This window comes from Quercus robur, chromosome 5 (genome assembly GCF_932294415.1).
Source record: "Quercus robur chromosome 5, dhQueRobu3.1, whole genome shotgun sequence".
In the NCBI taxonomy this organism is placed as follows: Eukaryota; Viridiplantae; Streptophyta; class Magnoliopsida; order Fagales; family Fagaceae; genus Quercus; species Quercus robur.
Window position 1 is genome coordinate 87,816,721 of NC_065538.1, and position 120,442 is coordinate 87,937,162.

Genomic DNA, 120,442 nt, shown 5'->3' on the forward strand with positions numbered 1-120,442 from the left:
TTTAAGTTGCCTACATGTGATTTGAAATTTGATACTTTACCCACCTTAGGGAAATTAAAGTTACTTACCTGTAGTTTGAAATCCTATGATGCAAGTGTTCCGCTGAATTCTTTTTTATCTTATTTGATCGTATATTTTTATGTTTTTTTGTGTTTTAGAAGTAAGACACATCAAAGTAAAGCAAAATTACATAATTAGCTATGTTTTTAACAAAGGTGGGCTACGGAACTCTAATTGAGTTAACCTCAGGTGAGTAAAGTGTCAAATTTCAAACTACAGGTAGGCAACTTAAATTTTGACCAAACCATAGGTGGATTAGTCATAATTTGCCTTTATTTTTATGAAATGAGGTAAAATACTAGGATGTACAAGTTTAATCGATACTGCAAGATCTTCTTAATAGAAATAGACTAGTGCAAAGGATACAAACTTAAAAGGAAAGCATGTCATTGTTTTAGCTGTCTCTTTTTTCTTTTTTCAATAATTTTGAGCTATTCCTTCTACAACATTTCTTTAGAGGTGGAGCTTCACAAAGATTTGGATTCCCCTTATCTGCGAACTCAACTGTTGTAAAAGAAATTATAAAATATTTTATTATATAGGCATTGCTCATACAGCCCTAAAAGAGAGTAAATGTGAAATTCAAGCAATGGCTCATTATAATTTCATTTTTGGACACAAAAGAAGAGGAATATGCCCTTGCCAACTTAATTGTGTTGCGTCCCAAGGTTTTGGACATAAATGCTGATTGTACGTGGCCGTTAAAAGATTGTTGCCATGTGGGTCTTGGTGATCCATTACTCAATGATCCATCTATCTGAAATAACAGGTATGGAGCCCATTTCATCATTTATTTCAAATTTTGCCCCTTAAAGCCCAAGCCCTATTTATCCTGTATTTTCTGTGGGCTTTTGAAAGATAAATAGCTGCCGCAGAGTGCTTAATCACAGACATTACAACCCACCTGATTCTAATTTGATTCGAATTTTGAAGGGAGGAAAGTTAAGCGTGGTGACATGATATAGTTATACCAATCATAATATTCGTTATGTTTAAGCCTGGCTATCCGAGCTTTTGAGATTATATGTATAACATGGTCTTCACCTTTCTGTCTTACATTGTGAAGGAAAAAGAAATTAACAGTGCAAATAGCACATGCTGAGCACATGTATGGGTTGCCCTAAGACAACAATTTTGAATGACAAACAAGAATTACCTAACTTCCTCCATGACTATGGATAATTGCTCCACCATACTATGGGACAAATATAGTTTACCATGTTTATCGCCTCACCCTTCTTAAACAAGTTTTTGTTTCAAACACATTAGTTTGTTCTTTTTAATAAGTTTCTTTTTATTCATATTGAATATAAATAATTTTTTTTAATACAAATTGAATACAAATCCTTTGTCCTATTTTGAGTATTCTACTTTATATTTTACCAATTGCAGTCTGTCACACATGCCTTTTTTATTTCTTAATAAAAAAAATCAAAATTAACAAACAATTGATAGAACATACATAAAGTAAATATCTCAGAGTGGGGCGTAGAAGTTCTTTTCCTTAATATTTACATCAAATACATAAATTGCCTTTTGGTATTACAAAGTGTGTACTCATATTTACCATTGAAAAAGAGAACTGTATGTCCAACTGTTAGATATACACATGTGACATATGAGTGAAGTTTCAGAGTGACTATTACTCCATGAAAGCAAATCAAGAAAGTAGAGTTGTACTTTTTCATAGTAAACCTACTAAAATATGGCAATGGCAACTTAGATACAATTTTTCAAATGTTATATTTTAAGTTCTCTATTTAAATTTCATCATATGACCGATTGCATTGACTAATAAATGATATGGTTTATTTATTTATTTTTTTTTCAAAAAGATGTGCTACATTGACTTATATAAACACATCTTTAAACTTAATTGAAAAATGTAAAAAATAGTATTTAAGAAATTGTACCTAAGTTTTACCTTTATGATAAGTCAATGAATTCAAACAAATCTTTTTGAGAAAATGCTCTCAATGAATTCAAACAAATCTTAGATTAAGTACTTTTTCATTTTGAGAAGAGATTAAGTACTCAGTTTGTAGTTGCACTAATAAGTAATAACTATAAGTTATTATATTAATGATAACCATGATTTTCGGATAAATAACAATCTTTAGACATCATTTGAGTCTGGTCAAATGAGGTGAAGAAAAAAGACAGAATCTTTTCATTTGAGTTGCCAAAAACTAAAATTTCATTAATAATAACTTGCACAAAAGAGAAATACCTTACAACATTAAGAAACCAAGTTATTTGAATTGCGGCACATTTATTTAACATGTAAATTTACTTGAACAAGATCTCCACCTTTGTACCTACATGGTAACGGAGAAGTAGTACACAAAACAATGCCAACAGCACTCATATTGCTTATGCTAGAATGAAAATCCTGTCTCAATCTTAATATTCTACTTTATACTCCATTAATTGTAGTATGCAAAACTTTAGTTATTTTTTTAAAAAAAGAAAAAGAAAAATGTGTAGCAAACTATAATCAGTGGAGCATATATATGAAGTAGAACACTAATAATGGAACAGAGGACTTTATTCTATATCCTAAGTGAACACTTTAAATGACAAACCAGAACCACCTAACTTTTCCTCCACAACCTTGGTCAATTGCTCCACCATTCTTGGTGTCAGATAGTTAACCCAGTCACCAACCACACCCTTCCTAAACAAGGTTTTGTTTTCAAAGTACTTAATAGACTTGCCAGCCTTGTTTACCTCCAACTCCTTCATATTCTCAAAACTACAAAGTTTGGCTATCTTTTCAACATCACCAGCTCTCTCCTCCTCCAAAGAAAATGGGAACCCCAGAAACTCTGCTAGCTTTTTCAAGTGAAAAGTGACATCTTCTTTGAGGTCCTCATACTTCAAGAACAATACCTTGTGAGGTCTCTCTATGCTCTCCTTCCAGTACCCCAACATATGGTCCCAAAAGGGACCAAATCCAATTACGCCCTTACAATACATTTCAAAGGCTTCATCTAGTGACATTGGAGCTTTAGATCCAGGATCAACTTTGTTAAGAAAATGCCATGAGGAGATGAAAGTGTCAAAAGGGTTTCGACAAATATAAACAACCTGGCAACCAGACTTCTTGATTGAAGTAGGCAAGGAAGGAAATGGAAGATGGGTGCCAAAAAGTCTAGGGTGTGGAAGGTTGGAGAGATCAGGAAGTTGGCGGTTGGCATAGAGCTTGTACTCAAAGAAAGGTACAAGATCATGAGGGTTTGAAGTAAGCAAAGGATGATTATTTTCCAAAGCAAAACGCTTACGATTCACAATAGCAAAAGCCAAAGCTTTTAACCATGTGGTGCCTGATTTAGGAATGGTGGCTAATACAACATCGTTGTCACTTGCTTGGAAGTGCCTTTGGAATGAGACTATGGATTGGATTTCAATTGCTTGGCACCAAAACTCTTGGTACTTGTAGAGATGAGGGGTTCTCCACCCTTTTTCTTTGGGAAGAGAAAGAAGAAGTTCATTGCATTCATGGCTTAATTCTTCTTCTCCTCCATTACTTGATTGGTTTTTTGGGTAATGAGTGATAGTCATTGAAGTAGTAGTATTGATAGAACTTGGCATGAAAATTGGGTCACAAATGACCACTTATTTATAGTTGAACTTGTTCATCTTTGGGTACTTGAAGGGTTTGGATATTTTGTACACGTCGAACATGCATCACAAACACCATATTGTGGGCTTACAACTAGTTATGCTTCTCGTACCATTTTTGGCATGTTTTGGTTACCTTATTAAGTTTTCTACTTCTTTAAGTCTGCCTAGCTAAGTTGGGCGTTGCTTTTCTGATAGTGACTGAATTGAAATCCTTTGCCCCCACAGCTGGTACTATTATATATTTTCCACGAGGAAAATGTCTTTGTTATTCTAAAAAATATTTTGCACATTTTAAAATCCATGCACCCAACAAGTATCTCTACATTAAGAAAAAATATAAATTTTTTTGCTCCCGCATGGATCTTTGCCTGCTTATCAATCACCTCTTCTAAACTTTAAAAAAACTGGAGTTTTGTGCAATAGATTCAACATACTTTTGTATCGTTGAGATAGATAAGAATTTAACAGCAAATTAGCAATGAATTAATACTTGCAAGTTTATAATTTTGATAATTATAATGTTTCATCTTCTTCTTTTTTCACGTAGTTTGACTGTGGCTGCAATTTGGCTTCCAAAAATTTTTCTTCACTCAAGGGAAAAAAAAAAAAAGTTTACGACAAATTTTAGATATTTCACAAATTTGATTTTATAAAAATTAATCCGAATTAGCAGTTTAAACCCCAATTTCTTATAGGTATTATTGATTTGTATTCTTCATATGAGCAATGCCTCAATCAATGAAGAAAGGGGAAAAAGTGAGTGAAATAAGAGCAAGTGGAATATTTAGAATTAGAAAGGATATTTTATCAAATTATTTATGGACTAAACTAATAAGAAATATAGATATATATATATATATATAAAATAAAAAATAAAAAATAAAACACAAAGAAATATCATATACAACCATCAAGCAGTCCCATTAGAATCAAAATGTTGGGGGGGGGGGGGGGGGGGGGGGGGGGGGGGGAGGCATTAGTTGATTTATGTGGTGTGAGACAATTGGGTTACCTGTTCCTACCCAAATGGTTTAAACACTTCAAATTGTTGAGCCATTGAATCTTATGAATGATGGTGGTAATGTCAATGTAATAGAAGACTCCACTTTGTAGCCATGAGAAATTTGATGCTCTCTAGTCCACTCAATCCGTTTCATTTTGGAGTACCGTATATACCACCTGATTCATGTGCACTGGAATCAGTCATAAAATTGATAATGAAGTTTGTAAGAATAATGTTAGAAGCTTTGAAACATATCCACATCAAGGTCAGCATTATATACATACATGTGAGTGTAATATATAATATATCATTTTAGAGTTGTTGAGGGAAATTTTTTTTTCCTTAACCCCATAAATCCCACATAATATTTCATGTCTTGAAATCTTAGTTAAAAATAAAACTTATAAGTTATTATTACGTTATAAGATCATTGATGTTTGCCTAACATCTAGTTAGGTAACTTATATTCATCGATATTTAATGAGTTATCTTCTAGCTTAAGTAGTGTTTTTATTGGAGAAAACTATAGTGACAATGGAAAGTAGTGAAAGGATTAGCTAATATATACATACTTGTGCTTGTAATATATAATATATAATATATAATATATCATTTTTTATCTTAAATTTAGTGTTTATATGGGAAAAGCTAAATAGCTTTTAGCTTTTTATTTTTGTCTCACGTTTCTTTCTCTTTTTTCTTTTTTAAATTAAACAAAACTAGTTTTTTTTTTTTTTTTAAATTAGCTTTTTCTTGCACATTTAGTATAAAAATTACCAAAAACTATATATTTTTATAAATACTATACAAATAAACTATTAGAAACTACCAGATACCTTACCGACACTTAAAATACTCAAATTATAATATAATTAAATTTATAATGGTAAATTTTTATTTCAATAGTCAATTGATTTTTGTTTCCTAGTAGCTTAAAAATAAAATAATTTTAAAAAATTTGAAATCTTAGTCTTACAACAAAAATCCTGGAAAATATGAGAAAAATATCCTGAAAATAAAAAAATTTATAATATATGTTACAATAAAAAAAAAAAATCGATCAGGATCTTAAATCTGGATGACATTTTGATCTCACTCGTCTATTTTTTCAATAAATAAAACTTTGTAATCCTTCTGATTTTTGGAATAAAATTATCCTTTAGAGTCTAAACTCTCTTATACGAGGGAGAATATGTTTTTTCAAAAATAAAATTGAAAAAGAGAAGCATAAAAAAAGCAAGAATAATAAAGACTAGTACTTGATGTAAGAAATAAGAAAAAAGTGAGGCACAAAATGGGTGAGAAGTGAGAACTAAAAAAAAAAAAAAAAAACACTAGGAAAACATGTGAATGAACATCAATGTGTTTGGTACTCAAATTATGTGGTGTCAATTACATGGTTTGGTAGTTGGCATTAGATATATTTAGTATTGAAAAAAAAAAAATACCAAAACCTTGCAATTTCAACTCTTCTTCACAATTCCTTTAGATTTTCACACTCATCAAATCTCGTAAAATTATAACAAAAAAGTGAGGCACAAAATGGGTGAGAAGTGAGAACTAAAAGAAAACACTAGGAAAACATCTGAACGAACATAAATGTGTTTGGTACTCAAATTATGTGGCGTCAATTACATGGTTTGGCAGTTGGCATTAGATATATTTAGTATTGGCAAAAAAAAAAAAAAAAAAAAAAAAAAAATTGCAATTTCAACTCTTCTTCATAATTCTTTGAGATTTTCATACCCGTCAAATCTCGTAAAATAATAAGGAAGAACTGAAATACTAAAAAGTATTTTTGTCCCAAATTACATTTGGCATCATTTCCCAAGTGAATTATACCAAAAGACAAATCTTCTGCACGCCTAGAAAACATAAGGGCAACCGACATGGTTTCACTGTCAAGATTGTGGACAGACAAAGAACACAACCACAATTACACAACACATTACACATACACAAAAAAAAGAATGTACTTTTCTCAAAACTGCCGATGTATTTAGGTTTGTGTCTTTAAAAATAAGGTACATTAATTTGTGTGGGACCTTGCACACATGGTTTCCCACGTGGGACTATGGTTTTATCTCCTTTGCGCCATTTAAAGTCCATATGTAGTTGTCTAGATTTGTAGGCATGAGTTGTCGACTTGTCGGTCTTTATTGTTGTGACTTTTGAGATTTAATTTTAAGTTCATTTTAATAAAATAAATAAATCTGATTCTCAAAGGTAGTGTCAAAATCACTCACTTTTTATTGATGAGGCAAAAGTTTAGGTTTTTCTTTTTTTTCTTTTTTTTTTTTAATTTTTTAATTTCTAAGCTATCAAAAATTATGAAATGTCAAACTCAAGTGTAACATTGTATTTTATTTCAATAAAGGTTGGCTCCTTATTTTAGTGCTGCATTTTGTGACATCTTGACTATGAAACTTTATTTTCTTATAAAAGTGGTAAAGCGATCAAGAATTATTTAAAATGAATTTAAAAGAATATTGTGGTTAATTAACTCTGATACTTTTCTTGAACACAGTTTACTCTAATTCAAATGATAACTCCTATTTACAATAAAATAGATTTAAGGTGAAGCTAGCATTGGGTTAAATAAAACTTCTGGTAGTACATTTTGCTTAAAATGCATACCTACATGCATAAACACTTCTGTGTATATTGTCACACATATTAATTTTTTCCATTTCTAGTATTTGATAATTGAGCAAAATATAAATAAGAAGCGTCCGCAAGAAATGTACTCAGAAAATAGTATTCAAATAAAATTTTTATAATATCATACAAATATGAAATGTGTACAAAAGACATACTTAGAAAGATTGTAACTATTTTTTTTTTTTAATTTTGTAATTAATAACTCTGAGACTCTCTCAATAATATTTTTAATAAAAATTAATATTGACAGACTTGTAACATTTTTGTGTACATGGCATGCCCCATATCTTCCACTTTTCAATTATTATATTGATTTTTCTTTTAATTTGATCCCTAATAAAAAAAAATAACCTAAGAAAAGAAGGGTAAATTTTGCTTCTTCCTTCCTTAACCTCCCCAACTCTCTAACTTCAAGTTGACAATAAAAGAGAATGAAAAAGAAAAGCATTACAATATCAAAAATTATTTAACCTCTTTAGCTTAATATATTCAATAGAATAATTATAAACATAAATTATAATAAGGTGTTATCTTATCAAAATTCACAAGGCCTCAACCATTTTTACATATTTATCATATTACTTAACCGATACAAAACGGTTAAATTAAACTTTTTCGTATGCATTTGTGTTATAACTGCTCTATCCCCTCTCCTTTGTGTGTGCATCTTTTCTTTTCTTTTCTTTTTTCTATTATTATTATTATTATTATTATTATTATATATAAAAAACTTACATATTTAGTCGTACTTAGAAAGTGAATGAATAGCATCACATGCGTACGTAGGTGGAAAACTATATGTATTTTACATAATTTCCTTGTACAAGAACCCTTAATAAATCTAAGAAATGTTTTAAACAAAAATTAGTGAGGGCCTATCGATATTGATGGGATAGAGCTCAACTACAGTTTATCTGAAATAGAATACTAACCAAAGAATATCACAAATTCATCAGGAAAAAAAAAAATATATATATATATATATATATACATATATATATAGTGGTTCTTTTGCAAATTCAAAGCGCAATTATCATTGAATTTTTCATATATATTGAATAATTTGAATTTACAATACTTGATGTCAGAGTAAATTACTCTAGGTTTACGTATTTCTTTTTAAATTGGTAATGAGTCTATTTCAAATTTTTTTTTTTTCCTAATGAATCAATCCTTTTATTTTTCCTTCGTATGAATCACATTTGTTGAAATCTTTAGTTTTAGTCATACAGCTGAATTATATGTTTCGCCATTTTTGTGGAACTTATCTATAATTGATAATTGATATTGATAATGATAATGACCCTTAACCTAGTTTTTAAGTCAATAATTCCAAAAATTCCGAGTTGGCTTAAAATGTATGATCCACAATATGTTTACCAAAAAATCAAGACTATGAATTGGCAAGTCTGTCACTGGTCCATAGTCTTCCTTGGGGGACTTCTAATGCTATTTTAACTTTATGAAAAGTTGTGAAAATGGAAAGTGGAAAACGTTCTTTTGCATTGATTTACCTGGTAAATAAATGCCTACAAAACAAATTAGGTAGATACAAAGACATAAATGGTAAATAAATACCTACAAAACATTTAGGTCGATACAAAGACATAACTGGTAAATAAATACCTACAAAACAAATAAAGTCGCCACCTTTGCCTCAATTTACCTTTCTTTTGTTGATTTTTTCAATAAAGTAAATAAAAAATATATATAATTAAAAAAAACACACACACACAAAAGATGGATCAATAGAAACAAATCAAACGTTGTAGTCTCATCCATGAAAAAGTCCATCCATTCCTACAATTTTCCCCACAGAAAGAAGAAAAGTTAAAAATGTTAATGGAAAAAAAATATATATTACATTTACTAATAAGAGTGAACCCATTCTACGTTATAAAATTCTATTTGTCATAGATAGATGGCACGATGGTTGGCTTAGATGAGTGAAAAGTGTGCTCAACGGCTGTGCATCCCTCTAACAAGACTTCCATGTAGCTCGTATTTACGTTCCTGATCGAACTTTGCAATGAAAACTTAGCTGGATAGCAGTAGCCTCCAGAAGGATATGTGCAGCATACAAAACCCATTACCAAATCCTTCTCTCCTTTTATGATCTTTAGGAACTAAAGAGAATCTCTTTCAACTCATGCCTCGGCTAGCTTTAAGCGGGGAACAATATTCATCGATTGGAGTTCCTGAAAGTATGCCATTGAGTGGTGAGAATTTAAACAAAAAACATCTGTCAACGACTGACAGGAGTAAACATATTCATCCAAGAGTGATCAGTGGAAATGCAAACATTTTTTGCCTTTTTTTTTTTTGTAACTGTCTTCTTTCAATTTGTTGTTTTCGATTTTATACATTTTTTTTTTACAAGAATATAGCACCACATTTAAATGTTTTCAAAACACCACGTGCAAATCTTGATGCTAAAAATACACCATGCCATAGATCCAAATTTAATCTAGTGAAATCAGACAAACTGTATACAAGTTACAAAAAATGCATTGGTCATTATACAGCTCTTAATGCATGTCAAAAGGAAGATAAAGTCTCTAAAGAAAAAATATTCTTCTTTGTCAGAGAAAATAATACACAGACAACAAGTACCAACACCAAGTTTATGTAGTGAAACCAGGAAAAAAGATATAAAAGAATAACTTGTGTATAGAGACCTCCAACAAATCGAACAAGAAAGATGAGATCTCAACCAAGTTATATAACTTAATGAAAGAAAATATCAACAGAATAAAATGAGAGCTCTGCTATGGATAAACCAATCAATACAATGTCAATTCATACCTGGATTAAGAGCTTGCATGCATACGGAAGCTTCATAGTAGACATACCGTCCCTTTTTTTACAAGATGAACAGATTCCAGTTTTCAGATGATGGTTGTAATATCCTAACAAACCACATATTCTGCAGACCTGCACCAAAAAGCAGATGTTGCCACATACTTAAAGAGCTAAATAAACAAATCAATTCCAAAAAAGAAATTTTTGGTATGAGACAAATTCTTAATTACATGTAGTTCTAGGTTTAGCATAACAAGAATGATGTTGAAGCTTGAAGGACCACAACAATCTTAAGAAAAAAAAAAAACCAATAAACATTTTGCTTACACACAACAGTGTTGCTAAAGGAAATTACTGTAAGTTATAATTAAAAATCTCTCCAAAGATATCCACAACAATCACAAAAAGCCTTTTCGTTGGTTAGTATCCCTTGTACTGACAGTTTTTGGAACAGCAATAGTGAAGTCCTAAAAAGGTCCAAATAAGCCTTTAGAAGTTAGATAATGGCTTTGACAAACAGCATTGCACTATTAGAGGAGGAGCCTTGAAAGTCTCAAAGACATGCCCAAGTTACAGTAAAAATGGGTTTCGTTCCAAGTGCATAGCTGGATATTTTCCAGCAAGCAAACTTAGCTGGTGTTCCAGATCTGTTCTGGAAGCGGATCTCTATCAACAGTCATGTGTTCTTGCAGTTCCAGGAGGCATCCTTAAGAAGGAAGCTTTATATAGCTATTACAATAGAAAAGAAAGAATAAGAGGGATAGACAACCAGATGCTAATACAGAATCTTATGGGCTGGTGAAGAGCTGATTTCTGATCAACTTCCACCCTATACACAAGGGCTGCAACTCCAGAAAATCAAGAAAATTTCGGGAGAAAGAGCTGAAACTCTGCTGGAATTTTGTCAGACAGCAGTCTTGTACGGGAGAGCTTTGAGGAAAACAGTGCTTAGAAATCATATTTTAATTCTTCTGGCTGAACACAATATGTTAGACGAAATGATGCTAATATACTAGTCTTCCTGTTAAATGACTTACAAGCAAGCATTGTAATACATACTCAGCAAACAATTATCAAGGAGTGGCATAGGCATGAGCTGATACCTGAACCTCAAAAGGATCGCTAGAGATCATTAGGCGCTCAAAGATTAACATACTAGCACCATAAGCTATCAAACAATCACGTTCCATTTCTCCTACACGAAGTCCTGGGAAATGAAAGGTTAGCAGAAATTAGAACTATGCAAGGTAAATTTGCATCTGATAAAACATCTAAGAACCAGAAATTAAGAACCTCCATTGCGAGCTCTCCCCTCTGTAGGCTGTCTTGTTAGCAGAACACGGGGTCCATCAGCTCGAGCATGCATTTTATCTAGGACCTACTTGTCATGAAATAATGGATATCAAAAAAATCAATATCAAAAATAAATATTTTCAAGCTAATGTTCTAAACCAATATGACATGCTTTATGTAACAGGGAAGAAAAGGTGTGATACATCAAAGAAAAATTACTAGGATTATTTAAAACTACAACTAATAAAGGCATTTCTGTCACAGAAATTCTAGATGCTATGAGTAAAAGAATATCAACTAATCCAAATCATAGAAACAATGCTGACCAGAATCACCAGACATAAAAAAATAGACATGCCATGCACCAAAAGATCTCTCTCAATTTATTCAGGTTGGAACGTCAAGGGAATGTCAAAACAAGAGCCTCAAAAGGTTAAAAGAATCACTGATGAGGCAAGGAGGGAAGAGCAAGATAGGAAACTGTAGGTTTTACATACACTGATTTAGACTCAGCTATACCAGTGTAAATGGTGTGAGGTATCTGCTTCATGATCAAGTGAGAATCACACTTGTGTTCAAACAGAAAGCTTTAGCCTGAAGGCAATTCCCCTTTACCCTCAGTGAGGGGTTATACGCATGCCTTCTAATTTCATCCACCAGTCAAATTTAAGAGCACATATGGTCAAATTTAGCCGCTTATCAGCCTCCTGTAGTGACTAAACAGTTCATCAAGCAACTTAAGGATGTTTCAATGCATGTTAATAACCCCAACAACCCCACAAGAAACCAAATAATGGTAACAACATAAAATTTCGAACCTAGGATTCATATGCATGATTGGACTCTGGAACATAATAAAGGAGGCTTCGAATCTTACCATATGTTTTAACTTTTGATAGTAAATAGGACCCATGAAAATATATGCTTGCAGTGGGCAACCTGTGATACCTGGAGAAGACAAAAGGTATTAGGAAGTTTCCTTTCACATGCAAGCAAGGTCTAGCTCACAAACATAAGTACACAAAATAGTTATTCCATTCCAAGGTCATATTCCATGCACCAAACTTGCGACACTAATGATAAAAAGGAAATGACACAATTTAATTATTTTTGTTATGAGAACATCCAACCTATATTAATGATAGTAACTTCCAGAAACATGCTAGAAATCCATTGTCTAATTTAAATTGAAAATAAGTTTCCTTTCACCCCTAGGGTTTCAAAAAATTGAACACAATACATAACAAAGCTCCCAAAGAAGAATTAAAATGAATGGTTGCAATAGAATTCCCATATGTACATATTTCAGATGTAAAAATTTAAACCTGAATAGAGAAAGTCTTTGCCGTTGTAGCTAAAGCCTTTGTTCACAAGAATTTCACTGTCACAGAGCAAGGAAGCACGGTAAAAAAAATGAAATATGGAAAAATGCATAATAATCAGATGTCATAGTAAAGATGCAGAAAGCACCTCATAGCTTCAACTGTGTCTGCATGACCGCTTGGTTCCCCAAAGGCACTGCCATAATGAAACCTACCACATGAAACTCCAGCTTTACCCCCAAGAAGCTCTATCATCTTCCCCACTGTCATTCGACTGATGGTAACAGAATATCAAAACATTAAGTTACATCTTGGGTGCTTGCACTGCTAGCAACTATAGATTATAACACAAAACATGGATGATTATGACATGGCACGAGGCCAGTCAAGCATAAGGGCTGAATTTCACGTTCCATATGATTATTGCAGTTGAGTCCACATGTGCCAAGTTTGTAGAAAATTGGAGGGAAAATTAATTAGTGGCACATGCACATGTTAGATTTTAGAAAGTTTTTAGAAGCAAAAGCCATGTGCTTTATTAAATCTAGCTTGTAATTAGTATGTTACAATTGTACTCAAGCATGTGATAAATGTGAATTAGTTATGGACAATGTCATCAACAATAACCAACTCCCAAGCTATAAATATCCATGTACATGCATGGTAAAGATAGATAGATTGATAGTGAATTTTAGAATCTCATATTTGAGTTTAGATTGAGGTCTGAGTTCCTTCTCTTTCTTTACTTCCTCTCTCTCTCTCTAGAATCTTTCTGTACTGAAAATTCAGTATTAATCTTCTTGCGTCACTTGCTTGTTAAGTTTTCCACTATTCCAAACTTTTAACTTATTTACCTAGGAAACCCATGAGGATTCATAATCAAATCAGGGCAAATGCCACGTTCAGAAAATGGGAAGTCTTCCTGCTGGATAATGGTGCCACAAACTCCTTTCTGCCCATGTCTGCTACTAAATTTGTCACCGACCTGAGGGGGCAAGAAATACAAGAAAGAAAGTCAACCTAAAATATAAGATTTGTATAGCATATAAACTGAGGCCAGATTAGAAATTCTTTACCTCTGGCCTACGAGTATGGCGAATTAAGAATTTGATAGATAAATTATTATGCCTATCATTATAAAGAGCCACTCGATCCACTACACAAGACTCCCCTTCGGGACCCTTAAATGTTTGTTTACTGCTCTTATATCCTCTGCATTTAAAAACAAGCATAAGCAATCTTGTTGTTAAAGGAATCTATCAAGAATTTTCACCAGAAAGTGAAACTAACATATTTGGTAATTCTGATGGTGGTACTCTCGTCCCCCTTGTAACAGCAGGGGACTGTTTATTTATATAGATATCTTGTGGGCTAATAATTTCCCCTGGTGAAGCAATCCCATCATCATCCAGTATCTACACATGTTAGAACATATTAGAATTAAAGAATATACAGGAAACATTTGCAATTCAAAGAAACAAATAACTAGAGAACAAAAGGAAAATGATGAAGAATGGGATCCTTGGGATTCGCAGAGTCAATCTGGCTTCCATAAAAAATAAAACCTCATAATAATTTCCAAATGTACTTTCAGCATTCTCAGAGTATGGGAAAAAAATTAACAGGGATATTTTGGTTAACTTTCAATTGGGTAGTTTGCTTTCATTTTTTTTTTTTTTTAATAGGTAATAAAAGCTTTATCGAAAAAAGTACATCGTGTTCACGATAGTGAACAAAATATACTTGAAATAGTTACAAACAAATCAAGAAGAGGAAATTACAGATTGTAGGAAATCAAATATGGAAAAACATTGTGTAAAGCCCCAAATCCTAGACCACTCAAACAAAGTCCTTATTAGCAAAGATTTCAAAAGATCAACATTGGGTAGTTTGCTTTCATATTTGAACTTTTTTTGGTTATGCTTCTAGCTTTAGTTTGTTCTTGTATATGTATAGTTTGAGTCTCTCTTTGTTATTAGAATCGTTTCCTTTTCAAATAAAGTTTGTGTTTGGTTGAAGCAATTGATATTTGCAAACAAAATTTCAATTAAAATCCGAACAAATGTTAATTTACTTTTTGAATATTATGTCCACAAACCAGGAAATCCCATTCATCAAAACCCATAAAAATATACATAACCATGGCAATTATAACCATTCAAATCACATATGTCCATAACAATGCAATCCACACTTGCCCAATATTATTAATTTATAATTATTAGTATTTTTGATAAGCAAGTTTTGGCCCCAAGTGGGGAAGGGGAATCAATAATAATAATAATAATAATAGTAATGCTCATCAGTCTTCACGGCATACAGGCTTCATGGTCAACATGTCAATTGTGTTTGCTCATCACTAGCATCCGTTTCCACATCACGTTGACCGATGGATTGTGACCTCATGAAGCTCCCAGTGGAGACACCTTTGTTGATGTTTGAGCAAGGCCAATTGCTGATGGAAGTTTGGCAGCAGTACTGATTTAAGGATCAATTACTGGAGGATTTAGGTTCCAGATGTGCTGGCAACCTCAAGATTGTGATGCACAGCATGTTCTTGTCATTCCCACACGTACATCTTGCTGCTGCCACCTGAAATCAGATCCTCTATTCAAGGAGGATCAAGCCGAATGGATCTTGTGGTTGCAGAACAGACGGCTAATGGAGTTTGTGATGCTTTGGATTGGAATGGGAGTTGAGGTAAAAATTGGTGAAAAGGAGAGCTGTTTTGGAAGGCTAAGTTGCTTAAAGAAAAGAAAGAATAAACTAGCTCTTCAGGACCCCACTCTTGGAATACTACCTCATAGGTAAGGGGATTTTTGGATTCAATTCCAACTGCTGCATGTCAGGAATTTTGGACTTGAATGCTAATATGAGAACAACTAAATTATCGAAATCTTTAGTGCTTTTGTTTTATATTTAATGATGAGACTCCATTAAAATTCTTCTAGGTGAGAATCCTTGAGGCACTTGGTGAGAGTTGTATTTTTCCTGGACACTATGCTCTGATACCAATTATAGCCATTGCAAGGCTCGCAAAAAGGTATTAGTAAGAACAAGTAATCAAAACATCCAAACAAAAAGAAAGGTTCAGCATTCTTCAACCAACTCCTTGCCTACATCTATAGAAAACATCAATTTAAATCCATTATGAATGATATGGATTATATAACTGCACTCAATGAAAACCTCACAAACAACACTTGTTGTCTCTCACAAACAAAACTGATAACCTTCCCAAACACACACACAAACACACACTTAAATCCACTCACAAACACAAATTATACCAAATCCCATTACAACCAAAATAAACATTCAACACTTACTCACAAATTTACAGCCCAAAACCTTAAAACAACCAATTGTGCTCTCCCACTTAAACAAGAGACAAATTATCATCTCAAAAGTATATTTCAACCCCAAAAGAACTGCCAAACTACTCTTCAAAGAAACCCACTCGTGTTATTTTAAGGCTCCAGCTACTATTTCTTGGTGAACAAGAAATATAAAACAACTTCTTTGAAATGGAATAAACTTTCCTTTCACATCAGGAAAACAAAAATAGGTAAATTAGTTTTTGATAAGTATAAGAATAATATAAAAAATAGGTAAATTAGTCAAAATAGGAATTTTAGACAATTCCAACAGATCTCCACCTTTTCTTTTTTTTTTGATAAGTAGATCTCCACCTTAACTCAAGCAAGTTTTCCTTGAACATATAGACATAGTGTCCATAGCTGAAGCCCCAAACTCGCACATGCCTAAATCAAACCAATTGTAAAACAATTGTAAGCTTGTAGAATCTTCTCCCCAACTAATTTGCTTTAATTGACACTAGATAATATGCTCCGATACCAGTTTGTTGTGATAGCAATGCTAATAGAAAGACGTTGATACAAACAAGAAAGAAGTTAACATGGTTTAGCCAATTCCACGTTACATCCACTGGCAATGCCAATCAAAATCTAGTATCAACAATATATATTACAACTATACTCAATTAATTCCTCACAAGTCATGCTTGAATCTCACAAACTCTCGAAACCTCCCACAAAAACAAACCAACTCAATCCCATTAAACCCAAAACAAACTGTCAATACTCACAAACATACAATCTAAAGCCCAAAACCACAACAGACTAATGTCTCTTACCCAAAAAAGTAGACAAATCATCAACTCACAACAAAGGTATCCTTCAACCTCAAAAGAACTACCAAACTATTCTCCTAGAAAACCCTCTTATATTCTTCTAAGATTCTTCTCCTTTCCCGCACATGGGAGGACTATTTGACCCAAAGCCATCAAACCATTTACATTGTTGGCTATATATAAGGCTCCAACTCTTAAACCAAATTTAGCTTCTTCAAAAAGTGATATCACAATATTTCTTCAACAATGAATAAACTTTCCTTCCACACTACAAGAACCAAAATAGTTAACTGAGTCAAAATAGGAATTTGAGGTAATTCCCAAAAGAAAATCTCTAAAAGATCATTTTTTTAATAGGTAATAAAATTTTATTGATACGAAAAATACAATGGGTTTACAATAGTAAGCCCGCTGCACTTGAAACGAATACAAACAAATCAAGGGAAAAGCTAACAAAAATAAGGAAATTAGACATGGAAATACAACGTGTAAAACCCCAAATACGAGACCACTCAAACAAAGTCGCAGCTAGCAAAGACTTCAATAGATCTACAGGTCTCTCAATGCTTCAAACGTTCAGGAATTACGTTCCTTCCAAATTAACCACATAAGACAAGCCAGCTCCATATTCCAAACATTTGAAGAAAATTTCCCCAACCAATTCCTCCATGCAAAAAGGAGAGAGAAAATTGTATTCAGCATCACCCACTACCATACATAAGACTTCACTCCACAGATCATGAGAAAACTTACAATGGAGCAATTTTACCATTTCTAATTCTGTTAGTAGCTACTGTTGACAGCTCCTGAACAGCAAATTTATTTATTTATTTATTTATTTTTCGTTTTTTAATTATTATTACTTGTGCAATTCAAACTTGAAACCCTCCATAATCTTTAAACTAGGCTTCTTAACCATAAAATGTCTTGAGCTTTTACCCCATCTAATTGATCATTGAAAACCTAATCCTCAAATTGGAAGGCTGTCCCAAGTAAAGTTCTGAATCACATTCCAAATTTAAATGACAGCCAGAGAAAAACAAAATTACTAAGTCTATACTATGAGATGCTTCACATAACAGTTTAAAGAGTGACTTAGCTGGACATTGCTAAGAATGATTAGAGTGCATATCTGATACATAATTCACTTCTTATGGCCAGACATTTGAAGACACTGAACGATCTATTCTGTCAGTGAAGCTGGTTTTTTTTTTTTTTTTTTTGCGCACTTTATATGAGTGGTCATTCCTTCTCTAGTTTGCTATAATTTTTGGATTCACGTACTTCCATGTAAATCTGATATACTGCTAGTACACTTCCTGCATACTGGTTATCTCTTTTCGTTCCTTGGTTAATAAATTTTTGTTCTTCATAAAAAAATAATAAAATAAAAAACTTATTCACTTGTGATAGGTAGAAAACCCTTATCAATAAATAGTTATTTACATTGTCTAAAGCAGTTTTATTACATATTGATTTTAAATTTGTGGGAATAGATATACTTCAACGATATGAGATATAGTACCATCTGTCCCAAATAAGTATGCAGAACAATTGAGATCTATACCATGTGATACTGCACCAACTATTAATATGTATTACCCGCATATGTTTTGCACCATAGCCCTTTCTATCAGGCCTGAGTATCCTGTCCTGTGTGTCATTTTCGTACTTTTGAAGCACAGCACTATACCTGTTAAAGAACTCTAAGATAAGCAGCCATACTTATTTAATTACTTGGGCAATTGAAGACATGCAAGGACTTTTTTATAAGAATAATTTTAGTAAACAGAGACTACATCATGTACAATGAACACAAAGTAGGAAAAATAAAAACATGCTGTGGAGGCAGGTAGTAGAATCTAAAGTACAACCCTATGAGGGGAGGTTGGTGCACTAAAGCTATTTCTGGGCTGTATAGGGTTATGCTTTGGAAATATATTCAGAGGGAGTGGACACAGTTCTCTCAATTTATCAAGTTTGCCGTCAGTGATGGTTCTTGAATAAAATTTTGGTCTGATGCTTGGTGTGGTACTGTTAGCTTGAAGGGCACCTTTCCTGAGTTGTCACATTACACAGTATAAGGAAGCACTAGTAGCGGATCATATGCATCTCCACAATGGATCTGTTCATTGGAAAATAAATTTCATACAAGCAGCACAGGACTGGGAATTGGAGTCACTCTCATCGTTCTTGGATCTTTTGTATTCTATTGATGTGCAAGGTCATGAAGAGGATAAGTTGTGTTTGAGCCAGTCAAGTTGAAGGGTTTCAAGGTTAAAGCTTACAATAGAGTTCTAGCCTCCGCTGGAGTCGAGCTTTTTCCTTGGAAAAGCATTTGGAAGCCTAAAGTCCCAACAAAAGTGGGATTTTTTCTATGGGTTGGATCTTTGGGATAAATACTAACAGATAATCTGAGGAAGTGGAACATTGTGTTGGTGAGATGGTGCTGTATGAGCAAGAGCGATGGGGAAACAATGGACCACTTGAGGCTGCATTGCTCTGTTGCAAGGGAGATGTGGGATATGGTTTTTGCTCTTTTTGGGGTCCAATGGGTGATGCTTGGCAAGGTTGTTGACTTACCACCTTGTTGGCAGTGCATCTAGAGGGGAAGAAATGCAAGAAACTTTGAAGGATGTGGGGGAAAAATACTATATCTGAATTGCACTTCCTAAGAACTTTGTTCAAATGGCTTAGCTGTCATGTTCATCTAGTATACTTCCTGTGTACTAGATGAATTCTAATTGCTTTTCTAATAAAATTTATTACTTATCAAGAAATTGTGCAATCATTAAAAAACGAAACCACTATAGGTGATGAATTTGATACCTTTTCATAACGATACAACGGCCAAATCCACGATCTAAAGATGACTTGTTCATGACAATTGCATCCTCTATGTCATAGCCACTATAGCTCATCACAGCAACAGTGGCATTTTGCCCTGCTCCAAGCTTATCATATCCAACCTAAAATAGCAGTAATTAGTTCACAGCAAAAAATAGCCTGCAATACTTCAAATAATGCATACCAACCAGCTCAATTGTTTTTGTTGTCAACAGAGGTCGTTGAGGATACACCAGCAGGTATAGTAGGGTGTCCATCCGACGTAACTACAAATCAAGAGAGTTGGGCAGTATTAGTCATACAGATCAAAATTATGAAAGTTGCCATAATAAACAACTATGGATGATCTATTCACACAGGGAAAGAAAAATGCAAACAAAAAGTTAGTCTTCTTATTTTGTGGAACTTGAACCCATAGAAGACCATGGGAAAGGGAATTTATCACTGAAAAGGAAAAGACCAAATAGACAAGATCCACCATAAAATGTCAAATACAACTACAAAAATAAATAATAGAACAGACAGTATCTGATTAATAATTTATAATTGTGACGTCTCAACGCATTGACCATTTTCTTTTGGCTCCTAATGAAGTGGTTTTGGAAGTTTCAGATTAAAGTTGTAATTCAGCCAAGTTATACACACAAATTATACAGCTTATACAAACAATTGAATTATACTTGATGATTTAAATTTATCCAACACGCATTAAAAGAAGCTACAGAACAACCAAACTATCAGTGATTTCTGTATGAACAGAGGAAAGCATATTTTGTAACTTCATGACAAACATGCTGGAAGGTAAAGAAAGAACAATCGGGCTCCTGCCACAAAACAAAAAAAATTGACAACATGGAATAAATCCACTTGCCTGGTTATATGCAATATTTCCCATAGCTTGCTTCCCCATTGCACACTATGAAGATAAAAATAAGTAATTTCAGAACACAAGGGTGAAACATTTTTTATCACTGAAATTTAGAATCCAAAATAGCAATCAGAGAAGTTATGCACATAAAAAATAAAAAAAATTAATAAAACCTGATAAGTATTTCTAGGTGACTGATTGTGATGAGGAAATGGAATAAGCCCAGCACAAACACCTAGGATGGTGAAAGGCTCAATTTCAATATGTGTTGTTTCTGTTGTAGCCTCTCCTTCGTATAAAGCAATCTATGAAATAGATAATTATGCAACAAGAGAAATTGAATCAAGTAATGACAACATAGCATCAAAGGAATTAACAAGTTATTAGAATGTAACAAACCAAAGCATTGTTCTCCTCATTAACATCAAGATACTCAATCAACCCGTCTTGTAAAAAACTATCAAACGTACGGACTCCAGCCTTGAAAGAACAAAAAATAAAATCAGTTTTGAAATTACAACTCTTAATTAAGGAAACAAGGCATAAATTAGACTTACCAACAACTCCTTCATATGATGTTCTTTGATCCTCGAAATGCCCTTGTCAGCAATGACAAGTGGACGACAAACTCGACCTCCATCAGAAGCAACGTAAACACAGCACTGAAAACATGTTTCCCCTCAAAGTCAGCTGTGCAGTTATGATTTTATATACTGAAAAAACATTGCAGAAACAAGATGATGCAAAGGGAAGCAACAAAAGACATAATTGCCTCAAAGTCAGCTGTGCAGTTATGATTTTATATACTGGAAAAACATTGCAGAAACAAAATGATGCAGAGGGAAGCAACAAAAGACATTATTGCCACATGCTCAGTTAGAAAAGTAACCTAATCAAGTATTAAAATGACAATCAAGACAGAGATCAAAGTGAACAAAGTGATATAAAATTAGATTATGACAAGAGAATCAATCATAAATTGTAGTCATATTGCATTAGCAACTACTTTCTCAGTGTCCAAGTAATTATGCAGAGCAGCATCTCTTTTGTTTCATGAGTTGTGATGAAACATTTTCCATGTTGTCCAATGTTATTAATATATCTACCAAGATTGTTAAAAGTATTCGGTTTATATTGATGTAATGGCCCAAGAGGACAAGTTATGTTGGAAGCCCATGTTGGGCTAACCCTAACTTCTAGTCTCTATATATACCTTGTTAAGGGTTCAATGTAATTGTTAACTTGAGTATACAGTAAACATGTAGCTACTAGGGCTTTATCCCATGGATGCAGGTTGTTGGTCAAACCGCATAATCCCTCATGTTCCTCTCTCTTTCTTGCATCTACTTCTCTACATTATTTTATCCTAGTCTTTAACATGGTATCAGAGCCGATGGTTGTCAATGGGTGTGTACTTGCTCAACCTTCAAATCTAAGTTTGTTAGTTGTTTTTTAATGTGGCATTTGGTACGGGGTAATATTTTAGGATTCCCAAAAATGTTTAAAGATTCCCATGTTTGGTTGCAAATCACGCCAGGAAATCAGATGTTAGAGAAATCTAGATTCCCCCTTTAAACCCCTCTTAATAAGAATGTGGATTCCCTTTGAAACAAGTGGACATCTAGATTCCCAAACTTAAAAGAAATTGCATTTTTAATAAATTGACAATTTTAACCCTTTTAGCAATTAAGATAAAATATAAAACAAATCATCAATATCTTTTCCCTTATCTTTTATCTTTTCCCGCCAAAATAACATAAACAGGATAGACAACTCTGTTGATATATTTTTTAACAAAGTTCTATTTAGGTTTCACGTGTGGAAAAAAAGAATTTTGAAGGGGACCCTCCATTATTGCAAGGTATTCACTTTTGTTGTTGTGTGTGTGTTGCTCAACAAATTATTAATAGTTTATATTTTTTTTTCATTATTTATTTAGAGAAAGATTTTTTTTTTTTTTTTCTTAAAGGACTTAGTAGTTCACATTCAAATCTAAGGATAAAATGAAAAAAATAAATAATTCATTTAAAATTCCTGGGAATAAACCAAACATTATCATTTCACATTCCTAGGAATCTTAAGAGATTCCCAATAAAACCAAACATAGGAATAGCTACATTCCTAGGCATCCAGATTGCAAGGAATCACATTCCTAGGAATCTGGATGTCAGGAGTAATGTAGATTCTCCCGTACCAAACGCCACATAAGGGCGTTGATGGTTTTTGGTGTAGTTGTGGTTGTTGTTGGTGATTGTAGTTGTTGGTGGTTGTTCTCAGCAGATTGGTTATTGTTGCTGTTGGTTGTTGTTGTTGTTCTCAGCTTATTGTCTCATTGCCATCATTGGTGGCTTTAGCTGTTGTTGTTGGTGTTGTGGATCCAACATATAGACATAGATTTGACCTGAAATTCAGGTCTGAACGCAACCTAGCTTGGTAGATCTCTGTTTTTGTTGTTCTCGAAAGATCGGTGGTGGTTTTTGACCATCCTCCACCGATTCAGTTGTTTTTGATGTTTTTCGAAGTTGGCATCTGTTTTTGTTGTTTTTTTGTTGTTTTCAGCGTGTTCTTAGTAGCTTTCCAGTCACGGAGGTTGCTAGACGGATATACCGGTGGCTTGTCCTCGATCTCTCGGTAGTTTCCAGTGGTTCCAAGGTGGTTTTCTCAGTGGTTGTTGCTAGAGTTGTTGGTTGCCAGCGCAGTGGTTGCCAACAAGTTCTAAGGCCGCCAATATGGTTGTTGGTCAGAGTTGACATGTATTACCCTTATCCGGTTCGAAGTTTTAGCTATTCTGTTTCCAGGATAAGGATAACTTAATCCTGGATTGGGAGAAAACTTGTTTGGTGATTTTGGTTGATTGGGTATAGGTTTTGGATGTCCCTTATTAATGATAATGATAAAATAACCCTTATAAAATCTATTACGGGTATTTGATTCTCCCTCACCTCACCTCACTTAAGAGGTCTTTTGAACTTTTGGGTCACCACAATCCACCCCCTTAAGGGCTGTGTCCCCATGTGGTACCTACCCACCACCCTAGCCGGTAAAGTCAACTTTGATGCTGTCTATAACAACCCAAGGAAACCGCTTTAGTCACATAGACCTCACCACTTTATACAGGCATTGAACCTTAATTGGTATGACGCATTTTAAAGACGTTGAGGTCAATGCAACCAAAGTAGAAAATATCATGCTAGTGATGGGTCAGGGCATGACAAAATGGTATTAGAACAAATCTGGTAACACCGTGTGGCTTGGGGGCACTGCAATATGACATGGGCTGTGACGAGGACATTGGGAATTTAAGCTGGGGAGATGTGATACACGAAAGATTTGATTGAATTTGATTGTTTGAGTGTGGGTTATGCGAGTATGTATTGAATCCCACACCAAGTGTTTACTAGGTGGATCTGGGGTAAATAAGTGATTACGAGAAGCCCCAATAGTAACTTGACTAGTGATTTCCTCAGGTCATTACATCAATTATTTTTTCTTTTGTATCATTTTACATCAAATCAAATGCATGAATTACATATCCTCCTATGAAAATATATAAGATTCCATATTATTTCACAATCGCCCATTCAAGGGAAATAACACAGCCAATACCAGGAGAAAGAATAAAATGGATAAAATGGTAGTTTTAAAATAATTTACCTGCTTCTCATTGACATATACACTTACGAACTCGCCAATTTTGCCAGCTCTCCGTAACTTTCTCATGGTAGCAGCAAAATTCTAAAAAAGAAATAAAACATTGAAAGTTAGAGAGAACATAAAAAAGAAATTAAAAAATTAAAAAACTTTCTAAATATTCACCTCAATTATATACTTCTAGTACCTGTGGCCTCCGATGCTTGCCAAGGATCAGCCCATTAAATATAACTAGAAAGGAATTTGGTGTGTGAAGCTCTTCTCCAGATAGTAGTTCCAAGTCTTCAACGCCCAAATAGTAGCACTATCACAACCAGTAATTAAAGATAGGAAGAATAAGTGACACAAACATAGGCAACAGTGTCAAATCTTTATTAAATGTGAATACCATTACCATAACATTGAAGCAGAGTGAATATGTATGTCTATATTTACCTTATATTATAAAGGTAGAACTCATACAAGCATCAAAGAGTATTTGAAAATTTCAAGTTTCCACAAGATACTATTCTACCTCAAACTACATATCCGATGCTTTGAATGACAGCTTCCTCAATCGTAGCATTAGATTTACAGGAATAAATCCAAGAATTCCTCTCTATCCAAATAGCATATATACAAGATCATCACAATAGACTAGTTATAGTGACATACAAACTTTTTACCTTGGTTTGATCAATAGCCCACTAACGCTCACTATTCCAGTCATAATTCAGTATAGCAATAGAAGCATATGAAGTAGATCCTGCCAGGAAAAACACACACACACCAACACGTTCCTAAAAACAATGTCTACAGTATAACCTCATCACGAAATTCTATACCTCTACTAAGTCTATTATAAAAATAATTTTAATTTTTTTGGATAAGTAATGGAAATCTTATGCAAATCATGAAAAGGAGTCACCCAAGTATACAGGAAGTATACATCTGGGGATCAAACCAATCAAATACACAAATTACATGCATCCATCAAATCATAAACCAAAGAAAAAGAATGACTTCCTATGATTGACATCCAATCCAATAGTGTTCTAAAAAAGAAAAATTTTAAGTTTGCCATTGTCCTTTCAGAGTATTCAAAGCACCCATTGTTCCTCTCCCACCAAATGCATCGCATCAAGCAATGAGGGACAGCCTTCTAGATAACGCCATCACAATGACGACCAAACTTTCCTTGCCTACTTGCTAGGAGCTCACCACAGTCTTTGGCATTACATAGAAGATACCAAACAAACTAAGTCCTTTATAAATTGCAAGCCATGCAACAATAATATTCTTTGAGCTATTCTTATTATCATCTTTCTTTGTTTCTTTTCTTTCTTTTTGCTAGGTAAATACTCATGCTATCAGCCATTGTTCTCGGAAAAATTTCTCGTAGACCAACCTTTTCAGATAAGTAAATGAGTATTTTAGTTATTAGAATAAAATATAAAATAAAAAAACCCTACTTCATGTACATGAAATTGGGCACAAAGGAGTCTAAAGAATTACAAAATTTATGTATAAAAGGACAATTATTCTAAAGAAATCAGTCATGGAGTCACTATTAGTAAAACCCCACACCCGAGACAAATCAAACAACAAACTAGCAAACAATTCTATCAATTGTGTTCCAGGAAGTTTCATGTCATCAAAAGTACAACACTTCCGTTCCTGCCACAATGCATCAAACATAACAAGACCAAGTTCCAAATATCCAAAGGAACTGTTAGAATTGTGTGGTTAAATGATTAAATTTACCATATTCCAATAGCTTAAACTTTTGGGACAATTAGTAATTTAACATGGTATCAAAGCATGAGACCCTAAGTTTGATCCTTGTATCTTCCATTCTACCTCCCATTTAAAATCCCATGCGTTGAGCCTCACCTATTAAAGGTAGTTTCGGCCAGCACGTGAGGGGGAGGTTAGAATTGTATGGTTAAATGATTAAATTTACCATATTCCAATAGCTTAAACTTTTGAAACAATCGGTAATTTAACAAAAACCAACAAAGATCATTAACCTTTTCCGACAACACCCGTTGAAACCCAAAGGAACCAAAAACAAAGCTCCATAACTCAAACGCAACGCTACAATGTAGGAGAAGATGCTCCATTGTCTCCCCATTATAGCCACACATGCAACACCACTCTATTAACATGTATTCTCTCTTAATGAGATTATCACAAGTGAGGATTTTCCCTCATGCTACTGTACAAAAAAAGAAAGAGAAAACCTTTGGGAGCTAGCCCCCAGTGTTGGTTGGTGTGCATCAACACCAGACCATTGAGACAATTTCAAGAGAAATTTTAATCATTATCAAAAGAAGGTCGTCTCTGTTATGAGTAACAGGGGCAAAACAGTAATATCATATACTTTATATATAAATAATATTTTGTGTTAGGGTTGACTTATCAAACCCTAAAACACTTTCATCGTAAACAACATGGCATCAGAGCCACCAACTTGCCGCTGCTGTTAATCCTCCAACCACCACCCACCGATATTGTTGTTGCCGACAACCATAACAGCACCTTGCTAGCTCCAACGACCCTAATAGAGACCTCCAACGATCTCGATTTAGTGGCTGAAAGAGTTGTCCAACGCCGGTGACCCTCTCTCGAGTCTCGCAACACCAGATCGACGTCGCCTGACCGCGAGAGAGGCAAGGTTTTACTCACCCTCCTCTGGCGACCCATCCTAGCTTACTCGCCGGTCCTCGTGCAGCCGCTCCTCCACCCTAGCGCCGCTGCCAGAGTTTTCAAACTGATGGTTTCAACTATGGTCTGATTTTCTTCTCTTCTTCAATACGTTCTCTGATTATCTGTTCAGGCAGCCTTAGGTTGATGTTTAGTGGTGGATTGGGCTTTTCTTTTTTTTTTCTTTTTTTTTTTTGATGTTGGTATGGATTTGTTGCTGCCTTGTTTTTGGAATAGTTTGGTGTTGATTCTTTGATAGATGAGTTGCTGTTGGCGTGGCTGATTGGTTGTACATTGGTTGTTGGTTGGAGTTTGTTTTAATTCAGTCCAAAATATTTCTTTAGTGTTAATTTGTTCTTCATATTGCTATTATGGAGTCCAAAGACAGTGCTCAGCCCCTTAATTATTTCTTATCTCCTGATATGTTATCAAAAACCTCCATTTGTCTAAATGGAAGTAATTATGCTCAGTGGGCACAGGCAATTGAAGTCTTTCTTCTTGGTAGAAAGAAGTTTGATTACATGATTAAGGAACCTCCTGTATCTATAGACCCTAAATTTGCTGATTGGAGAGCCAAAGATGCACAAATTAGGAGTTGTTTGTGGAATAGCATGGAGTCTAAAATCAGTTGTAGTTTGGTTTTCTTACCAACTGCTAAACTTGTTTGGGAACAAGCCAAGGAACTTTACTCTGGTGTTAACAATTTGAAGTGGATTTATGATCTTCATCAAAATTATTTCTCCTTGAGTTTGAGTAATATGTCTTCAGAGGACTATTATAACAAGTTTAAGGGTGTACGTGAAGAACTCAATATTTATCAACCTATCTCCTCTAATGTTAAAATTATGAAGAAACAACGAGATTCTATGCATGTTGCTCGCTTCCTCTCTGGATTGCCTAAAAGTTTGAATCCAATAAAATCACAAATTTTAGCTAGTCCAAACCTCCCTTCATTGAGTGAAGTTTTTGGTAGACTTCAACAGGCCACATTATCTAATTCGAGTACTACCCCTTTCTCTTCCTCCAATATTGATGCATTACCTTCTAGTGATAAATCTGCTTTTACCACTTATATGGGGAGTAATAGAGGTGGTCATGGAGGTCGAGGTCGTGGGGGCCGAGGCCCTGGAGGTCGTGACCAAGGGGTCCGTGGTAGTGAACAAGGGGATCATGGTAAAGGACGCGGTCTTCGCAAGTGCACTTATTGTCAAGGTGAGAATCATACAGTAGACTTTTGTTGGGAGTTGTATGGTAAACCCTCGGCTCACCAAGCTAGTTTTCAAGTTCAAGAACCGCCTTCACAATCACTTCCACCAACATCCAGAGTAGTCTCTATTCCTGAGAAAGAGTACAATCGCCTCTCGTCTCTGCATTCCAACTTTGTTAGATCTAATTCTACTGCTACTTTGGCTCAACAAGGTACTTCCGCTGCTTGTCTTGCCACTCAGGATCCTTGGGTCATTGACTCAGGTGCTACTGATCATATGATAGGTACCTCAGGTTTACTCTTTGACCTTGAGCAATCTAGTAGTCTTCCCAATGTTACATTAGCAAATGGCTCAGCCACTATAGTTTCTGGTTTGGGCACTGCCAATCTTAGTCCTAATCTTTCTCTCTCTTCTGTCTTATATATTCGTGATTTTCCTTTTAACCTTTTGTCAATTAGTAAGCTTACTAAAATTTTGAATTGTGCTGCCATTTTTTTTATCCACTCATTGTATCTTTCAGGATCTCAAGACGGGGAAGATTATTGGAGGAGGGCATGAAGCCAATGGACTTTATTACCTGGATCGATGTGGTTCTTCCCGTATAGTGGCTTCTCATTTGTCTATCTCACCTCTTCAGCATCATTGTTGCCTTGGTCATCCATCTCTCAAGAATTTGAAGTCATTAATTCCGTTGTGTCATCAAATTGAGTCTTTACAATGTGAAGCATGTCAGTTGGGTAAACACCATAGGGTGCCTTTTGCCTCTAGGCGTGAGAGTTATGTTAGTAGTCCTTTTCATTTAGTTCATTCTGATATTTGGGGTCCAATAAACACTCCCTCATTGTTGGAATTTAGATATTTTATCATTTTTGTTGATGATTATTCTAGAGTCACCTATCTTTATCTTATGAAAGAACGGTCTGAATTGTACTCAATTTTCAAATCATTTTATATGGAAATAAAGACTCAGTTTAATGTTTCACTTCATATTTTTCGGTCTGATAATGCTCGTGAATATTTTCATGCGTCTTTGTCTCAATTTTTTGATGATCATGGTATAATTCACCAATCTTCATGCCCCCATACTCCACAACAAAATGGTGTTGTTGAACGCAAAATGCGTCATTTGTTAGAGGTCACTTGTGCCTTAAAGTTTCATATGTGTGTTTCCAAATCATATTGGAGTGATGCCATTCTCACTGCCTGTCACCTAATTAATCGTATGCCTTCCACTGTTCTAGGTGCTCAGATCCCTTATACTGTGCTCTCTCTTGATGCACCTTTGTTTCATCTACCTCCTAAGATCTTTGGTTGTGTGTGCTATGTTCATATCTTAGGTCCAGGGAGTGACAAACTTGATCCTAGATACATTAAATGTGTTTTTCTTGGGTATTTTCGTACTCAGAAAGGATACTGATGTTACTCACCTACTTTTCGGCGTCGTTTCATTAGTGCTGATGTCACATTTGATGAATCTCAGTCCTATTTCTCTCCTTCAGATGCTAGTGACAGTTCTCCTCCTTGTCTTCCTCTCCTACCACTTGTGTCGCCTATTGAATCTCCTTAGAAACCACTCCAGGTATATTGTCGTCGGCAAAAACCTCCAACAGAGACTTCTACCCCACCTAGTGATCTGACTCCTGATCCTACCTCTCTTCCAATTGCTTTGCGCAAACATAAGCGTTCTTGTATCTCTCACCCTATCTCTCAGTTTGTCTCTTATGGTCACTTGTCTTCATCTCTTCATGTCTTTACCACATCCTTGAATTCTACTATTGTTCCTAAGTCTGTTCAAGAGGCTATGTCCATCTCTGGTTGAAAATGAAATGTCTGCCTTGTTTGAAAATGCTACTTGCTCTTTAGTTACTCGTCCTCTAAGGAAAACTACTGTTGGTTGTCGTTGGGTGTATACTGTGAAGTATTTGCCTGATGGTTCTATTGAGCGTTTGAAGGCTCGCTTGGTTGCCAAAGGGTATACCTAAACATACGGTGTTGACTATGCCAAGACATTCTCACCTATTGCTAAAATTTCTTCTGTCCAGATTTTGATCTCCTTGGTTGCTAATTTGGGTTGGCCATTATTTCAGTTAGATGTTAAAAATGCCTTCTTGAATGGCGATTTGAAGGAAGAGGTGTATATGGGAAAACCACCTAGGTTTGTTGCTCAGGGGGAGTCTGGAAAAGTGTGTAGGTTGCATAAGGCCATCTATGGTCTTAAACAATCTCCCAAAACTTGGTTTAGTAAATTCAGTGAAGTAGTGTTAAAGTTTGGATTGCGACATTGCCACTCTGATCACTCTGTGTTTTCTCATACCTCTGATAGAGGAAAGATTTTGTTGATAGTATATGTTGATGATATTATAATAACTGGAGATGACAAGCAGGGTATTGATGATTTGAAAAGATACCTTCAAAACTCCATTCGAACTAAGGATCTGGGTAAACTTCGTTATTTCTTGGGTATTAAGGTAGCAAGATCTAAAGAAGGCATCAGTTTATCACATAGGAAGTATATGTTGGATATCTTGGAAGAAACTGGCTTGTTAGGATCTAAACCAGTGGAGACTCCTATGGATCATAATGTCAAATTGTATGAAGATCAAGAGGATATGTTATATAATCCTGAGAGATATCGTCGTTTAGTTGGTTAACTAAATTATCTCACAATTACTCGTCCAGATATATCATTTGCAATTAGTGTTTTGAGCCAGTTTATGAAAGATCCTCGCCTTCCACATTGGGAGCCAGTTATTCAAATTGTGAGGTATCTTAAAGCACATCCAAGCCGTGTTCTTTTGTATAAAGCTAATGGTCACCTACGGGTAGAAGCCTACACTGATGCTGATTGGGCTGGATCACCGTCAGATAGAAAATCCACTACTGGGTATTGCACTTTTCTAGGAGGAAATCTGATTACTTGGAGAAGTAAGAAACAAATTGTTGTTGCCAGGTCTAGTGCAGAGGCTGAGTATAGAGCCATGGCACACACATCATTTGAGCTTATGTGGATTAAGCATTTACTTGAGGAATTAAGATTTGTTGTGAAGCTGCCTATGAGTATGCATTGTGATAATCAAGCAGCAATTTACATTGCCTCCAATCCTGTGTTCTATGAGCGAATCAAGCATATTGAAGTAGATTGTCATATTACTCGAGAGAAAGTAGAAGATGATGTAATTGCTACTCCATATGTTTCTACAAGAGTCCAGATTGCTGATATGTTTATCAAAGCTTTATGTAAGACTCGTTTGGGTTTATTATGTAACAAGCTAGGACTGTATGATGTATACTCTCTAGCTTGAGGGGGAGTGTTATGAGTAATAGAGGCAAAACAGTAATATCATGTACTTTATATATAAATAATATTTTATGTATTAGGGTTGACTTATCAAACCCTAAAACACTTTCACCGTAAACAACAATCTCCATAGGAGTACATCATTTTTTTGGTCTCTATATAAGCATAACAATGTACTCCATACGAGGGCATTATTATGTTTATATAGACTACTAAATCTATCATTAACTGACATAGGAAACCCTACTTCTAATTGAATTAGGAAAACTAATTCTAAATGACTTGAGGAAATTCCAATTTTGAATGACAAAAATAACATCAACTCTAGGAAATAAAAATGCTAACATCACAATTAATGCCAAAATTAAATAAGACTAAATTAAAATAAATCCTTACTTGAGTTTCCCCATCAAATAATGTTTTTGAACTATAGTAGCATATGTTCTTCTTTTTCTACTTTTTTTGATTAGTAAATCAAGATTGCAAATTTGATAGATGTTAAATCTGGCCAAGTCATATATTTTTCGATGAAATCCAAATAAAAATCTAATTGGTTTTAAGGCTTTGTGCTCAAATCATTAAACATCAATTTTCCATGCATAAGGAGATTTTTATGTTACTTTGAGATAAAAGCAACAGTTACATGGTAGTTTCACATAAGACTTCTAGAAGAGGGATCACTTTCAATTATTTAGCCTAAAATTTTCAAAAAGTGTCACCAAACTTTCAGAATATAATAAAATTTTTAACATAATTTTTAGTCTTTGTTGTATTCTCTTGGCTGTTTCATGTTTTTTCCATGAAGTAAGTTTTTTTATTCAAATTTATCTTGCCTAACAAAAAATAAAAAAATTTTAAAAGCTGAAACTTACCAGAGAAATTAATGGGCCCTCCTCTTCATCAGTTGTAACATGAGTCATCAAGGCCAAGTTTTTTACCAGACCACAAGCTTCACCTTCTGGAGTATCACATGGGCAAAGCATGCCCCACTGTGACAAAAGTAGCATAGCACAAAACAAGATAATCATCATGCTACCACATAAAAATAATTTAGTGAAGATAGCTTTTAAAGGTAGTGCAGACACCTCAAGCTTACCTGGCTAGGTTGCAAAGCTCGAGGTCCACTGACTTTCCTAGACTTCTCAAACTGTGGTGAGATTCTCGTCATGTGCCCCATAGCCGCTATGAATGATAACCTAGCTAGTACCTGTGAAGAGAGGATTTTTTATGCAATTGTAAATATGAATGAGAGAAAAAGAGAGTTTAATAGGGGAAATCCAAGAGCCATTTCAAGCTATCGAATTAGCAAGAACAACCAAACTAATCCCTAAAATTTAGGGAGAGGAAAGCCACAAGCGTTGGCTAAAATGCTATTCAATTCTCTAGAAAATTGTTATTATAAAAACTCATAACCAAGACAATAAGTTGCATCCCTAAGATGCAATTACAACCTCTAATTCAAATCTAATCCAACAGTTATGAATTTTTCCTGCAGATGTCACATGCATAATTAAAAAGTCACTTGTCTTATTACATATAATTCAAAAGTCACATAAGAAAACATTTAACTTCAAGACACAAAACAGCAACTAAAATCAACCAAGATTGATCTCGAAATTAAACTTATGGACGTCTAAGCTTCCTTTTAGTGTTCCTATTCAAATGACCAAGTGTCTGTAAAACGTATTTTCTCATATGCTTTGCATCAATTTTCTATTATTTCATACAATTCAAATATATGACAGATAGCCTAAGAAAAAAATTACAACCAATGTGCGATAAGAACATAGCAAACCAACAATCTGAAAGATTTAGGACATAATACAGCAAGAACATGTTTATATAGTGTTATGATTTTGTACCAAGTCAAGGGAAAAATAGTGATATCATTGTAATAACCCACATATACACATATATTATATAAATAATAATTATGTATGTTAGGGTGATTAGGTTTTTGTGCCCTAAACAAACTGCCACAGAACATGGTATCATTGCAGCAGCAACAGCAACAACCACCACCACCACCAATCCTTTGTTCCTAAGTTTTTGAGGTCAGCCATGGATCCTCACCATATTAGTTAAGGTCAGCCATAGGTATTCTTCTTAGCCATCGAAAATCACACTCAATGTTACTTCCTTAATTGACACGTCATTTTTTACTATTTTTACTAATGTTATTTTTAGTCTTCCTCTACGTTTTTTCCTTCTCTCAACTTGAATATACTCACTCTTTCTTACCGGTGCATTAATTACTCTCCTCCAAACATGACCAAACCATCTTAAGCAACTCTCCCTCATCCTTTTATCAATAAGGGTCACCCCTTCCTTTAAGGGAATTTGCTCATTTCGAATCCTATCTTTCCATGTAACTATAAAAAACTTATGCTATGTTTGGAAATTTGAAGGGAAAGGAGAGTAGAGGGGAATGGTTATCATCCACCTTGTTTGGATATTTTTAAAATTAAGGGAGGAAGGGGGGAATAATTAGTCTTTTCATAGTTTGTAATTTTGTTAATATGGTAAGAGTAAATTTGGTAAGTCATTTGGTCAAGCATTTTTATTCTCTACTCTCCCTCGAAATCTCTCCAATTTGGGAGAATTAAAAATGAAGGGTTATAAGTAGTTAGAACCCTCTAAACCCCTCCAAATCCCTCCCCCTCCTCCCTTAAAAAAATCCAAACAAGGTAATTTAACTTACTCTCCCTCCCTCTACTATACTACCCTCTACTCCCATCCATCCAAACAAGCTATTAGCAAATATAAATGTTGTTTCTATTTTCTACTTCTGGTTCAATTTTAAACACTCCCTCATCCTCATTTTTCTTCAATTCAAACCCTAATGTCCTTAGTTGAGAGAGGAAGAGAAGCAAGAAAAAATCAAATTAGAGCATCAGCCTTAGATCCCTGCCTCTAATTTTGTACTTATTCTTACCCCCTTTGAATTACATCAGAATGCCTACTAGAAAATTAAATAAAAATTTAAGCAACATGGTAAGAAAGAGAAGGCATCAAAGAACAATAACAGAAATGTAGATATTGTAATATAACGAACCTGTGTCATGCCTTTTCTGTCCATCCTGAACCGTTTGACATTGAAGTTACCTGTAGAAAGCGTCCTCTCCAGGCCATTTGTAATACTGTCTCCACAAAGGTACTATACCCACACACACACACACACACAACAAAACAAAAAAACCATAGCATGACATTTCTCAATTAGAAATAATATTTTTTGTATAAGCAAATACCTCATTAACAAAAAATTTAGATGCAATTAGCATTTTAACAAAAATTAAGTTGAAATCAGGAACTGCTGTTTGATTATATAAATGTCAAATGCTTTTTTTATTTAATAATCAATACCACAACCTGGTACTTTAGAAGTATTAAAAATTACATGCTTGAGATTTCCCAACAGAAATGCAACCTGGAATGTTGTAAGCATCGGCAGAAAAGCACAATTAATGCAGATGACACCTATGGATTAGAACTAAAATAGGCTAACAAAACAAAAGATGTAACAACCTGGATATCAAAAGTCTCTCTCTGTGTTTTCTAGAGGCCACAGGATAACAGAAAAAATTGTAAAAGAGAGTGAAAGCAATTGAAGGCCATTGTAAAATGGCTTTAATACCATGATAAATTACCGATGTCCCAAAAGCTTATGTTGTTAGGAAATGGTGAATTTAATCATTTAACCACAGTTCTAACAATTTCAAAACTACTTATCCAAAAAACCTTGATGTCAATAAAATAATTCCCAGGACTTACTGGCGCGGGGTCAAATCGGCTAGACCTGCTAGGCTTTCCCATGATTTCGTCCATCTTCTTCTTAACATTATCAATCATCGTCTTGAACAAATCCTAGGATATAAGACCAATGGAGATAAGAACATATAAGAAATTGAACACAAGATGATGAAGGTTGTGTATCAAAATTCCAGCTAGGAGTACAAAGCTTAAAGTGGTACCTCAAAGAGTAGAGAAATTAACTGGCCAGATAACTCCAACCGCTTGTTTCCCACATAATCCTATAAAATGAAGGAAAATAATCTGTTTAGGACTCACACACCTACATACTACTCATAGATATATGTGCATTTCAAGCTTGCATACATTCTATCAAGAACAAGCAATGACCATGGGTGTGAAAAGCACCAATCAGCCAACGTCACCCATGTAAAACTGATAAACATAAAGAAGAGGGGTGGGAGATGATTATAGCATCAAAGTCAGTGGCCTAATCTGAGGAAAAAATTGCAGCATCACCTACAATTTCTTTCTTTGCATAGCAAGATTTTGAATCTGAAACCCACCTAAGCGCTCCCCCCCAACCACCACATGACCACACACACATTAAATCTAATATACTATATATAAAAGCAAAAAGTGAGAGAAAGTTAAATCCTAAAATGTCTCCTGTTCTGCCATGTAGGGAAAAAAAACCACTTTAAAAACAGGCATGTCAAAAAACAAAACCTGAAACAGCACAGCCAAAAGAAAATGTTAGTGCCATCCGCTGTATCCCAGTCAGTCAAAGTTCAATAAATTCAATCAAAACCGGTCATGCCCATTCACTGCTTCAAACACCACACCAATATAATCCCTCACTCTCACTTAAAAATCATATTAAACCTTTACATTCACCGCCAAATAACACAAATGGACTCCACTTCCTCCTCATTGCCTAAATCTCAAATAAACCCTTCAAAACCCCATAAATCTTCACTCAAACCCTTCCTCTGCATCTTCAACGTCCCCAAACCACCACCTGTTTTCCATTCCCAAGAGACTGCCTCTCAGGCCATACAAGGTTTAGGTTGGCGTATCCATTGTCTGAGTATTGGTCATATAAACTCTTTTCGGCAAGCTGACAAATTGGTGATTGAAACGGATCAAGTTTCAGGGACTAAGACAGTTTCATTGGGGAGATGCTACATTCTTTTCGCTTAGTGGGTTTTGGCTAGGATCATCTGCACGTAGGTAGATGATGTGCTGGGTTTTGTTTTTGATTTTGCTATTACTCTTGCTCTGCGTGCCGTTTGGTTTGAATGGGGTTACTCTACATTGCTTTTTTGTTTAATTGTGTTGCTCTGTGTTGCTTTTGCTTTTTTACCATTTACTCTATAATTCTCATGTTACCCCATGTTTGGTAGTTTGATTGGTAGTAAAGTATAGAGTTTTAATATTAAGGATAATAATTATAATTACTTTGAATAGTAAGAATTCTAGCAGAATCCCAAAAATGAATATACATTGGTTGAGAAAATGCAGTGATAGTTTGGGTGGACATGCTGGGAGACTGGGAGAGATAGTACTTATAATAATTATATTATTATTGTGTTTGATTTGTGGCTTTTGCCTATTTTATAGAAATTATTGTATTGGTGACAACTATTATTGTATAAATTTGTTACGGGCATAGCCAAATTTGTAGAAAATATTGTCCAGCTACTAAAAGATTTCTTTAAAAATTGCTTTACAAAACATATAAATTCCAGCCACTGCATAAAAAAATATATAAAAAAAATTATCACAACTCCAAGAAAAACTCGGCGATGAGTGATGACACAATTTTTGCTCTAAGAAAACTGAGTCTAAATAAAATTCTACTATAATATTTGAGAATGATGAAATCAATTTAAACTGCTGAAGCCAAAAATGAAAGAAGAAACCAAAAAAATAAAAATAAAAATCCAACTGCTCACACAAATTTTCTCTAAGAAAAATTAAGTTTATTGAAACCTACTCCACTAACAAATAGATGAAAAGGAATTAGAATTAATGTGTTTAGAATATGCAACCATAGCTAAAAGACAAACCAAAAAAAATTCGACAAATCAATTTTAACAAGGAGATGTCAATAATATTTGACATGAATTCACTAATTACATATTTTGGACCTCAAACGCATTAAAATGTGTATGTTAGATTACACGTAAATAATTTAAACCATGTTATGAATTCTATAAAAACAGTATAATAAAATAATTTAAACCATTTTTAATAGGCTATTGAAATCTATTAAACATTTCAAATAAAGATTCATACATCCACCATAAAAAGAGAAATTGTCTAATAAACACGCTTATCATCTTAAAAACTAGAAAAGTTTGGTTAGTTTTGGAATTAAACTAATTACCTTGTCATCCATTGTATCCTTATTCAGAAATGCATCTATCACACGTCGTAACATTACAGCAACATATATGCATTTCGCACGGAAACTACCCTGGCGCACCTAGAAAAAAACAATAAAAAATAAAAGAACAATGGAGGACCATCATAAATTTCCAAGCTCAAAAGGTTGAAACAAAACTTACTGGTACATTTGCAAGAAACATATCTCGAAGGACAGGTAAAGCTCCCTATAAAAAAACTCAAGAGTAGTTGGAGTTAAAATTTTAAAAAAGATAAATTGTTTGCAATTGAAAAGAAATCTTACATACATACATATATGTTTTGTGATTGTATGTGCAAAGATTATATTGAAATACAGATCAAAACAAATACATCATCCACACACATACACACATATATATAAGGTAAAGAAGACCTTTTCTGATGCACTGGCATAAGTCCTCTTCGCCTGCAACAGCAATACCATATGGAGGTTAGGAAACACATGACAACCTGTACCACTTAAAATCAAAGATCACATCAAAAATCAATCTATTTTCAGGATACTAGTTCCATAGATACCAAGACAAATTATAAAGATACTAATGCTAAGTTGACAACTTAGCACTACAAAGCAAATTCAAATGGATTTATTTATCCAAAAAATAATAATTCAAATGGATTTTGGGACGAGAAATAGCCATACAATTTTAAAAAGTTCTCTTCAATGTAAGTGTAACCCTAAAAAAACCAATTAATATGTTCATTTTTACATAATATCACACACATATTCCTCACCCCCTCCCCCCCTTTTTTTCTTGTGAGAGCAAGGTTGAGAGTAAGGTCATAGATTCAAAACCCACCAATTGTCTGTAACTTTACCAACAAAATATACTTATACTTTGTGTGTATGTATAGATATTTATAATGTGTCAAATAAACATAGTTACAAGCTTATGTTGCAATAGGTCACAATGGGTCCAACACGTCTCTAGAATGTCCAAATTTGGAAATTCGTCAATCATTATGGCAAGTGTAAAGAGTGTTAAATATGGCCTAATTTTGTTTAAATTGTTAAAAAGGTAAAAGAAAGAATGGATCCATTGCAGAAGTGGCTGTGTTACTTAGCAACCAATCAAAAGAAATCAAGAAACTTTACAAATTTCACTTGACTGCATAGATGACATGCCCATCCATGCGGTAGATTCTTTTGGGTCAAAACAGATCAAACCAAAAAAATTATAACCATATATTATAGAGAAGATAGGGAAGAGAGTTCCACTTCAAGCCCCACATGCGAAGCTCAACAATAAGAAAAATGTCACCATGGTGAGCATTTGACTTTGTCCACTATGCGTGGTCTCTTTCTCACAATTCATAAAAATAAGCTGCATGTCAGATTCTCAAAATTCCCCCTATTTTTTATAAGTATCAGATTCTGAAGATTCATTGCTAGACCTGAAGATCCAACAAACCTAACCATAATCCAACCCCAAAAAAAAAAAACAAAAAAAACAAAAAAAAAAAAAAAACAAAAATATTTCAAAAAATTTCAGCCATCAGGAATTCTACATTGCCACAAAGCAAGATATCTTTAATGTCAAATTAAAATCTACAAATTCACAATGAAAAGAGTGAGAAACTATTTTTTTTCAGCCAAGAAGAACAGGAATCAAACAACAGGAGTAATGACCCCAACAACTGCATCACCAATAATGATATAGGAGTAGTGTTGGATCCAAATAATGCTATAACAGTCCACTGTATGTTTCAACCACAGAAGTCCACTTCAAGTTATTAACACCAAGGAGTGAAATGCCACATTAATGAAATAAATTGCATTAAAATATCAAGCAGCATAACACCTTTGGATCAAGATACTCCAAAGCCTGCTGTTTTGTGAATATACCCTTGTTTGCACATTCCTGAAAGTTGAGCAACATACTAAAAAGGTAAGACTAAAAGAGAAAATATTAAAAGAATCAAAGAAGGGGTTTGCAGGCCCAAAATATAAATAACAAAGTCAGAAATATAAATTACAATGCCAACACTCAAAAGATACATCAGGCAATAATCAACCACCAAAGAATTTTATAATTACTCGTAACAAAGCACAAACTTCATTTTTATTATCTACTACACAGATAATAATAATAATAATAAATAAATAAATAATTTGTATACTTTCTGGATATATTGGGCTAATATCCATGAGTGACATCACACCGGTATACAAACATGTGCATCTTTGTGTATACATGGGTGCAAGCACCTCCACAAGTTGATAGAAGAATAAAAAGGGTAAATAGAATGACATAATAAAGATTTGGGGTAAGGATGCCTACCAATCACATCTCCTATCCTGTATTTCATAAAAATTCGGGGCAATATAATCCTTACATAAGGGCCATCCTATCCAACTTTCGGGCATTCGTAATGATAAGATTTGGAGTATGATTTCCCATTGCCTCTGGCGGGGTCTTTGGCGAGAGAGGAATGCTCGGACTTTTGAGGGTTGTGATAAATCCTTTCATCACCTGAATTTTTGTATTCCTCAGGACTCTGTTTGAGTGGATAAATGTTGTTGGGTTGTTTTCTTTTACTACTTTGTCTAGTTTAATAGATCAATGTACTTTTAGCATTTAAACTAATGTACCGATGTACACTTCTTGTGTACATGGGTGGCACCCTTCTAGCCTTTTTTTAATGAAACTTTACTTATTTTAAAATTAAAAACAAAACAAAAAAAAAATCCAAAAAAACAAACAAACAGAAAAACCTTCATTTCAGTAGAATGGATCATGAAAGTAGCTCCCATTGCCAACTTCAGATAGTTTGATGTAGGATCTTTAGGAATTCAACACTATATTAAATTTCTTGATGAGATCTTGAAAGGTTCTTGAATAAGTGTTGATGTTTAAGGGTTTACGTAATGAAAAAAATGGGATTTTGAATGTGTTGATGGCTGTTTGGTATTAAAACGATGAATAGAACATTAAATAAAGAAATATAAAACACTAGGCTATCCTAAGAAATCATACCAAGGACTCCTAAATAACCTATTTGTAGAAAGACTAGGTTTACTAATTACAAGGAAAAAAGTTTTTTTTTTGATAAGTAAGAAAAAATATTATTAATATGGGAAAAGCATGAAAATACAAAGAGTTCACGGTAGTGAACAAGCAGCCACAAGCAGCCACTAAGAAATACTAATAGACAAAAGGAATTCCATAAGGGTAAAACAATCAGAGAGACCCCAACACCGAGACCAATCAAAGAGGGTTCGTTGGCTTAAATCTAATAACTGAACCACAGTTTTCCCCTTATCCTCAAAACAACGCTGATTTCGTTCAGTCCAAATAGTCAACATTAAATAGCCTGGAACCAAATTCCAAATATCGGAACTATGCTTCCAAGCCAATGGTACCAACAAAATAATAAATCCGCTACTGAACCTGGCATGACCCAATCGATCACAAACAGCCGAAGCATATACGTCCACAAAGAATGAACCATCGGACAAAAAAGTAATAGGTGATCCACAAATTCCACATTACAACAGCACATACAACAAAGATTCACCAAAGGGCGACCACGAAACATAAGGTTATCCAAGGTTAGAATCTGACCATGAGCTGCTGTCCACATAAAAAATGCCACCCTTTTAGGAACCTTTACTTTCCAAATGCCCTTCCAAGGGAAAGTGGAGCGAGTTGCATTTCAAATCTTATGATAAAAAGACCAAATGTCAAACTTCCCACTTCCATTAAGACCCCAACGAAGCCTGTCACACCCATCACCCCTAGGAATCCGGGTTTGGATGAATTGAAGTAGGGAATATGAAGCCGCTAACTCCCAATCATTGAAATCCCTAAAAAAGCTTAAACTCCACTCTCTATCATTATCACCCATTGGCGGGCTTAACACTTTAGAAACATAAGCTTCTTTATTGGCTGAACACAAAAATAACTGGGGATAAAGAATTTTAAGAGGGACATCCCCAGTCCATCTATCATGCCAAAAGAGAATAAGAGAACCACCCCCCCACCACAAAAGACAAATGCTTAGCAAAACTTTCCCATCCTTCACTAATACTCCGCCGTAATCTACAACCATGAGCCCTTCTGCAAACTCTAGTACACCAACCCCCTTTCCCCTCCCCATATTTCATGGCTATGACCCTCCGCCATAGATGAGTGATTCCATGGCCATACTTAAGGACTTCTAAACCAAATAGGAAAAGGACAACTCATAGGGTTTTGCTACAGCCAAGGACGGCCCATTCTAGAAATCTGGAGATTACAAATAAATAAGATTCAATTCAGCTTTAGATAAACTAAGCAAGGTACCAAGAGAGCTCTTCATCATCCAAAACATCCCAAATTAATGCTTGAGCACTAGAACCAGCTTTCCCTAACCTCCTATACATCTTTAAGGGGGCTGCCAATTATGTTCCCTATGGGAAGTGAATGTTTTTTATAAATGTGCACATTTAGGCAACAAATGGCAACAGCAAGGTAGAGCAATTATCATGGATGGGCCAAGAAAGCAGCAGTTGTGTGTAAACCTGAGGCAATCCCATGCAAGTGGGCATGTCTAAGGGGGAAATTATTTGTTAACTGCTTGTTGACAATTATTTGGCTGCAACACATATAATTCCCTAAGGCAGCTTGGCGTTTCAACAGCAAAGCAGAAAAATGAGTGTGTTGTGCATGGAATCAATGCATTCTCTAGGTTTTCTTGTGGAAGGCAAATTTAGCCAAGTGATGCCTGCTGTGAGTTTTGAAAAGGGAGCTTGAATTTAGTTTCTACTTTGCAGGAAGGTAATAAAGGTTGGGAGACTGCTCTTGTAAACATGGTGTGGCTGTGACAAATTGGGATACTTAGTGACATCACAAGCTAGAAAATTTGGGGGTAAATTCTGCTTTGACTTATAAATTTTAGTTAGATTGCTTAAACAATATTTGACATTTCCAACAAAGAGATTAAATGTAGACTTCAAATCCTTGACCATATTGCTACCTCAATGGATGGCAAAAGTACAGCACTATAACGAGGATCTCTTCCAACCATCTGTACAACTTCTTGATCACTCTCCATTCCCATTGCCTTCATGACTACCATAATAGGAATCTGTAGCAAATGTTAAATAATTTAAAATTATCAACAATATAATCTTACAACAACTAGGAAAAAGAGAGAAGCAAATAAACTTGGATCAGAGATGGACAAAAAGGGAAAAATAGATGGTAGCTATGCAAAGACCTTTTCCGAAAACATATTTAGGTGTAAATACATCTTCCCCTTTTCCATCAAGATAACTGTTTTGCTTTTCCGATCCTCAGTGCTGCTTGTCACAGATGCGTTGATGCTGAAACCACGCAATGGAAGCAGCCATAAATACATATTAAGTGATTACATAGTACCCAAACTAAAATTTGGAAGAATACAAATGGGTTACAAACATTAGTCAGGAAGTCATAATGGACTAGTATAATAACATAAAAGACCACCAGTAACAAAACTATTGAAAATTAAATCCCCCCCCCCCCCCAAAAAAAAAAAAAGAAACACTCTGCATGATTAACTGCATCCAAATCATAGTAAAAATATACCAGTAATATATGATTTGAGTAAAAATACTCAGCTAATGTAGCTAGCCACAAGTCCAATTAATCATGGTTGACACCATGGAACCCTTTACATCACTTGATCATGCTGGGACATGTCCCCAGTTACTTCCCTATTCTCTAATAATCATGCCTTATAACTTTTAAGCATTATTTTGTCTGCTCTTACTTCTCTTTGTCCGTTCCATATCAATATAGTCACTCTTTTGTACTAGAACATTCATAGGCATCATGAACTAACCATCTCAAAAGATTCTACATCATTTTATCCTCAGTTAATATTACCCTCACTGATGCAGCCATCTACTTCGCAACTTCGTCTATTCAAGACTTATTTAATGGGAACCCCATGTGAAGTCCAATTGAAATAAAAGTCATATGGTCTTAAATGTCTAGTTATGGCCATTCTTTTAGTCCCAAATGTTTCATTTAAATCTGTAATATACCTGTAGGTACATCTATTGACTTTTTTTTCATTTTTGTTTTTTATGCCAACATTTAAAAATATTTTTTAAAATCTTAAACCTAATGGAACGCACACGTATTCCATACCATATATATTACACTCCATATATTACTAACTATGGTCATGTAATTTATATAGATGACCTAACAAGTTGTCTAAATAAACTATACAGATTTTCATTTGGCCTGTCACCTATTTCCTCCAATCTGATTTGAAAGAAAATTTTGTGCATAGGGGATAGTTACCATTGGGATATCGGTTTTGTTTGCCTCATCCAAGGCTGGGAGCACAGTCGATCACCACTTTTATGGATTTAACTTACTTTTTGGAGAAAAGATGAGTAACAGACACACTTTGTGAACTCTATCTTCACAGATTGTCTTCACTCAACATCTCATCAGTCGTATACTTGAAAGAGTCTTTGGAAGCCTAAAGTTCTGACAAAGGTTAGCTTTGTACTACGGACTGCAGTGTTTGGGAAAATTTTAATTACAGATAACCTTTGAAAGCAAAGATTAGTTGTGATAGATTAGTGCTGCATGTGTAAGAGGAATAGGGAAACTATTGATCATCCACTTCTCCATTGCACAATGGATAGAGAGCTTTGGACCATAGAATTTTCACTGTTAAGGATTTATTGGGTTATGCCACAAGATGTTGTGAAGCTTTCAGCAAGTTGGAAAGGCAAGTTTAGGAGGAGTTCTAATGTTGAAACCTGGAGCATGATCCCTCATCACCCTATGTGGGGTCTATGGAGGGAGAGGAATGCTCGGTTTTGAGGGCTGAGAAAGATCAGTTCATAACCCGAAGCTTTTAATCCACAAGACGTTGTTTGAGTGGATAAATGTTTCGGGGTTGTGTTCTTGTGCTGCTTCCCTGATTTCCTTGATCGATACTTTTAGCGTTTAATTTTGGTAGATCTATTGTACACTTCCTGTGTACATGGGTCTGCCCTTTCTGCTTTTTTAATAAAATTTTACTTTAAATTTTTTTTTTTTTTTTGAGAGGTTAAAATAAAGAAGTGATATATATATACACACACTAATATATATATATATATATATGTTGATCCCCAAAAAAATTCTACAGCTATGATGCTTTCACCATATATTTGGCACCATTGTAGTTTCTACCTAAAGTAAGAATAAATTTTATCATTAAAACAACTCCCACCAGAGATCACTTGCATTGCAGAAAAAACTCATATGACAACTAAAATAATGAAAAAAGTGGAACACAAAGCTAATTGGAAAAGGTTAAGTCATACAAAAAGCAAAAAGAAATACTCACTTTCCCTTCTTGTCACTATCAATAATAATCCTATTCTTAGATAGTTGCTCTTGTATCAACATCACCTGGAGATGATCAGTGGAGTCATAATATACAAATATCAGAAACTACTATGAAAAAACAGGCTGAGAACAGAATCATGTACAGTTAAAAGAACCATTTTTCAACTTTATTTCATAAAAATATTTCTTAACATTCTACCCAATAGTAGAATACATTATAATATGAGAGAATAATACCTTCTCTGTCCCTTTGATAACAAAATATCCTCCAGGATCAAGGGGGCACTCACCTGTAATCCACATCCAAAAAATAATTATATATATGTAACAACAGAACATAGAAGTAAGACCACAAAAGCAGGGACAGGAAAGAGCAAATTAATTGAATTCTGTGCACACAAACCAAGTCTTGCAAGTTCAGCTTCATCTTTTCCATATAATACGCAGCAGCAACTCCTTAACATGATAGGCATTCTTCCAATTGTAACATCATTCTGCAAGAACAAACCTTATATAATATCCAAACTCAAGTCACCAAATATAACTACAGTCGATTCTAGAAATACCTTCTCAAATCTGGTTTTTTGGGGATTATTTCCTTGAGTGTTGTACTCAACATTGACCAATATTGGAGCAGCATACCTTGAATTTACACGTTATCAATATCAAAATAATTCAGAATTTAAGCCATTAGTTTTCAAATAGTTTTGCTAGCCGCATGAGCTTTGAGTCCCAGCCATCATATATGTAAATATTCAAACTACATACATACTCTTGTACACATGCAGAAACATGGATAATGCATATAAATAAAAGTAACAAGGAAAGAAGGGAAAAGAAAAGAAAGAAAACATCCACCCAGCAACCAACAACTGGATAGCCAAAAAATTCCAACTGAAATAGTTGCAGATACTCCTTTAATTCAACAAAGACACCCCACTGTCCATAAGGGATACAACCCTGAACCAAATCTGCCAGCCAAAAAGGTTGAGTACTAAGCAACATTTCATTCCTCCAAAACTTTTTTTTTTTTTCTTTTTAACATCTTAAGTGGGGTAAGGGGATTCGAACACTGGACACCTCCATTAAAAATATTAGGAAGTGCCAATTGACCTAAAGATCATTGGCCTCATAAGCATTTCATATTCTTCACCAGACTATTAGCAAACAAAGAGAAGTCTGGTCCATAAACCCAAAACAATCAGAAACAACAAAGATATGAATATTCACAGGCATAAGTCAAATATGAACTTAATTTTGCAAGAATCTTCTAATTTTCTAAGTAAAAGACTTCTCTAATTAAATGACTTCAAGAATTTCTCAGAACACTAACCCAACATGTCCAAGAACTTTATACAATGGCTCTTGAGGTATAAGGGCATGCAATCCAATGTGAGAACATACCAGAAAGATTAACTGCTATGTTCTTCTTCCTTTCCTTGATTGATAAGAAAATGACTTTCAAGGAAAGAACATGATACATTAGCATCTAAGCCTTAGGGGAAAAAGGCCTATTAGTCCATTTTGTCTAGCCTGTTAGCTACAACACCTTTGTGATTTCACCTCTCCCTAATAGTCCATGGAGGGATACACTTTGGAGTTTAACAATCTCTCTATTCAAGTGAGGTCAATTGGACTAACATGAAAAGGACATCTCATTCTATAACTCGTTTGCAACAATCTGTTAGAGATGAATTAAGAGTGGTTATCCTAGTTCTAAGCCACAAAATTCAGAGATGAGGAAATCAAGGTTAACAAACAGAAATGACTGAAATGAAGCATATGATTGAAGATTTGTCACGAGCTATACAAGCTCTTCAATGACAGAAACTAGAGGGAGGCCCATATGGAGATTCTAGAGGGCAATTGTGAACCCTAGGACATACCAAAGGATAATGTTGAGGATGACATTGATGATAAATTGCATCCTCTTTCATGATATTGGAACCATAGAGCATGCGCCACAGGGCAGATTGGACGATCAGTTGATGCATGCACCTGAACAAAAGCAACTTTATGATTTCACATCCCTCTCTCTATAGCATTAAAGCTAGAATTAATTGAGTCAATCTTGAGGAAATTAATTGGTGCCAAAAATCTAGAGCACTCTGGTTGAAAGATGGAGACAGAAAAAGGAGGTTTTTTTATAGATTGGCCAATTCCCACAAATGCTATATTAATACAGCAAGCTTGAAGAGGATGGGGTACATCTTATAGAGGAACAAGAAGCAAAGGACCTAATTGTTTGTTTCAGTAAAAACCGCAATTCTGAGTTTAAAGATTGGAGACCACTGTAGAGAATCTAGACTTGTTTTGTTAGTGAAACAAGTTGCAGATGGCTGGAAAGGGAATTCTCTGGAGACAAGATAATGGAGGTCCCTAAATGATATGGATGAAGATAAAACACTAAGGCTAGATGGTTTCACCATATCATTTTATAAACAGTTTTTTTTATAAGTAAAAAACTTCGGTAAAATAAAATGAAAGTACATAGTACAAAAAGCACACAGGCAGTGTGCTATGATACCAGCAGAATTTTTATAACTAAATAACAATGAGAGTACAAAAATCAAGAAATTCATGGAAGAAACTGTACGTAGAAACAACAGATGCATTTTCCCATTCAAATAGAGTTTGAAGGAAGGCAAGCTTCAAGTCATGAGTTGTTCTTTCATTCCCCTGAAATGTACGCGCATTCCTTTCCCTCCAAATACCCCCGCGTGAGACAATGAGAGATCATACTAAAAATTACCATGGATCTATGTTTTAAAGCTGCATGTCCAACTAGCAAGAAGCTCCACAACACCACTCGGCATAACCCAATGAACACCAAAAAGTGAACATACCATATTCCACAACTTTCAAGCTACAGGGTAATGTAGAAGTATGTGATCATCACTCTCCCCATTCCTCTTACACATACAACACCAATCCACCACCACCACTTGCCTCCTCCTCAGATTATCAATAGTCAATATCTTTCCCAGCACTTGGTCGTCATTGAAATGGTCATATATGGTTAATTGTCCCCCATTGTTTAATGTGGTGTCTTTGGGGGGGAAAGAAATAGTAGGTGTTTTGAAGATAATGAGAGATCCATACCAAAACTCAAGTTATTCTTCTTTAGAACTTTATTGGATTGGTTGGCTGCTTTGTGAAACCAATCACTCTCTTCTTTCTTTGATTTTCTTGATTCATGTAATTTTTGTACTTGATTTATTGACCCCTGTACACTCCCTGTGTACTAAGGTGTCCCTTTTTTATCATCAAGAAAACTTACTCCCTTCGTCCCAATTTGTTAGTCCTATTTAAAAAGTCAAACTTTTTAAGGAAACATCATTTATTATCTTGTCTACCTTATAAAATATATAAATTTACAAAACTACCCTTAAATAAATTTATCAACTTTTTTTTAAAAAAAAGTTATTTTTAATGAGGCAACTAAAAAGGTGCCCCAATTAGATTGATTTTATAAATATTTGTTAGTTTTCTTTTCAAATAATTTTGAAAATAAAGTAGGGGTATAATAGGAATATTAGTAAATTAATGACTTTTATTTTTAGAAACAGGACAATACTTTGATACATCCCAAAATAGAATAGATGACAAACTAACTAGGACGGAGGGAGTATTTACTTATCAATATTTACATATAAAAATATTTACTTATCAACATATAAAAATATTTACAGCTATACAAAAATGTTTGGTAGAGTATACGTGTAAAAATACAATATTATATATAATTAAATCAAGCCCTCATGTTCACAAACACATTATTATGTTTGAGCTTGACTCGTTTAATAATCAAACCTAAACTTAAGGCTTGAACTTGGTTTGTTTTCTAAACAAACGAACATAAACAAGTTTTTTCTTGAGTTGAGCTCAAAATGTTCATAAACATCTTAGTTCATTTATAGACCTAGTTGATTAAATTTACCAGATCTCATTAGTTTATGTTTTTGGGACAATCGGTAATTTAACATGGTATCAGAGCCAATGGTTGCCGGTGGTTGTTTGCTTTGTGCAACCTTCATATCTAAGTTTGTTGGTTGTTCTTGTTAGTTGTTGGTGTGGCTATGGTTGTTGATACTTGATGGTTTTTGTTGGTGATTGTTGTTGCTATTGGTTGTTGTTATTGCTCTCAGCAGGTTGTCTTGTGTTGCAGCTGCCAAAGTTGGTTGTTGGTCAAAGTAGACAAGGAAATCCCTTGTTTGCCTATTTGGTGATTTTTTGTTGTTTGGGTATAGGTTTTAGCTATCCCTTACCCATGATAAGGATAACCTAACCCCTATAAAACCTTTGTTTGGTTTTGTTTGATATTAAAAAACTTCAGCTGGTTCATCTTTTTTTTGGTCGGTTTAGCTTCAATTTTGGCCGGTTCACTATGTTTTCATCCTCTTCAAGCAATTTTGCCAATTGTGTGTTACAATCTGGATCTATATGACTATATGCTCCAGCTTGAGGGGAAGTATTTAAGTATTGAGTTTATGTTGATGTAATGGCCCAGGAGGCCCAATTATGTTGTAAGCCAATGTTGGGCTAACCCTAGCATCAAATCTCTATATATACCCTGTTAGGGTTCACTGTAATAGATGACTTGAATATATAATAAAGATGTAGCCGCTAGGGTTTTATGATATGGGTGTAGGCCATTGGCCAATCCACATAATCCTTGTGTTCTTCCTTCTCTCTTGCTTCTGCTTCTCTATATTATTTTATTCTTGTCTTTAACATGGTATTAGAGCAAGAGATTTTGAGTTCGATCATTGTCTTCACTCTACCTCCCATTTAAAATGTTAAATTCCCACTTATTGGGCCCCCACTTATTAAGGAGAAGTTTAGGCACACAAGTAAGGGGAAGTGTTAGAATTATAGTTAAGTGATTAAACTCATCATTTCCTAATAGCTTAAACTTTTAGGATAGTCGGTAATTTAACATGATATCAAAGCATGAGATCCTGAGTTCAATCCTTGTCTCCTCTACTCTACCTCCCACTTAAATTCCCATGTATTAGGCCTCACCTATTAAAATGTAATTTCAGCCCACACGCGAGGGGAGTGTTAGAATTGAGCAACTAAATGATTAAATTTACCATATCCCATTAGCTTAAACTTTTGGGACAATCGGTAATTTAACACACCGTTTGCAATGGGTAGCAACTACATCAAAAGTAGACCATGTGATGCACATTATCAATTTACAGTGGTTTTTTTATTATTAGTCATTTGAGACAACCTAATGTAAGTTCTCCAATACTTAGCTCATGCAAAATGTTTATAAATCTGTGCTTTAATGCTTTTATTTGCTTAGCATTCAACCAAAAAGTATCCAATAATGACTAATTCTTAGGACAAGTAATCTTTTCTATTGAACTATTTATCAACCATATGCCTTTGTAGGTTAGACTACGGTACAAAATCTTTCATGTCATTAGTTTAGGATGCCAGGATGCAAATTCGCCAATGGTGAATCCAAAAACAAAATAAAGAATTAATATATCTTTCAAATGCAGCAACTTAGCACTTTAAAAATTAAAAATAAATAGAATACCTATATGGACTAAAATCAGTCCCATGAATAGCAAATTACATGAAATCAAAAACATATATGATATGCATATGAAGGGCAAACAGAGCATACGTCATGTCAGATAAGCGGCAAAATTGGGGACAGATTTCATCATCGACACCATCGCTTGGTACTGAGGGTTTACCAATTCTGACATTTTTAAACCTGCATAAAAACAAGGAAAGGAAAACGGAACTGAATCAGCCAAAGAAACTGAAACTACTAACCTTAAAAAGTCAAAATCTTAACACTTGGTTTTCAAATATTATTTCTAACAGAAATTCATAACTAGAATCAAGTTTCAAAAAAGAAAATGCACACCCATTAGAGCAATTACTATGATGTTTTTTAATCATACAGCAACACCACCATCATATTAAAACTTATACACTATTGACTTCTAACCACAAAATGAATGCTACCCCACAAAGTATATTAATTTCAAGGCAACACATACACCCAAGAATTTTTAAAATAATCTAATGACTTACCTGACATAAACACTGGGGTCAAGGCTTGATTCAATACGGTCATTAGCTCGGACAATCTTCTTTATTCCAATATTCACAAAGTAGTTAAACGAATCCAAGTGTTGCTTCACTAGCCCCCTCACCTAAAAATTTCCCACATCACAGTTACAACATTTATACATAAATACACACATAAATAAATACCCATTCACACACATACACTGATAAACAGGGAAAGATATGTGATATATAAACAAATGTAACACCTTTAGGAACTCGGGAACAAGCTGGTATTTGTCGACCGCGGATTTGATAGGGGCGGAGAGGAATTGCATGTCGATGTCCGGATTGTCAGGCAATTGCTTCCCAACACTGAAAGTTTCAATCTTTTTAGACATTTTTTCATTGAGGCAATTTATCAAACACAGAGAATGCAACCCAGCAAACTAAAAAATAAAAATTGACAAACAATGACAAAGAATAAGGAAGAAAGGTTAAGGGTAGCTTACTGTTGATTTTGCTTTGTGGGGTCTTCCAAAGAATCCTTCTTTTCACCCATGATGATAGCTTGCTTGCTCTTTTCTTCTCTCTTCTGTCTCTGTAACAAGCGGCGAATTGGGACCAAAACCCTTCTTAAACCCTCTCTCAAATATAAAAATAGAAGTTCCTACTCTTTTTTTTTTTTTTTGTCAAAATATATTTTTTCACTAAAATTATTTTAAATTCTATTTTTCTCAAATAGTACTTTCATATATAAAATAAAATTAATAATTTTTAACCCCAAATTTAGAGAGTTACATAATTGTGCTTTAAAGGTATTTTCAACTTTTGTTAAGTATGAAATTTTATTTCTTCCCCATAATAATTCTATAATTACACTGGGGAGAAGGAGAATACAAACTCTTGTCAATATACAATTTTTTTAACGTATCTTAACAAAACTTTTTTTTTTTTTAAGGAAAGGGATTTTACAAAACCTAACTTTCAGGTTTTGATTCATTTGTTTTTGTTATGTTTATATATATATATATATATATATATATTTTTTTTTTTTTTTTTTTTTTTGAGAATCCTATATATATATATATATTAATGGTGAAAGTGATGAGATAGTAACAGTATAATGGAGTCAACTTGGAGTGAATAATATCGCATTTTTCAAACCAAAGATACACAACATGAAATTGGACCTAACCTTGGATAGGTAGTATGTAACTATCTCTTTTTTTTTTTTTCTTTTTTTTTTTTTTTGCTTTTCCATTTACAAATCTTTTAAATCCCATCCGTTCCTTTGTTGCCATTCTATCGGTTGCTGTCTTGCTGATGTTTACCGTAGTGGCTTACATGCCTTTGGAGCATCCAAATTGATTCATACCAAGTCTTGCTTTGTTAAGTTCATTTTCTTGTACTTAAAAATAAAATTTAAATGAAAAATATACTTGTGCTTCCAAAAAAAAAAAAAAAAATTAGAAGTAAAACGACTCTCCGGTGAAAGACTAAAGAAATACTTTCAAAAATTAGATTAAATTTCTGCATGACGTGCATTTCATCAAGGATTCTATGCACAACTTGAGAGGAATGTAGGAAAGTATAATTTACTTTTTATGTCATTGAAGGCCAAAATCAAGTTAATGATTGTCAAATAAGATAAAATAACATGATTAGTTGCTGTAGTTGCTAGAAAAAAGTTGTGAAATTGAAATAACTAATTAAACTATAATTTAAAAATCAAAATATCATTGCCTTATGTTAGTAATCCCCGTTATAAACATATATTCCATTTTATTGTATTATCATACATAAAAAGTTGAGCTCAAAAGTCTTATAGCTCAGTGACATGATATTATCTCTTTTATAAGCTCATCTTTCCCAATGTTGTAATTATCGAATTAAAAAAAAATGTTCAAAAAATAACAAAATATAGTTTTTTAGGGTATCACCCGGTCAATATAAGTTGATGATGCGAAGAAAATCAGTAGACTAAATGCTCCGGGTTTCAATGATCTAACAACTGCTTGAAAATCCTAAAAGGAAAAAACAAAGGATCAAAGGAGACCGGGGGAGACCGGCCAAGAACCCTCCGATGCTTAAGTTAGTTTTTCTCTCAAATTCTAGAGTCCCAACTTTTTTGGAGTTGTCTAAAAACTTACCTTCATTTGATGTGAATAGGTGCTTATATAGTGTGTTCTTAAAGCGGTTATTTGTCTTGTAACTCGTCCTATGTTTGAGGAGATCGGAGAATTCAATGTCAACTTCCTCAACCGCTACAACAATTATAATTCTCCTATAATTGTCATTGGAAGTTGAGCACTGAGGGGGAGGTTATAGCAATGAATCAGAATTTTATTCATGCCATGAAATAATAACACATGGTCCATAAAGGTAAATCTTTTATAGGATTTTCCCGTGTTGAGAATCATCCTGGTTCAATCCTCATGAACGACCCATAAGCCTATGGACGACTGTTTTGTCTAGCATAGCTACTTTTGTCTTCCTGGCCTGGACGACTCTTTTGGACGAGTCTGGAGTTCACCAATTCTCAGTTCACCATCATAAGTTATAACTTATAAGGCGGAACTACATAAGCTCTAGAATCTTTGTACTTCCTTTTTCTCAATCACATTATCACAACTTTCTACAACTACTCAATGTCCCATATATATGAGCCCATATAAATTGAACTAGTTATGACTTCTGAGATGATCATCTTAAAGTAAACCATTAGTTTCTCTTTGGATGGTTGGCTTCTTATACTATACCAAGTGTTGTCAAGTTTTTTATGCTCAATTTTTAAAATTTTTTTGAAAGTGTTGTTAAGTATTTCTTAATTATTTTTTAGGTAAATTATTCCTACTCAATTATTAAAGTCTAAAAGAATGTCACTGACATTAGCCATGTCAAGGCACTTTAACCCGATTAAAGTTGAAAAATAACTTGAAGCTGAAGCTGGAATTTTGAATTTTAGCATTAAAGTGCCTTTTTTAGCATCCATTCCATGATGACTACTCTAATCATCAGACTAAAATACCAATCGGTTTTTGGTTTAAACAGAGTTCAAATATCAAATCTCTTATGCAATGATAAGAGACTTTATTAGTTGAGCTAACTAGAATCTATTAGCGTTAAAGCACTTCAGTGCATGGTTCCAACTTGTGGTAGAAATAATGAATCGATATAAATGTGTCCTTATTTTTTTAAATGAAACTCAATGCCCACCCATTGTTTAGAGAATATCTAAAAACAATAAAAAGGATAAAACTTAGATACATTACTATAGTTGCAATATATTAGATTTTTCAATTAAATCAAAACACATTTTTCTAAAAATAAATTTCAAACACTTGATTGCATTGACTAATAAAATATAAACAGTGTTGTATTTTCAAGGACAATTAATTTTAATCCACCAAAGTGTTTGAATTGAATTAAAGAACCCAATACGCTCTGTTTGTTTTAACGATAATGTTTTCTAAAAAATAAATCATTTTCCAAAAAGTATTTTCCATAAAATTATCTCATTTTCCTATGTTTGGTTGCAACCTTAAATGAGTTGAAAAATAATCTCTTAACTTCCCTTATTTAGCTTACTGTAAGATAAAGTTATTTTCCAAAAAAATTTAACGGAAAGCAATCTCTAAAAATAAGTTATACTTTTTTTGTTTACCAAAGATAATTTTCCTTTGACTCATTTTTTTTTATGGTACCAAACATTAGAAAACACGAAAAACTATTTTCACACAACGTTTTCCATTGAAACAAACAAAGACGTATTATATCTTTAGATTCTGTAACCAAGTTTTACCATAATAATAACAATATTAATATTGATATTAATATTAAATATTGACCATCATATCACTTTTGTTGAGTTTTATATTGTCTTTTCTCACGTTTAAAAAACTCTTCAACCACTTTTTTTATAAAAATTAAAAAAAAAAAAAAAAAGGCGAAAACCACATTTTGGTCCCTACATTTTCACGCGATTCCCACTTTGATCCCTATCTTTTATTTTCACCACTTTTACTCCCTATCCTGAAAAACGCGTCTCGTTTTTTACCTTATCATTACATCAGAAACGAAAAATACACACATGACAAACAACAGAATTAAAAAATATTAAAAATATTTTATTTTATTTTAAAATAAAATAAAATTTTAGTTATCATTTAATTATTTAAATAATAATTGTTCTTCATGTTCTTCCCCTAAGAACATGGTTGCCCAGAAAATAAGAAATTCAAGATTTTATCCTCTTTTCGTACTTTTTCTTAGCATCAAAACTAGCAAAAACATATACAAGACCATGAAGCAAAAACATATACAAAACCATGATCAAACTAAGATACTCTAACACAATCAACTAACAAAACGCAAAACACTTAATCAAAAAATAATAATAATAAAACAAGCAAAACCCAAAACACAGTCAGATCAAAAAAAAAAAAAAAAAAAAAACCAAAAATACCAAAACTCAAAGCCAATCCCCATCAATAAAATACATCAAAACACAATCATGAGCTAGTTAGATCAAACCACAGTGACCATCAAACCATGGTGACCACTTGGGTTTAGAGAGAGAGAAGATCAGTCTCATTCTTTCTCAAAAACTACCAACCCAAATAATCACAAAAAACATGGCATCGAGGTACACAAGTGGTGGGGCCCCAGACTTCTTCACCAGCCAATCCATGAACCAAGCTCCAAAACCCTCTTACTGATCCAACCTCTCGAGTCTTTTTCTCGACCCATCGACCCAGATCACTTGCCATCAACAACAACTACAACAGCAACCACAACAGCCACATACAATAATCGGAAAAAGAACTCTCTTCGGCTACCAAGCCCACTAGTTTTAGAACTAAGTTGGGCTCAATGGCTTTTTCTACCGCTCCGTTAAGCCTCGCACTTACACCTCTCCAATATTGCCCCTCTCACCCATGGACTTTTCCAAACGGAATCAACCTTAGATTCGCTGCTTTCTTCTTTCTCGTGTTTGCATGGGGTGTGGATTCGAGAGGACAAGGGAGAGAGGAAAAGAGAGACAGAGAGGATGGGATTGTGTGGGTTTTAATGAAAAGGAAAGGATGAAAGACTAAAAAGGAAAATGTGGTTCTTGTATTTAAATCTGGGTTGGTTGGTTTTTTTTTTTTTTTTTTGAGAAACATCTAGATTGGTATTTTTGTTGTTCTTGTTCTAGATACACTTAGATCTTGATTCATGTGGTTTTTGGTTTTTAATTATATTTTTAGTTTTTTTTTTATTTAGTTAAAATTGATAAATTAGTTTTTTAAATTTAGATGCTGATCTGGCATTTTTTAATGGCAAATAACTTTTTTTTTTTTAATTATTGTAATGGCCACGTCAGCTTTTAGTGTGCTAATAGTACATTCTATTTGCCACATGTGTATTTTCCATCTCAGATGTAACAGCAGGGACAAAAATGAGACACGTTTTTCAGGATAAGGAGTAAAAGCGATGAAAATAAAAGATAGGAACTAAAGTAGGAATTGCATGAAAATGTAGGGACGAAAATGTGGTTTTCGTCAAAAATTTGAAAAAGGAAAAAAAATTTATGGAGAGCAGATTGTGAAAAGACTAAAATTGTCAAAAATCCCGATCTACTGTGGATTTTTAAGGGCCACTTACATTGGATTCACAAGAATGGGTTGACAAGAGCTCATCATGCAATGGCATACCCACAAAGGGCCATTAAATAAATAAATAAATTGAGAGAGAAAAAATATTTTCCACGGCTAAAATTTAAACCCGGATTAATTCAACATAACGAATTTTCAATTTGCTACAGCAAATCTGGTGATCAAATTATTGTTTTATAATTTTATTTTATTCTTATCTTTTTGTTAAAGACAAAACAATTTAATTTGTTTTGAAGTAAAATATTTTTCGAAAAATGTTTTCCCATTTTTAAGTATTTGTTTGTAGGTAAAATATAGTCAAACTTGTAAAATATATTCTATTGACGGTAAAATTATTTATAAAAAATTGTAAAATATTTTACATTTGAAAATTTGGTAAGATATTTTCCAAAAATACATAGTAATTTCCCCCCATCTAAGTCACTAGGCCACTAATCTAGAGGCCGAAGACATCGCTTTGGAGACCTGTGCTTGTGATCTGATGGCTGGAGACTTCGCTCCGACAACCGATGCCATCAATCCAAAGTTCGGTGACTCCATTCTGCACTTGATGCTAGCGGTCCAATGTTTAGAGACTTTAATTGCTCCGACAACTAGTGCCAGCAATCTAGTGGATAGTGACTCTTCTCCGCGACCAGTGCTAACAGTCCAATGTTTGGAGACTCTACTTCGACGACAAGTGTTGACAATCTGGTTATAAAAGACACCTCACCGGTGATCAGTGCCAGTAGTTTGGTGGTTGGAGACGCCGTAATGGCAATTGATGTTGGCAGTCTAGTCTAGATACCGCTCTAACGGTGATCGTCAACACTCCGGTTGCTAGAGGCACCACTCTAAATGCCGGTTCTAGCGGTCCAGTCACCAGACCTCCAACACCAACAACTTCAATGTTGAGCCATTGATTTTAGTGATTTGCTTGAAAAATTTTACTTGTTATACCAATAACCTAAACATATTTTACTTCAAAACAAAATGGGGCGTAAAGTTTTTGTCACTTAAATTTTCAAAAGTTAGATTCTCACCCCTTTTGTTACATCTGGTTTGAATGTCTTTTGATCAATATACTATGACAAGGTCCCTTTTTTTTTTTTTTTTTTTATGAGATGACAAGGTCCATTAAGCTCTATTTAAGCTCAAAATAATGTCATTCAAAAATATGCTATTTTGAATCCTATTAAAGTCATGTCAAATATTATTTTCACTAAATTGTAATTTACATCTTTAAATTTTTAAATAATTTTAATTCAGTGTTCTTAAATTTTAAATTTTGAGTCCATAAAATTAGCTTGTTTTTTAGTTAGGGTGTATTTCTATAAGTTATTGAAAAATTGTGTTTTAAGTTTAAAATGAGTGTAGAGTCCCAATTTGTGGCCCAAACCCAAAGTATATGGGATCTCGGCTCAATGAGCCCAATACAATAAATTTGTAGAGAGTGGGTCAAAGAACTAGGCCCTAATGAGTTGAACAACGGCTAATATGGAATTAAGTGACAATCAAGCACAAATAAGATGTATTGATATTAATAGACTTTCAGTTCGAGGAGGCCACAATTATATATATTGATTACAGTTGGATACAGAGACAATTTAGATTGTTACAGTGTTCTCTTTCTCTTTTTTCCGATCCCTTCTCCATGAAGAGTCTTTCACCTTATATATCTTTCTTTGGACCATCTTCACCCAACACTTGTTGATCATCTGAACCCTTACTTGAGTACATGTCCCATCAGACACCCCCTCTGGTTTTCTGTGAGTTGTGGTAGCCAAGGTAGTACTATTCAAAGGTCTTCTCCATATAAATGCGGCTAGAAAAGTAGCTGCAGTGCATTTAATGCGATAGTGGCAGCTTTCCTTTAGATATTTTTAGGTTTCCTTCCTTCTCGTATGTTCATAAAGCATGTTTTTATCATTGGAGTTTCTTGGAGGATTACGCTAACAGATGGAGTACATATTATGAACTACATTCATCATATCCGAGGAGGAATTCCTCCTCAGACAGCCTCTCACTTGTTCCCTATCTTTAAGACTTCTTTTTTTTTTTTTGAGAAACCAACCAATTCGACTGGGACTTTATTGTATTTAACAGAATGCTTCAAGGAGCATCAAAATCAACTAACTAGGAAATGTCTGTAGGTAAGTCACCCAACCATTCCCAATACCCAGCCAAACATTTGGCCTTCTTAGCTAACGCATAGGCAACCACATTACAAAACCGATGAACAAAAACAAATTGAAAAGACTAGAAAACAGAGACTAAGGAGCGGATGTCATCAACAATATCTCCCTATGAAGTCAGAACCGGGTTTTCTTGGACAATAGCATTAATAACAGAAACTGAGTCTCCTTCAAATATAACGTTCTGCAGGCCCTTTTTAGCAGCAAACATCATAGCATGGCAACACGCAAGGGCTTCCGAATCCACAACTGTCGAGGCTAGAGCAGTTGGCATAGACAAAGCTGCCACTACATCTCCACGCCAATCTCGGACGACAAACCTGATACCGGCCAAATTAAGCGACTTGAACACAGCTGCGTCAAAATTTACTTTGAAGTGATCATGCTCTGGAGGTCTCCACTAGTGTTGGATCATAGGTGAGTGAACTGTCGGAGCTTCATCTTCCTGGGCCGCCAAGAACTCTTGTAGCAGGTTACTAGCCAACAAGTTAATGTTTGTAATAGGCTGCACTTGATGCCCAAAGTGAAGGGTATTTCGCCGGTTCCATAGACACCAAGCAGCTACTGCAAAGATTTCCTTCCTGAAATCATCCGTTACTTGCAAAAAACGATCAAATAAATTGCAAAAGGTTAGGGGAGGGGGGTTCACAGCTTGTTGGGCCCAACTGTGACAACTCCAAACACTTTCCACCACCCGATACTTCCATAAAGCGTGTAACACATCCTCCTGGCCTTCATTGCACAACTCACACACCTCCGAATTGATTATGTTCCGTCGAACCAGATTACACTTTATTGGAAGAGCATTGTGACAAGCCCTCCAAACAAAGTGCTTGATTTTATGAGGAACTCGAAGCTCCCATATTCCCTTCCAAAAAGGTCTTTGTGGCTCACGGTTAGAGCTGCCTTGCACATATCTATCAGTTAGCAACTTGTATGCGCTACTTGTGGAGTAAACTCCAAAAGGTGTGTAGGCTCATATAACCCGGTCCTCTGTATTCCTCAAGCTCAATGGAATTCCCATAATCACCGATGCCTCACTAGGCAGAAACAGCTCTTGAATCACCTCTGTTTTCCATTCTCTCCGGTCAGCTTCAATGAGGGAACTAACCCTTGTCTCAGGCAGAATAGTAGGAAGGGGTGAAATGATGGAACTACTATTTCTTTTAGGCAGCCATTTATCTTCCTTTACCCACACGGATTGGCCATCACCAATTCTCCAAACCATGCCTTTCTAGATAACATCTCTCGCACTAAGAATACTTTTCCGAGCATAGGATCTGGCTATGGAATCTTTCGCTTCCAAAATTGAACAATTTGGAAAAAATCTAGTTTTAAACACTCGAAAGCAAAGCGACCCTGGGTTATTAATCATCCTCCAAACCTGTTTTGCTAAGAGAGCGTCATTGAACTTTTCAATTTCTTTGAAGCCCATTCCACCCACTTCTTTCGCTTCACAAAGCTTTTCCCAACATACCCAATGCACCTTTCTTGAATCACCACTATAACCTCACCAAAACTTCCGGATAAGGCTTTCGAGCTCCCTAACCAACCCCTTGGGAAGTTTAAAACAACTCATGGTGTAGGTTGGGATAGCTTGAATGACAGCCTTGATGAGGACTTCCCTTCTCGCTTGAGACAATAACTTCTCTTTCCACCCCTACAATTTCTTCCAGACCCTCTCTTTTAGGAAGATAAAGCTTTGTTTTTTTGCTCAGCCTACTAAAGCGGGTAACCCTAGATACTTTTCATACTACCGGATTGCTGGGACACCTAAGAGCTACTGGATCTGCTCCTGTAAGGGCAAAGGAGTGTTTGAACTGAAAAATAAGTTCGTTTTTTCTCTATTTATCTTTTGACCAGACCCTCTCTCATACACCTCTAAAATCTCCAATATTTTATTGCATTCAGCCTCTGTAGCTCTACAAAACAGCACACTATCATCTACAAAGAATTAGTGGGAAACTTTAGGACCATTTCTACAGATAGCCACCCCTCAAATATGCCTATCCACTTCAGCCTGATGAATCAAGCTTTGTAGCCCCATAGCACACAACAGGAACAAGTATGGAGACAGGGGATCCCCTTGGCGAAACCCCCTTGTGGGTTTTATATTGCCCATCGGCTGCCCATTGAGAAGAACTGCATAAGAAATAGATTGCACACAAGCCATAATAATTTTGATCAACCTATCTTCAATACTCAGGTGACGCATTATCCTTTCCAAAAAAACCCATTCCACATTGTCATACGCTTTACTCATATCCAGTTTAAGTGCCATATACCCCAAATTCCCTTGAGTCTTCCTTTTCAGAAAGTGAAGGGTCTCGAAAGCCATTAAAATATTGTCAGTGATCAACCGCCCTGATAAGAATGCACTTTAGGAATCTAGAATCATTTTAGCCAGCAACTTTTTCAACCGATTAGCCACCACTTTTGCAATTAATTTATAAACAACATTGCATAGACTTATCAGTCGAAATTCTGAAACTTTCTTAGGGTTTTAACTTTGGGAATCAGAGAGATAAATGTGGAATTAAGGGATTCTAGGACAATACCTGAATTCAAGGCTTGGAGAACAACTGCAATTACATCCTCACCAACAATGTGCCAAAAAGATTTGCAGAAAATTGGGCGACATACCATCAAGGCCAGGGGCAGTATTTGAAGCCATTTGGTTGAGAGCTTGCTTTACTTCAAAAGCTTGAAACTCACCCCCCACGCACGGATCCACATCAACATTCATAGGGTACGGGATTCCATTTAAAATTCTATCCAATCTAGACGGGTTTGAGGTGGAAAAGATATTCTTAAAATACCCCTCTACCACACCACCCAATTTGGCTTCATCCTCTACCCACACCCCATTGTCATCTTCCAATCCCAGAATCAAATTCCTCTTATTCCATTGATTAGCTCTGCAATGAAAGTAAGCAGTATTACGATCACCTTCTTTAAGCCAAGTGTTTCTAGCCCTTTGCTTCCGCATACATTCTTCCCTAGACTGGAGGCTACCAATTTCCTTTTTGAGCATCTAAATACGGCCTGGATTAGTTCTGTAACAATCCCCTTCTTCAGCTTCCTTCAAGTCAGCCATCTTCCTCTTCAGAGCAGACCGAACATGACCAAATGTAATTCGATTCCAAACTTTGAGGTTTTCTTGGCAGGCCATTATTTTTCTATTAAACCCCCAAACTGAATCAGATGGCTGTCTAGAATCCCAGGAATCCTGAATTACACCCTCACAAGAATTATCCTTCAACCACATAGCTTCAAAGTGGAAAGACCGACCTTTTCTGTAGAACCTTTTAAATTCAGAGTCTGAACAAAGCAGCAAGGGTTTGTGATCAGAGTGAAAAGCATCCAAGTGATGTATTCGAGCTGAAGGGAAACTCAAAGTCCACTCAACTGAAGCCACCCCTCTATCCAACCAAATCCATACATTCTGACCACCCGTCCTTCTATTGCACCAAGTAAATGGGAACCCATTGAAGCCTAAATCCCTTAATCTACAATAGTCCAGAGCATCCCTAAACCCCTGCATCTGTCTCTCCGGTCTAATGAGCCAACCCTGTTTCTCTTCAGCAAACAAAATCTCATTGAAATCCCCCATACAAGCCCAAGGCAAATTTAACCGCTAGCTAAGAAGTCTCAGTAATGACCAAGAGCTTTCCCGGTTGGCAGTTTCAGGGTCTTCGTAAAAACCTGTGAACCGCCAAGCATCATTCTCCCCAAGGTCAATAATAGCATCAATATATCTGGCTGAGAAAGTCTGAACATCCACATTCATATCTGCTGGCCAATACAAAGCCAACCCTCCCCCAATATTGTGACGGGGGACTACAAACAAATTACCAAACTGAATCTTACGGCCAATACGTTCTAAAACTACTTTTTCCACCTTTGTTTCCATCAAAAACACCAACTTGGGATCTTTGTTGCGCACCATCGCAACCAGCTCATCTTCTGTCTATGGGTTCCCAAGCCCACGACAATTCTAGCTCAGGCAACTTATAATGCTCGGTGGCGTTGGGACCCAGCTGCCACCTCACCATTTTCTTTATTCGAATAGCTGCTGCCACTCAAACACTGTTTTTTACCAACACTCCTATCAAAATCATCCAGCACAGGCCTCCTATCCACATTCATTAGTGAAGGAGACACCCCACATTAATCCACCTCCCTAGCAAGTTTTTTCCATTTTCTTGTGGACCCCACTGAATCAGAGTTAGTGATTTGGTTGGTGCAATCTTGCATGGCCCTCATGTCACCCTTACTTACCTTAGCACTAGGACCCACGGACATCTTCAAACCTCCCCATTTGTCTCACCCACAAAACCATCCAACTTATCATTTAAATTTAACCCCACCACTATCTCTTCTAACCTGTTGGTTGGATTATTTGAATGCAAGCCATGATTCACCTCATGGTTTTGTACCCCAAAGCCCCTTACATTATTCACGTTACTCCCATTTCCACGCGTTGGCTTGGAAATCTCAAAATAGTCCATAGCCATATTTGCCGCCGAGTGAGCAGATGACTGAGTCTCCTTAGAGTTGTCGGCATTCTCTTTTGATGGACCTTTATTGCTATCCCTCTTCCTCCACCATGGCGCTTGGCTACGTGAAGTGCCCAAAACCACCACCATAGTTTTGCGAGTGCCTCTCAACGGCTCCGCTCGAAGCCACTCACCATACTGTTGTTCTTCCTTCCTTAAAGACCCTTTACCTCACAGCCAAACTTCACAATCCCTCTCTCCATGAGTCACACGGCCACACCAGTAGCAGAAATTGGGTAACCGTTCATACTTCAGCCCAACCTAGCCCACCTATTTCCCCTCCGAGCGTAATTTAGAGCAACGGAGCAAGGGTTTGGATATGTCAATGTTTATTCTAACCCTCAAAAACTCACTTCTAGCGTTGTCGTCTTCCGGGTCGGCAACTTGGATAACCCTACCGATGGTCTTATCTACCAACTCCCCTACTTCAACCTTCAAACTCCTCTCTGGAATATTGTGTATCTAAACCCGTGAGAGAAATCCAGGAATGGCACCGACTTGATGTCGAAAACATGTTCAAATGCCACAAGATGTTTATCGTATGACCATGGTTCAAACTCCAACACTCGCTCAAGATCCAGTACATCCTCAAATTCAAACAACAATATATGCTCTCCAATATCGCTAATCTTAAGTTCATCGGCTGTTCTCCATAAGGGCTTGAACGTGCGAGCAACTGCATCTACATTAAGAACCCTCTTTGTATAAAACCGACTAGCTAAACGGTATACACTCTCTTCCTCTTCCTTAGGGACCTCAGCACCCCCCTCTTCTTCTTCCGTAAGCGAGAAACGTGCCCACATCTCGTCTAAAGAAGCCATGAGAATTACAGCCCTTGAAAACAAAGAAACTGAAAACGAAATAGGTACTGCACCACCGAGCACTCTAATAGAACACTACACCCACCGAACGGGCCGTCCTATCAACCCACGGAAGGTAGAAGGGAACAGATACCTAAACTAGGTTAGGGACTTAATTCTACAGGCGGCTGAGTAAGAGATAAAACCCTAACCCTAGTGCATTAGAGAAACTGGGTAAGAGGGAATGCATTAGTGTCTTTGAGACTTTAATTGGGAACGTTTAACAACCACTTGCTCTTCCTTGAACCTATCAATGTCTTTGGACAAGGTCCAAGGTCCAATATACTATTTTGGGCCCTTGTCCCTACAATGAGCATTTGTAAAAAAGTTATAAGGAGTTGTGGTTGTAAAACATAGTTTTGAGTTTTAAAAATACTCTTTTTTTCCCAAAACACCTAACTAAACAAACCATGAATATGACACTTAACTGACATCTTATCATGGTTCATTTCATAATGAAAAAAGAAAGGAAAAAATTCTATCTTTTAATAAAATAAAAAAATCCAAACAATACATAATAGTCGAAATCGAAATTTAGCTCAATTGGTGAATTTAAGAGATTTGATTTTTAATTCCTGCCTACATTAAAAGTTGGCGAAAATGGCCAACTGGCCTTAAAAACCAAACAATCTAGTTAGTAGGCGAGAATTAGAAACATATTTGGTTAATAGCATCTCGAGCCTTAGAGGCTCGATTTTGGTCTCAAAATCGAGCCTTTAAGCCTCGATTTTCTTGTGTGATCTGGCCTGCACACGCTGGAATGGTCCAGCTGGAAATCGAGTCTCTTAGACTCGATTTCCACGTGAAAATCGAGTTTCTAAGACTCGATTTCCAGCTGGAAAACGAGTCTCACAAACTCGATTTTTGAGTACAGTTCTCTTGCTTTATTCGTGTCTGATGTCTGGTCATGTCAAGTCCCACAGCTCCAGGATGAGCCTTTGCAGTTTGCACATGCTCACTCAGCTCCAGGAGTCAGCCTTTGCAGTTTGCACATGCTCATTGTAGGTTACATTTAGTTGTCTGGCTTATAGGTACACACATGCTGCTTTTTACTTTTCTCTTTCTCCTGTACGGTTAGAGGAAGTAAGGTTAGAGCCTGACTGCACTGAGCGCTAAGTTCTTATAGGAGCAACATTTATCAAATTTGAAAAAGAGACCCACATCCTTCCTCTCACTCATTTTCATTTCAGCATAAACTTCAACTCACCCCACATCCTCATGTCAGGTAAGGTTTCTCAATCTCTCTAATTGTTAGTTTCATATATAAATATAATATATATATATTATTATTAGGTTTTTTTATGGGTATGTGTATCATGATTAATTTTTTTTGTTTGGTTTGATATTGTTTTTTATATTTTTGATAGAATGATTTGAAAGTTTGTAATGGGGTGAGTTGTGTGTTTAGTTTTTTATTTTTTTTTTAGTATAATTAATGATTTTTTATTTTTTATTTTATTTTGGAAACAAATGATAATGATTGGGTGTGTTTGTATGTGAATATGCAAATGTGGGGTTTGTAAGAAGTTATATTTGGTAGTGTATATATTTGCTAGGATTTTATACAAAGTAAAAAATATATTTAGGTATATATTTGTATTGTTAGGCTTTTATCATGACTAATTTTGCAAGTTAGTGTATATAATTTGCTAGGATTTATACAAAGTAAAAAATATTGTAGTTATATATTTGTATTGTTAGGCTTTTATCATGACTATTTTTGCAAGTTAATGTATATATTTGCTAAGATTTTATAACAAGTAAAAAATATTGTAGATATATATTTGTATTGTTAGGCTTTTATCATGACTATTTTTGCAAGTTAATGTATATATTTGCTAGGATTTTATAACAAGTAAAAAATATTGTAGATATATATTTGTATTGCTAGGCTTTTATCATGGCTATTTTTCTTGTTGTTTGGTTTGATATTTTTATTTATATTAGTTAGAGCTGAGTTGAAATTTTGTAATGGGGGTGAGTTTTGTTTTTAGTTTTTTTATTTGTTTGAGTACGAAATGATAATGATTGAGTGTGTTTGTATGTGATGTGGGGTGAGTATATGCAATTGTGGGGTGAGAATTTGTGATTTTTGTACTTTGAGTAGATAGAAAAGGTTTTGTAATTGAGGTTAAATGAAAGAAAAAAATATGTCGCTAACATATTATACTTGACTCTTTAATAGGTTCACAACATCTGAAGAATATTGATATAAATGTATACTACGGTGGACCTCTTAACAATCCTGGGGGGATTGAGGGATTTCCATTTACAGGGCCGGGTATCCAATGCTACCCCATGATGATACGTCGTAAGTTGAAGACGTTGATTGATTTGAAGTTGAAAATAATGGACGAATTGAATTTGAACTCTGCTTGGTATGACATCAAGATTATTTATCGTTACCCACAAGAAGTCCTACATGAACGGATAAATTACGGGTATATGGCGATTAAAGAAGACAAACATGTGAAGATGATGTTTAATAGGATCCAGAAAATGCCCCAAGTAAATGCTGCTGAGTTGTACATAAGTTCAGAGCCGCTTGCGGAAGTTGATACTGAGATGGTGCAACAAACAACTACGTCTTTACAATTTACAGCCCTTGATGATGGATGCACTGCAATGGGAGGGTATACAATGGGAGATTATATGCTCCCATCTCAAGATCATGTTGTAAATACTGGTGAAACCCTCCATTGTCAAGAGACACATTTAGAGGAGGATGACGAAGACGAAGACTATGTTGAATTGTCAAGAGACACATTTATCTCCTGCCATGATACCATGTTAAATTGCCAGTTCTCCCCAAAACTTAAGCTATTAGAAAATGGTGAATTTAATCATTTAACCATAGTTCTTATATTGAAGGTATAGGAGTCTTATACGAAATTTTTTTTAAAAAAAAATTTCTAACATGTACCACTATCTTATTAGGGGTTTATAAATTATTTACTCACTTAGTGAGGTATAGACAGGCTGGAATACAACAACGTTTAATCTATGGTTACAATCCTTGAAACAGTTAATAAAAATGGCTCTTTTTTTTTTTTTTTTTTTTTTGATGAGTAGAAATAGCTTGGGAAATGAGAGGCTGGGATTTAATCTGAGGAGCATTTCAGTTGATAAAATGAGGAGCATTTTATCAGAACTTTTGGAGCACCGAGTTCTATACGAGGCCCTATAAGCAGCAGAAATATGCAGCACCATTTGAGTGGTTTCAGTCTTGTGTATATACCACGTGTATTGGAAACTTACATTAAAAATGAAGCAATGATGCAAATAACATGACATTCTATAAACGGTTTTATGTATTCTTTCTGTGCAATTTGCTAAAAAACGTTGGCAAGAAAGAATGATGACGGCTTGCTGCCATTTTTTTTTGTAAACGAGTTGGTTCTTATTCGAATCAAAAAGGAAATTGTCATTTGGTAACTTTTACAATGAATTGCTCTTCTATTAATTTGAAATTTTATTTTGAGTTTTAATATAGAAACATCCAATGTTCCATTCTCTATGCTATCAGTCCATGGGAATTCTGAGGTGTCCTGTTAATTGGGAGTGGAATAGTCCGATAAAGGCTGGGAGATTACTTCCTTATATGGAAATTTCTAGATACCTAAAACCAATTTATGCCAAGCCAGCTAACGTAAACAAAACTTCTAACCAAAATCCCTTAATCAAAACTAAATCTAATCCATCTATTTAAACTAATTAAACAAAACCATTCCTAACCGAAAAACCTAAATCATAACCAATCAACCAAATACATAACTGAAAAAAGACTATGTAATTTGTTTCTTCAATAGCAAACTACTAAGTGCTTTTTTATATGCATATAATTTAGTAATTTGTAATGGTACGCAAGCACTATAAATATATGAGATAACTATTTCATATAAACTTGTAAGTTCTAAGCTCCTAATAGACAAGCAAATGGGCCTAATGAGATATACAATTCTCTCGTAAAAGCTATAATCCTAATCAGCAATAACAATCTAACCTGAAGGCAGAAATTTGGAAACTCTTAAGGATGGCAGCAACAATATGCACTATCCAAGCAACAATGTCATCTGCACTCACCAAATCCAAACCCAAATTTCATAAAAATCATAACATAAAAATTAAATAAAGTATCTACCACAAAATCCAAACCCAAATTTCACAAAAATCAAAACTGAAAATTAAATAAATAACCTAAATGTTAAGTATCCAAATCCAAACCCAAAATTTCACAATAATCAAAACAAAAAATCAAATAAATAACTTACCAAGCAAAATCGGAATGGGTAACCAAGCAAGTTTGACTTCAGCCAAAGAGAGTTGAATGTCATCTGCACTCACCAAATCCAAACCCAAATTTCATAAAAATCATAAAATAAAAATTAAATAAAGTATCTACCACAAAATCCAAACCCAAATTTCACAAAAATCAAAACTGAAAATTAAATAAATAACCTAGATGTTAAGTATCCAAATCCAAACCCAAAATTTCACATTAATCAAAACAAAAAATCATATAAATAACTTACCAACCAAAATCGGAATGGGTATGGGTATGGTGAGGAAAAATGAATGGGTATGGGGGTGGTAATGAGAGAGAGGGAGAAAAGGATAAAGGATCTCCTACTGAGGGAGAGAGAGATCGATGAGGAGAGGAGCCGATGGCTGGGCTCAGCCTCGTCGGCGTCGTCGCTGGGCTGGGCTGGGCTTTGCTCGTCGACGCCGGCGGGGTTCTCTGTGTGTGTGAGCGTGTGTGAATGTGAGAGGCCGTGTGAGAGATAGAGAGAAAATGAGAGAGTTTTGTGAGTGTGGGAAATGAAGATGTAAGACTGAGGGTGAGAGAGTGAGAACGTTAATTTTGAAAAACCCCAATTGGAAACCGAGTCTCTAAGACTCGATTTCCGGTTGGAATACACGTGGAAATCGAGTCTAAGAGACTCGATTTCCAGCTGGACCATTCCAGCGTGTGCAGGCCAGATCACACAAAAAAATCGAGGCTTAAAGGCTCGATTTTGAGACCAAAATCGAGCCTCTAAGGCTCGAGATGCTATTAACCAAATATGTTTCTAATTCTCGCCTACTAACTAGATTGTTTGGTTTTTAAGGCCAGTTGGCCATTTTCGCCTTAAAAGTTGATTGGTATCTAAATCTGCTATTAAAGAGCACAATCTTTAGTAGGTTGAAATTCTATTAAAAAAAATTGAAATAAAATTTCGAAGCTAGAGAAGGAAAAATCAAAATTACCCAACAAAAAAAAAAAAAAAAATTACCCAAGCTTACATAAATTGCAAGCTAGGGAAGTAGTAGCATAAAAAGAAGGAGACGGCAGTTGCATAATTGCATTGCACATGTTCGTCAAAATTCCTGAGAGAGAGAACAGAACACGAGACAAGACGACATGGGCAAGAGAGGAGGAGGAGGTTCCGGGAACAAGAAATCAGCGCAAAAGTTGTCATCTTCAAATGGGTTTCACAATCCAATCTCATTGAGAGAAGAGATCACTGGAAAAAAGCAAACAAAAAGAGGCAACTCTATCAATTCCAAGTCCATGTTAAAGCTCGAGCATTTGCAGAAGCTTGCAACGTGGGCCAGTGGGGAGGCCGCTATTCCTTCTTTGGGTGCTCTTTTTGGGCAACGTTTGGCTGCTGTAACGGAGGCCACGGGGGCGCCACCGAACCATTCTCTGTTTTGTTGTGAGAGGTTGGATTTCTTGTGTACTTGATTAAAGAGTAGATACAGAGTATGGTTTTGGATTGGATTGAATGATATAGAAGAATATATGATATAAGTGAATGACTCTGATTAGTTTCTTGAAAATTCATAGCTGACCCAATAGTTTTGCAACACAAAAGGGTTGACAGAAGTAGTAAAAAAGACTTTTTTTTTTTTTTTTTTTTTGGTTTTGGAGTAAGAAAATGACATGTTAATTGAAGAGTTGATAGAGAGTATGATTTTGGGTAGGATGTAATGATGGAGAGGAATATAAGTGAAATAGCCTGATTAGTCTGTTAGAGAATCCATAGTTGACTCAATGGTTTTGTTCATAAAAATAGTTGATAGAAGCAGTAAAGAAGACATGTTGATTAAGAGTTGATAGAGAGTACGATTTTGGATATGATAATGATAGAGAAGAATATAAGTGGAAGACTCTGATTAGTCCGATGATAATCCATAGCTGACACAATAGTTTTGCAATTAAAAAGAGTTGATAGAAACCGTAAAAGAGACGTTTAACTGAAGAGTAGATAGGGGGCATGATTTTGGATACGATGAAGTGATAAAGAAGAATATTGTGAATGATCGTTGAGAGCCTATGGTCGACCCTATAGTTTTGCAATTAAGAAGAGTTGATAGAAGTAGTAAAAAAAGACATATTAATCAAGGAGTTGATAGAAAGTATGACTTTGGATAGGATGATATGGTAGAGAGGAATATCAGCGAACAATTCTAATTAGTCCGTTGAGGATCAATGGCTGACGCAGCAGTTTTGCAACTAAGGCTTTGTTGTTGTATTGGGAATTGCTTGTAGCAGTTTGGGCTTAGGTTTGCAGTTTATTTGATAGTTAGTTTGGTATGGATTGCATGGTTACAGCTTTCTTGCAATTTAGATTCACTGGAATATTAAAATTTTTCTTCTTGTTGAATATGGTAAACTGTTTTGATAATAAAATTAGAGCATGGAGTAGGAGAACAGATGGGATGTTTTAGTGAAAGTCTTGTTTGTAATTTGTTTGAATTTTGAATTGCTGCTAAATAGAGAACTGAAAGCAGTTGTCTTGTGTTTAGGTATTTAGTGTAGGTTGAATAGTAAAAAGGATTTTATGCAGGGAAAGGAAAATATTTAGAGAGAGAGAGATATTGCTGAGATGGAATTGAATGTGGGATCAAATGTGGATTGGTGTCAGCTTAGTTTACACTAATTATACCTGTTGATGACCGCAGAATTACAGTAATAGTTAGAGTGTATCCATGCTTCTGGGGTTCACGTGATAACTCAGTAGTAATGACATCGTTTGTAGTTTGAACCCCACCTCTCCCACCGCCACTATCTACCTATATAAAAGAAGCATATCCAGGCTTCTGGAATTAGGGTGATGATGGAACCTCAGAGAGTAATCTTATTAGGAGAGAGAGAGATGGAGAAAAAATAGGAGAGAGAATGATTTTCTATCTTCATGTTTTATGTTAATTTACAATGCTTTAAGTTAGTTTTTGTCAAAAAGAGGTTTCTTGTTCAAAGTGTTCACCATCGTGAACATGATGTTCAATTTTTTAAAATAAAAGTCTTATTACCTATCAAAAAAAAAAAATAATAATTTTGTCAAAAAGAGTAGTCGCCACCGATAACTAACTCTCCAACTAGTACATCTTTTTGCCTTTTTGGAGCCCATCTAACTGCCCACAATTGGGTCCAAACAGACCTTAGGTAAGTTCCATTGGCATTAATTTAGTTTCGATCATCAAAATAACTGATGTGCATGGAGGTGCACATGCACAAACTTTTTAATCTTTTGAAGATGCATGTAATTATACTGAGAGTTATGTGGTTTTGTCCAAATAAGCTTTTAATGCAAGAGCTGAGTCTTTGCATTGGGGAGAATTTCAATTGAGATTTTTGTTTATTTGTTGTGCTAGCCAATGCTAATGCTAAAGAATTACATGTGTTGGAAGTGTGGAATAATATGTTCTTAGGTGTTCTACTTAATGTAAATAGGAAGAAATTTTAATGAAATTTGAGTGATTAGATTGAATGAGGGTGTTATTTTTGCAGTTATGCTCGAAATTGGTTAGAGTAAGTCAATATGGAAAGTAGTTGGCATGTCTCTATCACCTTCATTAATATATGCAAAGAAGTTTAATAGAAATCTTGAAAATTTTCAACACCCTTAAGACCAGTGAGACGATATGCATATGGAGTCACTGTCCAAACCACAGGCATAAACCTTCAAGAATCTAATACAAATCATAAGCTTCATTGAAATAAGCTTCATTGAAATAAGCTTCATTGAAACAACTAGAACCTACACATGCGTTTTTGTCTCTCAAACCATGAATAGATAAACTTTTATTATCGTCCCATTTGCCAAGTCTCTTTGGTGCAAATTTTGCTTAGTTCAGTATTGACAACATCTTAGTCCCAACAAGAATCTAGCTACTTGGTCTTTGTTAGGACATATCATTTGACCAGAGAGATTTTTATTTCTTGATCTGTCTCGAGTCTTCTGTGTGGCATTAATCGGCTTGGTGATTTTGTGCATTAATGAGTTGCATTAGAGTATAATATCATGTAACCTGTAGGATATTGAAATTTAAATAAAAATATTGGTCTTGATTTTATTAGCAAATATGATGTATCAAATGGAGGTCTTCAAATAGTTTTTGTTTTATTTATTATTTTATATTCCTAAGTTGCCTTGTTGGATATCCTTAATAACTGTAAGAATTTTATGAGTTAAACTACTCACTGATTATATGATAATATATATTTTTTGCTTGATTACCTATCTACATGGAAGCAAGGAAATGGTTGTTTCCTATTACTTTCAAATTGCATTAACAACATCTACTTATTATGAATTCTAGAGTAAAAGTATGCTACCAACATTGATTTGGATTGTTTGTAACTTTGTTGGTTTCATTTGTATAGCTTGTTGGACTTATAAGTTAAGCTCTTTCCTTTTGTGGTAAATAACATATAGAGTGACTCTGATTGCCACGTAACTGTATTGCAGATGTGAAACAATTCTTCAGCCTGGGTTTAACTGCACTGTTCGAATAGAAAAGAATAGGGCAAAGGCAAGACATAGGCGCAAGAAAACTAATGGTTTTACACAGAACAATGTGGTGTACAAGTGTTACTTCTGTTCACATTGGAATCTAAGGAGAGGGACCCTAGAAGGACATATGAAAGAGATATGTCCCTCAAAGGCCAAAACATCTTTAAAATCAGAACCTGCAAAATCCAGGCTTCAGAAGTGCACTAGCTTGGAGAAGATCACCAGAGGCAAAGATGATACCTATAAAACAAATGAGATAGCTTCACCAGCCTTAGCCAGGGAGAATCCTACCACAAATGGTCCTGTAACTCCATTGTTCCCTGCTACAGATAGTCCTATGACTCCATTGGTGAGTAGTGGTTCTACTTTGTTGGAGGCTAGAAGGAGAAAGAGGAATCGATCAGCATTGAAGAAACCAGCTGGACCTGAAAATGATTCTACCCCAATAGATGTAGAAAAAACTGTTAGCTCAAATAAACGAAGAAGAAAATCTTGGACTAGTTTGAAGGAAATCGCTGAGAGCACTGAGTATGTTAGCAGTCGAAACATCACTAATTTAGCAATCCCTTTGTTTATATAATTGGGACATTTTTTTTTTTAATTCAATTTTTTTATACTTCAGTAGATCAATACCGTTGGATGGAAATCACCGGGTCTTGTGTAAGAGTGAGGGAGAGTTGTTTATGTTGTACTGAAACAAAAGGCAATGTTATCAAAGCAGCTACTACCTAACCAGTTAATCTAAATCGATTCCCATTGACCCCTTAACAGTAATTTATAAATTCACTTCCAAAGTTCCAATAATTCTTACTAGCCTTGAAAACCTGCATATAGAAAACGAGTTTCAAAATATTTTGCTCTTCTTTTGGAATTAGATGCACATTAGGTGGGAGACAAAAAGAAAAGTATTTCCCTCTCTCTCTCTCTATCACACACACAAAATAAGAAAAGAAACGCAGAGTTCAAAATTAGAAGGCACATGAAAGCTCTTATTATTTAATAAAAGCTCTTATTCAATCTAGCACAAATCAACAAATTTTCGGAACAATATGTACTGTACAGGCATGAAGTGATCAACAGGTAAAGTATTCGAATCTCCTATATGTTGCATTCCTCAGGGAATACCAAACAATTGTACATCCTCGTCATGTCATGACAATACACGTTTTATGAGAAAATTCAAAACATGGCTTTATCACCTAGAGATTCCAGTTCTGCAAAGGAAAATTTAGATAACCAGCAAAAAGAAAAATAAAATTACACTGATGGTTATAGAATTAGTTTCTTCATCAATCGTTATGTTACTATATTGAAAATCACTATGGCAATAAATTATACATTGATGAGCTACTGGGAGCTCCTTTTCCAATATAGAGATCTCCTCTTCAATGGTATCCAAGCAAAAGGATTTAGCTTCCTCAGGTGAAGAAAAACTCTTGGTTTCACCTAGCCAATTCTGAAGCATCGAAGGGTTACTCATTTATTTTATTCTCTCTCCCCTCACCTGCAATACTAAAGACTGCCTCACCTCTTCCTTGCGAGCTCCGTTGGCAAGACCTACACCAGCAGGCCTCCCATCACTAGTGATACTTCCCATTTTACCCTTTTCCCTCACATCACCATCAGTCAACCTCAGCCTCATGTCATCCTTATAACCCCAGTTTTTACCATTTCTTCTTAAACATGGCGACAATGATCTCAAAATTCTTAAGAACTCTCAAATTATATAAGACAAATCCCAGTGCAATGTCACAAGTTGTGTGGTCTTCCCCCAAACCAATTAAATTACAGAACTCCAGGTATTGCTGAATGAGCTGCTGGACTTGTGTCCAACTCTTTTGTATCTGTTCCTGAATAATTCTGAATTTCCATCATCGCCAACTAATTGACAAAACTCATGTTTGTCCTGTGGTTGTAAAACTACATAATATACACGCAAGATCTAAGCTCTTCTTGCTCATCAAGTTCTTCAATTCCCTCATCAAGCACAAAATCAATATCTGGAACATACCCATCCCACTTCATCTCATTAATTAGCACACCAAGCTTCTCATATATATCTTTGCATCTAGGATGAGCCTTGTCACACACAAGAAAGGTGTGAACCTCATCTTTTACCTCAATCCAACTGCAACCCGGTTCCTTTTTCAACTTATTGTACTTCATTATTTTTCTCATCTCTGAAACTTCACCCCACATACCTGCATGAGCATAGATATTTGATAGAAGGATATAAGCAGAAGAGTCTTGAGGGTCTAAGTGCAGGAGAGAATTGGCTGCTTTTTCTGCCACCTCTACATTCCCATGCATCATGCAAATACTAAGAAGATTTCTCCATATAATATCATCAGCTTCAAAAGGCATCTCTTGAATAAGCTTCAAAGCCTCATTAACTTTGCCAGACCTGCCTAATATATCCACCATACATGAATAATGCTCCAAATGAGGATCTAAACCATAGTCGCTTAGCATAGAATGGAAGTATCGCAACCCCTTCTCAACATGCCCAATGTGCCCACAGGCACGGAGAACTGAAACAAAAGTGGTATGGTTTGGTTTCACATTTTCAAGCTGCATATTCTCAAAAGTTGTTAGGGCCTCTTCTCCAAGACCATAGTAAGCATAGCCACAGATCATGGCATTCCATGTCACGGGATCTCGCCTAAGTGCTTTCATAAACATTAGTTGGGAGTCTTGCATGACTCCACATTTTGAGTACATATCAACAAGAGTGCTGGTTATATACACGTCTGACTGCAATTGCAGCTTAATAGTTTGAGCATGGATTTGCTTCCCAAGTCCAATGGTAGCCAAATTAGCACAGGTATCAATAACTGTTGCATAAGTGAAGTTATCGGGGTTTACACCCCTCTCTAACATCTGAGAGAAAAATCTCTGAGCACTCTCACTTTGATATTGTAGTGAAAATCCAGAAATTATGGCATTCCATGAAACCATAGTAGGCTCTTCTGTTCTGTCATGGATCTTTTCTGCCTCTTCCATCATACCACACTTGCAGTACATATCCACAAGGGCACTTGCAACAAACACATTCAACCCCATTCCAGATTTGATAATTCTGTTATGGATCTCCATGCCACAGTTTAAAGCTTGCTGACTTGCACAAGCTTTTAAAACACTGCCATAGGTGAAATCATCAGGTTCCATTCTTGATCGAAGCATCGAAAGATATAGTGAAAGTGTTTCCTCTCTGTTTTCATTTTGCTCATGAGCTGCAATAATTGCATTCCAAGATACAGCATCTCTTCTTCCCATCTCATCAAACACAAAACAAGCTTCAAACAGAGATCCACATTTACCATACATGTCCAACATGGCATTTGCCACACAAATATTTGACCTCAAACTACTCTTGACTGCTAATCCATGTAGTTGAAGTCCCTCCAAGTGGCTTTTGATCACTGCACATGCCTTAAATGCACCAGATAGACTTATTTCATCAAAACCAAGGCCAGATTTATGTAAAAGCAGAAATAGCTCCAGAGCTCTAAAACCTTGATCACTTCGAGTATACCCAACAATAATGGCATTGTAAGATTGCAAACTACGGTTTGTCAATGAGTTAAATACCTTTTGAGCGTCAGGCATGCTGTCACATTTTGCATACATATCTAGAGTGGCAGTTCCCACAATGACATCAGATCCAAAGTTGGCCTTTAAAGCATGTCCGTGCAACTGCATGCCTAACCTAAATGCAGATAAGCCTGCACAGGACCTGAAAACACTAGCATAAATAGATTGACTAACAATTGCTCCTGCCATCTGCATCTTCTTGAACAGTTCTAAGCCCTTAATGAACTGATCATTCTGAACACAACCCGCAATAACAGCGCTCCAAGAAACCCAATTCTTTTCAGGCATTTCGTGGAAAACCCGAATAGAGTCATCTAATTTCTTACATTTAGCATACATATCAACAAGAGCACTTCCTGTTACCACATCGTTATTGAAACCTCTCTGCACTGCATTTCCATGTATCTGAATACCCAAGTCAACGTCTTCCATTAAAGAACATGCTTTTAAAACAACAGCCAACGTAGTATGATCAAACACTGTTCCCATTTTCAGCATATTAACAAAAACATCAACAGCTTCACAATAATCATCGTTCTGCAAGTACCCTGAAATCAGCGAATTCCATGACACCACATCCCTCTCAGGCATTGAGTCAAAAACTGACTGTGCAAACCCCATCTTCCCACATCCCACATACCCGAAAATCACAGTGTTCCAAGACACTATGTCTCGTTGACACATTCTATCAAACACATGGTCAGCATATTCCAAGCTACCGCATTTCACATACATCTGCATTAAACAGTTGGTAACAAAGACAGTGGGCTGAAACCCAGTTACAATCATGCGAGCATGGGCTTGTTTGCCTGGACTCAGAGCTCGTTGGTGTGAGCATTGTTGGAAAATGTGGGAAAAGGTTTTCCACCTTGTGGGTGTTGTTTGGTTTGGCACAACAGTAGTAAATGAAGAAAAAGGTACAGTTTTGTATAGAGGCGATGACAAGAAACAGAAGAGCCTCATTAACAGAAAGGGAAGAGGCTGTAACCATTCAAATGAATGATTGTTTTTTTCGGTTTGCTGAATGATTTTTTTTTGAGTAAAATGTTTTTCTTTTATTTAAATATAAGTCTTTAAGTTACAAGTTACAACACCAGCACAAGACAACACCAAAAGCTAAAGGAAGATCTTCCAACTAAACCGAGACAACAAAATGAGTTTTACTTAAAAGAGAAATAGAAATGATATGTTCACAATATTTTCACAACAAATTCTAAACGGCAGATTATTACTGGTTATTATTATTGCGGCAAAAAAGTAATCTTAGTGTTAGGTTCAAACTTGAACCAATAACAACTAACCACCATAATTTGTTGTGAAAATATTGTAAAAATATTGTAGACGTAGTTCTTCTCTGACAACTTGATAAAAAAAAAAAAAAAAGGTCTACATAACAACTTGACATTTTCCATTATGCTCTTTTTTCGTATTATAAAAGGGGTATACACAAGTAAAGTATTATGAAAAAACGAAAAAGTTACTAAATTCTTTAATAGTTTTTCAAATTTCTCATAAAATGCTTTTTAAAAATAAATGAGATAGCATACATTAACAGGACCCTTAGAGCATCCACATCCGGATTCTAAATCCCATCTTATTTTACCATCCCAAAAACCTACTTTATCAATTATACAATACCATTTTACAATACACCCAACATCCCAACTTTTATTTTCCTATTCTACTCATTAAAATAATATTTTTACATAATAAAATAATATATCCTTAAACCCAAATAAAAACAAAAACCCAATACCCAAATAACCTCTTCAACCAACTGCTGCTTCAACCCAATACCCAATACCCCAGAAACGCCAGCCACAAACGCCATCCAAACCGATCCTCAGCCCCAGAGCCACCACAACCCACCACCGACGCACTACACACCTGACACCGCCACTGCCACCACCAGACCCAACTCATAATTTACCGTCAACAACCAAAAAAAAAAAAAAAAAAAAAAAAAAACCTGGGCAGCAAACCCACCCTGCCACCCACTGACCCAAAAAAACCACAATCACCACCACCGACGCACTACACACCTGACACCGCCACCGCCACCACCACCACCAACAACAACCCATAATTTACCGTCAACACCCAAAAAAAAAAAAAAAAAAAAAACCCAGGCAGCAAGCCCACCCTGCCACCCACTGACCCAAAACCCATTCCGACGGAGCCATAGACACCCACCCCACCGTCGACCCACCAGCCACAACTACTTCCACCACCTCCACCGTCGGCCCACTAGCCATAACCACAAACCCAGTAGCTGAACCAAAAAAAAAAAAAAAAAAAAAAAACACAATCCAATGGCAACACAGCACAGCCAAATCCAAATCAAAACCAAAATCAAAAATCAAACCCATCTGTTCTCGCAAAACCCAAACCCAAACCCATCTGTTCTCACCGGCAGCGATGGCGAGAGAGAGAGGGTCGCTCGTCCACCCATTCTCCTCCTTCACGCGCCCTGACACACTCGGCGAAGCCACCGCTCGCTTCAAGCGCAACCTCGGTCACTTCCGCGTGAACTACACGTTCATCGCGCTCCTCATCCTCTTCCTCAGCCTCCTCTGGCACCCGATCTCCATGATCGTCTTCCTCGCCATCTTCGTCGCCTGGTCTTTCCTCTACTTCCTCCGCGACCGTCCACTCCTCCTCTTCCACATCACCGTCGACGACCGCATCGTCTTGGCCTTGCTCTTCATCATCATCATCATCTTCGACCCAAACGCCAAACACCACCCAAACGCCACCCAATCGCCACCCAAATTCGACCCTCACGCCGGAAACCCACGACCTCCACGCCTCCACCACAGCTTTTCTGATCAAGCCTCCACGCCGTTGCCTCCATTCCGTTGAAGAAGAGAGATCAGGAAGAAAGAGAGAGAAAAGAAACAGAAAAAATGAGAGAGGAGAGAGGAGTTTACCGGGATAAATGAGAGAGGAGAGAGAAATGAGAGTATTAAAATATTATTTTTTTTTATAACATTTAGCTACAGTACCATCTTACATTTGAGATGGTACTGTAGCTAAATCCCAAATTTGGAATTGGCATTTAGCATATGGCCTTCCCATTGTTGAGTAGTTTTGGGGCTTAAATGCCAAATGTTCCTAACATTTGGCATATAGAAGCCCCAATGTTGATGCTCTTAGAGTATCTGTAGTTGGAGGGCCAAATGCCAAATGTAAGGTACATTTGGCATTTAGGCCCAAAATATGCTCAGCAGCTGGAAGGCTAAAAGTGGGAAAGTGTAAAATTTTGTAGCATAGTGCTACAGTGCCATCTTACATGTAAGATGGCACTGTAGCACTATGCCAAAAAAATATTAATATTTTATTTCAAATTTTTTCTCTCTCATCTCTCATCTCTCTCTTTGTCTCTCACACTTTCCTCTCTTTCTCCCTCTTCTCTATCACACTTTCGGTCCGTCTCCGATGCAAGGTCCAAAAACCAGACATTGTGGATTTTGGTCCGTCGTCGTCGTTGAGTCCGTGCAGATTGCTGATGCTTGGAGTGACACAAGTTGATCTCTCCATGACACGAGTCGATCTCTCTGTGATGACGCTGTTGGATAGTGTGACGATGAACAACGCGGTGAATAGGAGGAAAGCGATGAACGCGAGTTTGCAGGCGTTGAAGTGAAGAGTCTGGTGTCAAAAAGTGCCGCTGAAGTGGGTTGCGATCTGGGTTGTGTGTGTGTGTGCGCAAGTGTTTTTTTTTTTTTGGTTGTTGTTGTTGTGATTGATGGCTAAAGGAAGAGGTGGGTATGGCTGAATTGGGTATGGGTTTGATATGGATGGTGGCTGAATTTTATCTCTGCACTTTCTTTTTTTGTGAGTATGGCTGAATTGGCAGTGAAGAGAAAAAAAAAATCAAGACTTTTTTCAAGTTGTAGGCGTGTATTGGTGGGTGGTTGTTTTGGGTTTGGGTTGGTGGTGGGTGGATGAGAGGTGGAAAAACAGAGAGACGAAGAACAGAGATGAAGAGAGAAGAGAGAGAGATTTTTCATATTATTTTTATTGTGTAATTTATATTATTTTAATATGTAGGATGAAAAAATAAAATATGGGATGTTGGGTGTATTGTAAAATGGTATGGTATAATTGATAAAGTAACTTTTTGGGATGGTAAAATAGGATGAGATGACAAAATTGGTTGGAGATGCTCTTATAAAAAATAAAGTTTATATAGTATCAATCAAGTAGACATTGAGTCTAGTGCTTCAATGCACTTAATTTGTTAAAATGATGACATGGGTCCATTTTGAGTCACATGTTGCCATTTTTGGTCATAGTGCATTGAATTGAAGTTAAGTCCAAAATCAATCAATCAAAGAGAATTAGAGCATACTCTCTCACTGTTCTTGCTGCCTATTTGATACTTTAGTTGAATGATGAAGGTGCATCAATATGCACTGTTTTTCTTATTTTCTTTATTTAAATACATTATTGCGATGGTATTAAATTATATATATATAAATAAATTGAAACATCGCTAATTTTTAAGATTAATATATATTTTCCTAATAAAAAAAAAAAAGAGATTTCAGATTTGAGAATCCAAATACTTGATTTGAAGAGAGAGAGAAAGAGAAGACCGGCAAACTGACTTGATTTCTAAGAAAGGGCCCAAAATGGGTAGCCACGCCGGTTTGTTGGTGAATTGACCACCGGCCATCGTGCGTGGCCACCTTTTTTATTTATTTTTATTTTTTATTGGGAATATTACTGCATAACATTGATAAAACTTAAGTGCTGCAAGCAGCTACATCAAAGGCCAAAGCAGCTTCTAAATTGGGTTGGCCACCTACTTGAACCCTTTCTTTAAAATTGGGTTGGCCTATTGGTATTCTCCTTTTATCTCTCACTTTCTCCAATATGCTTTTTTTTCTCTATAAATTGGTTCTTGGGTTTTCAAATCTCTTTTGTTTTGTATTTAAGTAAATACAAATTTTAAGAGGGATTTCTGTATGTGGTGATAGCATTTTTACGTGTGAAAGATAATGATGTTGCTAGATAGTGAAAAAAGAGGTTTTTACACCATCTCCTTATTAAATTTTTTATATTGTCAAAAATAATAAAATTTTGTTTCTCATATAATAGGAGCATGAGTATAATAGTAATTCACATCAAATTATCACTTCAAAGAAAATGTATATTTATTATCTATTTTTTTACTTTTTCATCCCTTTAACTAAAAGCATATTGAGGAAAACACTAATAATTTCTTTCCTTTTACTTTTATATCCTCTCACTTTCCATCATCTCTACCAAACAACCCTCAAAGATACAAATAGCCCAAATTTGAGATACCAAAATTGCATTTTAATCCTCAAATTTTTTCCCATGGAAGTCTAAAATTATATAAAACTTACTTAAATTAAGATCTACTTTGTTGTATGTATTATGGAATTAAATTAATTTATGGTTTGGTTGGATGAAGGGAGAGGGAGACTAGAAGAGGGGTTTAGAGTGGTTTGATTCTTTTTTTTTTTTTTTGCTGAACAACTCTCCAAACCCCTCATGTTTAATCCCCAATATTAGGGCAATTTGAAAAGGATGGATTCTCTTATATATTAAAAAAAAAAAAATTGTCAAATTATCCCTCTTTTCTCCTCTCCTTCTCCCCTTCTATTTCTACTCTCCTCTCCCCCTAAAACTTCCAAATCCAATGGTTTCAGACTGTTGTGAAAAATAAATATGATTTCAACATTACACATTCCCTTCTAGCCACCCATGTTAACATGGCTAGCTATACCTCCTTTCCTTCTCCCCTTCTATCCCTACTCTCCTCTCCCCCTAAACTTCCAAGTTCCAAGCCCAATGGTTACAGACTGTTGTGGAAAATAAATATGATTTCAATATTACACATTCCCTTCTAGCCATCAAGTTAACATGGCTAGCTATACTTATGGTTTTAAGTAAAATTTATCCCATCTGGTTGATGATTGTAGGCACCTTCTCAGCAGGATTCCCCATCACAAGATTCAACACTGCTTTAGGGAGGCTAATTGTTGTGTGGGCGCTTTGGCAAGAATGGGTGCTGGGATGCTCTCTAATTTTGTTTCTTTTGATTTGCTCCCTGTTTGTATTTTGGAACAAATCAGGCTTGATGCCTTAGGAACTCTGTATTCTAGGTGCTGTAATAGCAGCGTTGTTGTTTTCTAGCTTTGTGTTTAATACATCCAGTTTACCCAAAAAAAAAAAAAGTACAATTTTATTTTTAAAACATTAATTCTAAAGTTACGTAGAGACCATAATATAAAATAAAAAAAGAAGAAGAAGAAGAGAGAAATAGAAACTATAGACTTTTTCATTATTGTCATAAGTCATAACCAAAGAAACTAGAGAGAGTTAAAAGGGAAAAAAAATTACATTTTCTTCCGCACACCTAATTTTTTCTCTAAACATCTCTTATTCTAGTCAAAAAATTTCTTGAGTTAAAAAAGACATTGATATATGATATATCTCAATAATTCTTGAGTCACAAAAAATTTCACAATTATTAAGACGACTAGTCATTAGTTGTAAATAAAGAAAAATGGTTACAATGACGAGCTTAAATAAAAACCAATAATAATTTATCAACTCAATTATTGTGAAAATTGTTGTGTTTGGTAATTCAATAATAATGAATGGTTCTAGATTTTTCTTTCAATTAATTAGCTAAAATTGGAGTTCAAAATGGGCCGTTAACTTTCAATTCATGACCAAAAACTTATTCAGATATGATATCTTAGATTTTTTTTTTTGGAGAAACGATATCTTAGGGCTTGTTTGGATTTTTTTTTTTAATCATTCATCACTCTAAACACCCCCTTTGAGTTTCTAATTTCTGTTTTTTGTTTTAACTTTTTCCCTAACGTTAATTGTTGAAGAGCGCGTAGTTTAATTCAACAAATCTGACCAAATTAATCTTCAAGACGCTCTAATTTTTGAAAAGGAAAATTTTCTATCATTATTATGTAGAGGTCAGGCAATTCTCGTCATAGTCAAGCAAATAATCAACCCTCGTCCTAGAAAGGCAGCTGGATTTCTTTCTAGTGGGGTTAAAGTTTGATAGCAGATTGACAACTTGAGTCTTGAGATTGAAAACCCAAGAAAGATGGAGCCCCAAAAGCAAAATGGTCAAATCTTGAAATTTCCAAGTCATAATTTGAGTATTTGACTCTCACAATTAAACAACAGTGTTTAACCCGCCAATTTAGGCAGACATAGAGAAATTTACACATAATATTATTGTTGTATATGCTTTAATGTCCATCATATACATACATTTGTGTCAACTATCAAGAAAAAAACAAGAATAAATTAAAAAAAAAAAAAAACATGATCAATTAGATCCATGTCGCATATCATATGTACCCAACCATGCTTTGATCCACTGATACATGCAATGTTGCCGATACAGGCACGTTCGACTCGACCGTGACACAATTCTTCGATATATTCCGTAACACATGATTAGGAAATGTAGCACCTGCATGCAATGTGTATTGCACATTTTTTATTAGGTTAGGGAACAATAGGACCCTTGAAAAATCGACGGTCCATGTCGTCCCATTACTCGATACTGAACCTCTTGCTACCGTTGATTTGAGTACCATGCCCCGGACATTGTTTCGATCAACAATTACTTGATCAATATTTGTGAATGGCACATTTGATTGCTCTAATTGAACAATTTCAACCCCTGTATAATCACCAGAGAACATGTTATCAACAATGTTCACACCACACACAACTCCTGCTAAGGACTTGATCAAAACAAAGGCATTCCCAAGGAAGAATGACCCGGTTATGTGGAGCTGGACCGGATCCTCAGCCACAATACCAGTGAAATCAAAGTAACAATTCATAATTCGGGTTTGGGTCAAACCGGGTGCCTTAACATAAATGCCAGTCCCACCTAATGCAGTGGCCTTGTTATAACAATGTACCCCAGTGAGCACATTGGCCTGCCCTGATACCATAACTCCTATTGATGCTGAGAAAATGACCACATCTGTGACCGCATTGTCATTGCCCATGATGTTAATTCCGATGCCGGAAAAGTCCTTCTCACGGTGGTCACCACCGATGTTAATGTGTTGACCAATGAAAGAATTTCTAATGTAGGTCTCATGCCCATCTTGGATTAGTATACCATTTGTGGTGAAATGTGAAATGTAACAATTGTCTATGATGGTTCTTAGTGAATTAATTATGGAAATACCACCCCCTCTAAAATTGGAGTTTATCATAAGGTCCTTGAGTGTAATATATTCATACGATAAAGAAGCCGAGGATGGCCACAACTCGATCAGATGGCGATCCGTCGGGAAATTGTCGGATGCGTGAAGTGATCCTCCATGAATCTGTCATACCATAACATATCCCAAGTGAAACATAATTAGAAAATTACATGAACAAAATACAATTGATTTATTAAAAAAAAATATGTGTACTGTAATATGAACCTTAATTTAGATAACCAAAGTTAGAAAAATAAAATTAAGTGTTATAGATTGTGTACCATGAAGTTACCGCCACTTGTTTTTGGTAATCGTAATGGACGGCTGATCTTGTATGTCCCTCCATCAAGATGAATCTCAGTGCCTCCAAGATCAGCAATACCCTCCATCAAGTGGGCATCAACTGGAGATCCAAAGGCATCAGAAATAGCTTGCTCAAGTGCCTCAGTGCTATCCAATCTTCCTGTAGGATCAGCACCATAATCGGTCACGTGAAGAACACGTGATCTTGATACTACCTACATCACAATAAGTTCACAAATCACAACCATCATATTAGTACCATATCAATGTTTTGCCAAAATTCACAAGCAAATTAAGAGAAAGTAGTGTTATATTCACAACTTTAATTGGAATGCTACTTGAAATCGTGGTCCTAATATACATCGACAATATTCATAAGTTAAAAAAGAAAAAAAAAATCATGGTTGGGTTCTAATTAATTCAACTGATAAAATTTCTTAACATCGAATATAATAAATATGAACAACTTGTAATAAAATCTTACTTATACCAAATAAATATATCGGTGTCTTAATCTAATCCTATGATACCAATCTAAAAAAGAAAAGAAGAAAATCTTGGGAATTAATTACCAGTGGTGATGAGTAGCTCTGAGGTTGAGGGGCTCCATTGCGGATGATATGTGCAGCCTTAAACAAAGCCATACGGCGTATTGCAACGTGATAGCCGGTCACACCAGAGTAAGAGCTCTCAACGTAGCCAAGAATTACATTTACATACACAAACCCCATGAATAGCTTAACCAACATATCTATCCTAGCCATTTTAACACTTTTCTTGCTATATTTTGTGTGTGCCACTAAATATGAGAGAAAGAGAGAGAGATATAGAGAGGAGAGATGTGTGGGGAGATATAGATATTTTCCTAGATACATGTGTTATGCTACTTTTCAATTTCTTGCTGAGATATTCACTTAAGGTCCAAGGGGGAGCCATGGAAAAGCATGTCTGCACGTAATTTCTTCTATTTGGTTTGAAATTTGAAACCCGGAAAGAAAAAAAAGGGAAAGTTGGAAATTTATATATAGTACAACTCATTTTCACATTGAATACTTCGTGTCACACATAAATTATTCATGACTAGACATGGAACTTGGAAGTGGAACCTTAGGTCGACGTACGACCATGGAACACATTTTTATAATTTTTATTTTCTTTTAATTGCATTAGTAATATTTTCTTCAGTCCTGAAACAGGAACAAGGTCTGGACTTTATGGGATGTTCTAATTTTGTGTCATATCGGCAGTATGGGGGTGGAGGCTGTCTACGGGATATCCCGGTGCTGGACTCATTAGTTTAAGAAACTGTGACGTGACATAAATTTAAAAGTTTCATGTTTAATTCACCAAACTATCTGTTTATTAGGAGGCTTACAGCGTATGTAGAATAATCTGGCTAATAAGTTGGAATATCAATACTCTCTACTAAAAAAAAAAAAAAAAAAAACATGGCTGCGCCCCAGCATCATTGGACTAAAAGTACAGCTGTTAGCCTAATTGAAAGCATGTTTGAACAATCTGACTACCTATATGACTTTGTTAGTTTGTACAGCACATCTCTCATAGTTTGTTATATTTTGGTGTGCCATGAGAAGGACACGTGAGAGTTTTAATATTTTCAAAATTCTTACTGCTTGCGTACTTAATTGACATTTTGTATTTTTTGTGGACTTGCTGCTACTGTTACTACATATGTAACGTGTTTTGATTTTTTTTTCATGTTCGATCTATAGCTGTTGTTGATACTTGCATTTGGTAGTAGTCAATAAACTTTTCAACTCCAAACACAATTTGCTTTGACCGACCTTGTTTCAACCCTTCCTTTCCTAACTACTTCTAACGGGCTTAATTAGTGATCATAGTCATTACCACCTAACAAGTAATTAATTAAGTTTTTGACTTTTTTATTTTTATTTTTTTATATACATATTTGAGGTGATAATCCCAGCAATTTGTTCAGATTTTCTATAATCTTATTCTAAAACAATTTGTAGACAGTTCTTCATGCGGCTTTTGTGTGGTGCATATTCTGTATGGTATATAATGTCATTAATTTTTGGAGATTTAATCAGTTTTAATAATATAATATGTAATAGTGTTAGGGTCATATTTTTCATTAGTTGGCACATTCTTTGACAAAATGTACTTTACCTTGAATTTGGGTAGTTTTACTTTTAAGTGGATTATATAATATCATGAAGTTTGTTTTACAAACAAGAAAAATGGTATTATTGAAGACATGAAAACTGCACAAAGAAACAAATGTAAAAAACTGAAAATAGTGAACCTCGACACAAGCTTGATAAAAGCTTCTATCGATATTTAATGAACCTCGATACAAGCTCGACACTACTTGATCTAGAAATTCTAGATTTGTTTTTCGGCCATGATGACTTAGACTTCTAGAGTTTTGTTTATTGAACTTCTAGATGAGATAAAAAGATTATTTTATAACTGTCATCATAGACAGAGACTCATATAGAGAATCTATACACTTATTGTGAAACTACTTCGTTTTTATGCGCCTTAGGGTTTTATGAACAAGTACTTCCTTCTCTTCAAGTGTATTGAAGAACTTAATTTGCATCCAACAACAAGCTTCCAGGTGCTGGGAGTTAGTACGTATTGAGATCCATGCAAAGAAGAAGTCTCTACAAAATCAATTGGGGATTGGCATAATTAAGGATTCTATTGTAGGTAGGTACTTTGTGACAAGTCAGGGTTGGGGTAAAATTCCTTGTACTTGTAAACTCTTGATTTTGATTAGTAATTCATAGGAGCGATGACTTGAAAATCACCCGGTATGATTTTTGTTTTGTGATTTTGATTAGTCAACAAATCATTGTGTCAAATTTACTTTTTGTTGCACTCTAAATTATTTGGTGATTTGTTTGTGTTTCCATGATATTGCATATAATTTGACTTAATTAATCTATCAAAAAGTAAAAAGGAAAAAAAAAAATCATGATTTGTAAAGTTGTTGAATTGTCCATTCCACTAGATATTCATTTATAATAATGTCTTTGTATTCGACCAGTATCTGCTTAATAAAATTAACGTCCTTAAAATAAAAAATAAAAAAATTAATTCGATAAATGAGAATATTCTACTAGTACTCAAAATAAATGAGAATATTCTACTAGTATTTTTTTTTTTTTTTTTTTTGAGAAGCTATTAGTATTGAATTACAATACTTTTGGCATCATCCAATCAATTCTTTAGGATAAAATTGGTAAAACAACGTTAGTCTAAACGCACGCATAGTATAAATGGCGTAAATGTTAAAGTATAAGTAAAAGAATCATATAAGCCTATCTCTAAAAGAGTTGTAACTTTTTTTTTGAGAAGAAAAAAGAGGTGTAACTTTTGTGGAGTTATACTAGGTGTAATTTAAACTATATATATATACACACACACACATTGTGATCAATGCTGAAATTTCTAATTTTGGATTTCTGTTAGCTCACTAGAAAAGCATTTGAGACTTAAATCCAGTGTAAACAAAAAACCAATTGATATTTTAGCCTGGCGATAAGAGCTAGCAATCATCATTACATGGACACTATAAGTTTAAATTTTGATCATATTTATCAAAACAAAAAACCTATTTCTACATAGTTAATTAGATTCAAAGGTATGTGAGTGATCATTTGGGACTCAAATCCCACATATACAAAAAAACCAATTGATATTTTAACTTGATGACAAGAGCTAGCAATCATTATTACTTGAACACCATAAGTTTTAATTCTATCGTATTTATTATGTAAAGAAAACCTATTTTTACATAGTTACCTATTATTAGAGAAATTAAAAAAAATGGAAAAAAGGAGAAAAATATTCGAACATTTTTGTAACGATATCAAAATTCAAAGGCCTTCCTTAGATCTCTCCCAGCCCCAATCACAACCTCTTAACACAAAATTAACATCCCAAGGCTGTCAAGCAAAATTAACCAAAAACCTTGCCAAAATTTCACCTACCTTTAGTTTATTATCCTAAGCCGTTCATTTTCCTTAGCACCATTTGTTGTTTTTGGAATTTCACACCTACCACAAGTAAGAAAGAAACAGTAGGAAATAAATAAATAATTAAAACAAAAACCAAAAAAATAAACAAAAAACAAAAAAAACAAGAAACAAGAAACAGGGAAAGAAAAAGAGGGTCTCATGCAATCAAAAACCCGCCTTCAATTCATTAGCACCATCTTCAGGCTACAACCATGTTGATGGGTGCGCGCTTGGCTAGGCTTATGCGCGCACCGACAAGATCAACATTCTTGTTCTTCATCTTTATTGTCATGCAATCTTGCATGGTAATGACATCCTTTGGGGTATCAGACAAGGAGATCCTTTTAACGTTCAAGGAGTCGTTAGCAAATACAAAAGCTATCAACAATTGGGATCCTAATGTAAACCCTTGTAATGAGAATAGAGGAAACTGGATTGGTATTAAATGTCACAAGGGACATGTTCGGGGTTTGCAGCTTGAAAACATGGGACTAATGGGTAACATAGATATTGATGCACTTGTTTCTTCGCAATATTTGAGGACGTTAAGCTTCATGAACAACACCTTTGCTGGTTCAATGCCTAGTTTCAACAAACTTACTGCATTAAGATCGGTGTACTTATCGTTTAATCATTTCAATGGAGAGATTCCGGATGATGCCTTTGTCGGTATGAAATCTTTGAAGAAAGTTTTATTGGCGAATAATGAGTTTACGGGTAAAATTCCTTCATCCCTTGCTGCCTTGCCTAAAATTTTGGTGTTGTCACTTGATGGAAACAAATTTGAAGGCCAAATACCTGATTTTCTACAGAAGAGTTTGAGGAAGTTTAATGTGTCTAACAATAATTTGGAAGGCCAAATTCCTGCCAGCTTAAGCAATATGGATCCCAATTCTTTTTCAGGTAATTTATATTTTAGAGTTATATACATTAACTTTTATTTATTTATTTATTTTTTTGGGTGCTAATGTGGGTGTTTAGGACTCTTAAGAGGATATAAGTGGTCCTTGGTATGTGTAGTTCTCCCATCTCATATATACCAAATAACTACATGAAGAATTTCCTCTGGGATCTCATGCGTTACACAAGATCTAAAACCACTAAATTGTCCCCTTGGGGTTCATTAACTTTAATTTCATGTTGGTTAATTTTCCATTTGGAATCAATTCATTACCATAATAGATGACTTATTGCCTATGGTTGTAATGCCCTCCAAGCATGTAGATAAGTAAATGCACACCAATAGGTGATTACCATTGTGGAGTGTGAGCCTTAAAAGCACCTATCAAAGAATGTCCATGCATGTTATACTTGTTTATATGTGAAACATAACCTTTATTTATTTTTGTTTGGAATAATTTACTCTAATTTTTCTTAGCAACATTATGGAATCTGATTCATTTTTTTTTTTGTTGAGAAAAATGCAGGCAATGCTAACCTATGTGGATCACCTCTAGAATCATGCAAGAAAGGCGGGAAGAAGTTGTCAGTTTTTAAAATCACTGCTATTGTGGTAATGGTAGTTCTTGTAGCAGCAGTCATTATTGCAGTTTTCTTCATATTCTACTTTAAAAAGAAATCGAAACCATTAGAACGAACCTCAACCTTGCACGACAAAAACTGGTTTGATATTTCCTATTCAGAAGGACCAGAACCAGTGGAACCTACAGTACCAGTGAACACTGGACAACATAAGGTGAAGTCTGAACATGGGAAGTTGACATTTGTTAGGGATGACAGAGAGAAGTTTGATTTGGAAGACCTGCTTAGAGCTTCAGCAGAGATTTTAGGGAGTGCAACATTTGGGTCTTCATATAAGGCTATGATAATGAATGATCAAGTCGTGGTTGTAAAGAGGTACAAGCATATGAACATTGTGGGAAGAGAAGAGTTTGATGAGCATATGACAAGGCTGGGAAGTTTGAGTCATCCCAACTTGCTGCCTCTTGTGGCCTATTATTATAGGAAAGAAGAGAAGCTGTTGATTTCTGACTTTGTTGTGAATGGTAGCTTAGCTAGTGTCCTTCATGGTAGGTTTCTTCTCTTATCAAAATCGAATTACTCAATTGTGATTATTTGGCAGTCACTTTTTTTTGTAATACTAAATTACTTATTACAAATTTTTTTCTTTTCTGAAATCAAATCTCTCCATGCTTTACATGATGTTTATTACTACAATTTTTATTACATAAACCTTATAAACTAATATATCAAGTTTTAAACAGGAAACTATAAGGTAATTTATAATTTTTTTTTTTTGTTGTTGTTGTTGTTGTTGTTGATGTGACATCAATTACATGGATTCTTTTGTTTGTTTAGGCAATCATTATGAAGACAAACCAGCACTTGATTGGCCAACCCGTTTGAGAATAATCAAAGGTGTAGCTCGGGGATTGGCTTACCTCTATGATGTCATCCCTAGCCTAATTATACCCCATGGACACCTAAAATCTTCAAATGTGCTTCTAGATGAGTCCATGGATGCCATACTAGCTGATTATGCTCTATCCCCAGTTATCAGCCTTGACCTTGTTCAACAGATCATGATGGCTTACAAGTCACCCGAGTTTGCACAACATGGCCGCATAACAAAGAAGACTGACATATGGAGTTTAGGAATATTAATATTGGAGATTTTAACAGGCAAGTTCCCAGAGAACTATCTCACACATGTTCATGATAGAAATGCGGATTTAGCGAGTTGGGTTAACACAATGATTAAGGAAAAGCTGGTGAGTGATGTGTTTGATTTAGAAATGGGGGGAGCAAAGAACAGCAAAAGTGAAATTTTAAAGCTTTTGAAGATTGGATTGAGTTGTTGTGAGGAGGATGTGGAGAGAAGGTTAGATATTAATGAGGTTGTTCGAATGATTGAAGAGTTAAAAGAGGGAGATGGTGATAGTGAATATATATCAAGTGTTACCAATGATGGGGATAATTTTAGAGGTATGTAAAACACAAATGAAAACGTACAAATATATTGCAGGGATCGGATCATATATTTTTGGCTTCCCAATGTTGAAGAACAGGAGATGGACCCACAATGAAATATCAACTTATTTTTTTGTTTGCCTTTTTATTTTTTATTTTGGACAAGAAGTTGGTTTTCAATGTGTAGGAATTGGAGCATGACTTCTGTTTCTTTGTGTAAAGAGTGGCCCTTTTTTTAGAACTAGTTAGGATTACACACAATATGTCTGTCTCTCTCTCTCTATCTCTCCTTCCCTTACCTTAGGTTAGATATGTTATGTCCATGTACTAATTATTCTACATTAGAAATGAATTCATTTTATGCTTCAAATTAAATATTATATATAAATATGAAAGAGTATCCTATATAATGTTACATCTAGGAAAAAAATAGTAAAATTTTAACCGTAAAATGAAATCTATGGAAATGGAAATGATGTTGTTTTGTATTGCACCACGCTATATCCATTTTAGCGCAATTGGGAAAGCTATTGCAACTCAAAGCTAGCAAACTGCACAATCACATGTTGTAACACCTCAAATTGTATTCACTTCAAGCCCATGAATTGATTTTAGCTATCACGATGGTCTTAGGCCGATTTATAGAAACCTTCCAACTTCCAAGATCCTCCACATACATGTACAAAAATGTCAATATCTGTTTTCTTTTAGCAGAAAATTATATCGAGTACATAGAGATTATTTGTCAAATAAAACCATAAGCAGTTTGTCAAAAATTGTTTTCTTAGATGTATCTTTAATCTGTTTTTATATATTTAAAGTTAAAGTGTAGTATTTATTATTATTACTAGTATCTAATACTTACTTACACACGAGAATGGTAAATTGTAATGGTGCTATTAATGTTAGAGCAACCGCTGATCTTGCAAAATCATGCATAATACAAAAAGTGCATCATTTTGCACATTTTACTCAAAAAAATGCCCACATCAGTCAGTGTAAAAGTGTGCAAATATGCACCACTATTGCAGTAACCGTGCATATATGTATGGTTACTGTGTCTCTTCTATTTATTATTTTAGTATTTATTTCTCTCTCCTCTCTGTACCTCTGACTCTCATCTCATCTCAACTCTCTCTTTCTCATTTCATCACAGCTCTCTCTTTCTCTCATCTTAACTATTGAGTCTTCGTTGATCCAAGGCCTTGGCTCTTTCAGCCTTTCCAATCTCTCATCCTCTCCTATCGTTGATTCGATGAGTCTTCATTGATCCAAGGCCTTGACTCTCTCAGCCTCTCTGATCATTGGATTGTTGATCCAAGGCCTTGACTCAGTAATCTGAAGCTCCAAGAAAGTGATACTGGTTCCGGATCTGGCGAGTTCTAGCTAGAGCTCCATTACCTTCTTGCCATTTGGATCTATGGCTTTTGGGTTTTGATCGAATCTATGGCTTTTAGGTTTTGATCCATTTGTTATTCTTTGTTTGTGTTGGGGACATATTTTTATGTAATTGACATATCCTTTGACAAAACGTACTTTACTTGTATTTGGGTAAATCTAAGTAGGTTCAAGATGATGATTACAAGTGGTTAAATTGAAGACATGAAGACTACTCAAGAACTGTTCAAGAAAAGTGTAATTTGTAGGTCTCGATACCTGCTCGATAGAAGCTCGATCTGTCGAGATTCATTAAAGCTCGACAGATGCCTCGATTGATCGAGCTTATGGGTTTTCAGATTATAGCCAGCAATGTTTTTATTCTAAAAGGCTATTTTTTTATGGGTTTGTATAATCCTTATTGGACTAGGAAAACCCAAAGTTTGTGTAAACCTATTTGGAATAAGAGAGCCCATTAAGCTCCTATTTAAAGGAGGTGGGAAAAAGAAAAACCTAACCCTAGAGAGCTTCATAAGGTTTTCTTTTTGAAACCCAAAACCTTATTCTACAGAAGAAAGAGTTCTTGCTGCGTTTCTTGTACGCCTTTGAGTTCTGTAACCAAGCAAAGTCTCTTGCACAAATATTGAAGATCTTATTAGTGTTTCTATGTGAAGCTGCTGCAAATCAACTACAACAATCAAAGGGTTGCTGTGGAATTAGTCACGTACTGGGATTCGTGCAAAGGAGTAAGTCGCGTACTGGGATCCGCGCATCAAATTGGTTAGTCACGTACTTGGGAGTCATGCATCAGAAAGGGGAACTGTCACTACAGAACAAGTTCAATTGGGTATTGGGGTAAGGGTTCAACTGTAGGTTGGTAAGGTACTTGGATTTCTTTACTTGTAATCGCTTGTTGTGATAATAGTGGAGTTTCGAGAGTAGTAACCTGAAAATCACCTGGTGGGGTTTTTGCCGTTAGGTTTTCCCCATTCGTAAACAAATCACCGTGTTATTTATTTTCCGCTGCATTATTAGTTTATTGATGATTTATTTGTGCTACAACGCGTTTGTATGATAAATTGAGTAATTAATAATTTGGCTAATTAATTAATTAATTTCTATTACAAGGGGTCATTCAGTTTGTGGCCTATCAAGTGGTATAAGAGCGGACACACTTTGATTAGGGTTTAATCTTTGTTGTGTTGATCCATTGACCCCTATTTGTCATGGATAGAGGACAATCATTAATCATACTCCTTTATTTGATGGCACTAACTATGCATACTGGAAAGTACGCATGAGAGCTTTCTTGTAGTTTTTAAATGAGAAAGTGTGGCAAGCTATGGAGATAGGCTGGACTAAGCCTACAAAAGCGCCAGCCAACTGGGATGTTGCTAAGATTAAGGCGGCAAACTTCAACAGCAGAGCTTTAAATGCATTGGTCAGTGCTGTCACCAATGAGGAGTTCAAGAAGATATCCTCCACTGAAATTGTCAAGGAGGCTTGGACCATTCTCTAGACAACCTATGAGGGTACTAAGGTTGTCAAGGACTCAAAGTTTCAAAGGCTCACTACAAGCTTTGAAGAGATAAAGATGGAGGAGGATGAGTCTTTCGATGAGTTTTATGCCAAGCTAAAGGACATAGTGAACTCAGCCTTCAATCTTGGGGAAACCATTCCTGAACCCAAGATTGTGAGGAAAGTGCTCAGATCTCTGTCCGAGAGATTTCATGCCAAGATTATGGCAATAGAGGAATCAAAGGATATTGACAAGATTCCTCTGATTGAGCTAGTTGAAAACTTGCAGACCTACGAGTTAGGGTTGACAAGAATAGGCAAGTCGGGTAAAAGCAAGAGTATGGCACTGAAGGCCGAGAGCAGTGAAACAGATGAATCTTCTGATGATGAAGATTCTAAGATGAAGTCCTACATCACCAGGCAGTTCAAGAAGTTTATGAAGAACGCCAATGGAAAGGGCTTCGACAAGGACCGCAGGCAATCCAGTTCTTCTCAGTTTAAAGGTCAAGACAAAGGGAAGAAGGATACTAAAGAAGGTGGTCAGTACACTGTTCCCCCAGGACCTAAGTGCTTTGGGCGTCAAGGTTTCGGTAACATGAAGCATGAGTGTCCTACATACCTCAAGAGTATTAGGAAGAGCAAGGCACTTACTGTTACCTTGAGTGACACTGAGCCTGAGGATGATTTCGACGATGAGGATGACAGAATCTTAAATGCCTTCACAGCCACGGTCAATCCTACTGATGGGATTGTTGAAGATGTGGTTGAAGAAGAGGAACTGGTGGAATCTAAGCTTGAGAAGATGGATGATCAAGATGACATCCATACAGCCTATGAGAAGCTGTATAAGCTTTCTGAGAAGCATGAGAAATTATATAGGCTAACCACCAAGAAGCTCAGTGATGTGGAACTTGACCGTGAGGAGCTTTCCACAAAGTTTGATGAGGCCAATCAAACTATTGGAGCACTGAGATTTGAGAACAATTTCTTGGCTGAGAAGACCAAGAAGCTTGAAGCGGAACTGTTTCAAGTCAAAGCTCAATTGGAGAGGACTTCAAGCGCAAAGCTGGATGAGATGCTGAGCATTCAGAAATCTGCTTCAGATCGAACAGGTTTAGGGTATGGACTTTTTTCTTCTAATACTGCTTCTTCTAGTACTGCTGTTTTTGTTCCTCCTGCTAATAATGTTAAAACTAAGAACAATGAGATTAAAACTGAATTAGCTAGTGAGAACTTAGATAAGGGTAAATCTATCTTAGGAGCACCCTCTAAGCTTGAGAAGAAAGATGTTAAAAATCCTAGGGCTAAGAAGGCTAACTCTTAAAAGCCTAAACAAAAAAAGCAGCATCTTTGTCATCATTGTGGAGCTGCCGATCATACTCGGCCAAATTGCTACAAGTGGCTTGTCTCTCAACAGAGCAATGACATGATAGCATCTGGGAACCAGAATCAGCTTCAATCCTCTCTCGCTCCTCTTAGTGATCTTCTCAAAGCCCTCATGTTCCTTTCGAACTTGAACGGTTTTAATTCTTCCCCTTCACCGCTGGTTCAAGGGTTTACTAGACAGAAAGGTTCTTCCAAGGTGTGGAAGGAAAATGGCTCCAAGTAATTCTGTCACTTTTCTCTCTCTCTTCTTGTTTTTGTGTGTGCATTATTTATGTGTTTTGCTTTCATGTTTTGAGTCAATCTAGTTTTTATACTTTGTTTGTTTATCATGTTTTTGTTTGGTTATTTTTTAGTTTTTGCGTTGTTTTGTTTTTCTTTATAAAAAAAAAAAAAAGAAAAATTAGAAAAAAAAATACAAAAACGGTGTGTGTTTTGTGTACTTTAGTATTTGTGTATCTTGGATGACCATTGAAACAAAGTCTTCTAAATTTTGTATCATTTGTAGTTTAGATGAGCATCTCTATGCACAACTAAGCAAGTGAGCTTTGTGGGTTGTGTTTGTGATGAGTATGATTAAGTTGTCTCTCAAACTTAACACGCATATCACTCTTTTTAACGGGAAGGACTGAAAAATCCTGAGAGAAAGGCATAAAAAACCATCTCACCACTGTTGCCCGCCAATCATAGTAAGACACCTGTATGCTTCGGCATAGCAAAAATGCAGTGTCAATGACATTTGTGTGCTTAGGCATAGCAAAATTAGAATGTCAAATATCATTGGGTATTTCTTTTCTCTCTTTTATATACCCATGCATGATATGCTTAAAAGAAAAATATGCAAAGAAAAATCAAAAGCAAAAAAAGATAAAAAAAATGTTTTAAATATGATTGCAAGCTTGTATTCTAGGAGATGTGGAAGTTATAGGATGTACCTCAAAGGTGATAGTCCCCATCAAGTAGTTATGATTGTGTGTGAGTTAAAGTGAATTTCTCATATCTCAAATCGTCATAACATATATACACTTATGCAATCTTGTGATATTTTTCACACACAACACGCAATATTCTTTGCTATTTTTGATACATGTGCAGGTACAATGTGATTTGGCCATCACAAAGGTTTACATGTGTTAATGTATGCTCACTAAACTGTCTTGACTTGTTTTTAAAATATAAAATTGGTTAGACTTGTTTAGTGTGTGTGTGTGTTTTTGAAGATCCATGTGCTTAAAATTTTAATTGAGAAATGATTTTGAAAGCTTAATATGTTGATTGGATCTGTGGTTGAGTTGCTTGTTTAATTGCATTCATATTTGTGTTTTTCACATCTCGAAAAACTGGTTTTAAAAGCTAGCTCGACAGCTCCTTGACACCTCCTCGATACCTAGTTATCTATCGAGCTTCTTTAGCTTTTTCTTTTCGCAATCTTGACAGCTTCTTGACACCTGGTGGATCGATTGAGAAAGCTCCTGTCTCCTCGATAGCTTCTCGACACCTGGTGGATCGATCGAGATCTTTTTAGCCTTTTGTTGATTTGTCCCTAGACAGCTGCATCTGTCGACTTCTATTATGCTCGACACCTGTCTTGCCACCTCTTGATCAATTGAGATTCCCTTGCATGCATTTCATTTTTCTTTGTTTTGCATTTTTTTCCTTTATGTCCATAGCATCTTGTTTTTCTTTTTCTTCCAGGTCTATGGTTTCTTGTTCTCCTCGTTCCCTCTATGTCAGTTTTCTGTTTGTCTCCATCATGTCTTTTGGCTTTTTATGCCCTTTGACAATCGTGTCAAAAAGGGGGAGAAATTTGATAATTGAATATCATTCCTTAGGGGGAGTAATAGATTTAGGGGGGAGAACTTCATGTTAAAGGGAAGAAAGTTTTTGTTGTAACTAACTTAGGGAGAGTTAGTTTGATACACATTGATATTGATATATTTTTTGTGTTGTGTATCTTTTGGTTTTGTAACCATTTACATACATCATGTGTTGTTTCTATATTAGATGATGATGTATGTGTTTCACTCTTTATCTCACATGTGTTGTTTTTTTCTCTTTATACACATGTTTCTTATTTATTTAACTTGTCATTATTTTCCACATGGTACCTTGATGTGTTTTGTTTAGTGCCTTTTAGGAAAGACAAGTTAAAGCCAAGTCAAGATTCCGAACCTTCTTCTTGCAGCAACTTCCAAGGATCAGATCTTTTAGACTAGGCTTATTTATTCTATAATCTTGAGTAGAATGTAATCTAGGATATTCAATGTACTCTTGTGGTTTTGTCATGGATTGCCAAAGGAGGAGATTGTTGGGGACATTTTTTTATGTAATTGGCATATCCTTTGACAAAACGCACTTTACTTGTATTTGGATAAATCTAAGTAGGTTCAAGATGATCATTACAAGTGGTTAAATTGAAGATATGAAGGCTACTCAAGAACTGTTCAAGAAAAATGCAATCTGCAGGTCTCGATACCTGTTCGATCTGTCGAGATTCATTAAAGCTCGACAGATGCCTCGATCGATCGAGCTTACGGGTTTTCAGATTATAGCCAGCAATGTTTTTATTCTAAAAGGCTATTTGTTTATGGGTTTGTATAATTCTTATTGGACTAGAAAAACCCAAGGTTCGTGTAAACCTATTTGGAATAGGAGAACCCATTAAGCTCCTATTTAAAGGAGGTGCGAAAAAGAAAAACCTAACCCTAGAGAGCTTCAAAAGGTTTTCTTTTTGAAACCCAAAACCTTCTCCTACAGAAGAAAGAGTTCTTGTTGCATTTCTTGTACGCCTTTGGGTTCTGTAACCAAGCAAAGTCTCTTGCACCAACATTGAAGATCTTATTGGTGTTTTTATGTGAAGCTGCTGCAAATCAACTACAACAATCAAAGGGTTGCTGTGGAGTTAGTCATGTACTGTGATTCGTGCAAAAGAGTAAGCCGCGTACTGGAATCCGCGCATCAAATTGGTTAGTCACGTACTTGGGAGTCGTGCATCAAAAAGGGGAATTGTCACTACAGAACAAGTCCAGTTGGGTATTGGGTTAAGGGTTCAACTGTAGGTTGGTAAGGTACTTGGATTCCTTTACTTGTAACCGCTTGTTGTGATAATAATGGAATTTCGGGAGTGGTGACCTGAAAATCATCCGGTGGGGTTTTTGCCGTTAGGTTTTTCCCATTCGTAAACAAATCACCGTGTTATTTATTTTCCACTGCATTATTAGTTTATTGGTGATTTGTTTGTGCTACCACGCGTTTGTATGATAAATTGATTAATTAACTTGGCTAATTAATTAATTAATTTCTATCACAAGGAGTCATTCAGTTTGTGGCCTATCAGTTTGATTAGTAGGTTTTGGGATTTCATATGGCTGGGTTGAATGAGTTTCTGGATTTCATATGGTTGGGTTGATGATGATGGTTGCTTGATGATGGTGGCTAATTGTGGTGGCTATGTGGGTTGTGTTGGGTTTGTGAAAGAGATGACAATGTTAAAGAAATGAATATTTTATTGAATAAATGTGTAGAATAGATTAACTGATGTGGGTGTTTTGTAAAAGTGGGTGTGTAAAATAGAAAAAGTAGGTTTTTTTCTTACAAAATAGATGGAAATTTTGTACTAACTGATGCTATTGCTCTTAGTTTGAGTTTGAAGATATAGGACATAATTCGACCAGATTATTTGAAGGTGCTAAAATAGTTTTTCCTTACAATTTTCATGATATTGGTTATGCCAAGTTTCTCATTACATTTATATTATGTATATAATTTTGAAAATCATTATTGGATTCTACATATACAATATAAATTGACAATTATTGCTTGTGAAATTCTACTAATTATGACACAAGATAAAATAATAAATTGGTCAAATAGTATTTCCTAAATTGAGTTGGGATAGGTGCATGGAATCGTTTAGCTTAATTACAATTTGTTACGTTCAATATTTTCGTATACAAAATTCTAAATAGAAACACTATAAAAAATATTCTCATTAGTTTAGAGAAAAAATAATAGCAAAAATTTAAACAATTTAATTTGTATGGAAAGCTAACAAAAACAAAATCCAATTTTGATTATAATTGAATTTTCTCTAAACTTTAGTTTTAAAAAGCGCGCGCGCACACACGCACATATATTACCTAATTAGTAATAGACTGTACATAGTCATGGTATATTACATAAATAACTTATAAATTTGAATTGTTTTTAGTTATACAAAAAAAATACTCATAAATATAAAATCATTCAAACTCTTTCTTCTTCTAATTTTATGTATAGAGTTAGCTAGATATATAATTATGTTTTTTATGGTTCATTTATATTGAATTCCTTATTTTCTACACTAAATTAACTCATTCAGAACAAAAATTAAAAAAACTTAGATTAAGATTAGATGGGATACATGTTTCAAAATTAAACTCTAATTGAAATCTTTTAGATTAGACAAGTGGCGTAAAATTAGACTCTAATTGAATTTCAATTTAAAATCTAATTAGATTTTCTCTCAGTTTTGCCTATTAATATATATATATATATATATATATATATTACTCTTTTGTTGAGTCACATTAGCAGCCCATCATCCACCTTTTCCAATTCCCTCTCTCCTATTTTTAACTCTTTTTCTTCTTATTAATTTCCTAACTTAATTATTGTTACACTTTCTCTAACTTTTGCCCTCCCTTTTACCTTTTCTTCTCCTCGCTATTATCTATCTTAATATCACTTAATTTTCCTCCGTCCCTTTATCTTCCTTTATTTTTGGTGTTTCTTATTCTTATCATCTTACTAATTCTCTCTCCCATTTTATGCATAGTTTTCGCACACAATTTATTTATTTATTTATTTATTTTATTTCTCTCTCTCAATTTTTATTTTTTATTTTTATTGCATCTTCACTTTAGGTTGATCAATTTTTGTATTATTTGGAACTTTACTTTGGGTTGATATAATTAAGTTTTGTATTTTTAAGTTGTTAACTTTTTTTCTTCTCTTTGATTTCATAGTTGTTATCCTATTACATTATAAACATAGTATATAGGAATATAATGTTATTTTATTACATACCATGACTTGAATAATTTAGTGTTTATTACTATATATATTCTTTAATTTTTAATCTTTTTATTTTCATCTTATTTTCTATAAATTTCTTATTGTTCTCTCTCACATTCTCTCATGACAAAGTGATGTGGGATGTGAAAGCGTCAATAAGCAGAACCTCTAGAAAATAAGAAACAAAACACGTTTGCTTCTGAAAATAATCTCGAATCCACGAGGGTTCCTTGAATACACAAGGAGAAAAGATCTAGAATCCACCAGAACATAGAAAGACAAAATTTTGAATTTTATTGATTGAATAATTCTTCAAAAAACGTGTACAGACTTAGGGGCCTATTAAAGGGCTCCGTAAAACTTGACAAACAAGAAAATATATTCTAAAATAACTCCTAATTGATATCTAATCATAACAGGAACCAAATTTGACCTAAAAAGCATTAAAAGCACCTAAAAACAAGGAAATAATAACTCTAAACCTAAAATAACGAAAATTACGAATTAAATACTGAAATTAATAAATCAAAATAATTAAATTGTAGATTCTGTCCTACATCAGACCCGTCCACTTGAAACAAACTTATCCTCGAGTTCATTTTTGAAATATGAAATATTCCATGCCAAGAGAATAAATACTTTGAATACTTCATCTTCCATATCTTCTTGCTAAACTTGAAAGTCATCAATTGAGCAACTTAAACTTCTTGTCCCTTGATCTTCATGCAATTTACAATATTCACTGAATAAGAGTCAATAATCAAATCAAATCTTTCCACCCCAATAAAGTCAATAAACTTTGTTTCGATGTCTCCCACCAAAATAATAGGAACTTGAACATTGCAATCATCTAACTTGACTTCATTGAGATCGTTGACAACTTCCTCTATAATTTATTCTTTAATGGTTTCTACTATCTTGACCTCAAGATTTTTCTCTATAATAGGGTCTTCAGTAATCTCCTCCACAACCTTGATTTTAGGTTCTTCTTCTATAGCAAGGCCTTCACTAATTTTCTCAAAAATCTCCATATTTTCTTCTTTGACTTCTACATATTCTTCAAGAAAAGTATTTTCTTCAACATGCAATTCTTCTCTTAGTGGTGGAATATGGCTCTTTGAAATAATTCAAGTGTGAACTTCTTGGCCAATAATAATCTTGTATTGTATACGACAAGATTTCTTGACAATCCAAAGGATAAAATTTGATAGCAAGCATCTCTTTCATCCTTGGCCATGAACAAATTGTACTCGTTCCCACCAACGTAAGGCATACTCACTGAGTTTATACAAAGCAAGTCCAACTTTTCTCTCATAATAAATATTTTCAAAGTCAAATAAATCCTCTAAATCAGGTAACCAACCAAGAAAATATTCTTTATAAAAATAACCATTAAAACTTGTAATTCTTTTATAAGGTTTATATGAAATTTGCTTACCAATAGGTTGCTTGTGAGTTATGTCTCTGTGACAGTTATCCCTATTGTTTCCATGCTCCAATGACGGCATTTCAACAAAGATATTTGTGAGTTCTAGCTATATGTCATGTAATACTTGCTAAGTTTTCTATCATTGGAATTGCTACTGTCTCATATGTCAGCCATCAGACTAGGATAAGTCAAGGCTCTAATACCAAATGATGTAGGATGCAGAAGCGTCAAGAAGCAGAACACGTCTACCAAGGGCGTAGCTAGAAATTTTTGGTTGGGGGGGGGGCCGAGGTAATATTATCATATTGATTTGCAATTCAAGAAAAATACAAAGTATGACATATATACATATATACATGTCTTCATGCATCAGTTTTAGAAAAAAAAAAAAAAAATCTAACCAAAATTAGACTACATTTACAAGAAATAATATTTATAGAAATTAAATATAACAAAGTCACTATAAGCAACTATAAAATAAATAGCAGTTAAACTCAACCAAATTAGACTACTATGGTCAAAAATAAATTCAAAATCAATTTTATTCATCTCAACTAAATTTAAAATCAATTTCATTCCTACTAATAAGTCTAATAATGTATCCTCTCTCTACTCTCTAATGATAATTCCCACACCAATACACCAGTACAACATGGGACTTTGAATAGCTATAGGACATAGCCTCACTCAAGAAAAAAAATGTGGGATATGGTTGACATGTCTTAGAGAATGAAAGGAAAAGTCAAAAAGATGAAAAGTAGGAATTTGAGGTGAGGCATTTTTATGGCTACGTATTGGAGGAGGGGCCAAGTTTTTCTCATGGGGGGCCAGCTTTTAAATGAGAAAGTGTGAGACCTATTTCTTCCTACTATTATAGAGGTTTTAAAAAATTTTGGGGGGACCCAAGGCATAATGTGCCTCCGCCCCTGACGTCTACCTCTAGGAAACAAGAAACAAAACATGTTTGTTTCTAAAAATAACCTTGAATCCATGAGAGTTCCTTGAATCCACAAAAGTCCTTGAATCTACAAGGAGAAAGGATCTGGAATCCACCAGAAAATAGAAAGACAAAAGTCTAAATTTTATTGATTGAATAATAATTGTTAAAAACGTGTACATACTTAGGGGCCTATTAAAGGGCTTCGTAAAACTTGACAGGCAAGAAAATATATTCTAAAATAACTTCTAATTGATACCTAACCATAACAGGATCCAAATTTGACATAAAAAGCATTAAAAACACCTAAAAATAAGGAAATAATCACCCTAAACCTAAAATAACGAAAATTACAAATTAAATACCAAAATTAATAAATTACAATAATTAAATTGTAGATTCTGTCCTACATCACAAAGTGGTTACTCTTGAATTTTTATTATTTCTTGCAACTCTACTTTAGGTTGATGAATCATTGTCATTTTTAAAACTCTATTTTGTGTTCATATGTTTTGGTGTTGTATTTTCTATTTCCCCATCATAAGTAGTATTTGGTGTACTTGCTTAAGAATGGAAAAAAACAAGTTTGGGTTGAAAGTACTATTATCTACAATAAAATTTAGAGAATAAATCACATACATTTTATATAAGTTTGTTATAAGTTTTGATTATCATGATAATCTCCTTTTAAGAGAATGAAGATTTTGAATAATTTATTTGAAACTTAAAAATTTTATTTGTACAAAAAAAAGAAAAAAGAAAAACATAGCATACTATAACATAATTTCGAAGAAAATGGACCACCTTATAAGGAATAATATCAATCAAACACAATAATAGAATGATATATTGGTAGAGATAGAAAGATGAAAATAATTTTAGAAATTGTTTAACTTTTAGGGAGAACAAATTTTTTCCAACAAATTTTAGAAAATAAATTATAAATTATATTAAAATTACAAAATAATTATAAATTCCCACGTCTATGACTAGTTAATATTTAAAAGCTAAAGACACAGAATCATTGTTTCATAATATATTGCAATAATCTACTAATAAAGACAAAAACACAAAATATCATTGTTTCTTACTATATTACTATAATATAAATGTATTTTTGTACAATGATACATAGAATGATGTGGGTGTATTTTGGGGTTATTTGGGCAAATTTAGAGCCTTATGCTATTTTACAATAACTTATGCAAATGCTCTTACAATGAAATCAATGTAAAATTGTAGGGTAGTGCCAAGATTTTTGGAAGAGGGACCCAAATATAAAATTGTAGAGAAAATACCTATAATTATTATTATTTTTTTTTAAGGTCAGGTGGGGCTCGAGCCCTTTTGGATCCCCACCTAGCTCCATGCCTCATTTCAGTCCCCTTCGATTCATTTGATCTAATTTGAATCTACTCTTGAACAAAAATTGGGTGTCATGTTATAAATGAATTTTTACCTTGTAACAATATATCTCTTTTGTATTCATTCATAACATTTTTGGATTTCTAATCTTTTGGATAGTGAAAAAATGTTATTTTATTATAGTGCATATGTATTATCAAATTATTAATGCAAAATTCCTGCACAAGTTAGCGATAATAGTAAGAACTTAAAAATATTACGTGCCATTTTAAGTTTGACAAAACAAAATGCTACACATAATGAAATAGTTCAAACTTGACAGCCTCTAAATAGCACACTCAATGTTACTGGCCGACCATGTAGAATATTGATTGAATGAAAAAATTTTGACCCATTTTCAATGTTTCGCTTTAAATTCCACTGACTGCATAATCTCATATGTCTCATACATATACATATACATATATATATATTTATATATATATTTCTTTTTTTTAGAGTTAAACTTTACTTAATTTATAAGGATAGAAGATCCCATAAAAAATTATAAAAAAAGGAAAAAAAAAAAAAAAACATATGAAAAGTTGTGATTGGTGGAGTATTAACTGAATCACTAAAATAGGAGATAGGTTTTTCATACATATATATATATATATATAGAATATTGACTTATCATGGTCTCAAAATCACACGCCTCATCAGGAAAGTCAAATATTAGGCTTTTGACTACCTACCAATATTAGTAAGTCTTCACGAGAGAGAGGGAAAGAGTTATGGGGGCCTTTAATTTTTCTAAATTAATTGTCTGTCTTCTTCAAACTCTTTGTGAGGCTCTCATTTGATGAGTAAAAATAGGGAAATTAACAAACTGAATGATTTATCAGAAAATGGATTAATTAAGAAAAGATCTGGTCAATATCAAGGCATCAGAATTTGTTGTTTTCAGGGAGAGACAGAGAGACAGAGATTTTTCAGCCTCTCAGGTGGCTTTGTAACTAAACAGATAAAGGGTTGTCAAGTTTCATGAGCAATATTTTTTTTTTTTTTTTTGACATTTTAAGATTCTGGGTATTCTTGAATAGTTTGTGAAAGGTAGTTAAGATTGTCCAGAGTAGAGTTTTTTAACAGGTAAAGAGCCCTTTTTTTTGTGTTGAAGAAAGAAAATGTGGCTTCCAAAATTGCATGGAGCAAAGAAGACAGAAGGAAATGGGATGGTTGCACTTGCCATAGACAAGGACAAAGGGAGCCAACAAGCTCTCAGATGGGCTGCAGACCATCTTCTCTCCAAGGGCCAAACTGTCATTCTAATCCATGTTGTTCATATAGCATCCTCATCTCCATGTCTCTCTCTCTCTCTCTCTCTCTCTCTCTCTCTCATATACACATTAACATGTTAAGTTTATCAGCAAAACTTAAATGCAGTTTCTTAAGTGTTATATTTTAGATTTTCCAATTAAATTCAACCATGTGATTGCATTGACCAATGAATCACATGGTTGAATTTAATTGTCTTGGGAAGATTAAAGTGTTTGTGTTGTATTCGGTCAATATAGCCATATGGTTGAATTTGAATTTAATTGAAGAATTTAAGTATAAAGCAAAAGGAATTGTATCATGCTTTAACTGGTAAAATCGGTTTGGAATAACCGGTTATAGATGAATACAGAAACCGAGGATGAATAGTTGCCATAGAATGGCATTTCATAGGGGTTTGGGATTCCTCAATTATTTTGTAATAATTCAGATCACAATGATACTAACAAAGAAAATAACAACTACAGTGCAATGATAATTATAGACAAATATTTGTAAAAAAAAAAAATTGCCAGTTGATATCTATTTAAAATATTTTGGATGCAAAAGGAAATTCTGCTTACACCATGATACTTATCTTTGTAACATTTAAATCCTTTTGTTCTTATCTGGATAAAACCTTGTTGCTCTACAACATTTATATTTGTAACAGTAATAGCAGAAACTAAGATAATAGGTTCAAAAGGTTTAATACATCTGAAAAAAGCTTTTGGTGTTACACTAGCAAGATTGCATGCCTGTTCTTACCATGCAGCTAATTTCTCTTCAATACAAGATTACAAGCTATAATGACTTGTGTGTACAGATGGGGGATACCGTGCTGTCATTTGTGATAGCAACGAAGCAGTTGCCTCGCCACACAGAAAACAACTTGAGAAGCAAACTAGGGATCTATTCCTTACCTTCCACTGCTACTGTACTCGTAAAGATGTAGGTTTTGGCATTGCTCATTATTTTCTCTTTATGCCATGAGAAAATGCCATTCTGTTTTATTTCTATTCATGATACCAGTTTCTTTTTTTTTTTTTTTCTAACCCTTTTCATTTTATTATTGACATGCACAAAATTTTGTATCAGATAAACTGCCTCGATGTCTTACTCGAAGACACAGATATAGGAAAGGCATTAACAGAATATGTTTCCTATGCTGCAATAGAGAACCTGGTTCTTGGTGCGTCACATCATGGATTTATGAGGTAATCTCCTTCTAATATTTTAACATAATCAAGCTCCCAGAAGGGAAAAAAGAAAAGAAAAAGAAACTGACAATAAGAGGTCAATAGATAATATCTTCAAATATAAGAGGGGTTTGTAAAACCTCCTTGGATTATTATGCCACTGTGATATGCACAAAATTCCTTGTTTCTCCAAGGTGTTGCACTTCCATAATTGAGTAAACAAGGAAATAGGAAATAAAAATCATAATAATTAACCAATTGATGTTATGTCTCATGAATAAGTGAAGTTATAATTAGATTATTGATCTCTAGGAGCAGAACAATTGGAAGTCAGAAAACTACTAAAAAAGAAGACATCATTGATAGTTCAACTGTTCAAACTGAAGCACTAGTAATATACCCTTTTTATTTTTTTTAAGTAGTAGATAGATAACAAAGTCATCAAAAAAACCTACCTGATTGTAACTCCTAACTGACAAAACTAATCTTAAGTCCCAAGATCAGAGATAGAGTTATGATTAGCAATGATTTCCAAAATCTGATTGTGGGAATGCAGGGTTCCTAAATTGCAAGAGAAAAGTGGTCAAGCTGCTAGAGAAATAAAAAAACAACGTACCTTATGTTCATTCTTAATTCAAACTATTACAATGTAAATAGAATTGCATTATTGTTTGATTGAAAGAAAAAAGATATAATCCTTCTTATTCAATTATTAAGTAGATTAGCTTAATAAAAAATTAACTAATATCTACTCAGTTTGAAATTGTCAAATGATTAAGTTAATTGCAGCTATATGATCCAAACAAATTAATCAGAAGCACCATTTTTTCTTTTGCAAAAAAATCTTTTCTGGATTCGTAGGAAGTTCACTATCAAACAACGACAAAAGGGCAAATACATATTCAGAAAGAATATCCACTCTACTCAAACTTAAAAAAGTTATAGTAACCCATCTTCAATTGAACAATGTAGTTTTATTTGTTATGTATGAGTCACATACAGTGAAAATACTTTCACCATGCTTTCTTTGTAGTTTAAACTGAAGTAGCAGACTCATCACTCTAATCAGCTAACCTAATCAATTGTGAGACCTACATTTTAATTAGAACGAATATATGAAGCTGAATATCAGAAAATAAATCCGTAATTGGATGAGGCTATAGATGCATTGACTATTGTTAGTATACTTAGTTTCAATTCTTTTTCTTATGCAGATTCAAGTCATCAAGCGTTCCAAGCACTGTATCAAAAGGAGCACCAGATTTCTGCTCTATATATGTGATCTCAAAAGGGAAGGCCTCTTCAGTTCGAAATGCTACTCGTCCAGCCCCCTATACTTCCCCACTACTTGAACATATTCAGAATATAAACAGCAAACATATTCATCCTCCTGCCTCACCCTCCAAACGTTCCCTGAACTTAAGAGGTTTGCTCCTCTCAATTATATAGATTTCTCAACTTGTCTTCATTTAAGTATTGATACAAACATCTATCATTTATGTGTAGCAGACAGGACGTCATTTAAGCCTCATAGCTCAAGCGATGAGTCAGTCAGGTTAGTCACAATAAATCTCCCCAATTGAGAATGATATCATGCAGTAAACTTGTTAAAACCTTAGTGTTATGGATAACTGACTTCATCATGACCGAACGCAGGCCACCGCACACAAAAGGAGGAAGAGGTTTGAATGCAAAGGCCTATTCGGACTTATCAGAATCAGATACTGAAATATCATTTGTAAGCTCTGATAGGCCAAGCATTGAACGGCTGTCCCCTACAGTCTATGATTTTACTGATTCAGGCCGAACATCTCGGCTTTCAACCAGCTCAGATCAAAGTTTTCAATCAATCCATTTAGATGCCAAGTTCAGTGACCTCAGTTTTCTGCATGATATCTCATCATTTTCACAGGAGAGTGGTAGAACGTCATGTTCCTGGTCATCCCAAAATTTGGTAAAGACATTCTCTTCTTAAAAACAGCATTTCTTTGTAGAAACCATCTGACAAGTCATACCTAAATGGTTCCTTTAGTCGTACCTTTCTAGGAAATTTCCTAGTAGTCTGACTTCACATGAGTCTTAAACCTCCATATGCCAACCCAAACTGATTTCACTGTAATTTATTCTTTAGACAGCTTGAACAAAATTATCCCTTAAACCTTTCTGTTTTCTCAAGTATTTTTTTCCCAGGATAAGCACATTTTTTTTGCTTGATGCCTATCCAAGATATCCATTAGATTGAGCACAAAGACATGATACAATGGCTACTTGTGAGATAGCAGAAGACGAACCATTTTCAGTGCATTCATTTCTTCTAAATTAAAACATTCAATTTTATTTCATATGATGCATTGCAATATCATTTGAAGTTCAACAAGGTTAAAAGAATTCAATAGCCTGCACCATTTTTAAATATCAAAATTTCTCATTAAGATGGTACCATACATCCGTCATCCAGATAATTTCCACTTATGGGTATTTAAAATGTGCAGGATGATGTGGAATCGGAGATGAGGAGGCTGAAGCTGGAGCTGAAGCAAACAATGGACATGTACAGTACAGCATGCAGAGAAGCACTTACTGCAAAGCAAAAGGTATTTAAAAGACAAATCTAATTTGTGTCTTCTCAAAATTAAAAGATAGTTTCTAAAGTTACAGTTACCATAGGCATCGGAGCTGCATCATTGGAAACTTACAGAGGAGCACAAGTTTGAAGAGGCAAAACAGTCCGAGGAAGTTGCACTGGCAATAGCAGAGAAAGAGAGAGCTAGGTCCAAGGTAGCCATGGAAACCGCTGAAGCAGCAAAGAGGATTGCAGAGTTGGAATCACAAAAAAGAGCAAATGCAGAAATGAAAGCCCTCAAAGAAGCAGCGCAAGCTAGGGAGGTTTTGGAAAATCTAGCCCGAAGTGATCTCAAATACAGGAGATACACTATTGAGGAGATTGAGAAGGCAACAAATTTCTTTGCTGAATCTCAGAAGATTGGGGAAGGAGGTTATGGCCCTGTCTATAGGTGTTACCTTGATCATACACCAGTCGCAGTCAAGGTTTTACGTCCAGATGCTGCTCACGGTAGATCACAATTTCAGCAAGAGGTGCGTAACCAAGAATGTAGACTGCTTAACATACGTGAATAAATCATATTTCATGCACTTGGTTGTATTAGACAACTAGGCACGAAAAAAACCAAGAAATAATAAGATAGCATACATTTAAAAATGAAAAAGCAAGTGGATCCCAACATGGTTTTCCAATTTCAAGTAGTCACCCTATGAGGAATACATAAGTTTTTGTTGAATTGTACTCCTTTCAATTTCAAGGAGCCTTGCACATAGGCTTGACAGGATGGTTACAAACAAAAAGTTATTATGCCAAATCCTATAAGAGTCCACTCAAGAGCTTGTAAAACAAATATTTTGTTAAACATTTCATTTTCTTAAGCACTTCCTCCCGAACATGACATGCACATTACCAATAAAGAATGAGTTGGTTCTTACATTTTCCTTGAAAACTCTAATGCAGATAGACATACTTAGCTGTATAAGACATCCCAATATGGTACTACTTCTAGGAGCCTGTCCCGAGTTTGGCATCCTAGTCTATGAATACATGGCTAATGGAAGTTTAGATGACTGTATCTTCCAGAAAGGACACACTCCACCTCTCTCTTGGCAAATCAGGTTCCGAATTGCTGCAGAAATTGCCACTGGCCTACTCTTCCTCCATGAGACCAAGCCAGAGCCACTGGTGCACCGTGACCTCAAGCCAGGAAACATTTTGCTAGACCACAACTATGTGAGTAAGATTAGTGATGTTGGATTGGCCAGGCTCGTACCTGCTGTAGCTGAAAATGCAACACAGTACCACATGACCTCAACAGCTGGAACTTTCTGCTATATTGATCCAGAATATCAACAAACAGGAATGCTTGGTGTGAAGTCTGATATCTATTCCCTAGGAATCATGCTTCTGCAGTTGATAACAGCCAAGCCACCAATGGGGCTGACTCACATTGTTGAACAGTCTATTGAGAACGGCACATTCACTGAGTTGCTGGACCCAGCTGTGCATGATTGGCCAGTCGAAGAAACCTTGTGCTTTGCAAAGCTTGCACTCAAATGTGCAGAACTCAGACGGAAAGACCGGCCAGATCTTTGCAATGAAATTTTTCCAGAGCTCAGTAGATTGAGAGATATAGCTGAAGAAAAAATGAATCATGTGCACCCTTACGCCAGTTTTCATCCCTCGCCCAATCACAGCAACGCTTCAACACAACAGGTGAGTTCAAAACATGTAAATTATCAGCAACATTTATTTGCTCGCTAAATATACATGATACCATTCACTATACTTGGCATTTGAATTACTGTTAAATCTTCTCCCAAATCAGTAACTAATTAACCGCATAAAAGGCAGAACTGATTTTTTTTTTCTTATTGGGCTCATGGCAAAAATAAATTTACTAGCTACAAAATTGAATGGCCAAAGATTAGCTACAAAATTGGTTGTAGTCTTAGGCTACAATCTTACTCAATATTCTGTTATTGGAGGTGAATTTTGACAAATCCACTATTGGATTTCATCTTCTTTTTATATTTTTCATGCTTGCAAATTTTCTAAAAAATTAAAGATTAATAGTTATGTCATCAATAAATTGTTTAAATTACAAGTTTTTGTAGTTTAAAATTATACATAAAATGTAAGCTTATATATCATATAGTAAATGATATTCAATCGACACAAAATTTGACATGTGTATTAAGAGTATAAAAAACATACAATTTAACGGTTAGATTTTCAAAATATGTAGTAATATTTATTTTATTGAGTAAGGTTGTAGTTTTAAGCTACAACCAATTTTGTAGCTAAATATTTTTCTTATCGCAATAGTTTTTGCAGGATGTTATAAGCAATCCACTCCTTGAAAACTTATCAAGTACATCATCACTAGCAGAAAAATAATCAGGTATAGATTGATAAACACTTAAAGCAAAAAGTCCAACGATCAAAATCTAAAGATTGTTTTACTTGCAGGTATCTGAGTAATGCTGGCAGGTCAATTCAATTCAAGTTCCCTTGAGGCAGCATTGGAACAGAAAAATCCTTTTTAATTAGTTGAATTTAGTAATGATAAATTGAAATGTAATTCGAGGTTCCTTTCTTGGAATTTGATTCCCATCTTGATGAGGTTTTAGAAAGTGAAATTGGCATGCTAGTATGTAATTTATTTTTATTTTTATGTAAATATTATTGAAAATATAACTTTTTTTTTTTTTTTTTTGAGAAACATTGACAATAGAACTATAGAAGTGTAATAGAGTGGATTTTATTTTAATCCTAGTTGTGGATCCGTCCATTGAGCGTGATTATTTTTTTAAAAAAAACTAATTTAATGAAGCGTAATGCATTTCATAATCATATTTATGGCAACATAATTTTATTATTATTAATGTATAATTGTTTTATTTAATTTTTGAAACCTTATTCTACCCTGGTTTTTTTTTTTTTAAATAATTTTAATAAGATTATTCTACCATTGTTGGTTGACTAATTTGTACATTTCCAAGTCAATCAAACACATTTGCATGTTACATGTAATTCCTCATTTCAATAAAGGTTGAAATAATATGGACAAATTTTGCTTCTATGGACAGTGGCTAATCAATTTTATAGTTATTTTAATGAGCTCATTTGTAACATTTCATTTACCATTATACACGCACACACAATTGTTGGTTGACTAATTTGTACATTTCCAAGTCAATCAAACACATTTACATGTTACATGTAATTCCTCATTTCAATAAAGGTTGAAATAATATGGACAAATTTTGCTTCTATGGACAGTGGCTAATCAGTTTTATAGTTATTTTAATGAGCTCATTTGTAACATTTCATTTACCATTATACACACACACACACATATAGTATTATATACACACATATACACACTCACGTATTATACACACACACACACATATAAAGATGGATTTAAGTTATACCTGATTTAACTCAAAATAATTATACTTTTTCTATACCATTAGATTTAGAGAAATGCTATGTCCACAACATTTTCATAACAAATCTGAAGTAGTAGGTTGTTACTTTATTATTGTTAGAGTAAAAAAGTAATCTCAATAATAGATTTAAATTTGAACCAATAACAACTAACCACCTATGATTTGTTGTGAAAATATTGTGAATATAACGCTTCTTTTAGATTCAAGTAGATATAACAGTAAAATAAAAAATTCATTAATGCTAATTACAATAGCATTTATATTCTGATTACCATCTCATTTATATTCCTTATTTATTTATAAATTTTCCTACTTATCTCTTCTCCCCTAAAACATTCTCTACCTTCTCTATCTACCCTCCCTCATTTGTTCTTTCCTCCCATTCAACTCTCTGCCTGTTGAACTAGAACAAGTCTAGTGCTACAACTTGTCACACAACTTGTGCTACAACTTGCCCATATGGTGAGTTGTGTTTGGTGGAGGAGTGATGGTGGGTCCATGTGAGGACACCCCTCCACCAACTACAACTCGCCACATGGGCGAGTTGTGGCACAAGTTGTGGCACTAGACTTATTCGTTGAATTGGGCAAGTTGTGATTGGTGGATGGGTGATGATGAGTCCAGACTTATTCGTTGAATTGGGCGAGTTATGGTTAGTGGAGGGGTGATGGTGGGTCCATGTGGGGATACCCCTCTACCAACTACAACTCACCACATTAGCGAGTAATGGTGCAAGTTATAGCACTAGACTTATTCATTGAACTAAAAAGGATAACACGTGCTCAGGAGAACAAATTTTATTTCATAATATTGAAAAGTTGACAGTACACTACAAAAACACAAGTCACACTTGCTTAAACACACACACAACACTTTATTTTTGCCTTTACACTTCTCCACCAATTGACCTTTTACAATTCACACATCAACTCACATAAATATAACTGCACACACCTAGACACCTACACACACTGGCTCTTGACTTTCTTTTCTTCACTTCACACACTTCACACTACTTCATTTCACCTCTCGCAAGTGGGAACCAAAGTTCCTATTTATATAAGTTGGAGGTCGGTTAAGTAACGGACATTGAAGCTTCTAGCTTCATCTAATTTCTGCCAATAGAGTTCTAGTAGTTCTAGGCCTTATTTTCTTATGCCTTATTTTCTTATTATTTTAATTTCCAGCCCATGATAGCTTCTAGACTATTACAAAAATTAGTTGCTGAGTTTTACTTCTACATAGAAGTCTCTAGTGACATCTCATAGAGAAATCCGGAAAAAGCATCACAGAGAAATTTCCGAAATGCAAGGGAATTTTCTAGAGAAAGAGAGAGGCAGTGCTTGATTTTTAACACTACCCTCATTTGCTCTCTCCTCCACTAACATGGCCAAAGGGTTCCACCGTCTCCGGCCACAGGATTCCACTGCCATCGGCTACAGGGTTCCAATGTAGCTAGCCATCGACTTTCTGCCTTTAAACAAATTTTTGGGAAGTTTTTCTTAACCCGAAAAAATCTAAAATTATTGGCAGACCTTTCCATTTGTAAGCGAATGATTATATTGACAATTGAACATACAAGATATTTCTATAGGATCAAGTACCTAAACTTATTGGTGTTTTGGTTTAATGATAAAGAGTTGTCATTAGGAGCGGACGTCATAAGTTGAAATTCTCTCTCTCTCAAAAAAAAAAAAAAACTAAACTTAACACAAAGTACATGGTACAATGGCTAACAATGTCTCCTTTAAGCTTTTCTTCTACTCCTCTACTCCTCCATAGTTCTAAGTGCACTAATAATATGATCATAGCAAAAATTAAAGTGTAGTAATCTAAAGGCATCTAGATTTTAATAATCAAAAAATTTGTAGTTAACATATTTTGGAATGCATAAGATGACGTTACTTAGCAAAAAAAAATAAGAAAACAGCAGATGAGGTGGGGTAGATAGAGAACATAGAGAATATTTTTGGGAATAAGAGATAAATATGGAAATTTAGGGTACGTTTGGTACACTGAATATAAATTACAACATAAATAGTAATCTTTATTACCAGGAATAAAATATGTTGTAATGGAATAACTAAACTTATTCATTAGTTTGGTTGTGAGTTGTAATATTAGAATAAAACTTATGATCTATTTTAGGAAATATCTCATTCATACAATTATATTTCCTAGAAAATAATATATTTTAAATTGTAGAGAGATGAGTTATTTTTAATGATTTTTTATTTCCATAATTGTTAGGTGCATATGGAAAGTTTATTTATTTGGAAATATATTAGTGTTGGAAATTATTACATCTACCAAGGAATAGCTATTACAACCCTTTTAGAGATGAATGGTTATTCTTCATTTTAAAGAATAGCTATTCATAAGGAATAACTATTCCCTGTAATAAAAATATAACCAAACTATTGAATAGTCAAACTATAGGAATAACTATTACATTACAATGCCTATTACAGTCTACCAAACATGCCCTTATAAATAAAGAATAATAAATGAGATGATACTAAGAATAAATGATATTGTAATTAGCATTTATGGTGTAGAAAAATGGTTTTAGAATTACATTAGGTATAAGTGTATAACTTAAATCTCTCTCTCTCTCTCTCTCTCTCTCTCTCTCTATATATATATATATATATGAGATGGGTTCAAGTTACAACTGATGTAACTCTAAAGAGTTACACATTTTTTAAATCATTAGATTTAAGTAGATCCAATGGTAAAAAAAAATACCCTCATTAATGCTAATATTCTAATTGATCTCATTTATTATCCCTTCTTTAATACATTTCATACTTATTTCTAAACCCAAATAACTTGATTCGGCTGACTCTTTCTCTCTCCATTGCACGTCTCTCTCTCTCTCTCTCTCTCTCTCTCTCTCTCTCTCTCTCTCTCTCTTTGCATGTTTCTCTCTCTATCTCCTCCCTGGCTTTTCTACCTCCACGGCCAGGTGGCTAGTAGCAACACAAAAAAAGCCACAGCCTGCTGTACTTTGTTGAATAACACAACTATTGCTACTCTATATGCCTAAAACTTTTAATGTCGTATATTGTTCTTCATCTTCTAATTTTGCTCATGGAAGTTGCAAAGATATGATCTAATTCTCTAAGAGGTTGAACAGACGAAAATGTGTAACTCTTAAAAGTTACACCAAATTTAACTTGAACCCATCTCATATATATATATATATATATATATAGTTTGAGATGAGTTCAAGTTAGACCTGATGTAACTCTACAAAGGTTACACCTTTTTTAGACTGTAAATTTTTAAGAAATCTAATGGTTAGAAAATCTCTATACTCAATGTCATCTTTAAAATTAATTGCTGTCCATATTAGCTAACCTAATTAATTAAGCTAACCTAATTAATTTGAGAGAATATTATATTATTTTCTTTTCTACTTTCTTTCTCTTTCCTAATTAACTCATCCTTAACCTTGCACAAGAGCCTATTCTCAACATTCTTGAGTTGCAAATTTTCTTTCTCATGGACTTATTCTTATCTGGTATTTACGTATTGATTATTTGATATGTGAGGCCGTTTTGCAAATGAATATTTAGGTTTCTTTATTTTGGATTCACATATTTTGTGGTGGAATGTGAAAATCAACTATAGGTGGATGCTCTTAATAAGAGAGATATTTATCTTAGTGAGGAAGAGTTATTGTTCAATGATCTTAGCCTCTTAGATATTGTTTTTATAAGGAGAAAAACAAATGAAACCAAATAAGATCCTTAGAGATAAAATAAAATTATCAAATTGTAAAATTATAATAAGATTGAATTATCAAAATTTGATCTCTAGTGATTAGAATTTGTTTGTAATTCTTTCTCAAAAAAAAAAAAAAAAAGAAGGATTTGTTTGTAATTCAAATTCTAATCCCTACCATATGACAAGACAACAACAATGCTAGAAGAGTAGGAGTTCTTACCATATTAAACCTCTCTCTCTCTCTCTCTCTCTCTCTCTCTCTCTCTCTCTCTCTCTCTCTCTCTCTCTCTCTCTCTCTCTCTCTCTCTCTCTCTCTCTCTCTCTCTCTCTCTCTCTCTCTCTCTCTCTCTCTCTCTCTCTCTCTCTCTCTCTCTCTCTCTCTCTCAACGTTTAAGGAGCCAATATGTAGATATTCTTAGATTAGGATTATCTAAGCTTCACGTAATACCAGATAAGAATAAGTCCATGACAAAGAAAATTTGCAACTCAATAACATTGAGAATAGGAACTGGTGCAAGGTTAGGGATGAATTAATTAGGAGAGAGAAAGAAAGTAGAAAAGAAAATAATATAATATTCTCTCAAACTAATTAGGTTAGCTAATATGGAAAACAATTAATTTTAAAGATGACATTGATTATAGTGATTTTCTAACTATTAGATTTCTTAGAAAATTACAGTCTAAAAAAATGTGTAACTTTTGTAGAGTTATACCAAGTGTAACTTATATATATATATATATATATATATATGGGTTCAAGTTACACTTGATATAACTTTAAAGAGTTACACTTTTTTTAAACCATTGGATATAAGTAGATCCATTGGTAAAAAAAAAGATCCTCATTAATGCTAATTTTCTAATTGATCTTATTTATTATCCCTTATTTAATACATTCCATACTTATTTCTAAACCCAAAAAACTTTATAAGGCTAGTAATTGCAATGTGCACTTGAATTCAAGGAGGACCTAGCTCCTTCAGCTTACCTTGATTGGTATAGACCAGCCTAAATAGATGTACGTATCATTTAGAAGGGCCACGTTTGGTACAATCTCACACAAAGCCTTACTTGACAACAATCTTGGCATTTGCATTTTTGATGTGCAGTAAAAATAATTTTTGAATTGGCATAGTATATCAAAAAACAAGAGTAACACTAGAGAGTTTTGATTGTGCTATATATTGGAACATGAAGCATTTTGTTGCTGCCGGCGACCTGGCTGTGGAGGTGGAAGAGCCGTGGAGGAGATAGAGAGAGAAACGTGCAAAGAGAGAGAGAGAGAGAGAGAGAGAGAGAGAGAGAGAGAGAGAGAGAGACGTGCAGTGGAGAGAGGGAGAGAGTCAGCCAAATAAAGTTATTTTTGGGTTTAGAAATAAGTATGGAATGTATTAAATAAGGGATAATAAATGAGATCAATTAGAATATTAGCATTAATGAGGGTATTTTTTTTTTTACCATTGGATCTACTTAAATCTAATAGTTTAAAAAATGTGTAACTTGAACTCATTTCATATATATATATATATATAGAGAGAGAGAGAGAGAGAGAGATTAGTTTAAGTTTAAATTTTGTGTGATTGTATTTAATTGTTGATTGTATGATTTAATTTTTTTTTTAGAAAAATTATATGATTTTTTTATAAGAATTATATAATTTAATTTAATTTTTTTTTTAGAAAGTTTTAACCTATGGCGTTTGCTCCTGATGATAGCTCTATCATCAGACCAAGACATCAATAAGTTTTTTGGTGTAGGTGGGGATTGAACTCTAAATCTCTTATACAACCATCAGAGATTTTACCCGTTGAGTTAATTGGAACCCACAAATATATAATTTAATTAAGTGAATGTAATAGTTGATTTTATTATACTGTAAAGTTGTTAATGTCTTCCATATGGTCATCTCATCTTTATTTTTATTTTTTTGCACTCCTCCCGATAGTCTCTTTGTTTTCCAATTAGTGAGTTGTTATTGATGTTTGATTTCTTTTATTTTTCCCTTTCTTCATCTATTCTTTATTACTATGTATCGTTTTTTTTCTTCACCATAAATCTCACTCTCTCTCTCCATTGACATCCTTATATACTATCTTTTTATAATGCACTAGTCGTTAACTCGTGCTATGCATGAGAACCTACCTATTTGTAAGGTAGACTAAAATAATTCTATAAAATCTTAAGTTAATTAAGAAACTACACTATTACATGATTTGCTCTTGTATGACTTCAATTTGTGTTACAATTTGATGAAGAAGCCATTACTTGAACATGCAATGACTTAGAAAAATTTTTCAAATAGTTTCAAATACTACAAAAAAATAACTCAAAAATTAAGATATTAAAACTTCTGAAATTATTGAAAAAACAAAATAAATATCACTAAATAATAGAGAAATATAAGAGAAAGATAAGTTACATTCAAAAGAATAATTTTAATTATTGCAAGCTTTTTATCTTGTAAAAAACGGCTAAAGAAAGTTTGGTGGTTCATGTATGAAAATTACTTTTTAAAAAATACATGAAAACCATAAGATAATTTTTTTTTTTTTAAACAAAGTAGAGGAGAAGAAAATAACATAAAAAGAGTTCATACCTATACTTAGCTTAAAAAATATATATCTATATATATATATATATATACATTGGGGTTTGCATTACTTTTATAGTGTTCATGATTAACCTCACAAATTTGAAGATAAATTATCAATATTTGAGTTTGAATTTAAGTTGGATTTGTTAGAGAGATAGAGTTTCACTCCTTGTTAAGTTTGGATTAAACAAAAATAATTTTGTTTAAAAAAATGATAATGATGAGTTTGAGTTTAAGTTAGACTTGTTAGAGAGATACAGTTTCACTTCTAAATTAGTTTGGACTAAACAAAAATAACTTTGTTTAAAAAAATGATAATGATGAGTTTGAATTTAAGTTGGACTTATTAGAGAAATAGAGTTTCACTCTTGTTAAGTTTCGACTAAACAAAAATAATTTTATTT

General features: G+C 34.7%; 9 protein-coding genes across 10 annotated transcripts; 5 read left to right on the forward strand and 4 right to left on the reverse strand.

Moving 5' to 3' along the window:
• Window positions 1–2,542: 2,542 nt before the first annotated feature.
• On the reverse strand, window positions 2,543–3,669 carry LOC126727620 (cytosolic sulfotransferase 15-like). Its single transcript, XM_050433430.1, has one exon. It carries the CDS (start codon window positions 3,652–3,654, stop codon window positions 2,620–2,622), a length of 1,035 nt encoding a protein of 344 aa, XP_050289387.1. The 5' UTR covers window positions 3,655–3,669; the 3' UTR covers window positions 2,543–2,619.
• Window positions 3,670–9,073: 5,404 nt separating this feature from the next.
• Window positions 9,074–51,712, reverse strand: LOC126727621 (DNA-directed RNA polymerase III subunit 2). Of its 2 annotated transcripts, XM_050433431.1 has the most exons (38): window positions 51,541–51,709; window positions 51,298–51,403; window positions 51,053–51,174; window positions 50,634–50,726; window positions 45,556–45,631; window positions 45,393–45,483; window positions 45,227–45,279; window positions 44,988–45,052; window positions 42,867–42,972; window positions 42,624–42,734; window positions 39,467–39,526; window positions 38,038–38,070; window positions 37,805–37,849; window positions 37,624–37,722; window positions 35,453–35,512; window positions 35,253–35,345; window positions 34,534–34,635; window positions 32,575–32,685; window positions 32,351–32,467; window positions 24,475–24,591; window positions 24,291–24,371; window positions 21,194–21,298; window positions 21,036–21,116; window positions 20,810–20,941; window positions 20,640–20,684; window positions 19,957–20,034; window positions 19,751–19,890; window positions 18,524–18,614; window positions 14,059–14,183; window positions 13,845–13,980; window positions 13,623–13,753; window positions 12,917–13,042; window positions 12,772–12,827; window positions 12,324–12,394; window positions 11,447–11,531; window positions 11,257–11,360; window positions 10,157–10,285; window positions 9,074–9,549 (listed from the first exon to the last, which is right to left on the reverse strand). In XM_050433431.1, the coding sequence occupies exons 1-38, from the start codon at window positions 51,588–51,590 to the stop codon at window positions 9,499–9,501; spliced, it is 3,477 nt and encodes a 1,158-aa protein (XP_050289388.1). In that variant the 5' UTR covers window positions 51,591–51,709; the 3' UTR covers window positions 9,074–9,498. The 2 variants fall into 2 exon arrangements, 1 of the variants encoding a protein (XP_050289388.1); XR_007656292.1 differs by lacking the exons at window positions 9,074–9,549; window positions 10,157–10,285; window positions 12,324–12,394 and having other exon boundaries at window positions 11,280–11,360; window positions 51,541–51,712.
• A 13,702-nt stretch (window positions 51,713–65,414) lies between these two features.
• Window positions 65,415–67,158, forward strand: LOC126728918 (uncharacterized). Its single transcript, XM_050434669.1, has 2 exons — window positions 65,415–65,506; window positions 66,467–67,158. The coding sequence occupies exons 1-2, from the start codon at window positions 65,500–65,502 to the stop codon at window positions 67,156–67,158; spliced, it is 699 nt and encodes a 232-aa protein (XP_050290626.1). The 5' UTR covers window positions 65,415–65,499.
• Window positions 67,159–69,571: 2,413 nt separating this feature from the next.
• On the forward strand, window positions 69,572–73,819 carry LOC126727624 (uncharacterized). The gene is made up of 2 exons (XM_050433433.1): window positions 69,572–69,984; window positions 73,017–73,819. The coding sequence occupies exons 1-2, from the start codon at window positions 69,683–69,685 to the stop codon at window positions 73,639–73,641; spliced, it is 927 nt and encodes a 308-aa protein (XP_050289390.1). The 5' UTR covers window positions 69,572–69,682; the 3' UTR covers window positions 73,642–73,819.
• A 328-nt stretch (window positions 73,820–74,147) lies between these two features.
• LOC126727622 (pentatricopeptide repeat-containing protein At3g02330, mitochondrial) lies at window positions 74,148–77,738 on the reverse strand. The gene has a single exon (XM_050433432.1). It carries the CDS (start codon window positions 77,616–77,618, stop codon window positions 74,982–74,984), a length of 2,637 nt encoding a protein of 878 aa, XP_050289389.1. The 5' UTR covers window positions 77,619–77,738; the 3' UTR covers window positions 74,148–74,981.
• Window positions 77,739–79,007: 1,269 nt separating this feature from the next.
• On the forward strand, window positions 79,008–79,542 carry LOC126727625 (PRA1 family protein F3-like). The gene has a single exon (XM_050433434.1). The coding sequence runs from the start codon at window positions 79,074–79,076 to the stop codon at window positions 79,515–79,517; it is 444 nt and encodes a 147-aa protein (XP_050289391.1). The 5' UTR covers window positions 79,008–79,073; the 3' UTR covers window positions 79,518–79,542.
• A 4,257-nt stretch (window positions 79,543–83,799) lies between these two features.
• LOC126727626 (polygalacturonase QRT3-like) lies at window positions 83,800–86,169 on the reverse strand. The gene is made up of 3 exons (XM_050433435.1): window positions 85,768–86,169; window positions 85,174–85,410; window positions 83,800–85,015 (listed from the first exon to the last, which is right to left on the reverse strand). The coding sequence occupies exons 1-3, from the start codon at window positions 86,068–86,070 to the stop codon at window positions 84,014–84,016; spliced, it is 1,542 nt and encodes a 513-aa protein (XP_050289392.1). The 5' UTR covers window positions 86,071–86,169; the 3' UTR covers window positions 83,800–84,013.
• A 3,248-nt stretch (window positions 86,170–89,417) lies between these two features.
• Window positions 89,418–92,419, forward strand: LOC126729208 (pollen receptor-like kinase 4). The gene is made up of 3 exons (XM_050434885.1): window positions 89,418–90,108; window positions 90,633–91,235; window positions 91,525–92,419. Exons 1-3 carry the CDS (start codon window positions 89,418–89,420, stop codon window positions 92,157–92,159), a joined length of 1,929 nt encoding a protein of 642 aa, XP_050290842.1. The 3' UTR covers window positions 92,160–92,419.
• A 13,581-nt stretch (window positions 92,420–106,000) lies between these two features.
• Window positions 106,001–112,897, forward strand: LOC126727627 (U-box domain-containing protein 52-like). The gene is made up of 11 exons (XM_050433437.1): window positions 106,001–106,541; window positions 107,320–107,444; window positions 107,592–107,710; window positions 108,907–109,118; window positions 109,202–109,247; window positions 109,349–109,646; window positions 110,185–110,286; window positions 110,360–110,788; window positions 111,216–111,971; window positions 112,593–112,659; window positions 112,728–112,897. The coding sequence occupies exons 1-10, from the start codon at window positions 106,364–106,366 to the stop codon at window positions 112,653–112,655; spliced, it is 2,328 nt and encodes a 775-aa protein (XP_050289394.1). The 5' UTR covers window positions 106,001–106,363; the 3' UTR covers window positions 112,656–112,659; window positions 112,728–112,897.
• Window positions 112,898–120,442: the final 7,545 nt, after the last annotated feature.

What these genes read in the sequence shown, in the direction of transcription:
- LOC126727627 (XM_050433437.1), top strand. Translation starts at nt 106,364, where the DNA reads ATGTGGCTTCCAAAATTGCATGGAGCAAAGAAGACAGAAGGAAATGGG. An exon ending in TCAAGCGATGAGTCAGTCAG is followed by an intron (nt 109,248 to 109,348) that starts GTTAGTCACAAT and finishes GACCGAACGCAG; the next exon opens with GCCACCGCACACAAAAGGAG. An exon ending in CACTTACTGCAAAGCAAAAG is followed by an intron (nt 110,287 to 110,359) that starts GTATTTAAAAGA and finishes CAGTTACCATAG; the next exon opens with GCATCGGAGCTGCATCATTG.
- LOC126727622 (XM_050433432.1), bottom strand. Translation starts at nt 77,618, where the DNA reads ATGAGGCTCTTCTGTTTCTTGTCATCGCCTCTATACAAAACTGTACCT.
- LOC126727624 (XM_050433433.1), top strand. Translation starts at nt 69,683, where the DNA reads ATGGGCAAGAGAGGAGGAGGAGGTTCCGGGAACAAGAAATCAGCGCAA. An exon ending in TCTCTGTTTTGTTGTGAGAG is followed by an intron (nt 69,985 to 73,016) that starts GTTGGATTTCTT and finishes ACTGTATTGCAG; the next exon opens with ATGTGAAACAATTCTTCAGC.
- LOC126727626 (XM_050433435.1), bottom strand. Translation starts at nt 86,070, where the DNA reads ATGTATCTAGGAAAATATCTATATCTCCCCACACATCTCTCCTCTCTA. An exon ending in AGAGCTACTCATCACCACTG is followed by an intron (nt 85,411 to 85,767) that starts GTAATTAATTCC and finishes ATTGTGATGTAG; the next exon opens with GTAGTATCAAGATCACGTGT. An exon ending in CAAGTGGCGGTAACTTCATG is followed by an intron (nt 85,016 to 85,173) that starts GTACACAATCTA and finishes ATGGTATGACAG; the next exon opens with ATTCATGGAGGATCACTTCA.
- LOC126729208 (XM_050434885.1), top strand. Translation starts at nt 89,418, where the DNA reads ATGTTGATGGGTGCGCGCTTGGCTAGGCTTATGCGCGCACCGACAAGA. An exon ending in GGATCCCAATTCTTTTTCAG is followed by an intron (nt 90,109 to 90,632) that starts GTAATTTATATT and finishes AGAAAAATGCAG; the next exon opens with GCAATGCTAACCTATGTGGA. An exon ending in CTTAGCTAGTGTCCTTCATG is followed by an intron (nt 91,236 to 91,524) that starts GTAGGTTTCTTC and finishes TTGTTTGTTTAG; the next exon opens with GCAATCATTATGAAGACAAA.
- LOC126727620 (XM_050433430.1), bottom strand. Translation starts at nt 3,654, where the DNA reads ATGCCAAGTTCTATCAATACTACTACTTCAATGACTATCACTCATTAC.
- LOC126727621 (XM_050433431.1), bottom strand. Translation starts at nt 51,590, where the DNA reads ATGGGTGAAAAGAAGGATTCTTTGGAAGACCCCACAAAGCAAAATCAA. An exon ending in TGTTTCTTGCAAATGTACCA is followed by an intron (nt 37,723 to 37,804) that starts GTAAGTTTTGTT and finishes GTTTTTTTCTAG; the next exon opens with GTGCGCCAGGGTAGTTTCCG. An exon ending in CACCTAGAAATACTTATCAG is followed by an intron (nt 20,685 to 20,809) that starts GTTTTATTAATT and finishes TTATCTTCATAG; the next exon opens with TGTGCAATGGGGAAGCAAGC.
- LOC126727625 (XM_050433434.1), top strand. Translation starts at nt 79,074, where the DNA reads ATGGCGAGAGAGAGAGGGTCGCTCGTCCACCCATTCTCCTCCTTCACG.